The sequence below is a fragment of the Neophocaena asiaeorientalis genome, unplaced genomic scaffold (assembly GCF_003031525.2).
Source record: "Neophocaena asiaeorientalis asiaeorientalis breed wild unplaced genomic scaffold, Neophocaena_asiaeorientalis_V1.1 scaffold31, whole genome shotgun sequence".
Lineage (NCBI taxonomy): Eukaryota > Metazoa > Chordata > Mammalia > Artiodactyla > Phocoenidae > Neophocaena > Neophocaena asiaeorientalis.
In genome coordinates this window covers 2,125,725-2,269,903 of record NW_020175320.1, presented here as the reverse complement: position 1 = coordinate 2,269,903, position 144,179 = coordinate 2,125,725, and the positions used below count along the sequence as shown (strand labels likewise).

General features: G+C 40.3%; 3 protein-coding genes and 1 non-coding gene across 7 annotated transcripts in view; 1 reads left to right on the top strand and 3 right to left on the bottom strand.

Annotated features, from left to right (window-relative positions):
• Positions 1 to 15,737: 15,737 nt before the first annotated feature.
• On the bottom strand, positions 15,738 to 15,844 carry LOC112413581 (U6 spliceosomal RNA). The gene has a single exon (XR_003006001.1). It is a non-coding gene; the product is annotated as a U6 spliceosomal RNA (small nuclear RNA).
• Positions 15,845 to 26,633: 10,789 nt separating this feature from the next.
• Positions 26,634 to 90,513, top strand: MYPN (myopalladin). 2 transcript variants are annotated; one of them, XM_024765544.1, is made up of 19 exons: positions 26,634 to 27,541; positions 40,419 to 40,594; positions 43,766 to 43,817; positions 46,930 to 47,044; positions 48,173 to 48,244; positions 54,958 to 55,099; positions 56,874 to 56,897; positions 59,224 to 59,340; positions 59,830 to 60,202; positions 67,056 to 67,646; positions 68,095 to 68,233; positions 77,455 to 77,676; positions 78,903 to 79,052; positions 80,174 to 80,256; positions 81,445 to 81,571; positions 82,802 to 83,009; positions 84,585 to 84,750; positions 87,378 to 87,511; positions 90,344 to 90,513. In XM_024765544.1, exons 1-19 carry the CDS (start codon positions 26,640 to 26,642, stop codon positions 90,511 to 90,513), a joined length of 3,963 nt encoding a protein of 1,320 aa, XP_024621312.1. In that variant the 5' UTR covers positions 26,634 to 26,639. The 2 variants fall into 2 exon arrangements, with proteins under 2 accessions (XP_024621312.1, XP_024621313.1); XM_024765545.1 differs by lacking the exon at positions 26,634 to 27,541 and adding an exon at positions 35,848 to 35,867.
• Positions 90,514 to 103,709: 13,196 nt separating this feature from the next.
• Positions 103,710 to 104,168, bottom strand: ATOH7 (atonal bHLH transcription factor 7). Its single transcript, XM_024765485.1, has one exon. It carries the CDS (start codon positions 104,166 to 104,168, stop codon positions 103,710 to 103,712), a length of 459 nt encoding a protein of 152 aa, XP_024621253.1.
• Positions 104,169 to 128,515: 24,347 nt separating this feature from the next.
• PBLD (phenazine biosynthesis like protein domain containing) overlaps positions 128,516 to 144,179 on the bottom strand; it is a 35,166-nt gene continuing 19,502 nt past the window's right edge. For 2 of the 3 annotated variants that reach the window (XM_024765563.1, XM_024765562.1), the window contains exons 3-10: positions 139,130 to 139,229; positions 138,660 to 138,758; positions 136,768 to 136,877; positions 136,525 to 136,554; positions 133,779 to 133,867; positions 133,363 to 133,541; positions 130,747 to 130,809; positions 128,516 to 129,321 (exon numbers count right to left, since the gene is read on the bottom strand). In XM_024765563.1, the coding sequence (XP_024621331.1) occupies positions 129,209 to 129,321; positions 130,747 to 130,809; positions 133,363 to 133,541; positions 133,779 to 133,867; positions 136,525 to 136,554; positions 136,768 to 136,877; positions 138,660 to 138,758; positions 139,130 to 139,229 (783 nt within the window). In that variant the 3' untranslated portion in view covers positions 128,516 to 129,208. The remainder of the gene's footprint in view (positions 129,322 to 130,746; positions 130,810 to 133,362; positions 133,542 to 133,778; positions 133,868 to 136,524; positions 136,555 to 136,767; positions 136,878 to 138,659; positions 138,759 to 139,129; positions 139,230 to 144,179) is intronic. The other variant, XM_024765564.1, reaches the window with a different exon arrangement.

The following is a 144,179-nucleotide window of genomic DNA, read 5'->3' as shown; positions in this document are numbered from 1 at the left end:
CATAAAATGACAAACATGTTTGCCCAAGAAAAGTGCCATGCAGTTCAGCCTGCTGTTTTACTTTAAAAAAATAAAGAGAAGAAAAATTACTCTTTGTAAACATTGGGGTATTAAGAGGTGAACTGAACGGTCGTGTGCTGTTCACTTTCAACAAACAACAAACTTCATCTGTTCAATCTTTAAAAGGAAGCACTGCCCAGCAAGCTAACTTCCAAAGAGCAGCTTTCAAACTGCTCCCATTTGCAAGCACTGAGAGTGTCGACAATAAAACAGAAATCCTGTGGAATGGTGAATGTTAGAATTGTTTTACGTGTGGAAAACATTTTTTTAAAAAAGTACTACATCATCAGAGAATAAAATTGTACAGAGTCTATGGTAAGGGTGATATACCTTATCATCCTTCTAGTTACAATTAGAGGGACTGGATAAGATGGTTTCTTTTATTTAACAAAAAATTATTCTGGGGGTTCCCTGGTGGCGCAGCGGTTGAGAGTCCGCCTGCCGATGCAGGGGACACGGGTTCGTGCCCCGGTCCGGGAAGATCCCACATGCCGCGGAGCGGCTGGGCCCGTGAGCCATGGCCGCTGAGCCTGCGTGTCCAGAGCCTGTGCTCCGCAACGGGAGAGGCCACGGCAGTGAGAGGCCCGTGTACAGCAAAAAAAAAAAAAAAATTATTCTGTTTAAAATTAAATTTGTTTAGTATGGGAAATTCTCATTTAAAAATTAAAAGAGATTTTATTTTAAAACATTAGTTATTATTGTTAATAATTTAAACAATTCAGTAAAATATAAAGAAGAAAATATCAGAGACACCACCTCAGGAGATACATACTGGGAACATTTACTGAACATCATTCTGATGTTTTTTCATACTCCAAAGTATGTTGCACAGACACAGAAATCAGTATGTTTACTCAATGGATCTTGGAATTCTGTAACTATTTTTACTCAACAAGGTGCTAAGGACCTCTTTCCAAGTATTGGGGAGCTTAGTTATGTTTACGTAGAAGACATGCCCACACCATGAATTTACAGGGGCAATTATCCACACATATAAATAATGGATATGTTCAGTCTTATTCTGTTCAAGTAGAATAAAAATCTTTTTTTTCAGCATTATTGAGATATAATTGACATATAATATTGCGTAGGTTTAGGGTGTAAAATGTCATGATTTGATACACATATGTACTGTGAAATGAATACCACATACATTAATTAACATCGCCATCACCTCGAAAAATCTTAAGTTGAATGTGTCTTGTTATACTGGTAGTCATTATCTGTGCTTTGATTGCCTAGATTGGCTTCTCCAGGTTCTTCAACCCCTCTGGCTCCATAGAATAACAAAATGCTCGGGGGGACATGTAAAGGAGAGCCTTGAGATGCTGCTTAGCGTATCCATTTTGTCTACTGCCCTTGTATATTTATATCCTTTAAGTTAATAAGCAATTTATTTGATTATGCCTATAACATATATGAAGACATAATTTCCATTCATTATATAAAAACTAAGTCTCAGGAATTTGTAAGCCCTGCCTCTTTGAATCTCTATGTATACTGAAATATCTAATGAGCTCTCTGAGGACACAGGCTCTGCTTTATTAATTTTTTATTCCCACGTCTTAACAGAGAGCACAGAACACAGTGGAAGTTTGATAAATCTGTTATCGAGATTACATCAGTGAAATACACATGTGCTTTGCTCATCATTGTATCCCTGTGACCTAATATCTTATCCACAGTAGAAACCTAGTTTATTTGTTAGATAAACATAATATGGAAATCTGGCTACTGGGAAGTACAACTAAAATCTAATATAAAAAGTTTTCCTTAGTCCCTTGAATTCAGATATAAACTCAGATTAGAGTAAGCATAATTCTGGAAGATATTTTATTTATTACTAAGAAATAGCTCAGCTATACAGAGGTGGGGTTGGGGAAGAAAAGGGAGAGAAGTTGTAAACAAATGAGACTCATAGGAGAAAATAGCTCCTCTGAGGGGAGCCACATGCTGATACCCAAGGTGGCTGCATGAGGAAGCAGCCTAAAATTAGCAGGATGGGCAAGCCCAGGAAGGGAAAGCCACGGCAGATTTCCCTACACTCAGCAAGTGAGGGGAAGGGCCAGGAGCCCCCGTGGAACCCCCGTGGAGATCCACTGCAGTTTGTGCCAGGTAAGGCCCTTCCTCAGAACTCACCTTGGGAGGTAAAGCAAGCGATTTCTTAAGGGAATGTCCAGACAATGGAAAGATTTAATATTGCCTAGTAAAGAGGTGCCTCCAGGAATCCAATGATTAAGAGAGCAATAAAACTATTCTTGTATCCATCCTCACCCAAGGTATTCATCTGAACCACACCTTTTCACCTTGTTGAACTGTGGCTCTCTGGGGTGTGTAGGTGCTGTTTTTTTTTCAAGTGTTGGCGTAAAGGGAGGAGGCTGTCCTAGAAAATCTGTAAAACCATGTGGAAGAAGAATGAGGAAAGAGTACCTCCAAGTGATATTAAAAAAATGGATGAGATACTGCAGGTCCAAAAAGGAAAGATTAGAGATACCACAAATAGGACTAAGTGGGCAACACTGTGCTTTGTTCATGGGCAAAGTACAGAGTGGTTGAGCTGGTCAAAGACAGACAACAGAATCCTGGAGGAGGCCAGGATTTTCTGTGTTGTTGTTTCATAAAGAACTGGATCAGTGATTTACCTTAGGACGCACATGAGTTATTCCCAGTTGGCGTATTTATCTATCACTCACCATGGTTTCTATAAGTTCCTACCTTCTGTGCTGGAATTCATTTTTATATTACCTGTTTTTTTTTTAAGTTACTACTCATTAATGGTAAAACTCTCCCATTCTATTAAGAGGGTATCTCACAGGGTTGATCTGAAGGGACTGTGCAATTGGACGGCAGAACTTTAGAATTTTAAAAAAATTGAGATATAATTGTATTGAGATATAATTCACATACCATATTGAGATATAATTCACATTGAGATATTGAGATATAATTCACATACCATACAATTCACCTATTTAAAGTGTACAATACAGTGGTTTTTAGTATATCAACAGAGTTTTGCAACCATTGCCACAATCAACTGTAGAACATTTCCTCACCCTCCCCACAAAAACCTATACCCAAGAGCAGTGACTCCTCTTTTCTTCCCACATTCCCCTCACCCACAACCCTAGGCAACCACAAATTTACTATCTGTTTCTGTAGATTTGTCTATTCTGGACATTTCATATAAATGGAATCACACAATATGTGGTCTTTTGTGAGCTTTTGTGGGGGGTGGGAGGGATGCTTAGTGTGTAGCGAGACAGAAAAGAACCTCTTCCATTGGGAGTATTACTTTCACTTATTATTTACTAAAACCTTTGGACATGTACCATATTAGTTCTCTAATGATACCCTAAATCAGGGGTCCCCAACCACCGGGCCCGGGACAACTACCAGTCCTGTTAGGACCGGGGCCACACAGCAGGAGGTGAGGAGCAAGCAAGTGTGTGAAGCTTCACCTGTATTTACAGCCGCTCCCCATAGCTCGCATTACCGCCTGAGCTCCGGCTCCTAACAGCATTATGGTGAGTTGTATAACAATTGCATTATATCTTACAATGTAATAATAATAGAAATAAAGTGCATAATAAATGTAATGCACTTGAATCATCCCGAAACCATCGCCCTCTGCCCCAGTCCATGGAAAAATTGTCTTCCATGAAACTGATCCCTGGTGCCAAAAGGGTTAGGGACTGCTGCCCTAAATGAATGCACTTCATTGCATCAAGTCATATCCAAGATTATCATTAAATAAAATTCGTCATTATTGAAAAGCATTTAATCATATAATAAATGAAAGTAAGATGTAGTGTATCTAGAACAGTGCCTGGCATGTATTAGCTTCTTAGTAAGTAGCCATATTTTCCTCTACCCTACTCCCAGTGTTAAACATTTACTCATATTATAAAACATATAGAGCAGATTTGAAGAAAATCTTAACTTAGCAGAGTACTTTGAACATACTAGTGAATAAATACCTTTTAAAACAGGAAACGAAGATATAGTCATGGATGTGTGCATTTTACAGCTGTGATATTATTTCATAAAGGCTATGGAAAACAGTTTCATATGCTGGACTAGGAAGCACCAATTATAATTTCAAGTTTGAGCTGATATCAACTGCAATCTTAGATAACCGACTTACTTCCTCTGGTCCTCAGTTTATCTACAACTCCAAGCTAAGAAAGATAGGCTGGATCATAGCTAAAATGCCATCCACATCGTTCATATTGTGGAAGTATCTTATGGCAGTGTCTCCAAGACACACCTGCCATGTATTTATTTCATGCTAAAGGTCACACATTGAATTACAGGATTGCTTCTTAGGGAAGTCCAGTTGGTTGACTGTCGTAAGATCTTGCAGCTTTTAATCACCTTGATGAAATCACCAGGTTTCATTGTCTGGTCCTCAGCTATCCAAGATCAGAAACCTAATTTGTTTTTCAAAAACTCTTATAGCGATCCAGTCCTTTTGCAGAGTATTTACATTAATCAAACTCCCAAGAGAGTAATACAGCATCCACATTTCCAATTTGTTAATTTACAATGAGAAACATGGCTTGAGAGCAAACTAAGTGCCATATTCACCTACCAACTTATTATTTAAAAGAAGTCTAGGGACTTCCCTGGTGGCGCAGTGGCTAAGAATCCGCCTGCCAATGCAGGGGACACGGGTTCGAGCCCTGGTCCGGGAAGATCCCACATGCCGTGGAGCAACTAAACCCGTGCGCCACAACTACTGAGCCTGCGCTCTAGAGCCCATGAGCCACAACTACTGAGCCCGCGTGCCACAACTACTGAAGCCCACGCACCTAGAGCCCATGCTCCGCAACAAGAGAAGCCACCACAATGAGAAGCCCACGAACCGCAACGAAGACCCAATGCAGCCAAAAATAAATAAATTTATTTTAAAAACTAAAAATAAATAAGTCTATTTTAATAAAACACTTAATTGAGGGCTTCCCTGGTGGCACAGTGGTTGAGAGTCCGCCTGCCGATGCAGGGGACGCGGGTTCGTGCCCTGGTCCAGGAGGATCCCACATGCAGCGGAGCGGCTGGGCCCATGAGCCATGGCCACTGAGCCTGCACATCCGGAGCCTGTGATCCGCAACGGGAGAGGCCACAACAGTGAGAGGCCCGCGTACCGTACACACACACACACACACACACACACACACACAAACTCAATTGAAATCAGAATGCTGTTGTATGAGCATGGATTGGAGCAAGGTAAGTAATTGGTTATGGCATCTGGTAGTGTTGGTCTGGAGCTGCCAGCACACCACCATCAGGAGCAGATAGGCTCTCTTGGATGAACACTGCTGATTCTTTCTTCTTTGATTTCCCTTTCCTACTGGTAATTCCAATTATCTCTTCAGATGTAGATATAGATGTAGATATACACATATTTATATTTATATACAAACATATATTTGACAGATAGGTAGGTAGAGACCATCAGTTAGGCTACAGCCAAATTTTGCTTCTTTTTTCTACTGGTGTCCTTGAAGCTTTTTTGTTTTTTTTCTTTTTTTGCCTTGGGGGCAACTTTTACCGTCTTTTTTCTCTTTATAACTATAATACACCCTTATTAGAAGTTTTTTAAAAAGTACAGCTAAGAAAAAATATGAGAGAAAAATCTTCCATAGTTCCACTACATAGTTATAACCAGTTTAACATTTTGGAATATTGTACTCCAAAATTTTAAAAAATAAAACAGGGTCATATTATAAATACTGTTTTGAAGACTTTTTTTTAAATCTTATACAAGCTTTACTGCTCTTTAAAAATGAACAACTAAAGTTTAAAGAGGTATATACGAGCATAGGTTTCAAACTCTCAGAACCGAACTAATTCTTTCTCATTGAACTAATTTTTTTTAACTAGTTAAATTTTATTCTTTAATTAGAAACCCTGGGGAAAAGAAGTCACATCAGGACTTAAAGGCAAAGGCAGAGACCCAAAACCAGCTGGTTTTTCCTTATTAGCCTGGAGCAGAGTTTAAACCAGGCCAGACCCACTCCAGCTCTGGCCACAGCCTACTCTCTACATCCTGGTCCCAGGGGTTTGTTTGGTGGCAAACTGGCTTCACTTCATCCGAGGACCTAGCTTGAGTGAATTCATGGCTTCCTCAAGTGTGAGCATCCCTTGTTCCTGCCACTGGCAGTGCCATTCAGCCATGGACTTAGGAATTTGATCAAAAATACAAAAAAGCCCTTGGCATTCACACATTTAACATTTGGCATTTTTGTCTAAACAAGGAACTATCCTGAAAGGCCATGACACAATAATTTGTGATTTTGCTGAGGTATCACTTTGGACATGTACACCTGGACCTGGGGGTTCAGGGCTAGTCACTTACATGGTCCCTGAGCCTAAGCAACCATCAGTTCTCTAATTATGATCTCATACACATTTTATCTGAAAAATCAAATACAACAATGGTATAAGGGATCCACAAATGGCTTAGGGTACACCCTACTGTGAATGTCAAGGATTTATTTTATTCATATATTGTATAAAGAGTTTCAAAAGACTGAAGATGTTTTTTTTTTTTAAGTTGGCAAGCTTTTTTTGTATTATTTATTTATTTATTTATGGCTGCATTGGGTCTTTGTTGCTGTGCGCAGGCTTTCTCTAGTTGCGGTGAGCGGGGGCTACTCTTCATTGTGGTGCGAGGGCTTCTCATTGCGATGGCTTCTCTTGTTGTGGAGCACAGGCTCTAGGCACGCGGGCTTCAGCAGTTGTGGCTCGTGGGCTCTAGAGTGCAGGCTCAGTAGTTGTGGTGCAAGGGCTTAACTGCTCTGCGGCATGTGGGATCTTCCCGGACCAGGGCTCGAACCTGTGTCCCCTGCACTGGCAGGCAGATTCTTAACCACTGCGCTATAAGGGAAGCCCCTATCTATTTAATTATTTTTTATGTCAGCTTCCACATATGTAAAATGTGAGTATTAAAGCAGATCTACTGACAGGACTCTGATGAGAAATAGCTAATAAAAAACAATAAAACACTTTTCAAATGTAGTGTTAGTACAAAAGATCATTTAAATAATAGGATTTAAAACATCATTGCTCTTTGTATTTGACATCTACTCCACATCATCATCATTATCATTATCAGCATTTATTTAGTAGATCTAGATCTTCTTTATCTTATTCCATGTGGTGTTTATATACATTCAACATTAGTTCATTAGACAATTCAGGATCATGGGAATTCTAAGATATCCCTCACTTCCCTAGATTTCTCCTCTCTAAATCACTTAACCTTAACAATAGTTTTGTCAACCTAAAGTTTTATACCAATCTATGCTGACACCCTTTTCTAGATCAGATAAGAAATAAGATATTTACCAACACTCTCAATTATTATTTTCTTGTCATAAAGCACATACCACAGAGTGGATATACTGCTCTGATATTTGTCACCCCTCTACTTATTTGGCTAAAGTAGGCTTGTCTGATACTTGGGTTGTCAGATCAAATTATAATTTCAACCCTTTAGCTATGTTTAGCCCCTTGGCAGTGGCTGAGTTGAGAATTTAGAATTCAGAAGCAGATGGTTCAGGAGCACGGTAACTAGATATGAAGCAGTTTACCTCCATGTCATTGGTTTACAACTGAACTTGGTTGATCACTATCGGTGTCCTATACAAGATGTAAGTGATCTGATTTGAATCTCTGATGAACAGCACCCATGCTAAAAAAACTCATCACTCTTGCACTAATTGGCATTTTTGTTGTCAGTGTCAGGACAGAAGCCAAGGACTGAATCAGTCTGGAAACCTGAACTGTGGCTATGTCTGAGTCATCAGTCTAGATGGCCCATTCAGCCTCTGGCCTTTCCTTAGAGTTTACAGCTCAGCGCAAATGTGTATACTTCACTCCCTGTGACTTCACAAAGCCAGATTAAAAGATGTTTACTTAAAATATATCTTTCTATGATAAGAATGGTAATAATGATAGTTAACATTTACTGGCCACTTGCTAGGAGCCAGGTATTATTCTAAGAGTATTTACTTAATTCTCACAGCAATCCCATGAGTTAGGTACTAATATTTCTCCCATTTTTTAGAGCTGAGGAAACTAAAGCACAGAGAAATTAAATAACTTGCCTAAGCCTTCTCAGATAATAAGTGGTGGAGGTAGAATCTAACTCTAAATACAATTTCTCTCTGCCTAATTACAGCATTTATTTGACTTCTTTTAAATATCATACTGTACCACTGATATAAATTTTAAACATTCTATGTTCAAATCAAACAAGGCATATATCAATGTCTCAAGTTTAAAACTGCTCATCTTTCTGTACTAGTTATTATTTGTTTCTGAAAAGAGGTGATGGATCTTTCTTAAATTTGATTCACGTGCATCCTTATTCTGATTTTTTTTTTTAATATTTATTTGTTTGTCTGCATTGGGTCTTAGTTGCACCACGCGGGATCTTCGTTGCAGCAATGTGGGATCTAGTTCCCTCACCAGGGATCGAACCTGGGCCCCTTGCATTGGGAGCGTGGAGTCTTAGCCACTGGACCAAGGAAGTCCCTTATTCTGGTTTTAAGGTAGTTAAAGACGTAGATTTTTACAATGGCTTTTATGCTTACTTATTTTTTTTCATTGTTTGAGTTAAACACTACCTGAACTTGGAAACATCCTCTGACCTTAACATTTCTAAATTAATAGAGAAGAGAGAATTAAATCAAATAAAACCCTGCCTACCATGCCATCCCAATATAAACATAGTGAATGATCACCAAATAAGCAATCCAGCTGCCTCTTTTTGTTAACATAGTAATTGGATTTCTTCCACCTATTCTTCATACAAAATTAAAAAGCAGATAAGAATTTTTTTAAAAAAACTGAGTCTCTATTTTATGAGACTTCCCATAGTAGCTAGGAAGGAAGTTTTTAGTACATTGAGATAAATGACCTTTAAAATAAAGTTCATGAGCACTTAGATCATTTTAAAGAATAAAAGAAATTAATCTGGTTCTCACAGTTTTCTTAAGACTTAGAAAAATATTATTTGCTATAATTACCAGCTAGAAATAGAAAAATAGAAATAGAAAATAATTACTTTTTTATGTTTCTTTTAGTTGCCATCTCTACTCAGTTATTCAAAGCGTGTTCTAAGCCTCATTTAGCACATATTTATTGCTCCAGTTTTGCTAGTAGATAAACTTTGGGGTGTTCCCCTAAAAAAGCTCTTATTAAACTAAATTAATAATGTGAACTTGGCAATCTCGGTTTTACTGATTTACATTTGCATGGCCATTCTAGTGTTTAATTTTCCTATGTACAAAATAATCATAATAAAGACCAACTTCACGGACAGTGGTGTAGTTCTGTCATTGTTATTAGAACATAATAACAATACATGATTGTAAATAACTTCAAAAAGATGAAGTGCTAAGTAAATGTCTACTTAAAATATGATCTCTATACTTAATTTCACTATGTCTAGTAATTTGCAGATAGAGATGCACCAAGATAATTGTTTATTATTTATGGCTGCTTCAATTTCTTTTAAGTTATTTCTTTGACCAGTCAGAGATAGGAAATCATCCAGATTTCCAAGGACTTGGAAGGATTTTGGAAGAAATCACTAAGTCATCATAATCCTAATATCACTTGAGGTCTCCTTCTTGTAACTCTACATCTTCTGAGTTTTTTCAAAATTGATTCTCAAATGCATTGCTAACAAGGGTGTATTCCTCTGAAAGGAGATGTCATGTAGTAGAGAAGAACTTGGACTTTGGTGTCATATAGACTTGGGTGTGAATCAGAGCTCTGAGGGGGCCCTGTGGAAATTTTTTCTCTGATCTTCAGTTTCCTCCTCTATACAAAGAAGGATAATGATATAGAATACCTTGGATGATCTCAGGGTGTACCTCCTGAGACTTTTTCAGATCCCTGAATTTGCAAAACCCACAGTAGCATATAATTTTTTCAGTTTCATTCTCCATAAAATGGGGATAACAATTCACACTTCCTGGGTTGTTGTATTAAATTACGTTATGTATTAAATATGAACAATAAAGCTTGGTTGGTGTGGACACTAGACAGGGTCAGCTAGGATCACCAGAGAGCTGAGTAATTCATTCTAGCTTATCTGCATTTTAATAAGTCCAATTAGCAGTCAGCCACCAGTAGTTGAAATCTTGATCTAAATTAGAGAATATATGTGTGTTTTAAGTGTACTGTACTCTTTATTTCTGAGAAAACAGGCAACTCAGTCTGTGACTTGAACTGGAATCTCAAAAACCAGGGCATAAGAACAGACAGAACTGCCTCTCAGCTATGCGTAGTAGGGATTTTTGTTTGCTTGTTTGTTTGCGGTACACGGGCCTCTCACTCTTGTGGCCTCTCTCATTGCGGAGCACAGGCTCCGGACGCACAGGCTCAGCGGCCATGGCCCACAGGCCCAGCCGCTTTGCGGCATGTGGGATCCTCCCAGACAGGGGCATGAACCCGTGTTCCCTGCATCAGCTGGCGGACTCTCAACCACTGCGCCACCAGGGAAGGCCCGTAGTAGGGTTTTTAAGTCCAAAACTCAAGAGGAGCAGTCTATGGAAGGAAAAAAGAGTCTGATTCTAGGGCTTGGACAGAAAGTAAAGACCTGATGTAAAACAAAGGTTGTTCCAAGGTGGGCAGGAAAAATAGTGGTTAAGCCAGTTAAGGAAAATGCAAAAGTATGAAAGTGCCTCTTATGGGGCACCTACAGAAGAACTCTTGGGCAAGGTGGGTGCTGTAAACAGCCCCAATCATTTCCAAAAGCAAAAGTCCCCCATATCAATTATCTCAAGAATTGTGAGCATCCACTAAGCCAAAGCACATATATTGATAGTCATTGCTCAATGACTGGTGCACAAAGAACAACCAAACATTTTTAGCTCCTTTCCTCATTTGAATTGATTCTTAACAGTATTTCTGTGTTAAACTAACATCATAATTGTTAATGACAATTGAATCAGTTAATGTTGCTGAGAGTTTAGGTCATTTGATCTTTTCTGGCACACAATAAGCATTCATTAAATATTTGTTGAATTGTGTGAATAATTTAGGACAACTCAACAATTAATAGATTATTTTTATAGCATGCTACAAATATTTATTAAGTGACTAATTTGTGCCATGCCTTGAGATTAAAACTGTGTGGCCTATATACATTTTTTCATGGCTTCGGTTCTCAAGGAGTTGATCTAGTTAAATAGATAAAGCATTAATGCATAAATGAAAACTCAGTTTAATTCAGCAATATAAGAAATGTTATAACCATTAGTTGTTTAATTACATAATAATTGGAAGAAATAATGAACAAAGGCAGGAAGGAAAGATAAAGCAAGGAAATACTGGTGGAACTTTTTGGAGACAAGGATTTGTGTAGAAGAGTGGCAGATCAGACCAGAAAGGTTGTTTATGTTTTATAGGATCAGTATGATCACATTTCTGATTATACCAAGGCTTTTCTTATTCCTATTTGAAATCTGCACAATATTGTCAGGCCAGTGGGCTGTCTACAAACAGATTTATCCCCAGCTCAGTTTACACTGTGGTAAATTTTTGGTTTAAGTCCCCTGTGACATTGTAGATATTTGCTTATCCCTTTTATTGACATTATCACCCACATTTTTTTTTTTTTTTTTTGGCTGCGTCACGTGGCTTGTGGGATCTTAGTTCCCTGACCAGGGATTGAACCTGGGCCCCCGGCATTGAAAGCGTCCTAACCACTGGACCTCCAGGGAATTCCCTCACCCACATTTTTAATTAAAGCTTATTGTCTAGGTTATAAGATGAAAGGAGAGAATCTCTAATATATTAACAGGAGACTTCTTGGTTAGACTACGTTTTAACTAATCCATTCTCAGTTTGGAATGAAAAGCAGTTGGGTGATGAGGCAAAATAAAGAAGGTTTTCCAGGTCTTCCGTTAAAGTATGCTGACTTTGATAGGAAGTTTGCTAAAGCAAGAAACACCAAATGGGTAGATCCATATGCAAATAAAAATAAGAACTTGAATAGGGATATAAAATACAAATTCCTTTTGATAGATTTCAGGTAATAACTTCTCAGAAATGTGTATTAGCCCTTGCTATTTCAATCAACAAATTTTATTGAGTCTTCTTTCTGAAAACAGTCTAAGACTTAGTCTTATGTTATTTTTCTGTTCTCTTCTTGCTTCTGTTAAATAAACACTAAGTCCCTAAAATCAAAGTTAATAATTTTAATAATCCTTTGCCTACCGATACATATGAAAATAATGGCGAGTTTCCTTCTTTTGGGTGATTTTTGAACTAACCTGCATAATTACTTTTCATGAGAAGACAGTGGAGGGGGTGGGGCAATGAAAAGAGAATACATTTTAAACTAAGAGGCCTAGGTTTGAATTCCCCCAGCTGTGCAGCTCACTGGTTGGCTACCTTTGGAAAAGCTAAACTTCCTTAAGCCTTAGTTTCCTCCTTGTAACATGCAAATAGCAATACCTTTCAGGGTTGCTGTGAGTGTTGAATAAGAGGTAACTTAGGCTGCTCCTGTCTTAGAGTACACTTGGAAGAAATATTAATTCCCATTTCCTTTCCTTCACATCATTAGTGTTAGTGTGATTATTTGGGTCATGCATAAGAACACTGAACTTTATTTTCAGCTTTCTGAGATGTCCAAGCTGCCCAAAAATAGAATCTGAGTGGAATCACCCAGAGACTGGCACACTGGCATTTAAGATATTCAGTGATAGCATTATGAAGAGAGAATATTTCAAGTATTATTTTCCTACCCTTAACTTGCAAAAAATTTACTGACCCATGTTGATGTGCTGAGAAATAACACAAAGCATTGAAATTTACTTTCAAAAGAACAAAGGTCTTAAATTGTCTGAACAAAATGACTATCATAAATGGAACAAAAAAATAGGTCTGTTAAAGCATTCAGACTGCCTTCAATGCCCTATCTTTCAGCATTAATGCCTGATGTTTCAGTCCACATATCAATTCATGTTCTCAGCTAAAAATACTGCAGATACAATGTTTCTGAAAGCATTCGTTTTTTTCTTTCTATATTTTCTCTTTGCTTGTTTGTTTAGTCATACAAAAGAATTTCAGGGTTCCTTTCTGTCAGAAAAATTATAAACAAAATTCAACACAGTGTTTCCTTAAAGTACTTACTAAAAGAGACAGTAGGTTTTATGTTCATTTTTACCCTTAATTTTTTTTCAAATACTGCAGAAATGCAAACTTTTAAACATGTACAGTAGTTATGAGCACAGACTTAGAGTTAGCCTTAGGTTTAATCCTGGCCCAGTCACTCACCCATTGTGTTACCTTGGGTAAGTTTTTAACCTCTTTCTAAGCCTTAGATTCTTACCTGTAAAATGAGAATTCTAACAGTACCTACTTCATAGTTTGTTGAAGGAATACGTAAAATAAAGTACAATGTCCATGAAGAGCCTAACACAGTGCCTAGCATACAGCTAAAGAATGTTAACTTACTTCTACCGAGATAAGTTTATATGTGTGTTAATATAATCATTATATTAATGTGGTGAGCAGGAGGAATCAATTGTAGACCTCAGGATTACATGCCTGATACTAATTGTCTTGGATTTCTTCAGTTAATCATAGATGCTCTTCTAAAAAATAACTCTGGGAACAGATTTCCTTCTTATAAATAATACTTCCTAAAAAGTGTAAACTTTGGGGCTTCCCTGGTGGCGCAGTGTTTGAGAGTCCGCCTGCTGATGCAGGGGACGCGGGTTCGTGCCCCGGTCCGGGAAGATCCCACATGCCGCGAAGCGGCTGGGCCCGTGAGCCATGGCCACTGAGCCTGCGCGTCCGGAGCCTGCGCTCCACAACGGGCGAGGCCACAAGAGTGAGAGGCCCGCGTACCACAAAAAAAAAAAAAAAAAAGTGTAAACTTTGATATGTCCTCCATATCAAAAGCACAAGTAAAGGAAGCCTTACAGTGCTTTCATAGAAACCACATAGTAAAGCTTTAATCTACCCCAAAACTGGGGGTGCACACATTATTATAATAACTGATTATTTTCCCATATTTACTTTAATAAATGTATCAACCATACTCTCAGTTTTGTATCAGGTAAAGATGTTTACACGTGTCACATGCATCCTCCACATGGATATGTTGTGCATTCCTTATGTTTTATTCTTTAAAAGTTCATGTTTATTATCCTTTTCACCTCAACAAAGGAGAAATCAAGAAAGCCTGTTTCCTTAGTCATCTTAGTCATTATCCACCCACACCATCCATCCAGGTTAAGAACATCGCACAGATTGAGTTAGTAAAGTTGATCCGAAAGAGCAATCTGTTCTAAGTGACGGTCCCAGGATCTGCCACGGAACCCTGTAAATACCCTTCATTACTCTGGCAGGGCAGTATCACATTTCCTTCATGCTACTTTTGTGGCTGACACAGTTAGGCAGTGAGATTTGGGCTCTGGATGATCCTGGTTGATTGACACAGGAACGGTCCTTCTCCTGGGACAGGTAATCACAAATTTACTTTTCAGGATAATAAGTATTCTGTTTATAGTTTGTTTAGATGTTTTTAGTTTTTAAAACTAAATAGGTTTTGAACTTATAGCTTTTTAAGTTTTTTTAGTTTTAGTTTTAAGCAAGTGTTTTCAGTACCGTTGAGATGAAAAAGACATTTCTTAAGGATTTAATTGTAGTTCTCAATTACACTATATCATGGGGTTTGTTTAAGACCCTCTATAATCCACCATACATACATTGTTTTGGATGGTCAAGAACTTGCCTCTGCTGTGTTCTTCTCATTAGCAAAGGTTAGAAAATAATTGCTCACGGGCCTAGCCGCTCTGCGGCATGTGGGACCTTCCCGCACCAGGGCACGAACCCGTGTCCCCTGCATCGGCAGGCGGACTCTCAACTACTGCGCCACCAGGGAAGCCCACAAGTCTCTATTCTTTAAAAATAAGATATAGAGGATTGTTGTTTTTTCATCTGATACTTGAGGGGAATACCTCAATATAAATCTATAAACTTTAAGCAAAACTCATTGAAAATTTGGTATATGTCAGAAATTTCTTTTAAAGAATAAAAATCTAAAGCAATCTGGAAAAATAGCAAATACAAAAATTTTACATGAATCTACTAGCACAGAAATTCTCACATGCTTATCCTCCAAGTGAAGACTTCCTCTGTCATAGATCTTCCAGATTCCTTGGCATTCCTGTGGATCACCCCAATGTGAGTAAACTGTTTCTATAACTGAGTGACTAAATTAAGAAAACAGCTGAAGGCAAGCACAAGATCATGTTCAAACCACAATAAACACATGTGTTAGATGGGGCACTCAACTTTATGGGGAAGGCTTAAGACATGTAAACTTGTGTTTACTTGTCACTTATGAAATTTGTTTTTAACTATGTTGGATATATTTTTTAAGTTTTAAAAAGTATTCTTTGTACCAGTAAACTCTGGTAAAATCTAAGCTAGTAGGTTTGTGGTGTAATGTTTATACAATTACTAAGATGATATGTAGGGTAGGGGCTACATTACTTGGGAGCAGAAACCAATTTAAAAAAACTAGAATCTAGAATACAAGGTTGATATACTGTAAGCAAGGTATCCACAGTTGCTGAATATTATTTATTTAAAATATTTATATGCAACTATTTTTCAAAGAGCTCATTTTTTTTTTTTTTAATATGGAACGCTTCACGAATTTGCGTGTCATCCTTGCGCAGGGGCCATGCTAATCTTCTCTGTATCATTCCAATTTTAGTATATGTGCTGCCGAAGCGAGCACAAGCTCAAATTTTTTGTACACTATCTGTATTTGAAAATGTTACAGTAAAAATGAAAGAAAGATTACTGCTATTCAGAAATTCTTTGTCTCTTTATTCTGTAACTTTTTTTTTTTTGGCATTTTAAACCGATTTTAATTCTCCCTATTGATTCCTAATTTCACTGCCCAACCAACTCTAGTTTATCTTTCAGTATGGGTCTCCTTCCACCTCAGTGTTCTATACCTGGGTGAAAGGTAGGATACCAGGCTTATCATGGAACAGTTTGCAAGGAAGCAGAAATATGTTCACTTACAGTGTGTGTAGACATTTCCCTTTGGAAAATCATATTGTAGCACATCTTTGTGCTAAATGAAATGGAGGTTTTACTTTTTCCTGTCCCGACTCAAGACTTAGCAGCACTTATATTGATTATGCATCAAGATCTGAAAGGGATAGTGGGGGAAGATCCTCTCTTTAAATAAAAAGAAATCGTTGGAGCACCTACCTAAATCGAAAATGCAGAAACACAATTAAGTAGTCTTGAGGTTAATTTCAGCACAGGTAAGAGATCAAACAACCCTGTACACTGAAGATCTAGATTAATGCAGTAATGAAAATAATCTATCCATATAACTCAGTTATTCTTGTGCCCTCTTCCCACCTTAGTAACAGTGCTTTCAGTCTGGATTATTTTAAAGTTTTCCTCAATAGTCTTTTTCATTTTGCCTGTGTAAATTCAAAGTTCCTTAACAAAAGGTATAGTGAAGCTTCTGATTTGATCATAATAAACAAAGTTTATATCTATTCAATATACTATAGGGAGTCTCTAGGTGACTGAAAAAGGTAAAAAGATCTCTTAGTAAATGCCGTGAGGGCAGGAATTTTGGTATGTTTTGTGCACTGCTTTATACCCAATACCTGGTACATAGTAGGCATTAGATAAATATTTGTTGAATGAATGGGAAGAAATTCTACAAGTATTGTGTGATTTAATTAAGAAAGGTAGGTTTATGGGCTTCCCTGGTGGCGCAGTGGTTGAGAGTCCGCCTGCCAATGCAGCAGGCACCGGTTCGTGCCCTGGTCTGGGAGGATCCCACATGCCTCGGAGCGGCTGTGCCCGTGAGCCATGGTCACTGAGCCTGCGCGTCCGCAGCCTGTGCTCCGCAACGGGAGAGGCCACGACAGTGAGAGGCCCGCGTACCGCAAAAAAATAAAAATAAAAATAAGAAAGGTAGGTTTAAATCAATGTATTTCATGCTACCCAAATCTAAGAATGACCCTTAAAAGAAAGAAAAAAAAAACCAATGGCATTTATCTGAATTTTCAAAACCCAGGCTTCTACCAAGACTGAAATAATGGGGTTAACTTTTTTTTTCCAAATTCATATTCTGAAAATATATGAAATTAATATCAAAGAGCCTATACTTTGACAAAGTAGGTTTTTGAGCAGATGTTGGTTTGGCTAAGGATTCTTTTTTATTGTTTGGCAATGCTTGTGTAAAAGAAGAAATCTGGCATAGACTTTTTCAAAATAATATACCAAAAAAAGTTATTCCAGGTACTCATAAATGAATAGGAGTTATAATGTGTTACATTATATAGTAATTTTGACTTTTAAACAGTATCTGATTAGTTTTTTTTCTGAAAACGTTTGTTCAAACTAATTTGTTACTGGGTTTATTCTCGGACTGATGGCTTTTTCCTCTCCATTTTTCCTGTGATCTCTAGTTAACAACTTTTAATGTTAGTTATCTTCTCTGCTTTTTCTAAGCCTTTGGACAAACAGTTAAAAAAAAAAAAACCCTCAGCTTTAAAATGTTGGACCTCACTTTCATACTGGCTTTTCATAGCCAAATTTCCTAAAATGTATCAGTGATTAAATGAGAGTAAATTTCCCATGAATTAAAGTTAATTCTCTTACCTTCTGTGTAGTTCAGGGAACTCTACTCAGTGCTCTGTGGTGACCTAAATGGGAAGGAAATCCAAAAAAGAGGGGATATATGTATATGTATGGCTGATTCACTTTGCTGTACAGTAGAAACTAACATAGCATCATAAAGCAGCTATACTCCAATAAAATTAATTATTAAAAAAAATAAAGCTAATTCTCTTAAAAATTAAGAATTTTGATATATTTCAAAAAATAATGCCATTTTATTTGACAGATGGAATGTGTTATAACCAATTTAGTATTAATTCCAAACATAAATAAATAAACAACTTGGGCCTCTAGCTGTAAGTGAAATTCTATAGGTAGGAAAACTGACTGACCCCCACCTCCCATAGGTGCTGTCCTGCTGTGGAATCCCTTTGCTCAGTTTTCTCCTATCCAATCAGGTGGAATGTTTCACAGGCACATGGTTTATACAGCTCAAAATAACTTGGGACCTGTGAGCTGACAAATGCTCTGGCTCCGGTGGTGACAGGTTGTCCAGCTTCTAACAGCCATCTTCACTGAAACTAAGGTTAATTCCTCACTCTGTGGACGGCTACTCTCCATTTCCAAGGACGTGAAGAATTTTCTTTTTCTCCTGTGCTTTCATCTAAAAGTTCTCCTTGGATAATTATCGTCACCGTGGAGTGCTTGGTTTGGACATCCTCATCTGGGTCAACTAAAAAAAGAAAGGTAATATCCAGATTTAAGTTCTCAAGTATGTTTTGATAACAAGAAACTGACAATGGGAAAGGGATATTTCCAAGACCTAATTACTGTTGCTTAGAGCGAAACCGAGGATAACTTTCTAATTACGTAGGATGGGACACAAAATTATGTGAAAAATAAAGTTTTCTACGTGGTCAAATTTTGGAGGGGATTGATGAGACCCTCAGAGATCACAACCTACTCGGGTCCTAAAGGAAAATATCTTAACAGAGGAAGTCGTGACATGTGTATTATCATTGGCATTTTCCATACATTCATTTATTAAAATTACAGTGTTTGTATAGAGAATATGTGTGCAATGCCTATTTCCTTTTAAAAGGAAATCAAATCTAAAATAATATGACTCCATAGTTAAAGACTTTCATTTAACATTTTTTTTATCATGTAAAAGGATATGCTTGCTATATTTAGTGTTGGGAGATCTGCTCCCTGGATTAATGTACACAACAGCTGCAGAACGTCTTGCTCAAAGGACATTGCTCTTTCTTTCTCCTTTCTCTCCCCCTCTCTCTCTTTCTCTCCCTCTCTCCCTCCCTCCCTTCTCTCCCTCCCTCCCTCCCTCCCTTTTCAGCTGCATCAGAAAGACACTTGACAGTCAGTGGCAAGTGCTTGACTTGGTACATTGCACTACTAGCGGTAATTAGATGCACAACTTGAACTATATTTTAATAACCGTATAAACAAAGAAAAAGAAAACATGAGTTAATCTGTATTTCCATTCCCAAAAAGTGAACATTACAGTAAGGGTGCTAAGAAATTTTATTATCTTATCAACAGATTTTTTTACTCATACTTGTTAAAGATACTAGCATCGATCAGTTTGAAAGAAACAAAACAGCTAACCAGTTTCCTTTCTGAAAAAATTGTTATTCAACTACTTTCACATTGGTAATGATGAAATGAATTCTACAAGCTCTAAATTTAAAAATTGTTATAACTTTTTAGTCTCTCCTTAATAATAACTCTTAACTTCACATAAAATCCATATAATCCTTTTCTAGGAAATTAAGAATGTCTACACTTATAGCTATAATAAACATATTTTTAAACAAAAATTAAGATATGCTGTCTGATACACCATTTGACAATAATCAAAATATTTAAAATCAAGGCCATCCCATGAAATCTGAAATATATGCACACTGTACTTACTTTGTCGGGACACAAAATTATAAACATTAGAGAATCTTATAATAATGGAGTATGAAACAAACAGTTGGACATTATCCAAATTCTGGAGGTTTGTCTCTATTCCCACTTGTAGAATATGGCTAATGCTATTGGAACTCCTAACAACGTATTAAAGCACCAGTGTTCCATATGTGTACAATTTAGAATATAGACTCTACTACAGACTCTAATACATCTATTGTATAACAGAATATAGTTTCTAGCTTACAAAGGCACACATTCAATGGAATGGACTCAGAACCACAATTCATGGACACAAGAAATTCAATAAATTTTTATCCCAATAGGGTTTTGGAATTCATAGAGATGGTTTTTCAAACTTATTTTTGAAGAAACGGGACTACAGATAAATTAGGTTTCACTGTGAAAGGACTTTAATGAACTAATGTTAGTATATGAAAAGGTGACAGCTAAATTTTTTAGGTTAACTCCTGGATGCAATAGGAGTAATGAACTCAGCTCATTAACCTGAAAATAGAAGATGAATGAGACTGCTAACCCCAGAATAATTAGTCTCCTCATTGACATTGAGATTTGACAAAGGCATGGCTTGTAGCATGGTGTCATTGCCTATAAAAAGCCAAAAAAAATGAAAAGATTTTATCTCTTTTCCTCTCTTAAGAGATATAGAAGGATCAAACACCACAGAAATATTTTCTTAAATTTTTATGGTGCTTTACAGCTGATAAAGAGCTTTTAAAACTGCTAAGGCCTTGGGCTTTTGCTTAAAGGGAACAACCCGTGTACAGACAAAATGGTGTGTTGAGAAATTTAAGAACATGTTTTCAGCAGTTACATTTTTGGTGGGCACAAAAGTTGGTGCGACTATTTACCTGCAGTCACTGAAGAGTTCCTACAGCTCATGTATAACTAGAGTCACCTTGACAAGCTCTGTATAGACTGTGTGCTACATAGCCCTCCACCTGGAGTCACAATGCACCCCACGGTCTGAGAGAGGCCCAGCAGAGCCTTCACACCAAGGGCTGGAACTAGAACTAGATCTTGAGATCACAAGCCGAACTGGGGTACTTGCTCCTCTCCCCATCGAGCAAACGTGTCAATTAGGGAAGTTATCATTTTTCAAATCCTTAAACACCTAAAGAAAATGAACCCAAATATTAAGAGGCTGAAGAAGGATGAAAATGTTTACATTTTTTTTCTTATTTAAAATGAATCTTTGAGTTAATGGGGATTGACAAAGTTTTCTCATTTGGGACTTCGGTATAAGAGCTAAGTTCATCATGAATGGTGAATTGAGAGTGAAATAAAACCTCATTTTTGTGACTACCACCAAACCCTTTTTTTGATCCTAGATTCCTGAAGCCATCTTACTTGGCTTCATTACCTTTTTTAAGGGTCACAGAATTTACTTCTATACTATTTATTTGCTATATTTCAGATTAAATACTAACTTTGGGCTCTGGTTTTGGTATCTTTTACACTAGTGCTCCCCTACAGAAAAGGATTACCTTAAATTTGTATAGTGTTCTACATTTCTAAAGTTCCTTCACAAACAAACCCATGAAGTAAGCAGCGTAGTTCTGTTCCTCAGTTTAGAGGTGAGTTAATTAAAGATGTCTATCTTTTCCTATTCCAGCTCTCTAGCCAAATAACTATTAAATATTAGACTGTTTTTGTGTTCCCCTAGAAACCAGATTTGTTTTCTCATTTAATATCTAAGAATATTTCATAGCCAGAAAACTTCAGTATTCATGTTTTAATCCAAGTTACTTCATATTAGGTTTTGCCAATTCTCTGGTCAATGCCCCGATTTAAATGTTCATATTATAAGCAAAAGATGAGTTTATAACTCATGTTACTTCCAACAAGGTCTTCTCAGAACCTACAGAAGAATAGTGTTAACATGACTTGAGAAATATGCCCAAAGGTATCAGCATTAAGTTTTGTTTTTGTAAACGAGAGTCTTAACATTTTCAGCAAGTTCTTAGGTCAGATCCTCTTTTCAGCAAAATTCGTAGGGAAAAAATATAGATATTTGGCAAAAGAAAGTGAAGAACATTCAATAAGCATCCTATGTGGCTAAATTAGTTTACATGATCTACTAAAGTTGGTCTTGATGCCACATTAACTGCCTCATTTCAAATCCAAGACCATTTCATCAAAAGCACAATCTGTTTTCAATGGCATTTATTCATTCTTAGTTTGAAAGCAGTGTAATATCTGTTTCAATTTATAATAAACAGAAAGAAGGAAGCAACGTCCAATGTCACCTGAACACACCAGTTGAAATGTCTAAGAGAACTTTGACATTTGTCAAATGAAATGTTTAAGAGAACCCTTCCTAAAACTTGCTCCTGCCTCATCCCAGTAAATAATTCCACCACTCTCCTAGTTGCTTAGGCCATAAATACTGGAGTCACTCTTGACTCTGGTCTTTCTCTTGTACCCTACTTTCAATCCATCATTAAATCATCCTGGCTCTATTTTCAAAAGATATCTCAAATCTGACCATTTCTCACCATCTTCCTCTAATACTACTCATTGATTCAAACCAGCATCCTCTCTTGCATTCTTTGCATAGCAGGCACAACTGAACTTTCTCAAAACCATGTCATCTGCTTCAAAAAACTTTAAAATGGTTTCCCATTCACACATTTGGTAAAACTCAGAGTCTTTCCCATGGTCTGAAAGATCTTACATGCTCTAGCCTTCCACTCTTCTTTCTCACTCACCTCCTGGCCCACTGGGCTTGACTTGGACACACCAAACATTCACCTCCCTTGGCCTTGACACTTACTTCTTCCTCCCAGATGGTCACATGGCTAACTTCTCCACTGCATGAGAAGCTTTGCCTGACATTCCCAGCCAAAATGTCAGTAGCACACCTTCTCCTCTACCTCATCATTCTCCAGTCCCTTGCCCTACTTTATTTTTCTTCTTAACATTTATATCTTCCCTACTAGAATGTCAACTCCATGAGGGCAAGGACTTTGTCTGTTGTTCACTGATGAATCCTCAGGGCCTAGAAGGGTGCCTGGCACATAGTAAATGCTCAGTTAATATTTATTGGATGAATAAGTGAAAGCTGGATTATCCATAATAGCTCTTGGGTTTTTTAAAACTATAACTTTTATAACAGATAGTTTTAAAATTAATGCTTGAAAGAGAAAGTAATACATTTTCATATTTCCTATTTTAGGTAATATTTATCAGTTTAACAATTTACACACGCATTTCCACCTGAGAACCATCTGAGATGGAATTGTTATTATACCATTTGATAGGTGAGGATAATTGAGATTCAGATGCATTAAGTGACTTGCTCAAGATAGCAAAGTTATTTAGTGTTGGGGCTGGGATTCAAACCCAGGCTTTTTATGATAATCAGATGTTCTTTGATCCTTCTGGTATGAAAACAAAGCATAATTCCAGTTATTTTATCCACCATAAATAAATTTTTATTTGAAAGTCACTTTGAAGTTATTACTGCTTTTACCAGTTTATATTTTTTCTTTGTGTCTGTAAGGTTCCTTTGTAAGTATGATTTCTATTTATCTGTCTTACTTTAGCCTGAAACTTTAAAAGAAGATAAACAAGCATAGATTTAGTAGGAAATTCTAATGAACAAAAGAATTCAACAGATACTTTCTGACCACCTTCTGTGTGCTGTGTGTGTACAGAGATGAGGGTGTACAAAACAAAATGAGGTAGACAGAAAAGTAAATAGGCAAATATGCATCGTAATAAGTGCTGTGTTTGGGGGTTAGGACAGTGAATTTTGGCAGCATACTGGAGAGGTACCCAACCCAGAAAAAAGAAGAAATCCCAGGGCCAACTCTCAGCTAAGAACTGAAGATTGTATAGGACTTGGCCCACTAAGATAGTGAAAAGAGGTGGAGAAAGGGAGCAGCCAGAGCAAAGAGGATATGTACAAAGATCTGAAGGCAGCACAGTTTGTTCATGAGACTATGCATATTTCATAGAATACAGATACGCTGAATTAACTACAAATTCAAGTTCAGTTTCTCTTCAAAGTGTGTCCTTGGATCAAGTCACATCACTAGTTCTACTTCTACTTCTTATCATGGTATGTGGCCACAGTTGTTAAATAATAATAAATAATAGTAACTACCATATATTGAACATTTACTAGATGTCAAGCACATTAATCACCCTTCAACTTATGAAATGGCTACTGTTATTACCCCTGTTTTACAAACAAGCAGAGGCTTACAGAGGTTAAGTAACTTTCTCGAGTTTACAGCTAGGAACTGTCAGAACTAGGATTTGAACCAGATCCATCTAATTCCAAAGTGTTAGGTAACAACTGTTAAATTCAAACATTAAAGAAATCCTTAATTTTGAATGCTTGAAATTTTTGTTATAATAATTTCTCATGACTATAAGCATCAGAACAGGCACACATTTACACCTCAACTGGCTCCTTTTTTTTTTTTTGGCCGCACCGCAGGGCATGTGAGATCTTAATTCCCCAACCAAGGATCGAACGGTGCCCCCTGTAGTGGAAGCACAGAATCTTAACCACTAGACCGCCAGGGAAGTGACATTGGCTCCTTTTCTTTAAAAAACAACAACAAAGAAATAGTTGTAGAGAGAAGTGATTACTTATATGTGTATCTTCTTCTCCATTTTCACCATACATATAAACTTTTTGGAAGTTCTTCAATATTAACATCACCTTTACCCATGTACTGTTTGTTACTACCATCAGTTGAGTGCTCATTATACTGGCTGGCCCTGTTTTACGAGATTTGCAATCGTAATGTTATTAATCCTCACTCCCCAGGAAATAGACATTAGCCATGTTTTACAGACGAGGAATCCAAAGATCAAAGAAGTTAAGTAATTTTCTCAAAGTCACACAACTGCTAGGAGATGAAGCCAGAATTTGAAAACAGATTTATCTGATTCCAAAGCCAATGTTCACTCCATGTTGCCTCGAGATAAAAGCCATCTTAAAGAGCTAGAGACAAAGTTACATTAAAACACAATATACAGTGATGTCTAACTAACAGAGAGAAGACCATCCTGATTTATAAAGCACTGAATTTCCCCCCTCACATTTAAATATATACAGAAACTCAAACTTGGTTAATGGGATAGTTGATTTACAAATGGAAAGGATTTTCAATCAGTATATAAATTACATTTTCAAATAGCATTTTGTACCTTATTTCAATACCTTTAACTGTCCCTCTACAAAGTTAATGCACAAAGAGGCAAGTTTTCAGCTGGGATCTCAATTACATTTTCATATACTATTTTGTATATCATTCACTGTGCTTCAAAATTTTAAATAGCCATATAGTTCTATTTAATGAGCATATCATAATCTAACTAATTTCTTATTGGACATGGTTCCAATTTTTTAATATTATCATCCATACTATGATGAATATCTTTGTAGATAAATTTTTGCACCCTTCCAACCCCATTGCATTTTCAATTAATCTTTTTTTAAGGCACAATAAAGCTCACCCAAACAAGCGGCTCCAGTAGTGTTAATCTCAGGCTATGGAAGCATATGAAAAAACATTTTGCTGCAGGTGATCCTTTTAGCCATCTTTAATTGTCCTCTCAAGGTGACTGCCTACCTTGTCAGTTTAGAGGTTAGTTTTAGATAGCACTCTAAAAGTTTGAGAACTAGGGCAGTCCCTAGGAAGCCCTATTTGTAATATTTTGTGATATTACAAATATTTTTATTTATGATATGAGGCTATCATATAAAAGAAGAAAAATTAACTGAAATAAATTTTGTCATAGAATGTTCAAGCCAGAAAATATTTAGGAGATTACTTTCCTCTCCATCTTCCAAGCACAAGGCACACAGTAGCCAAGAATGGCAGATAGTCTTCATCTCCATTACCATCTCTGAGTGGCTGGTGGTGGCTGAGGGACTGGAGAGTTAAGTAAGTGAAGGTCAATGGGAAGAATACTGTAATCAGTTAGCTGCGTCTCTTAAGGAGGAGAGAGAGGAGTAACAGCCTATGGGTTACAAGCTTGCTATCCTTCTAGTAAATGTGTGAGTGAATAAATGGGTATAACATTAATAATATGAAAGTAGTTTGCATTACCAAAATTTCTAGTCCAAGGGACTTTGAACAAAAGTTATTGTACTATTTTTATAAGACTTTACGAATTATTTATTTTTGAATAGATATACCCATATAATTTATGTTAATATATAACTGATTAGAATATACTCATATAATTACAATTTAAAATTAAGAAAAGGGTATACAGTGAAAAGTGTCCTGTCTTTCACCCCACTTCCCTGTCTTCCATATCCCCTCTTCACCAATGTTAATTTAAGAGATTTTTTAAAAACCTACGCTCTAACTCACACCTTTGTAGAAATTAAAATAATTATACCTTATTTGAAAAAGCTAAATCATTATAGCTTTCAAGAGCACACTGAGCCTAAAAACAACACTGAATTTAAACAACTTGTCTCTAGTCATAAAATAAAAGCATTATTTATTTTCATGAGCTAGATCAAGTTTATATTTTCAATAACTAGATGAGATTATATTGTCAACATCTTTTAATTTCTGTTATTTTATTACATTCAGGGTAAGGGGGAGAGGATGGAGAGAAAACTCTCTGTGTATGAAAGCACTTTAAAACTAAAAACCCTTTAGAGATATTATCAAAATTATGTTTAGAAACTGTATTTAATATCTCTATAGTTATAGCATAGCTTTCAAAATTGAACTTGTATTTAAAGAATTTAATAAAGTGATAATCACCATGCTTTTATTTCCAATTTCAGGGAAACCTCTTTCAGTTGCTCTCCATTTTACAATATGAGAATAATAATCTTTAAGTCTTTAAAGTAAATTTTGTGAAAGTATCAAAACTAGGCAATTTTTATTTTCATATTTAAGTTCTTAAGCATCTATCATGCTGTAATAAACATAGACTTGTTATTCTGTAGAAATGATCCAAACTTTTTGTTATTATTGTTATTTTGTGACAGCATGCAAGACGACAGCCTAGAAGCTTCTACTTCCATATCTCAGCTTCTAAGAGAGAGCTATTTAGCTGAAACTAGACATCAGGGAAACAATGAGAGGAGTCGAGCAGAGCCTTCCTCCAACTCTTTCCATTTTGGCAGTCCTTCTGGAGCTGCTGAAGGTGGAGGAGGCCAAGATGACCTTCCAGATCTTTCAGCCTTTCTGAGCCAAGAAGAATTAGATGAAAGTGTCAATCTGGCAAGACTGGCAATCAATCACGACCCTTTGGAGAAAGCAGATGAAGCCCATGCTAGAAGATGTTTTTCTTCTGATCAGATGAAACACTCACCTAAATCAAGTTTGGACCCTAACTTCTGCCAGGATAACTCTCGAAGTCCTACCAACTCTAAAGAGAGCCTCCAGGAGGCAAAAAGGCCACAGTATAGTTCTGAAACCCAGTCCAAAAAAGTATTCTTAAATAAGGCTGCCGATTTCATTGAAGAGCTGTCATCCCTTTTCAAAGCCCATAGCTCCAAAAGGATTAGACCTCGTGCCTGCAAAAACCACAAGAATAAACTGGAATCTCAAAGCAAAGTTATGCAGGAAAACAGCTCCAGTTTCTCAGATCTATCAGAAGGAAGAGAAAGATCTTCTGTTCCCATCCCCATCCCTGCAGATACCAGGGATAATGAAGTGAACCATGCCCTTGAACAGCAGGAAGCCAAGAGGCGCGAAGCTGAGCAGGCTGCCAGTGAGGCAGATGGGGGAGACACCACCCCAGGGTCTTCTCCTTCGTCTTTGTACTATGAAGAACCTCTGGGGCAACCTCCCCGGTTCACTCAAAAGTTACGGAGCAGAGAAGTTCCAGAAGGAACCAGAGTACAGTTGGATTGCATAGTGGTAGGAATTCCACCACCTGAAGTAAGGTAAAAATGTCCCATTAGTAATGTTTGGTAATTACTTTCCATCTACTGTGATCCTCCTCATTTTATCTTTCACGTATGTGGTTTCAAAACTTATATACTCCCTTTGAGTCAGAGTTTAAAGCAACACTGTCTTAATAGAAGTGTAATATTAGACATACATTCAATTTACAATTTTCTAGTCATCACATTTTAAAAAAATAAAAAGAACTGGGTGAAATTAATTTTAAAAAATATATAATTTAACCAATATATTAAAAATATTACCATTTCAACATGTAATCAATATAAAAATTATTAGTAGGATATTTTACATTCCTTTTGTCACCGGGGCTTCAAAACTCAAGGTGAATTCTGCACTTAACAGCACATCTCAGTTTGGATGTTAAATTTTCCTAGGAAATACTTAATGTGCATTTAGATTTCAAAAAAATGTAGTTGAAAAAGTAGATTGTAAGACCCAAGTTGTTCCAAACATACTTAAAAATTCTGTAAGAACTGAATTGAGTATCGGCTTTGACATTTAAATTAATTAAAATTAAACACAATTAAAAATTCAGTTCCTCAGATGCACTGGCCACATTTCAAGTGCCCAATACCACATGTGGCTAATGAACATGCATTAGCACAGATCTACAGCCTGTAACTTAAAAAACAAAGTATTTATGACCTATACTCAATGAATACCTGTGGTATTTTTTCAATTAAAAAGAAAGCAAATAATAGAATAAAGTCTGATAGAATAAAGGAAGAATAAGGCTGTGACAAAGATCAATTTAAAGATTTATTTTACATGTATTGTATTTATTATATACGTTTTGATATCCACTTAATGAGCACTCTTCTCCCTAATGCCAAAGTCTTTCCCTAATATGACTGATGAGTAGAAGGGATATTCATCTTTTATGTGTCTACCATCAGCTTTTCTGGAAGTAAGTAAAGCTAAGCTTCAAGGCTCTTCATGTACACAGGCTACATCTAATTTTGTGTTCTAATTTTATTTTATTTTTTTAAGAGGTCTTTACACTTTTATGAGCTTCAGGCCCCACAAAATCTGGATCCAGTCTTAACCCCCAGGGTGACATTTGCTACCTCTTGTATTATAATGTAATAATATATGAATAATGTGCTGGAAATATATTACTTTTATAGAGAATTACTGGTATTTAGAGTCCTATAAGAGTTACTTTGCCTCCCTAACCACCTAATTACTACTAGAATACTATTTAACATTTATTCTAGTTATGTAAGCAGGGCCTCATCTTCTTTTTGCAAAATATTCATATTATAGGGTAATAATAGCACTAGTATTAATAATATCTTTAATTATGTATTCCTATTGATTAAAGGGATTTTAGTATAAAAACATATTCATATATTGAATTTTGCTTTTCAGAGTCAACATAAGGCAATATTAAATATTATTTCTACAGTGGCGTATACATTTTACTATTTAGTTACCCAACTGACCTCCTTGAGGGCAGGGGTTCCATTGTTTTATCTTTGGACCTTGAGCACCAAGCATGGCTTCTAGCCTATAGTAGTACTCTGTAATGACCTACATGGGAAAAGAATCTAAAAAAGAGTGGGTATATGTATATGTACAAGTGATTCACTTTGCTATACAGGAGAAACTAACACAACATTGTAAATCAACTATACGCCAATAAAAAAAATGACAACAAAAAGAAATCATCCTAATTTTTATAGGACAACAATAAGACTATCAGACTTCAGAGAAGGGCTGGAGGACTAGAAAGGTCAAAGAAGACTTCAGAGACATACGGGAATTTTAGTTGAACCTTGAAGAGTAAGAAGAAGTTAGGTAGAAATTTAACTCATTTATGCATTCAACAAATACCTACTGAGTTACTAAAGTGACTCATTGATGGTACAAAATAATTGGGAGCTATTGGAGGTCAGGGACCTTGTTTTGAAACCAAGTCTAAAACTCTTCTAAGAGGGCAGCTCACAGTCTAATAGAGGAATCAGACAGACATATAATCAAAACATTGCAATACTGTGTAATAAGGGTTGTAACAGAAGTATGTATAGGATGCAATGGCAGCTCAAAGGAAGATGTGATATTTTGCCTGAAGTGCAGGATGAAGGAAACATTAACGCTGGAGGTGCCACTTTAGTTGATAAAACTAAGGGTGGAAGAGGAAAGCAAGGGGAAAGGCCTAGAGACGAATGTTTCCAGGGAACTGCAAGTACTTGGCTATGTGACGAACATGGGATAACAGGTGAGGAAAGATGAGAGAAAAGACAGAAGAAGTAGGCAGAGGGACAGGTCCTTTTAGGCCAGGTCAACTCAACATGTTTACATAAGTACAGATGCTGGAATAGTAATAGTATCTTTAGATGACAGTGAGGAGACTGTACTAACTGGAAAACAGTGGAGCGAGATGATTTCGAAAAGCCTTGAAAGCAAAGTAGAATAGTTCAAAAGTGGTTTCAAAAGCAAGTGGAAAACAATTAAGGTTGTGTATAAGGATGTACTAAGATGAAAGGGCGAATTTAAGTAGAGTTAGTCTGGAAGAATGAGTTAGACCCCAAAAGAATGGACCCATGAGGCCACTTAGGAAGCTGTGAAGGGTATTCCAGGCATCAGATCCTCTGATCAGACCAGGGTAGGGGTAGTGCGAAAGCAGAGAAAAGACGTGAGAGAGCAATATTTAGAATAAAAGAAACCAAGCCAAACTTGGTGACCGACTAGATAGGAAGGATGAGTTTGAAGCTGGGTACCTGAGAGGACTCTGGGGTCACTGTCAAGGTCTGAGAAACTGGAGGTGGATGATTTGAGTCTGAGGAGATGGAGGGACCATATCCAGTAGACAGTCAAAATGCAGGATTGAAGGTCAAATGAGAGGGTAGTGGAACTGGAGACATTCCAAGGAATGCCCTGGACACTGGGAAATTTGGACACAGTATCTCTGGCATTACAAAGGGACTATAAATACAGGTAACACTTGGAACTAACTTCTAGCTGTGCTAGACTGGGCCAGGGTTTTCCAACCTTCTTTTGGCAGTAATTCCTCCTCCCGTTTTTCTCCCCACAGTAAATCTGTTACATGACCCCAATACGTAGTTCACACACACATGCACTTTTTTTCTTTTCTTTTTTTAAAAATTTTTATGGGAGTATAGTTGCTTTACAATACTGTGTTAGTTTCTGCTGTATAGCAACACACACACACACTTTTTAAAGATAAAATTAGTGCTTCTGGGATTGAAGAGAGTTGGGGTGGAGGGGGGAATGCAGTCCTACCTTTTTGCTCACCACTGAAATTCCTAAAGCATCTCCATAGAACCCAGACGCACAGATTTTGATTTGGAGAACGCCTTTAAAAATGCATTAAAATAATGAGACACTTTGGTTTGCCATAAAGGAAAACACAGTCAAAAAGAAAAGTATCCTTTTTGCTATTTTTGCAAGAAAATGTAATACATACACCTGGCAACTGAAGTCTAACCTTGTATGTGTGTGCCTCTTTGTGTTCTCAGTATTCTACCCATGTTTTTATAACCCTAGTTTAGCAAATTGAAGAATCCTTTTTGCCTATATTTGTTGATTTCCAAGTTGACTGGGAAGAAATTGTTTTGTTTTGTAAGGGTAGGATCCTATATCATTAAAGCTAGCTGTTTTGAAAGCTTGTTAATCTTGAACATGGCTTCATTGGAGGAGTTGAAATACATTCATGCGTTACCCACAGATGAAAGAGTCTGCAGGAATTCACAGCAAATGGCCATGATCCCTTTTTGTATCCCGACTCAAAATTCTTTTCCCAGGAATGTACAGCTGGGTCACACTAAGTATGTTTGCTTGTACATAACACTCTGAAGCAGCAAAAATTTACCTTTTATAGATGCTGATATCTGCTTTGGCTATTAAGTTTTTGCTATTGCTACTTCTGGACATTTGCCTGTAAGTGGCGTGCTGAGGGAATAAATTAGCTGTAAAGACAAAGGATGCTTGGGAATTCCCTGGCGGTCCAGTGGTTAGGACTCCACGTTTGCACTGTCAAGGGCACCCGCTAAGATCTCACAAGCCGTGTGGCATGACCAAAAAAAAAGACAAAGGATGTTTTAAATGATATAGGGAAATTTTAAAATATTATAAATAATTATATATGATACGTAATGTAAAATATTATGTAAACATTTTAAAACATTACCTTATTTAGGGGCATTTTCTTCTACCTTCTGGGAAAATCTATATACCTTCATTTACTCATTCATGCAACAAATATTAAGTGTTTATTATGTGCCATGTACTGTTCCAGGCAATAGGATTAAAGCAGCGAACAAGGAAAATTCCCTGCCTTCATGGATCTTAGAATCTAGAAAAGAACACAGACAAAAATTCCAGTGATTATGTAATTACAATTGTGATAAATGTTATAAAGGAGGGTGCATAAAGCAAAGGGACCAAACCTTGTGAATGGGTTGGGGAAGGTTTTCCTAAAAAGTGGTATTTAAGCTGAGACATAAAAGATGACTAGGAGTTAGGCCAGCAAAGCGGAATTTAGGGAAGAGTGTTGCAGGGTGAGGGAATAACAAATTTGAGGCAGTGAGACAATGGTTAACTTTAAGGAACTGAAGGAACTGATGTCACCAGAACATAAAGAGTGAGGAGGAAATGGTTTGGGATAAGTTCAGAGAGGGAGGACAGAGGCTGGATTTCAAGAGCCTCCCAGAACAAGCTACTCAAAGTGGGTCCCTGGACCAGCAGGTCAGCATCACCTGGAGCCTTGGTGGATATGCAAATTTGCAGGTTCTACCTTGGACCTACTGAATTAGGATCTCTAGAGCACAGGCCCAGACATCGGTGCTTTAACAAAGTGCCGTTTGTTTCTGTGCTGAGGACTTCTGCAATCTCTACAGAGACCTCATCGCCCCGGGGGGCTGGCCCCTTGCTCTGCTCCTTGACCTGAAGGTTGTAATCTCTACTTCATGTTCTAGCACCTGCTCCTCAGTTCCTACTCCAACAGTACACCCCTCACAGCCTCTTTCTGTTGGTGTCACTCACCCTAGCAGGTGGTTCTTTGAGGTAGATCTGTTTTGAGATAGAAAACCAAGCTAATGTCTGTGGTGTCCACTTGGCCCATGGGAAAACCCACATCTTTGCCCTCACAAACTTTGGAAATGTTGGCGGTTTCCAACGCAGCCCTCTCTTCTTGCTCTTCCCTCTTGGACAATGCTAAATATCCTTTCACCTTAAAAGTTTTTGAGGTGGGCTTCCCTGGTGGCACAGTGGTTGAGAGTCCGCCTGCCGATGCAGGGGACACGGGTTCGTGCCCCGGTCCGGGAAGATCCCACATGCCGCAGAGCGCCTGGGCCCGTGAGCCATGGCCGCTGAGCCTGCGCGTCCAGAGCCTGTGCTCCGCAACGGGAGAGGCCACAACAGTGAGAGGCCCGCGTACCGCAAAAAAAAAAAAAAAGTTTTTGAGGCAAGAGCTGGGTAAAGCCTCTGTACCATCACCAACTCGAGAGGCTACAAGTCAAGATCTCCAAGGGATTCTGTAGAAGTCCCTGTCACTTGCCTACTAACCTTCTCTATTCAATCTCTCAACCTCCTTATCTATACTCCCAAAGTGGAAAAGGATCACCAGACAGAATTTTCTGAATTGTTTTACAAGTGCATTTTGAACAGATACTGAAGAATATCTACAATATGGATATATTATAAGAATAATAGCACAGATACCTGTGTGCCCGCCTTACTATCATTTTTAAATCTACTGTCTTCCTGATCCTGTCCCTTCCTCCCTGCTCAGAGGTAACCACTAGCCCAAATCTTGTTTTCTCTTTAAATTTTTCTTAACAGTTTTTCTTCATAATTTTACAACATATCCTTATGTCCTTAAACAATATTGGTACAGAAGTATTTACAGGTGAAACGACACAAAGTCCTATATTTACATTAAAATAAGTCAAAGTGGGGAAAAGAGGAAGGTATAAAAGAAACACATCTGCCGTTTGTTGAAGCTCAGTGATGCGTGCGTGGGGGTTCATAATACAGCTTCTCTACTTTGTGTACATTTGTAAGTTTCCATAATAAAGAGTTAAAAAAATTTTTTTAAATTTTACTGTTGTAAAATGCTTATGTAAGTGGAATCATAATGCACGTATTCTTCTGCTACTTGCATTCTTTTCTCTAAAAAGTATACCCGTGATGCTGCGTGTAACTCTCATTCATTCACTTTCGTTGCTACATAGTATTTTACTGTAAGGTGAGAGAATTGTATCACTGATGTACATTTGGGTTGTTTTCAGTTATTTTCCTAATAGGAACAATGGTATTATAAATGTTCTAGCATAGTCTCCTGGTGCACGAGTATGTCTAGGCATGGAATTGCTGGCAGAGTATGTACAACTTCGACTTTATAATAACACCAGATTATTTTCCAAAGGAATTGTTTCAATTTACATTCCGACCAACATTACATAAGTGTTCTGGTTTTTCTACATTGTAATATGGATATTATCAGATGGTTTAATTTTTGCAAATCTGATAGGTATGAAGGCTTCTTGTGATTTTCATTTTCACAAATCTCAACTAATGAGGTTGAGATTTTTTTTAATATGTTTATTGATCATTTAGGGTTCATTTTCTATGAGGGGTCTGTTTACATCTTTCACTAGTTTTTCTATCAGTTTGTTCTTTTCTTATTGATTTGTAAGAATTTTAAAAATATGATTAGGAAACTAATCATTTGACATTGTGTGTTATGAAAATATTCTCTCCCCATTTGATCTTTCTTTATGGTATCTTTTGATAATTAGATATTTTTAACTTTAGTATCAAATTAACTGAAGTTTCCTTTATGGTTTTGGTTTTTATAGTTTGAGTCTAACGTACCAAGAATTTTCCACCTGGAAGAACTCAATAAATGTTAATAAAAGTTAAAGCATAGACATAACCATCCCACCTGTAACCCCACACTCCTATGAGTGAAATATAGCCATTGGACATGAAAAGTTAAGTTCGTTAACTCAGTAGTGGTCAAACAAGACATACAAAACATTGAATTGTGTTACGAAATCCAACATAACTTTGAGTCCTGTTAGAAAATGTCTACTATTAATATACTCCAGTTGCACTTTCTATATGAAGAGTCATTCTGATGCATGGAGAGAGCTGAAGATGTCAGTAAGTAAATAAACTACCTTTTGGCTATTTCAGGGCTTACATTCTTTACTTAAGAGATCAGGCATCTAGTCCCCAAGCCTTCTTGAAAAATGAAAATGAAACAGACTAGAGGCTCCAATAATCTTAATTTGAATTCATTCACTTAACATTCATATAACAAACATTTTTTGAAACGGCTATGTCATGCCATACGCTGTGCTAGGAACCAGATAAACAAGTGGTAAACCAAACAAAAATGATAATCTCTGCCCTGTGGTGTTTATTGTCCAGTAAGGGAGAGAGATCTTAAACAAATAAACCTATAAATAAACATATAATTATAAGTGATATGTAGGTTCTGTGAAGTAAACAAACAAGGTATTAAGAGAGGGAGTAGTAGGAGGTGGGACAGGGACATTGGAAAGGCTGGGTCAGGGTTAACCGAAGGCTCCCAGTAATCATTCTTTTAATGAGCATTATTACTGGTGAGCCACAATAACACATTCAAATAATGTTTAGGAGTTGTTAATGTGCTAAAACAATGAGTCATAATATTTAGCCACACCATATTTTAGACAAAATAGTAACCTAAGAGCAGAATGGTGCTATGTAGCTTAAAAGTCCAGTTAAATCTGGAAAATGTGTCTCTTCAGTGTCTTCATTCCCAGGCTTGGTAGCTAGCCAAATCAGCAGGTCTGGCAAGCTGTCCTTAGTGCATTAAAGATGGAGCCTCCTTTATCATTTGGACTTGTCCCATTTCCCCAGATCACTGACTCATTTCTGCTGAACCATGAATCATGTCTGGCATCCAGTGCCATTCTGTAAGTGTCATGGAGATCTGGAGTTCTAAAAACATGCATCCGGGCAGGGTACTTCTATGAAAGCATTCCCTAACGTGGATAGATGTCTGAGGAGAGCATGTTTCCTTCTTTCCCTCAAAAGTCTTCAGAGTAGCTGGGTAAATTTTAATTTCTTTTCAGAAGGCAGCCTGACTGGTGCCTTATTTCTCTGTGGGTCATGGTGTTAAAGTAAGAGTGACAGTGGTTACTAGCTGTCCTTTGGGGCTGGCTGAAGCCATCCTGGCCATCTGAGTAAGGACAAAAATGTTTCTGACAGAGAGTTTGGGCATTTGAATCACTCCACTTATCGCCTCCAGCTGTCCAATTGCTCAGAGATGTTTCTACTCTCATTTTGGTAAAGAAGAGAAATGTTATCCAAAGAAATGAGATAACCTTATAGTGTTTATATAAGGGAAGGTATTTGTTTGTTTTGAAATATTTATATTTGTCTTATCAAATTAATACAGGTACATTGCTTAACAAGTCAAATAATATTAAAAAACAGACCATTTTCAACTATTTTTGCAGTTTCCTATTTATTCACCTCTAGATTTCTAAATTATATGCCAGTGGTTCTCAAACTTTTTGTTCTTAGGACCCCTTTACAGTCTAAAAAATTATTGAGACGCAAAAGAGGTTCTGTCTATGTGAATTATATCTATAATTATCATATTAGAAATTAAAACTGAGGAACTTTTTAAATAGTTGCTTACTTATTTTAAAATAACAGTGATAAACATGCTCATACAAATAATTTTATGAAAAGTAACTGTATTTTCCCAAAAAAATATTTGAGTGAGAAGAGTGACATTGTTTCACGTTTTCTGCAAACCTCGTTAATGTCTGGCGTAATAGAAGACAGCTAGATTGTCCTATCTACTTCTGCACTTGGTTTGCTGCGATATGTTGTCTGGGTTGCAGTTAACTTTAAAAATCTGGCATTGTACAGATATGTAGCTGGAAGCAGGAGGAATACTTTAATAGCCCTTTCAGATAATGTGGCTATTCTGATTTGATACTACATGAAAATTCAACTGCAGTAGTTTCTTAAAGGTTAGTTGCAATGTGAAATCTGAAACCATACCAATGAACTTTTGTACCATGCTGTACTAAAACCCTCTGTCTGTCTTGAACTTTGAATGGATAACATCATGTATTGGTCATTTGGAAAATGAGTAATGTAGATCTTCCAAATGTTGACACATTTTATTATATAATATTTAGAAAATCATATATGTTAATATCATGGATTTCATTAAAAATCTCTTTAAGTATTAGGAAGCCCTAAACTCACTATGGGAGATACAAGTTTTCCAAAACTCTAATTTTTCCTTGAAAGCTCAAATTTTTTCATTGGCAACAAATGGGATCAGTTATTTTTACTCGAAACAACAGGCTTACTTCCTTCATTTTTGAGAAAACGTCTGCCAAATACCCAAATCTGAATAACCATAATTTGTCAGCTGTTCTTTCAAGTTAAGATACTGCCTCATGCATTAACTGCCTAGTTCAACTTAAAAAGCCACACAAGTGCTCTTCTGTATTCAGGAGAAATGCTTTATGCTACTTCCCATTTCGCCACCCAGAACGTTAAAAAGATGTGGACTTGAGGTTGAGATGCAATAAATGTAATGATTTTTACTGCTTCATTGAGGACATTTTTAAGTGAACCTGGCTTTTTTTTTTTTTTACCTGCAAGTGTGGTGGTGAAGAACCCAATGACCCCTACTCAGTTTTATGCTGCTGAAGCACCAGTAATTTTACGCACTGTGGCTTTTGCACCATCAGTGTAAATGTTAACACAGTGAAAGGCAAATACTATCTTAGTATTGTAGGAAAACAGTTTTGTCTTCAGAGAAAGTGAAAGCGAAGAGAGCCACTGTAATACGCTTATAAAGCACTACTGCTTGGTATGCTGATGCTATTTGCTCTTTACTTCCTGTTCCAGAAGATGGTGGTTTAGCACCCCTTCACTAAACCAGAACCTCCATTGTTCCTTCCTTCATTGCCTCAGTATAATCATAGCACACTCTTGTTTTAAAAAATTGAATGTTTAACTTCTTGTTACTATGAAAGTATTATTTTCTGCCAAGCCCAATAGGGAAAAATGACGGCTTCCTTGCTTGTATAACTTTTAATTTTCACCTGGAGTTGATGACTGTCTCGTTTTTTATATGCTTAGCTCTGTGGTCCTAAGACAATTCATCTCAGTTTTCCAATTTATTTGTAAAACATTTCCTAAATACTCTGTTCCACACAGTTAAGCCGCCAGGCCCATCTATTTTTTACCCTTCTTCCTCTTGCTCCAATATGGAGCAGCTACTCACACAGCCAACAACTCAGCCTTCAGCCTGGGGCATCTCCTAACTGCTCAGAAGAGAGGATGCAACCTGCTGGGGGAATCTAAATGTTCATTTTCTAAACCTGCAATCAGTGGCCCTATTTTAAGCTCTGTATCTCCCTCCTCCATTGTCAGTGCGTTTCCACACCCCCAAACTTGTATCTCTAAATCCTGAAACTTGCTGCACAAATTGCTTGCTTTCACTGACATCCCCAAGTAGGCACTTAGTTTTCAGATTTTTCAACTCTCCTCGCTTCTCATTCTGCTTTCCACCTTCCAAAAGTGTTTGAGGTCTCAGGTCTGCTGTTATCTCCCTTCCCATTCTTTTGGACCTTGTGCTTTTTATCCCTTTAAAAACCTCCTTTATTCTCATTTTAGGGTCATTTCCAGCAGAGAGTAAAGATAAACACATGTTTTTCTGGACATTCACTATTTGTATTTACAACTACCTTGCTCTGAGGGTTTGTTCATACAAGTTCCATGGGGTCCTGCTGAGATTCATGCTTTGGAAGATTTAGAAACCCATTTCAGCAGCTGCATGTACTGCTGCTGCCACAACAGATCAAACAATGGCAGAGAATTTGATGAAGCAAATAAAATACTTACGAAATATTAACTATCAATTCTTTCTATCATTTGGTCTTTCAACAAATCCAACACAATTTTTCTGCATACCTACTATGTGCCAGGATGCTGCTGTAAGTGTGGGATTATATTGGTAAGACTGACAAGGTCCTCTCGTGGAGTTTATAATACAGTAGGGGGAGCAAATAATAACAAAGTCAGCAAGCATATAAGATAATTTCAGACAATAATAAGTGCTATGAAGATAACACAAGAGGATAATGTGAGAGTGTCTGAGGATAAAGAAGCTACATTAGGAAGAGGTTCAGGGACGGCCTCTCTGAGGAGGTGACATTTGAACTGAGGCCTGACTGATGAGAAGGGCCTATTTTTATAAAGACTGGGGGACAAGGATTTCAGGAAGTACAAAAATCCTAACATGGAGAGTAGCTTAATGTGTTCACAGAATAGAAAGAAGATCAATGTGGGTGCAACACAGTAAAGGGAGAATGATGGGAGAAGGGATCCAGCAGTCAGAGCTGGGAGGCAGGTTTGAATGTTATCCCAAGTAGAGGTGATAATTGAAACTAAGGGATGAGGTAATGGCCAAAGGAGAAAGTGTACAGAAAACTGGACTAGGCAGTGTGGATGCTGCATGAGCTTGTAAGCCACCGTCCCTACCTTCAAGGAACTTACAATTTAGTGAAATTGGTGAGACAAGACAGATTCCCCAAATAGAGGATTATAAAAGACAGTATAAGGGAGATGGGCTCAGTGCTTTGCGATGACCTAGAGGGAGGGGATATGGGGACATGTGTATGCATATGGCTCATTCGCTTTGTTGTGCAACAGAAACTAACATGGTATTGTGAAGCAATTATACTCCAATAAAGGTCTATTTTATAAAAGACAGTATATAATCAAGCCTTGCATGACACAGTATAGTTTAAAAAGAAAAAGGTAAACAATCATTGAGAATTGATGGTAAAAGGTGCTTTGCATAGGAGGTGATGCCTGAGCCAAACTGATGGATGAGTTATATTTGCAGTAGCTGAAAGGTGAGGAAGAGAATCTCAGCTAGAGAGAAACACATGAGCAGAGGCTCGAATGTAGGGGTGAATATGACATACTTATGGAACAGCAGAGAAAAGCTTAACTCTTGGGAAGCCATCGAATAGGTGAGTTTTCTTAAATGTGCTTTAGAATCTTGCTTTGTAAATGGTGGGAGGGAGGGGTTCAAGCACTGAGTGGTTAGATCTCAAATTACAATAAAGATTAACGATTGCCACGACTCCTTAATTTTTGACATTGAATAAGGGTAACGTCTCCACCTAATTTCTTTTTAATATGATGTTGATTAATAATTATTACTTTAAAAATGAAAACAATTCTAAAAAGGGGTACACTGAGACACCTCACCCCATCTGTCTTCATCCATCTTGTTTCCCCTCACCCCAATAGGAAGCCACTTTGATTTTCATTCCATTCTTTCCAGTTTTCCTTATGCATATGCAAACAACATGACTATATCTTATTTCCTGCCCCCTGTTTTAGTTTCCTAGGGCTACTATAACAAAGTACCACAAACTTAATGGCTTACACAACAGAAATTTACTGTCTCACACTTCTGGAGGCTAGGAGTCCAGAATCAAAGTATCAGCAGGGCTGTGCTCCCTCTGAAACTCTGAGAAGACTCCTTCCTTGTCTTTTCTAGCTTCTGGTGGTGGCGTTCCTTGGCATTCATTGGCTTGTGGCTGCATCACTTCAATTTCTTCTTTCAGTTGTATCATTCTTAATAGGAGCCACTTGCTAATTTCCTGAAAAAAGTGTCACTGTGAATCCTGCCATTCCTTCTCATTGTTACAACCAAATTACATCATAATAATGGATTGTTTAATGTCTTGGCTCTAAGTTTGCCACAGTTTTCTTCTCAGGGAATATCTGGAGCCATTTATGTTATTAATTCTCACATTTCAGTCATGCCAATGTTCTTCCTTGCAGGTGGTACTGTGAAGGCAAGGAGCTTGAAAATTCCCCAGACGTTCACATCATCCAGGCAGGAAAACTGCACTCACTGACCATTGCTGAAGCCTTTGAAGAGGACACAGGACGCTATTCCTGCTTTGCTTCTAACATCTATGGGACAGATTCAACTTCTGCTGAGATTTACATAGAAGGTAAAGCAAAATACTCTTGGAGCATGGCACTTACTAGTAAGATATATAGCTATAATATATAAGTATTTATTGAGGGCCTGCTCTACCACACACTCTTCAGTGGGGATAACAGCAGTGAGCCAAACAGACAAAAATCCCTAGGTTCGTGGATAGATGGCATTTACATTGTAATAGGAGAGACAGAAAATAAATGAGATAAATAAAATATATAATATGTTAGGTACATGAAATGATTCTGATCATCAATTTCAATGTGTGTGTGTCTCATGGGGGAGGTGGTTCCCACACCAGCAACAAGCAATTCTTCATGGCATCAATTTGGTTTCCTACAGTTTAACTCAATTCTGACCCATCTACCTGGAGATGGTGTCAGATCCAACAAGTTAAGGGCTCAGTCCCACAAGACTGCTCACCCCCACCCCCTTCAGATGCCAATCCCACGCAGTAGGTGGACAGGTTACCCACAACTTCTGTCTGACTTGGCTACAAATTGGAGGTTCTCACAAACCCCTCTTCAGGTTCAATTAATTTGCTAGGTCGCTCACAGAACTCAGGGAAACAATTATTTTTACCGGTTTACTACAGGGTGTGATAAAGGATATAGATGAACAGCCAGATGAAGAGATACACAGGGCGAAGTGGGAGGGTCCTGAGCACAGGAGCTCTGTCCCCGTGGAGTTGGGGTGCGTCACCCTCCCAGTGTGCTTACGTTCACCAACCTAGAAGCTCTCCAAACCCCATACTATTAGAATTTTATGGAGGTGCCCTCACACAGGCATGATCAACTATTAACTCCATTTCCTGCCCTTCTACCCTCTCTGGAGTATGAGGTGTGGGGCTGAAAATTCCAAGCGTCAAAATTATGGCTTGGTTTTCAGGTGACCAGCCTGCACCCAGGAGCCATCCCGAGTCACCTCATTAGAAAAAAGGATGCTTCCAGTGCTCTCATCACTTAGGAATTTATTAGAGTTTTAGGAGCCCTGTGTCAGGGACCTGGTCAAAGACAAGTATTAGAACAAGAGGTGCTCCTAAGTGCTCATCACTTAGGGAATTATAAGGCTTTTAGAAGCTCTGTGCCGGGAACCAGGGGCAGAGACCAAAATATATGTTTTCTATTATCTTACAGCATATATGAGCATATGAAAGAAATAGAAAGCAAGGAAAAGGGATAGGAAGTACGTGTATGTATATATGCGGCGTGTGTGTTTGCATGCATGTGTGTGTGTGTGTGTGTGTGTGTACAGGCGGATGTACAAGACCTCACTCACCAGGTGACATATAAATGAAGACCTGAAGGAACTGAGGGACTGAGCCACAAAGATAGATATTCAAGGGAAAAACATTCTAGGCAGAGAAATCAGTAAGTGCAGTGGCCCAAAAGAGGGAGTGTGTCTGTCTTAGGGTACGGAGATGACCAGTTGAGGTCAGAAGTTCAAGATGGGGTGAAGGTGGGAGGAAGCAGGTGAGCAGATCATGTAGGTCCTCACGGGTCACTGCAAGGACCTGGCTTTTACTCTGAAGGAGATGGGAAGCTCTGGAGGATTCTAGTCAGAGATGTGACATGATCGGACTTAGTTTTTAACAGGGCCACTCTGGCTCCTGGTTGAAAATATACCAAAAGGAGCAGAAGCAGGGAGACCATTTGGGAGCCTTGGAAAGGCATTTATATCAGGACCAAAATTAGATGACTAATTTTAGGGAACAAATCAATTTATTTACCTTGTATATTGACCTCAGTTTTTGTCCCTATTTATCTCATCCTCTGAGTTTTTTCTGGGAGCCATTCTTTTTTTTTTTTTTTAATTTATTTTATTTATTTATTTATTTTTGGCTGAGTTAGGTTTTCGTTGCTGCGAGCGGGCTTTCTCTAGTTGCGGCGAGCGGGGGCTACTCTTCGTTGCGGTGCGCGGGCTTCTCATTGCGGTGGCTTCTCTTGTTGCGGAGCACGGGCTCTAGGCACACGGGCTTCAGTAGTTGTGGCATGTGGGCTCTAGAGCACAGGCTCAGTAGTTGCGGCGCACGGGCTTATTTGCTCTGCGGCACGTGGGATCATCCCAGACTAGGGCTCGAACCTGTGTCCCCTGCATCGGCAGGTGGATTCTTAACCACTGCACCACCAGAGAAGCCCTGGGAGCCATTCTTTAGTACTTTTATCATCTCTAATACCTTATGTATGCCTTGCTTTTAGCACTTAAATATTGTATTATTATGGTATAAAGGCAGGAACTGTCTCATTCTTCTTTATATCTCCAACACCTTATATAGTACCAAGTACATAGTGGTTATTTAATAAACTTTTATTGAATAGGTGAATGAATAATGATAATAACAATGAATAATATATGAATAGAAGTGTGTTACATGTTTTCATCCTCAAATATTTGGAGTACAATAAATACGTCCAGATTTAGCTGTGTGATATCTTCCTGGAATTCACTATCTTGAGAAGCAAAGCCAGGATCAAAGCTCTGCTAACAGTGCTGAGATTGGATTGCTGATTTTTAAAAATTTGTAGTAACAGAGCTTCAAACACCCCCACTCCCAAGATGAAATGTGACTTGTTAATATTAGGACTGGATGGAAGAGCATCCACCTACACCTACAACGTTTGGAATCTAATGTAATCCCTTCTTTTATTTAATCTATGTAGGCCAAGAGCAAGAGGATTTATGGACACCACAGAAGGTCTGCAAAGACTGCTCTGTTAGTCTAAAGGCATCAGCAGATGTTTTATATACAAGAACACGTGGAATTTGGGCCAGTTAATTTGAACTCTGTCACTAACTAGCCATGGGACCTGAGCAAGTACTTCAACTACTAAGGGTCTAGTTCCTCATCTATAAACTAGGTGTTAGTTTAGGGAATCACTGAGATTATTTCTAGGTCTAAAATTCTATAGGTCTTCAAATGCCTAGGAACCAGTTTAAGAAAAAAATTTTTAGGGGTCTTCCCTGATGGCACAGTGGTTAGGACTCTGCACTCCCAATGCAGGGGGCCTGGGTTCAATCCCTGGTCAGGGAACTAGATCCCACATTCATGCCGCAAGAGTTCACATGCCACAACTAAGGAGCCCACGAGCCACAACTAAAACCCAGCACAACCAAATAAAAAAATAAGTAAATACATTAAAAAAAATTTTTTTAATTACATGTCTTATTTTTATTTTTCCAGGGGTTTCTTCTTCTGACTCAGAAGGGGACCCTAACAAGGACGAAATGAATCGGTAATTCCAATTTTCTATCTTATTTAGCATCCTTGGGTCCTGAGAAAGCTGCTAATTGTTTAGTAGAACTTGAAGAGGGGGGCTCCAGGGTTTGACCTCAAAAAAAAATAAGATTGGGTAGATTTGGAGAAAATGCTATTACTTTTGCTTGTTGCTGCTTAAAATATTAATTTTAATATTCCCAATATTTTAAAAATGAAGTATCACGTATGAAATACCATCATACTTATATGTAAAAAGTAAAAAATAACTCAGTGGTTAAAAAAATTCATGTTTTCTAACTAAATAATAGTATTCAAAATAACACACAGTCTGGTGAACAAAAATTATATGTATGAGTGATCTGGGCAAGACACAGCCTTTTTGCTAAATGATTGTATTGGGTAGTGAACAAAGTTACATTACTTTCCACAACCATTGGCTAAGCACCTCCTCTACACCAAGAACTTCACTAGATGCACTGGGTACTAAGAAAAATCAGATGCTTCCTGCCTTCAAGAGGCTCACAGTCTAGGAGAGGGAAATATATGTATAGCAAATATAGCAAAAGATATATACCACACATATAGACAGTAAGAGTAATAAAGTGTAATAGACTATGATATAACCATGTGCAGGGTTTAAGGACTTGGCACAAAGGGCTCTTTATTGGTTGGGGAGGGAAAGAGAGACCAGGAAAGGCTTCACAGAGTTGGTGACCTTGAGCTGGGTCTTAAAAGAGCAGCAGGTGGACACCCCCGAACAAGGGAGGAAAGGGTATTTCGGGAAGAGGAGACTGTGGACAGAAGGCATGGGAACTAGAAACAGACACAACAGCCATCCCTTGAGGCTACCTGAAACATGGGCAATGTCTGGAAGACAGGTTAAGGAGTCGGTAACTGAATTTGCATATTCTTTCCTCTCCTACAGAAGGCAAGCTCTTAAGGGCAGAAATCATGACTTATTCTTCAAAATGTGGGGGGTATGCCTACTTTGGAATGATAATTTGCTTTTAGCTTTTGTGCACACATGAAAATTCATAACCAGAGTAAATGATTTCTCCCTTTAACTCTCTTCCTTATCATTCTCATGGCTTCAGTTCAGTTCCTTTTCTTTCCTGTCTCTTTATGCCAGTCCCCTCCTTATAGATACTCCAACCTTTTTCTCTTTTACAGTCTCCAAACTACATACAGCCAGTTCAAAGATAATTATGATCTTATCATTTTCCCGACTTAAAAAAATTATTACCTATGGGAAAATAAAAATCAAATGCAAAACAAACGACATTTTAAAAAATCTCAACGTGGGCATACAAAGCTTTATTCAATAGAGTATCAACCAGGCTTTCCTGCCCCTCCTCCCCTAATCCCCCACCTCAGGCTCTCTACATGGCTGCCATCTCACTCAAACAATGTGCGGTTCATTTTCACTCCTTCGTTCAAGCTGTTCACTTTGCTAGGAATGACATATCTTCTCTGCCTGGCAAACTCTTATTTATCCTTCAAAGCCCAGTCAAGTTCTATAATAAGCTCCTCTGCCATTGCACATACATCGCTCCTTCCTCAAGGCTCTCATAACATGGGTATGAATTAGAGCCTAATGGGTATGAATTTGATATACGAACTTAAATAAGCAAGAAATATCTCATTTGTTCATTTTCTTTAAATCTACTTGTAGTAGTTAGGATTTAGCTCCAGTTCTGTGTAATAGTGACCCCAAATAACAGTAACTTAAATAAGACAAATATTTTTCTCCTTTACATAAAAATATGAATTTGGCTGGTAAAACAGCTCCAAATTCCACTGGGTTCTGGTCTGCTTCCAGCTTTCTGCTTCACCTCATTCTAAGATGTGGCCTCATCTTCTTAGATTGAAAGGAATAAAGGACATACCCTACTCCCCTTTTAACATCTCTCTTAAATTACATATATCACTATCCTTCATATCCCATGACCAGAAAGTAGGCATGTGGCCACAGCTAGCTTCAATGAGGGTTGGGAAATGCAATCTTTATTTGGAGTAGCTATGTAAAGAAATCAGGGATTCTAACATTGTAGAAGAAGACGATAGATGCTTCAGGAACACTGATAGCCTCTACATCATCAAATGATTCTGCTTCTGAGATTCCATCCTACCTGGCTCCGGGAAAAAATTCAATCAGTCATTATTGGGTGTCCCTTTCCCCCTCCAAATTTGTGCAAAGATTCCTGGGATATAGCAGATACAGAGATGTAGATATACAGTTTGATATTAAACACTGCTCTAAGCATCTTACATGAATTACCTTATTTAACCCTCACAAAAACCCTATGAGGTAAGAATTATTATTTCCTCATTTTAGAGATGAGAAAGCTGAGGCAGAGAGAGGTAACACCTAGACAAAAGGAAAGCCCATCCTGTCATCGGTCATCTATCCCCACAGGTTATGGGTGAGAAGCCCATGTCCCAGATCTCAAGGTCCCTTCAAGTCTAGTGCTTTGTTTCTTCCTGATGTGTTTGGGTACTGATATCTTTAGCAAGATTGGGAGCCTTTAATTGAGGGATTGTCATCCCCTCTGGACTCAGGTTCTCCCTCTTGTTAGGTTCTCTGGCAAGATCCCTGGACCTCTCTCTTCCCCACAACAAAGCTGAAATAATCTACCCTCTGCAGCCTTCTCAAGAATACTTTCTGGCTCCCTTGCCCTTCAAACGATCTCTTTAATTTAATTTGTGTAAAACCTGAAGAGCTCATTGACTCAGGCTATTTCTGCTTTTTGCCATGCCAGAATCCCAGAAGCAAAGATTTACAAAGCCTGGCCTCCTACTTGAAATAGGAGGGGGAGGGAAAACACAGAGGGCAAAACCAAAACAGATCTCAAACAATTTTCTGCACATGCTCTGTCACAGCACTTGTCTTGAATCTCAGTGAGTTGAGAGTATGCTGGAGTCCCCAGCTCTGCCGACAGCAGCTAACTCAAGGACAGAACTGGTGTCTTATGATCTTTCTGTTTACACTGCCTAACAAAGGGTGTAGCAAAGCCCTCAGTAAATGTTTGTGTAATATTGTTGAACGAAGATTTCTGTAAGCATTTCTGAAAGGATTTTCACAACAATGATAGGTCTGTTTTATAATCTATATTTTAATCACTTCTCAGAATCCAGAAGCCAAGTGAGGTGTCATCCCCTCCCACTACTTCTGCAGCCATTCCTTCAGCAGTACCCCAAGCCCAGCCTGTGGTGGCCCAGCCCAGTGTGTCAACCATTCAGCAGGTACAAGGGTCTAAGTGAAACACAAGCGCCATGGATTGTGACAGGCAGGCACTGTGACCATGACCATCTTGTATGGCATGATCGTGCTCTCCTCTGTTGCAACTTCATAATGACCTTGGGCAACACACTTCTATAGTCTTGATAATCACTTTGTGCTTCTGATGTACGATATCAGTAGTTCCCCCGGCTTTGGGAACATATTCTCTAACTTCATAGGCAAAGTTCATAGCAAAAGAAACGCTACAAATTAGTCTCTGATATTCCAGCTTTATGAAGGGCATTGACTACATATACAATGAGCTGCCAGCTCTCACACTGGCCCAAGACACTCTGTATCATGAAACTCAGTTTCATGAGCTATTAAAAAAAAAAAAATTCTACTTTCTAAGATAGAGCAACCATGAAATTAATTTTTAGAAAACCTCAAAGTCTCTCATCCTTCAAGTTAACGATGATGATGATGATAAGAGTGATGCTTATTGTAAAAACATTTTTAAAATACAGAAAGTATATTAAGTAAAAACTTTAGTCAAGTTTCGACTCCTCTGTCCCCACTCTTCAGAGATACCTCCTGTTATTAATTTCTAGCAGATAGTTCCAGGCATTTTCTATGCATATCTATAAATGTATAGTATGCATATGCTTTAAAAATATGAAATCATACTAATAGAAACATACTTGTAATGTGTTATTGATATATTTAAATATAAATATTGATATAAAGATCTACAGCCTTTAAAAAAAATTTTAAAGTACTTATCTGACCCGTTTAGTAATGCAGAGGGGTCACATTTTAGTTCTAATTCAGTAGTTTTAAAACTGATCTGTGGAGCCTCAGGGGTCTATGGAACTCTTCAGGGGGTTAGGGTTCATTACAAAGCTCTATATGTGAGGGGGTGGGGATGGCCAGCACGTATTTACGGCCACCATGACCTAGAAAGAAATACAATCAGTTCAGCATGAAATTTCATGTCTGCAATTCATAGACTTAGAAAACGTCAGTCTTTGGTTTTAGATTAATTTCATACACCAAATTCTTTAGCTGCGTTATACCTATCTATCATCTGTCTACCTACCTATCTGATAATCCCAGTGACAGTGAATCTATTGTTGGTTCCCTTCTAACAGTGTCAGAGCCCTCCCAACTATCTGCAAGGATTGGATGGAAAACCTATCATTGCAGCTCCTGTGTTTACAAAGGTAATCAAACTATAACTTCTTTCTGTCATGGCTTTAAACACACCACAATACCCAAACAAAGTTGTAGGATTCAAAATTCACTGATTTTATCTCAGGATTTTGGTCTTTTATAAGTACAGGATAGGATTTGGGTTTTTGTGGTAGCTGTTACCATGTCGCTCCAAGTTGCGGATTTCTAATATTAGTTTGTATAATAAGGGAAAGGTCATCCCCACTCATCACATTGATCTCTATGGCCATCCTATTGCTTTTAAACACAGTAGCCACACCTAGGGGTCAGGTGATACACTTGTAGGCACTTACTATCCAAGGGTTTCTCTGGATGTCTTTGGTATTCAAGGAGATGGAGTTACGTGCTCTTAAGAAGCTTAATACAAAGCCTCACTCTAGAACAAAGAGCTTTCTTTTTCTAATCCATGGTATCAACTACTGTGGTGGCATCAAATTCTGAGTCTCATAATCTTTGTATTTAGAACTGGAAATTTTACTCAGGCACTTTCATTTACAAGTGAAAAAACCAAGGGAGGGCCAGGGAGATTAAACAATGTATCCAATGTCACAGAACTAGCAAGTGGCCGAATCAGGACTAGAAACAAGTTGTCCCAATTCTGTCTACTGTTCTTTCCCTTATATAACATAGACTTAGTTTATATGTTGCCCAGGACAATAAACTCAAAGGTGCAAAACTGAGTCATATTGGATTTGTTTTGGTATTATGAAAACCACATGGATGGAGTCTATGCCTGGATTTACAGTTTATTGTTTGTAATGAATACCAAACCTAAGCCCAAAGAAATTTTATCCACTCAGAAGTATGATTTAGAGGAATGGTTCTCAATCAGGGTTAATTTTGTCCCTCGAAGGACATTTGGCAATGTCTGGAGACATTTTTTTGATTTTCACAACAGGGGGCTGGCATCCAGAGATACTGTTAAACATCTTGTAATACACGGGATGACAGCCTCCTGCAACAAAGAATTATCCAGCCCAAACTGTCAATTAGTCCTGGGGCTGAGAAATCATGCTATAGAGCAAAGTGGAAAAAAAAAAAATGTCTTTTCCAATGAGTACTGATCCTAAAAGTATTGCTAAGTTCACAACTTCCACAGAAACATCCATTTTAGTGACGTTCCACCATATCAGCTCATCCAAGATGGTTTTCCAAAATCAAGCAGAGTCTAAGAGTGAGACATGTTTATCCATAACTGTATCAGGTTGGCAAACATTCTTATGTGAAACAAGATGCCTCTCAATTTTTCAGGTTTGTCTCTTGTAACCGCTTTCGGAATTTAAGTTTTGCTATTCTCAAAGACTTGAAGTAGGAAAGCAACATGTTGTGATTTGGTGAATACAAGACTTGGATGAAGAGTTATAAGTGGACCTGTGTGTGTGTGTGTGTGTGTGTGTGTGTGTGCGTGCGCGCGCGTGCACGCAGGGGTGTGTGCGCGCACGTGTGTGTAATGTAGCTAACAGAGCTACCCCTAAGTGTCTCCTAGTTCACTGCTAAGTCACCTAGCCTTAAAACAGAGCTTTAAATGCCGAGAAATCAGGACACTTTAATTTGTCGTGCCTATTTGTCACACCCTTTGTCAGGCAATGCTGATTCTTCAAAGGCAACTAAATCACAGAATAATTTATACCCAGTCCCAAACTGACATCTCCTCCACTCGTCTCCTCAACACCATCTGCCCAGCTAGACAGCAAAGAGGTGTCCTTATCTCCCTCCACACTTTCAAATATTTTTGGGTGCTCTGTCTTCCCTGCATCTACATCACCTGGTACATGCCTCTGGTACAACATTTAGCACAATAATAAAGATGTTTAGTTTTCTGTCTCTCCCAAGCGCCTTGAAGGCTATCTCTAATGTCTACATAGGAGTCCATAATGGTTATAATAGGTCCAAAGCCATTTTTATCATTCTGAAAAGCCTAATAGGACTTTAAAGCCTATTCTTTACATTTAATTTTCATGGACTGGTTGGCCTCAAGTTTAGCTGCTTTTGTGTGGTGACTGATTACCTCCCTCTAATTAGACGCTCTGATTTGCAGATACATATATGCCTTTGATAAATAAAAATGGGGAAGGTAATTAGTCATTAGTATATGTTGTTAATTAGATAAATCTGCAAAAACATTAGATCCATGGTGGGAAAACAGTCCCTACTACAGGGACTCAAACTCTGGTGAGGCTTTCTCAGCCCTCGGGAAGTGTGCTTTTGCCTCCATAAATGGGATCAGGGTTGTTCAGACGTAGGGCACTAGCATAGGCTGTGGCTCAGATTCCAGAGGGACTTATCAGCAATGCTGTGCTTGCATTAGTTTCCATGAGTGAGGGTAGGACTGAGGTCATCGTCACTGCCAGTGACATTAGAAAATTTCTGAGTCAGAGCCACTGATGGTGGTAATCACGTGGCACAGGCCCTGATAACTGATCACTGGCATATGTTTGTTCAGGTTATTCCTTGCTCTGTTTACTTCTTTAGGGACTTCTGGCATTCCAATCCCTATGACTCACTTTCTATACTGCCCAACAATTATTTCTCTGCCAATAATGGCAAGAAGCCATTCTTTTGAAAGCAACGATTAGAGAGCAGAGTTTTATTTAACTCCTTGTACCTCCTTTGGTGATAGGGAAGTACTGGTATTATATTCTCTTTAAAGAAGGTTAAAATGAAAATGAGGGTTGCCCAGCAAAACAGTGGTAGAGTTTGAAAGAAATCTGGGGTCCCATATGCTAATTCACTGCTCTACCTATAGAGGATACCTATATTTTAAAAATATTTTATGGAGATAGACTATCCTCCATCCTCTATACAGTGTCAAAAACTTTCACTCTGTTTATGGGGGGAAAACAGTGCTCACACTCCTTGAGTGTGAAGGGAGGTAGATGATCAAATTAGAATCTTACTCCTATCACTGTTCCCACTCCAACAGCAGCTGCTCTGGCAGGCTTTCAAGGCTGCAGCCCTGGCTCCAGCTGCTTCAGCAGTAATTTGAAGAGTGCAAGGGGGCAGGGGAAGTGAGAATTTGAGGAACGGCACTTCATTATATAATAGCTGAGGCAGGAAACCCTGAAATGGCAGGTACAGTGGTTGGCTCTAGATTCCTGAAGATTACATGGGCCCCCGTCCACAACCTGACAATTCCAGAGACTTCTCTGACTCAACTGTTGCACTGGGCACCTGTGACAATATAGGGGCAAAAAGGTCTTCAATCAAACGGTTCTTTATCAGTAAAAACTGCTGTGATCCAACTCCAGTCTAAAAGCACTATAACATTCACTTCCAGCATCTCCCAAGGTGCAAAAATAGCAACTGGATTTAAAAAAAGAATAAAGTGACAATATGAACCTTATAGCTGATATCTTTTAACCAATAAGGGAGATGCCTTTTCTCAAGGATGTCCCTGCGTTATACCTGTGGGTATAGGTCACATTTCAGCTCACATTTACAGCACCTGGCACAGAGCTTGGCACAAAGCGGGAACATAGTTATATTTATTCTGTGGTGAACTGCTTCCATTTCAGCTAAGAAGGAATTATTGCTTTTATCACTTTGTGGCTTCAGAGTGTTGTTAGGAGTAGAGAAAAAATCCAATGTCAAATGGCCGTGGAAGACATGCTTCTCAGGTCTCTGTGTTGTCAAGTCATCCTACAAAGAATGTCTTCCTGGATGGTCAGTATGGTGATGACACACAAGACAGATTTGCACTTTGGATACTGTTTACTGCAGGAGGTTGCAGACTTTTCATTATAGGGACTTCAGGTCAGATCCATAATTCCTAGTTAAGACTAACTTAATCTTTGCTAGTTGGGGAATGTTTCATGTCTTATTCGTCTTCAGTGAAGTCAAGATAAATATGATCAAGTCTTACACAATGTGCCGTTAGTAACAGCCTAAGACCTACTGCTGTGTTGAACACGGTCCCATCTAAACTATGTTCAAATGGTGTAACTGGTTTGGACCGGATGTGCAGCAATGTGAGCCGATTTCTTCTTATGAGACTTTTGTAGAAAAGCACAGTCTTCAGCAATAACAACTATCATTGTCCTTCAAATTATGACCTTCAACAACCTTTTCTAAGTGCCTTGTAAGATGACCCCTGGCAACTCCTTTACTGAGTATTGACGACGTGTCACACTGGAATGAGCTTCCATCTCATATCACAGTCCCTTAGCTGGCATATTCTAGAACTATAGTATCTCAGGTATCTGGCTAGATTCTCCAATAGAACACAGGTTTTGGCCTTCAATTTCAAGTGAATAATTACAACCAACTAATGTTGGTCTCAACTATAACATATTCTCTCAAGGAGGTCCTTTTGCAAGCAGGACCTTGGTGTAACCTCTGCAGATTGAGAATTGGTTCATATATCTGAACCTCAAGTCATGTCAGAATGTAGATTGACCTCATTCTCCTTACATCTATTATTTATTTATTTATTTATTTTTACGGTACTCGGGCCTCTCACTGTCGCGGCCTCTCCCGTTGCAGAGCACAGGCTCCTGACACACAGCCTCAGCGGCCATGGCTCAAGGGCCCAGCCGATCCACGGCATGTGGGATCTTCCCGGACCGGGGCACGAACCCGTGTCCCCTGCATCGGCGGGCGGACTCTCAACCACTGCGCCACCAGGGAAGCCCTACATCCATTTTTTAAATGTGCCATATTTTATTCATTCAATCCCTTCTGCCACCACCACTTTTTTTGCTTTGGTTTTCTTATTTGTTTGCCTCAAGAAGGAACGAAACTCCATTATGTATGAATCCCAGGGAGATGTCTGACTGTCATTAAAGTTTTCAGTGGGTCCCCAAAACTACCATCTTAGCACAGAATTTGCTCAGATGTCAGGGTGGAGGGCATATTCACCAGCTTGCCAGGAGCACCCAAGACTCATTGATGCTCCCTGCTTACTGAGAACATTCCATTCTTATCCCTAGAAGCTATTGTTTTGGGGTAGACAAGGAATAACCAGGTTTTTAATCAAATAGTTCCTTATTACTTCAGCAACCACTCTGTGAAAATCAGACTGAATTCCTTCAGCAAACAAATTTGGGAATGCAAAAAAAGAACAAAACACTAACTCCGAACTATAGCGCCCCCTGGCCGTCACAATATCAACTAACACATCCTTCTGAGGTAAAAGTCTCCTACTACAGCTAAAGCCATGTGGTTAAACCCACCCCAGTATTCCTAAAATAAACGCCATAAATATGATAGGTCTAAGCACAAAATATCATATATTGTTAAGAGCTATAAACAATCACAAGATATTTGTAAGAGTAAATGACAAAAGCAAAAAAACTACTGGCCTTCCCCTTCTCCAAAGCAAGAGCCAATATGTCCTAAATACAGACCCAAAATTGTAATAATGGGAAAGCCTTGCAGCATTTGTTGCTGATAGAGCTTGTAGAGAAAGTTAATCACAACCTTTCCATGTTTATCATCTTTAGGCCTATATTAAAAATAAAAATGTGCCCACATATATGCCAAAGGAGCATTTCATAATCAAATGAAGTACCAACTACACAAACGTATGTGTGACTTTAAGCTCACAAATCATGATGAGTGAAAGACAAGTTGTGAAAGGAAAATGTGAGTTCCATTCTCCCATAGCATCTATTATAGAATATACCGATATTTTACAATGGAAAGTGATTTTTGTGAACTTTTTTGGGGGGAAGCGTGAAAGAGCATTTAACAATGCCTTCACAAAACTCTGACATATTTTACCATGACCTAAGACTCCACATGTGACTATGATTTCATAGAGATTGTCACTGTTTACCTCCCTCAACAGACATCGAGGCTATCCTGTGAAGAACACATAAGGAAAAGAAAATAGCAAAACAAACATCAATTTCCAGGACTACAGAAAGTAGGCAAGGCAAAGCCAAGAAAATAGTCACTTACTTAGGCCACAGAGATAGTCCACCTTGTGGAACAGTCTTGTGTGGAAAAATATACATTACTCCCATACTGAATACACCTAGTAGATATTCACTGCAGATTTTTTAAATTGTTATTATTTCTGAAAAACAAACTCTACTTGGGCATTTTCTTAAAGGAAGCAGAATTACTTTACCAAATATTAGTATTTTTGCAAACCCTCAAAATATTTCACCTAGTATTCAATAAATTTTTCTGGCACTGCAACAGAGAGGAAAAGGAAGAAGCTATGCACTCAGATGATTCTGTCTTTAAAAACAGATTCAGGGACTTCCCTGGTGGCCCAGTGGTTGGGAATCCGCCTGCCAATGCAGGGGACACAGGTTCGAGCCCTGGTCCGGGAAGATCTCACATGCCGCGGAACAACTGGGCCCGTGCACCACAACTACTGAGCCCGTGCTCTGGAGCCCACAGGCCACAACTACTGAGCCCACATGCCACAACTACTGGAGCCCGTGCTCTGCAACAAGAGAAGTCACCGCAGTGAAAAGCCCGCGCACCGCAGTGAAGAATAGCCCCCGCTCACCACAACTAGAGAAAGCCTGTGCGCAGCAAGGAAGACCCAATGCAGCCAAAAATAAATAAATTAATTAATTTAAAAAAATAGATTCAATGTACATCCACAGAATTGAAGCTGCTGGAAATGTACAAGATATGGAGAAAATCAAAATATGGAGGCAATGGTATCTTTTTCAAAAATTCAGCACTGGGAGTAGATTCCAAAAATACATACTTTTTGGTTCTAACAATACTCTTCTCATTACAGATGTTACAAAATTTATCAGCCTCTGAGGGTCAGCTAGTTGTCTTTGAATGCAGAGTAAAAGGAGCTCCATCTCCTAAAGTTGAGTGGTATAGAGAAGGGACCTTGATAGAAGATTCTCCAGATTTTAGAATTTTACAGAAAAGTAAGTTGGTGCTTTAAAATTATTTTTCTGATAATTTTTATAGATTTATTGTATACATTTATTTTTATAACTTTTAACAACTAATTAAAATGTAATAAAAAGAATAAAATAAAAAACACTTATACTCCACCAAACTGAACCCTATTAATATTTTGGTATATATTCTCCAAAAATTTTTCCATGCATATATTTTCTTTAAATAAAAATAAATTTTTTTTGTAAATTGATTTTTTCACTCAACATTTCATGAACATCTTTCCATATTAATATAGCACTTTTTTACTTTTAAAAATAAGTTGATACAATCAATTTCATATTTACTTACTCCCGTATTGTTGAAAATGTAGACTGTCCACAAATTTTTACTATTAGAAACTATATTTCAAAGCTTGTTAACAGAGAAGATCTTTGTGAATATCTATGAATAAATCTGAGTACTAGAATTGCTACTGTAAATTCACCTTTTTTTAGGCTTTTAATATAAATCATCAAAATGCCATCCAAAAAGGTTGAACTAAATTTAGGATGATTATATAATTGATGATCTAACCTGGGACACCTTGGGGAGTAACAGAGGGTGCTAGTAATCATTACACAGAGATCCCAGGAATAAACCAGATCATCCCAGTTGAACTGGGACACATGCTGTTTCAATTACATTCTACTACAACCAGCAACATATGGGAACTTCTTTTGTCTTATGCCTTCACTATCAATGGGTATTAAAAATTTTTATATCTTCACTAATTTTATAGGTCCCAAATGGGAATACTTGTTTTAATCTGCTCTTCGCTAATGAGATGTGGAAAGGAACTTTTTTTTCCTATTTATTGGGTCTTTGAATTTACTTTAAAATTACCTATTATATCCTTTGTTCATTGTTTATTGAGGTTTTACTCTTTTTATTGTAAGAATTATTTATATATCCAAGTGGTTAATTCTTCTTTTCTTGTCATGCAGTGCTTTCACCTTGACCCATTTCAGTCGTAAAATATGTTGAAAATTATTTGCTTCTTGGTTAATTTGTTTCTGCCTATCACAAAATAGATATATGAAGCAAACTACTATCAGATTTAACAACAACGATATATTCTGAATAGCAGCAACAATGATATATTCTGAATACCATTTAAGCTGAGGCAAAAAACTCCACTAGTTCTATCAGTGTAGAAGAATGTAACTAAATTCAACAACTATTCCTTGAGTGCCTGCAATTCTATAAACCTTAGTTGAGCACCTGTTTTCAGTACCAAGCGGGCACCTTCAGGAATGCCAAAGAATTTTAAGACAAAGAACTGCTCCTGAGGAACCTGTCATCTATCCTGAGGCTCTTAATATTAGAAACCTTAGGGCAGGAGGTCTACGCTACATTATATCAGGATGTGAGAGCCCAAAGCCAAGAATGATCTCTCAGTCTTCACAAACTTTTTCAGGTCAGGCTGAATGGGTACAATAAAAGCAAGTCATCTTGAATCCCAACTAATTCAGTAACTTTTCCTCACCTAAGGTTTATGTGTCCCAAGTGGAACCCAAGTATGTCCCAAGATACAGCCACATCATTTAGTTAGCAGCTCTCTTGCTGCCCTTCTGTGATAATGATCCTATCCCTGTCAAGGTCATTGGTGCTTAGGTCATTTTACTTAAAATTCACAGATTAGTCTTGTCAAATTACTCATGAGTATGCAAAAGACACTTCTATAGGAAGCATCTGATAAAAATACCACCTCTCAGTAAAATAAATGCTCAGAATCTTTTAATTTTTTTTTTCTTTTAGAACCTCGATCCATGGCAGAGCCAGGTAAAGATCATTTTAACTTTAATTTCATTTGTATGTGATCCGTGACTTGAAATATATAATAAACATATTGAAATTACACTGTTGTCAAGAAAAAAAGTTTTACAAAGAAGATCGAAGCCAACTCTAGCTATGACTGTAGGAGACGGAAAGGCAAGCATGTTCAAGTTTGGAATATATATTCAAGAGCTAACGTGAATGTAGTTAGTTCTGCGTTGTTGAGGAATGTTTCTTAGGAATATTTTCCCTCTTTCATTGGCCCCTAGTCACGACCTCCTTAAACTGGGCAGAGCAATTTCCATGATGCTATCAATTCCAATTCCACAGCCTATGTATCTCAAAAGTTATGCATCAGATTTTGAAATTCACAGAATCAATAAAATGTTTGTGATGTTATTAGATTTGGTTGGGAGGATATTAAGATGACACATGGAAGCTCTTACCTCTAGAAAATACAAGTTGCTCACAAAACACAGCATAAACATCTGAATGTCCTCTCTATGATCACCCTGAAAAATAAGATTGCATTTATGCCCATGGGTAAGAGTGATGGTTTGGAATTTCATTATTATAATTCTTGCTTCTGAAAACTGAATGGAAAGGCATTCTCGATGTAGACATTGAATATCCATGTTGCATAACCCTACATTAGGCCCTTGGGGATACAGTAAAGACCAGAGTGCTCTGGCTCTAGCATTGCTTGTAGTGGAGAAGCATTTTTCCCTTTGAAATTATTTCAGGCTTTTGATACTTTCAACCAAAGCAAGCTTTTTCACTAGGCAGCCTCATACAGAAAATAGTTTCAGAGTCACCCAAAAGGGGTCCCTGCTCAAAACAAGTCCCAGCTCCATGATCTAAAATTTCATGTTCAGAGAGTTCTTCTTTCCACCTTGGATAAAGCAAATACCCTTTGGAGACAGAATACTATATCTTATCAGGCAGGTATAGTGTAGTATGAATGAATTTATCAGATCATTTTCCGAATGCAGGTTGCTGAAAGATGAGAGTGCAAATGTTTGGGAAGGGAACAGAGAGAAGGAAGCATAAGACTCAGAGAAAGGACATAGAGGTACCAAAACCAAACTCTGCCTCTCCATCATTTAGGATTCTTTGGGCAGCACGTAAACAAGACCTAACCAAAAATGGCTTAATCAACATGAAAAATGTATCTTGTTACATAGCATGATGCCCTAAGAAATGGTAGTCTTGAGATTGGTTAATTTAGCATCTCAGAGATCATCAGGGGCCAAGCTTTTTATTTTTTTTTTTCCCCATTCTGTCATCTTCAGAGTATCCTCTTAGACTGGTTCTACTCGTATACCCAAGACGGCTGCCACAGTTCTAGGTATTACATGCAGATGACAACATCCAAAAGCAAAAATAGGGAAAAATGCTCTCTTTTACCCCTTTTAAAAGGCAAGAAAAACTTACCCAGAAACTCCCCAGGAGATTTTCCCTAACATCTTATGGCCCAGAATTGTGTGTCACATGCTACCACCTTAGCAAGAATAGAGTGGTAGGGCTTCCCCGGTGGCGCAGTGTTTGAGAGTCCGCCTGCCGAGGCAGAGAACACGGGTTCGTGACCCTGTCCGGGAAGATCCCACATGCCGCGGAGCGGCTGGGCTCGTGAGCCATGGCCGCTGAGCCTGCGCGTCAGAAGCCTGTGCTCTGCCAACGAGAGAAGCCACACAGTGAGAGGCCCGCGTACCGCAAAAAAAAAGAATAGCGTGGTATTTCACACAGACCTATTTTTGCTGTAAATCCTAATTTGTTTTTGTGATTTTTAAGCTCATTGTTTCTTGGTCCTTTTTTTTTTGTTGTTGTTGTTGTTGCGGTACGCGGGTCTCTCACTGTTGTGGCCTCTCCCGTTGGCGGAGCACAGGCTCCGGACGCGCAGGCTCAGCGGCCATGGCTCACGGGCCCAGACGCTCCGCGGCATGTGGGATCTTCCCGGACCGGGACACGAACCCGTGTCACCTGCATCAGCAGGCGGACTCTCAACCACTGCGCCACCAGGGAAGCTCTCTTGGTCCTATTTTTGACATCTGGACTGATGACATAAAAACAGATAATCTGCAAATCCATAACATACATTATATTATCATTAAATCCTCTTGTTGATTGCATGGAGTTATTCATTTTACTTCCTTTGGCTCATTTACTCTGCTAATCAGTCAATTCAATCAAATAATTGGACTAAGTGTTTTCAAACAATTAATATAATCGGCTTCTTCTATTGACTTTTATAGAATCACCATCTAATATTAGAAAAGTCCATAATACCATTTCCATAAATAAGTCAGTAACCATTCTGCTTTATTGGCTTTAGAGGAGATCTGTACTTTGGTCATTGCTGAGGTATTTGCAGAAGACTCTGGGTGCTTCACCTGTACTGCAAGCAATAAATACGGCACAGTGTCAAGCATTGCACAGCTAGATGTAAGAGGTAAGGGCTCTTTCAATGCCAGAACAGTTTAGACTATGACTTTGATTATGAGTATGGACAATGTATATTACCCTCTCTTACTGCTTTTCATATGAAGCTAGCTTGGCTCTCCTAAAATTTTTTGAATTATTGAGGAAAGTGTCCTTGAACAGAATCCAGTTTTCAATTTCTCATTGCATTTATCACCACCACCCCAGTTATCATGCTGTTATTTATTATACTCCCAAAGAAAACATCTCCTTGATCTTACCTAAACTTCTAAAATTCTTTCCAAAATGGTACTTAGATTTTTTTAGGTTTTTTTTTTTTGTTTTTTTTTCCTGTATCCTTACCATTCTTTAATGTCCCAGATTGTGTTTTCTGTTTTTGACAAGCATTTCCATTAGCACATTCGCCTGGGTTGGATACATGCCCTGTCTCAGGGTTATAATCCTATCTCAGTCTTGTTGAGTAAGGCTAACATCTCAGGTCCTGTTATCATCCTTTCAGGAAATGAAGACCCCAGAAACAATGGGTCTCTTCACTCAGTCAACTCTACCACCAACCTGGCTGTTATTGAGCAACAGTCATCCCCACCCAACCCAGAGCCTCCTTCTGTGGAACAACTCCCTAAACCCAAACTGGAAGGCGTTCTGGTGAATCACAACGAGCCCCGGTCCAGCTCAAGGATCGGGCTCCGTGTCCACTTCAACCTGCCTGAAGATGACAAAGGAAGTGAAGCATCCTCTGAGGGTGGCATGGTGACCACCAACCAGACCAGGCCTGATTCCTTCCAGGAGAAATTCAATGGACAGTCAGCAAAAATCCCTGAGCCTTCCTCGCCCGTCAAAGAGCCCCCTCCAGTTCTGGCCAAACCCAAACTGTAAGTAAAAATTAGAATGGATAACCAAGAGTGCCTGTGACCTTCTCTGACTCTGCCCTTCTTAAAAATGATGCAGCTAAAAAGGGAAATTATGAAATGAGAAAACACACATTAAATGCTTTGTAAATCATAATCCTTACATCAGTGTAAGTGTACTATCACTTTCATCCTTACTATTCACATTCTACCTCCAAGAAATGTTACTCCTAAACTGGCTCAAAAAGATGTCTAACGTTAGAGGGCTCCAGGTGAAGCCCTTCTACACTCTTCTTATAAAGCCCTTTCTCATGTCTAATAATCTTTACAGTGTGAAATTTCATCTTTCTATTCCCCATTTCTGCTTTCACTTAAGTTTTTGTAGTCATTATAGAAAGGATACCTAGTATTTTTTAGTTAGTTCCTTGATATGGCTGGATATGCTGTAGTAACCACAGGCTTCATATAAATGTAATGGGTTGAAATTACAAAGGAAGCGAAGCATCCTCTAAGGGTGGCATGGTGACCACCAACCAGAGTCGCCTCAGGAGTCTGATGCAGTTGTCACCCAAACCCTCCAGAGAGCATTCATCAGAGTCATGTTGCAAAATTTAATGTGCATCCATAGGATACCACTATTATGTTCTGTCTGATCCACACATCAAAGTGATAAAAATTACATTTATAACTACAGAAACCTTTAAATATCAACAATAAAATCTACAGTAGTAGCACTCCCATCGTGTGTTTCTCAGTGCTGACATTCATTGGAAGCAGTTCATGTTGCTCAGTTTTATATTTTTCTCACTAACACACAAGGTGAAATTCTGGGCATAAAATTAAATGTTACAAAACATGCGGGTCACATCCAGAAATATCTCTGTCCCCTCAAAGTTCTGCCAGTTACAGGAAATAGGAATCTACTTAAAGTAAGAAGAAGGGAAGAGGTTATTGTAGGGATATAAGCAGCAACGGGCAACAAAACACAGCCAGGTCCTGCACAGAGAAGGAGAAGCAGGGAGTTAAGAGCTAGGATCACACACATGGTCAGTCCAGCCTCTGTCCCCTGCTCACACTCCGTCTTGAGCACCTCCTTGTGTCCTCTTTGCATATCCACTCTACTCTTCTCTCTTGGAAGACTCATCAATTCATATCTGGCCCATGATGGCATGTCTTGTCACGATTTGTGTCAAGTTCCACTGCTAACTAAATCGTGCTCAGCAGCTCAATTCCAAATACCAATCAGCCCAGCCTCGTCAGGTGCAGAGCACTTACATTTGGAGGGAAGAAGAGTCAAATGGATCAAATCAGAACTGTGTGTGAAGGCAGTTCGCAGAGAAGGGAGTCGTGAGAACAGGTAACCCCAAACAATCAATTGCCTCCTTTGCAGGGCCTCCTCTTACCCAGGGACTGTTTGGGGGCTATTAGGTATGTCAGTTAGGATTAGGTTTAGCTTCACGTTGCGGAAAGCCCAAACTAATGGTGAGTTAAACACATGACGGTTTAGTTTTCTCTCAAATAAAGGAATTAGATGGGCAGTCTCAGGCTGTTATGATGGCTCCATAGTCACTAAGAACCCAGTCTTCTGCTCTGCCATCTTTAGCACTGGCTTCTTCTCCAAGTGCCCTCCAAGATGGCTGATGGTGGTCTAGTCATCCTGTCTGTATTTCAAGCAGCAGAAAAGGCAAATTGGTAGAAGTCCAATTACTCTCCTTTAAAGGAGCCTTCTTAGGACTTACCCAAAATCGCCTGCTTATATCTCATTGGCCAGAACTTAGTCACATGGTATATTAAGTACAAAGGAAGCTGGGAAGTGTGGTCTTTAGTTGCACATGTTGCCTCCATGAGTAAAATCAAGTTCCTTTACAAAGGGGAGAATTAAGTAGTCAGCCAGCAGTATCTACCACATGAAACTTTCAATGAATATAAAAATTCTTTCTACTAAATTATGTAATGACACCCTCTAATAATCCAGTCCTCAGCAGTATATAATTCTTTAATATTTTTTGTCTTCCTTAAATTTTCACCTAATTGTGTGAATATAGGTTTGTATTAGTAGAGGTATGAATATGCGTGTGCATAATCACCCCTCTCTCTCTCACACACACACACACACACACACACACACACACACACACACACCCTTTGTGAATCCACATGCCTACAAAGTTTTCTTACTGGTTTTAAGCTTTTAGGTTTTATGTTAAAATACATTGACTCAATAATCTTGAGGATACAATTTTCTGCTTGTTCCTTCAATTTGCCATTCATACAAAAAATAGAATTCTTATAGATCTTAAAACTGCAACAGAGAGGGAAGCTGTCATTTTTCAACACTGTATCATCAAAGCCTAGATAATTCAGACTTTGACATTTTCAGCTTGAATATTAAGCTATTTAGAGAAGTGACTCTTCATCCTGGCCACACTCTAGAATGAAATGTGGAGCTTTTGAAAAATATTTATGCCTTCCATCCCAGTTGAATGAGAATCTCTCCACAGATTATTTTAATGTACAGCCAGGTTGGAAAGTACGGGTGTAAAGTTGGAGAACCTGAGTTACAACCCTTTATCACCCCACCCAGCCCCATACACATACCCCTCCACAGCCAGGAAAAAAATAGAAGAATTAACATTTAAAGTGAGTAAAATGTCAGACTAAAATCAGAATGTACTGGGTAAGCCTATGCTTTGGGGCAAGTGTTTCTTTAGAGCAGTGGTTCTCAGTCCTGGACGCAGACAAGAATCACCCAGAGCCTTGCTATTCAAAGCACTGGCATCACCTGGGAACTTGATAGAATCACAGATTCTCGTGCTCCACTCAAGACCTACTGAATCAGAAACTCTGGAGGTGCGGCCTGGAAATCTACGTTTTAACAAGCCCTCCAGAGGGTTCTGAGGTTCACTAAAGTTTAAGAACTGACCCACATTTAAAAAGATTATAATAACTATGCCTGGATCCTTTCCCAGGCCAACTGACTCTCTGGCCAGTGGTGCCTAAATCAGTAAGGTTTGTCTTTTGTGCTCTCTGGGTGATCTAATGCACAACCAGCATAGTTACCACTGCCAAAACCACAGCTAAAAGCTGACTGCAGAGACATATTTACCCAGACTTAGTTATCCTAATCAGCAGTGTGCTAGCAAATGTTTTAACTACCGGCAGAGGCAGGGAAGCCCTGATTTGTAGCATTTGCCAGTTTCCTCCCACCATGGCTGATTTCAAGCTACTAAAGAAAAGTCATTAAACTGGGAACTGGGATGAGGTGTATACAACCTGCCCTCCACAGCCATCGAGAGCTGGCTCCAGCACACACTGCCCCAAGTTGTTGTTGCCAAAATTGCTTTCAAAACTATTTGATACAGTAGCCCAAGTTGTTCTGTTGTGTTTGTCATTAAGCCTTGACATTTTATCTCAACCATTTAAAATCCCTAAGAAACGGACTTGAGGACACGGGGAGGGGGAAAGGTAAGCTGGGATGAAGTGAGAGAGTGGCATGGACATATATACGCTACCAAACATAAAATAGCTAGCTAGTGGGAAGCAGCCGCATAGCACAGGGATATCAGCTTGGTGCTTTGTGCCCACCTAGAGGGGTGGGATAGGGAGGGTGGGAGGGAGACGCAAGAGGGAAGAGATATGGGGACATATGTATATGTATAGCTGATTCACTTTGTTATAAAGCAGAAACTAACACACCATTGTAAAGCAATTATACTCCAATAAAGATGTTAATTAAAAAAAAATCCCTAAGAAATTCTTTTGTATTCCAGAAACCACATCAAGAAACATCCTTATAATTCTGAAACTCTAATTTTCTTACAAATCTTGAAACTGATATTTGTAGTTCAGAAACTGAAAAATATAATAGCCACCATTTATTGATCACTTATCTGATTTAGGTGATTTATCTATCAATTCTCACAACAACATGAAGAGATATTACTTACTCCTATCTTACTTATGAAGAAATCAGGGTCAGAAAAATCTAGAAACCTCCCCAAACCACACATATAATCAGTGGCAGAGCCACGATTAGGACCTAAATCTATCTGTCTGCAGAGGGCATATTCTTGAGCATCATGCTTGAGCTAAGTTGTGGCAAAAGAGAAGATATTTTCAGGGAACCCAGGAGAGTTGATAATCTACAGAAAGAAAACTGGGTACAAACCTGTTTCAGAAATCCTCATAGCAACAAGACATGAGCAGCTGAGCTTATAGCAATTTATGATAGGCTGTTATTTTGAATTAGAGAGGTTGCTCAGGGTTTTGTATGCTTTGTAATTAACCTTTCCTTCCTTTATTCTTTCATTGCACTTTGTACCTTCATTATTAAATAGTAAGTTCCATATGTTACCTGTAAATAACCACTGGGTATTTGTATTACATATATGTATAGTAAGATTTTTGAGCCCTGAATAGCTCATACTATCCCAGGCATATTTGTATCTCCTACAGTACCTAGCAAAGTAAACATACAGAAGATTCAATAAAAGTTTGTTGAATACTGGAATTGACACCTTGCCCTTATGTCATGAATAAGCAAATTGAAACAGCTGTTTTAAATCCCTTCTGAAACAAGACAGTTTAATAAAATTTGGGGAAAAAAACCCTGTCAAACAAAAGGAGACATTATTCTCAAATGAGTTCTTCCAGAATCTTAGATAATCAAAACTATTCGATGCTGTATCTCATATATCATTATGTTTAAAGTTTATGACCCTCTACGATCCAATATACTGCATTAAATGATAAGGGCTAACATGCTGTTTAAAGTCTTACTTAAAATTAAAAGCTGGTTTTTAGTTTTCATTCAATGGGAGCTAAAGGAAAATAAGAATCAATCAATACCAAACGACTTCCTGGCCCCTTTTTTTCATCCTTATCTTTCTAAGATTACTTAGTTTTCATATACTACTTTTTCTACTTCCATAACCACAATAAAACGTTTCTGCAATACCATCAAATTAAAAGTTACTCAGACTACAATACAAACATGTCCTAAAAACCACATGGCATTTTCTTTACGCTACAGTAATCACAGAATGGGACCTGCCAAATATGAGATCCATTAAAAATTTAAAGGTTTTTTATTTTCATGCCATTGGGAAAGTTAACACCAGCAGAAACAACGTTATTGTATATATTTTTCTAAGGATAATCTAACAAAGATATTTCTGCTTCTCTTGATTGCCGAATCTTTCATCTATGATGGAATGAAAAGATTTAATTAATTTTAATTATGTTACTCTATTCTCTCAGCTTAAATACTTACTTCTAAAAGGGAGGAAGAAAGTTACTGTGCCAAGTGGCTATACTTCTAAATTCTTAGTTTTCATAGTTGAAAAAAGAGTCGCAGAGTATGTAGCATTTGACAGCAGTCATGAAAGTGGAGATAGGTCTCTACTTTGTGAAGTTACTTTTCCGTATACTGTGTATCAGAAATGTTAATGAAGGCAAGAGAAAAGGTCTTAAACTCCAAGAAATTTTTTTAAAAATTATGACTATATTCAATATCCTGTGATAGACCATAATGGAAAAGAATATTTAAGAAAAAGAATGTCTCTGTGTATAACTGAGTCACTGCTGTACAGCAGAGCTGGCACAACACTGTAAACCAACTATACTTCAATTAAAAACAAAATTTTTTTTAAATCAAAATTTGGAGAACTTTCTGCCTCAACTTTATTGCTGCTGGTGTTGACTTTCCCGATGGTATGAAAACATAAAACCTTTCATTTTTAATAGATCTCATGTTCAGCAGATCACCTTCTATGTTCCAAAACATATTTTCAAAGAACATAAAACCACGGTGGGCTTGAAGCACTGTGGTCTCACTTGTGGCTGTTCCTATGGTTGTTTATTCAAGAATAGATTCTCCTAAACAGCAAAGTTTGACAGCCCTGACAACTTTATGCATATATGACTTTTGGACACTTTCGTTTTCCATTTTCTTATTTTAAAAAATTAATTAACTGTTTTGTTAAGAGGAAGTAAATAGACTGTGGGACTTAAGGCAACTCATATAATGCTTCTGTGAGTCAGGTTCCTATAAATGGAGAAAGCGCTTTTTTTTTTCATTAGGCACAAGAAAAGTCTAAGTAACGTTCATAACTACGGTGACCATATAATCCATCGTTCAAACCATGATATTTTTGAGAGTGAAAGAGCACTATTAATAATCATGCCAGGAAAACAGGCATAAAGCAGGACTGTCTAGAATGAATCGAGACATATGGTCACCTTCTCTATAAAGCTTTGTTGTCAGAAGAGGATGAGAAACACCAAGCCACATCCAGCTGCTTTGTTAAAGTTTGCTCTAAAATGAGGCAGAGTGAAGAATATAGCACATTCTCAGGGAACTGAGCCCCCTTTAGTAACTCACATCAGTATGTAGCTCAGTGCCTTCTGTCCTGAAACAGAGATACTATCTGCTCATCTCAGAACTTTGAGCACTTCCAACAAGAGGACCATTTTTCTATTTCTTCTTTCTAATTTATAACATTCTAAAATGGGGCTGCTGTGTTGCCCAACTCCAGGGTCACAACACAAAGAACACAATGTGAATGACGCCTCTTGGAGTTGTGCATCATGGTGGACTTTCCCTTCTTCCTGGCAATCAAACAGATTTAGAAAGAAGGAGAGACAGGGACTTCCTTGGCGGTCCAGTGGTTAAGACTCGCCCTTCCAATGCAGGGGGCACGGGTTTGATCCCTGGCCAGGGAAATAGATCCCACGTGCCCGAATCTGATCGGCTGGTTTCTGGCAACACTGGTTGTGTGTTCTTAATCGGCATCAAACAGTCAACAGCCTGTTTTTACAGACTGAGGCGATGGTGACGGATTTCTCTTCTCTCTCCCCACTCTTGTTTTGCGTGCAGAGATTCCAGCCAGCTACAACAGCTTCACAACCAAGTCTTGCTGGAACAACAGCAGTTGCAAAACCCATCTCCTTCATCTCCTAAGGAGTTTCCTTTCAACATGAGTGTTTCGACCTCCACTGCTGCCCCAGCGGTGACAATGTCCGGCAAGCAGGTGAAGGCCCCTTCATCACAGACATTCAGCTTGGCCCGGCCAAAGCCCTTCTTCCCCTCCACAAGCACGACCGCAGCCACCGTGTCCCCTTCCAGCTCTCCAGTGTTCACCCTGATCAGCACTCCTCAAGCCATGCAGAGGACAGTGAGCAAAGAAAGCCTCTTAGTTCTTCAGCCCTCGGCGCAAACCAAATCTCTGGGAGGGGTTTCGGTCCAAAATGAGCCACCTCCTCCAGGTCCGACAGAGCCAGCACAACTGCCACTCACATTTTCCATCGCCAGCGGAAACCAGTTTCAGCCCCACTGCGTGTCCCCAACTCCTGTCTCTCCCACCAGCCGGATTCAGAACCCAGTGGCTTTCCTCAGCTCCGTCCTGCCTTCTCTCCCTGCCATCCCACCCACCAATGCCATGGGGCTGCCTAGAAGCGCACCATCCGTGTAAGTGTCATTGAGGTTTCTTGATGTAAAAGATGTCATTTAAGAATGGACCCATATAAGGGCTTCCCTGGTGGCGCAGTTGAGGCCCGAGTACGCAAAAAAAAAAAAAAAAAAAAGAATGGACCCATATAAGAGTAGCTTGGTCTGGGACAGGACTTTCATTTAGTGAATTCCTACATAATCCGATCTCTTAGACACAAAATGGATATTGAACACCTTAGGACAAAAGGACATGATTACTTTAAATAATGTTTTTATAATTTAAATACTGAAAACACCTCGATACACAGATTTTCTGGTTAGTGCTCAAGGTTTGCTCGCAAGATGCACTCCGTAAGTGCCTGATGGCTCCTGGCTCTGGTTGCCATGCCAACCACTCTGGTTTCTAGGTCTCTCTACCCTGGCCAGTGCTTTTCATGAGTGATTTAGGTGTGAATTTATTTTACAGGCCATCCCAGGGACTAATGAAGAAACATATAAAGTCTTCCCAACCAGTGAATGATGATTACATTCGTGAAACTAAGAATGCAGTGATTCTAGACTTGGGGAAAAAAATGAATTTCAGTGATGTCAGATCAAACCAGCAGGTAAGATTGTTGGGTTCAGACGGTTTACTGGAATTTCTTTGTAAGGAATGTAAGTTTGCTTAATTCAGTCCTTGGATGCTCAGGTCACCTGACCTTGGTGAAGCTGACACTGCAGTTTTGGAAGGCAAAGCACAGACTGTCCATGGTTCACGTAGGAAACTCGTCCACATGGATCCACAGTTCTTGATTTAGCCCAGTAGTTAATTCAGTTTACTTGTCTACGTGCGTTTACCTAGAATAGTGTATGTTAAGGAGAGAGACTAGATAGTCTGTTTTCCATTCCAACAATCCTCAGCTCAGTATTGGCCAACACTGTCACATCTTTGAGACATTTCAATATCTGAGCCTTGAGATGACCTAGACTTTAAGGAACTCTGGGGTTCCAAGCCATCCTTGATCTGGCTGCTTCAATCTAATGTGCTTGGGGGTTTGCTCACCAGTTCCTCTCCATCTTTACATTAGGTTGAAGCACGTGAAATAGCCATTAGCCAATATCCTGTGTTTCAACCTGTACAACTCCCTGCTTTCTAGTAAGTGTTTACACGGAAGGAGAAAAAGGAAAGTCATCTGTAGGCATCACATAAAAGAAAGACTAAGTATTTTATTGGAGCCATTTATTTTTGCTTTTTGTAAGGTGGTTATTTTTTAAATGCAGATTTACATTTTAATAATCTAACTCTTGGTTTATTTCCCCAGGTGGGAACTGATAAAATCTATTTTAAGTATAACATAAAATTTCAGTGAAAACTATATACCAAATATTGTGGAATTTGTGACATAAGTGACCCCTGGAAACAAGGCTCCAGACTCCCCTGACCATATGCTGTTTTCCTTCATGTTTCTATCTCTTACTTCCAGTGGAGCCATTGATATACAGTATTTTACTATTGTGTTATATGTTGGACAATTTTTACTGAGTGGATTCTCTTGAAAGTAATGCTTAAAATGCTTAAAATAATAATGCTTAAAATGCTTTTTAAAATTGACTTTAAATTATTGACTTGAAGCAGGATATTTAAGCTTGCCATAATTGAGTACACTTTTCAGGTATTATCTCATGAAATTACATATATTTCTGGGAGGCAAACACCAACATAACTATTCTTCTCTTCCATCTTCTAGATAGGGAAACTGAAGCACAGTTGTCAAACTGTCAGTGGTAGAATGAGAACCAGAGCCCTGGTCTCCAGGACACTTTCACATTTTCCCTGAAACTCTGCAGCCTTTTTGCAGTTTTACAACAAATACCTCCAAGCCCCATAAACGTTGCTCTGTCTAGCACAATTTGTTTTCCTATAATACTGTCATCACAGTTGTGCTTGTTAATCCTTCTAAGTGTCATTGAAATCAGAGCTGTGTTCAGCCTATGTCTTTAACAACTCAGACGGAGCAATTAGAACCCTGTAAAAATGATACCAGGTCAGCACACAGGCTGTTTGGTTTTACTTTTATGGTTACTCTGTAGGTAGATCCATGTTAATCCATTGCCCCCACTCAGAGGAAAGTAGGGTTTTTCTCTTAATTACCTGAAACGTGAGTACATATAAACATGAACTTCCATGAGTGGAGTGCCATAAACCCAGCAGAAGTCTTTATTAAACCTCCGTCATGAATTATCTTCAGGGCTAACAGCAGGAACTTGGAGTCTCAAAAAGCATCTCAATCCTCTCCATATTTCAGTGAAAACTATATACCAAATATCTGTGACACATCCGTGTTCTTCTGACAGTTATTATTCTGAGTGTTATTATGGTATATTAATTACAGAATTGATCTTACACAGCATTCTAGGCCAGGGATCATGAAAGCCAAGCTGCATAAATGCAATTCAGGAAACTAAGAAGCTGTCTGAGACGGAATGCTTGCATTAGGTTGGTAGATGTTGATTCTGAGAACGTTTTGAGGAAAAAATGATGACCATATTATAATATTGCTTTGTCCATTGCTGCCTTGGGAAATGACAGTGAAAAAGTCATGAAGCACTGTCTAAATGAATTGTGGCCCATTGAGGAAGTTAAGAAGAAGAAAATTTGCTGAGAAAAAGTGGAGAACAATCATAAAGAAACGTGTATTGACAGCCACCTCCACCTGCATTTTGGGGACACAGGGGTCAAAGTGATCTGTTTTCTTACTCCCATATTAGCCTGCACATACGAGGGGGAAGCAAATGATTCCTTCTGAAGAGTATGCATTTGTTTTGTTTTATCTTGCTTTGACCACTTTTAGGTCCAGAAAGCTGGACTCTCTTGCCCTACGTTATTCCTAAGCAGATGAAGAAGAGTAAACGTTCTAAAGCATTTACATGTTATGTTGAGCATGAACGTAAACCAAAGGTCCTTGAACAATTAATATTATTGACTATAAAAAATGTCCTCCCCAGAACTCAAACTTCTAAATTAATGCTTTAGAAATAGGGTTTCTTTGATGTATCTGCCACCTTGTATTTCTCTGCTGTAATACTTCAGCATTTATCCTCAAACTCATTTTATATAACATTTTCAATTAGCAACTAGCATTTGCTGGTTGATTCTCAGGACTTTGTGTGATACAAAGGTGTCATCCTTTCAGATGCTCATATTTATTAAACTGTTTAGCTTTCTAAACCGATAAAGATTTATAGATTTTAGGCTGCATCATTTCTTATTTCGAAGGGTATCATTCACCACCAGTGGATCTTCACTGGACATCACTTGGTTTAGGTTAGCAAGGTGAGTCTGAGAGGGCAGAGGAACCCAGGATCACACAAAGTGTGATGGAACCTTCACAACCAACGATTTTAATGCATACATGACTTAGTATGACGTTCTGCTCCCAGTAAATAGTTGGTGACTGTTAATGTCTAAAGCACACACACACATATTTAATGTCTTATTTCAACTTTCCTCCTTGAACTCATTTCTCTGGAAACTTTCCCATCTCTTTATTCTGCTCCTCCCCCCCCCTCCATTTTTTAAATGAAGGCTTCATTAAAACTGCCTGTGGTTCCCAGATACTACCCTATATGACAGAGGGGGGAGAAAATAAGTACCTAATTCTAGCTCTGCCTTTTTTTCCTCTAATCTCCTTCTTCTCTAAACTGCTTAGTCATTTCTTCTATTTAAATCTTACCTCTTTCATCTCTGACCATGAATTCTTTATGAAAATTCTCTCTTGAGGGCAAACAGTCTTGCGATCTGTTCCTTTTCTAATGAGAATTCAACGTAGTCATTGGCCTTATGTCGCTCACCGTGGGCACTGTAGGACCCTGGGTGCTGGAATAGTGAAGTGTCCCCATGTCACCTGCTGTGGGCCCACCCAGGATGCACCAGTCACAAGCTCCCTGGGAGCGGGATTGGCAGGGGGTGGGACGGGGTCTTGTTCATTGCTGCACCCCTGCTGTATCTGGCCCAGAGTAGGTGCTCAGGGAATATCTGCTGAATTAACTCACAACTTTGGGATTTACATTAATTTCAGATAGGATAACCAAACTTTTGACCAAAGGGAAAGTTTTGGATTTGTTGCATCTGTATGGAAAATATCTCACTTAACTATAGAGATTCTGATTATACCTAATTATAGACACTATCTACTATGATAACAATCTATTTTAATCAACTGACTAAAAAGATGAAAGCCTTTTGAAAAAAACACACTGAAATTAAGCAAAACTCTGGTGTTAACTGAACATTTAAGTATAAAATAAATCTGTGAACCATTTAGTAATTATTTATTCTTAAAGACAAAATCTGGATTTAAAGTATTTTTTTGCAACCTCCTTGAAGGTAGAGTGTGTGTTTTATAGAATGCCGTGTCCCCAGTGCCTACTATAGTATTCTAAGAATTTGGCAGCAGGGACGGGGGTAAGCCATGAAGCCTGGTTATTTCTATTGAAGGAAGCATGTAGTATTGGATAAATCATAAAAGAAGACATCCTCTGTGTAGGTTAACCTCCAAGTTAGTCTAGGAATCTCTTACCTGCTGTCCATACTGTGGCTCACCCAGGAACAAAAGGAGAATACTTTCTCTAACACATAAAACTTCTTTTAGTGAACACTGTACCCAGAGTTGGTTGGGAACCCTTTGGGCAGGCTCTTCCAGCTGGTTTGATCCTATCTGATTATTTGCCCCTGAAGCCCAGACTCAGACCTAGAGTAGAGGAAGCCCGCAGCACGCTCAGGGCAGTGAGTGCCAGATCATGGCCCACGTTTTGGAAATTTGGAACCTTGGCAATGCCGTATCTGATTGGGTTGTGTCATTACACTGTGGTTCTTAGCAGGAGGAAGGCACTCTCCACCACTCTGACAATCTGAAGAAAACTTCTGCAGATGTGTCCCAGAAACCAAATGCCTCAAGTTGTCAAACTATCAGCCTTAAGAGGATTATCTTTAGAGAAAAAAAAAAAAATTATATTTTCAAGTGGCATACTCTTCTGATGTAATTTTTTTAGCTTTTCATTTTCTTTCGTAGAGCAACTGAAATTCTATGCAATTCATTTTCACTGAAGGTCTTTAACATAAGCCTGGAAAGGATGGGCCATATGTCTTTGACTTGCTTGCCATACAGACCAGATTTACACAGAAAAATATTCTCTCCTTTGAGCACAGACATCACCTACAAGCAGCTGACGCAGAAACTCCAACTTTTACTCACAAAGGGGACAAGGCAAGGGAAAATGGAGAACACAGCCCAAATCCAGTTCTGGAAACTCAAAGTGCACAGCCGCTGACAGTGGATCAGTAGTACAACCTTTGTGCAGAACAGTGCAGAAAGCACATTCAAATTTAACTTAAACACACTGCTTGTTTGCAAATGTCCTTACAAAATCTGAATCCCATCAGTCACAACTTGGCATGACAACCTTGATTTATGTATAAGAGGATTAGTTATCCTTGGAATAACCAACTCTTAGTTGCAAAGCACTACAAAAAAAAAAAAAAAAAAGAATTCCTGCTCTGGGGATGGTGTGCATCTTTGTAAACATCTCAGTTGTAAAGATTCACTGCTTTAGAAACAGGTCACATACCCCTTGCCACACAGTTACATGGGTTTCCTTGTTCCTGAGGTTCAACTTCCCAAATATTTTATGAAATCTTTCATGGAAGCTCCTTGACCTACAGTACTCTTATTTTGTTGTGCATCTGTAACTTATACATTATACCATATAACTGGTACCTTCAACAACTGTATCTTAAAAGCAATTTTATTTTTTTCTCCCTTTATCCCTTTAAATTTATCTAGTGGGGCTAATCCTTCCCCTGGCAATCTCAAATGTGAGGTAATCTCAAAACCATTTTGACCGATTTTAGTTCATATAAGGTTCTACATTTACTTTGTTGCAAAATACAACCTTGATCGAGTAATACAAAATGACCAGTCCTTGTGGTAACAAACACCCCAATCTTTATTCAAAAATAAGATCCCACACACAAACGCCCCCATTCACACCTCACACCGCACACCCCAGGGATCTCTACAAATGGGAAATCTAAAGCCAGGAAGGAAGTATGGCCAGCTTCTCTCTTTTTCACTCCCTCCTCCCCTGCTTCACTAACTGCTGTTCCCAACTCCTTCCTTTCCCAGCCACAGAGGGACAAAAGCTGACTCCACACTGGCTCTGTCTCATATGTGGCCCATATGTGTATGACAGGAACCATCACAAGTCCTCTGACCTGACACAGTGCAGGAGTGTGGGCCACTGAAAGCAACCTTCAGCTTGCTCACCAACAAAAACCCTCCTTGCTCCTCACTCTACATTTCTTAGGCAGGAGTCAGATACCAATCCACTGGAGGAACACAATAAACACTACAAATGGGTCTATTTAATCTCTCTCAACAAACTGGAGGTGAAAGGCAGGTACTCTGGGGGTAGAGGTGGAGGTGGAGGTGGGACACTCACAGACATTAATAGCTCTTTCCAAAGTCTTCTCACTGGATTTTCTCCCTCCTGACTCTTTCGTATCTCTGATGAAGATGACGAATATCAATCATCTAACCTGTCCTTAAGCACCTGCTTTGAAATTTCTGGAGGATACTTTGTCTCCCAACTCACTTCTTTTTTGATATCTAACTCATCTTGGTGCCTCAGTAGAATACAACTGTATCCTCAGTACATAGTTACAAATGGTGTCTTTTAGATAACTCATTGAGTGTTCTGTTTTCATCACCTCCCAACCTGTAGTACTGGTAGAATAGTAAATATGTAACCAATATGTGTAGATTTATAGAAAAACAAAACCTGCATATTTTCATCATATTGCTTCCATAGTTCCTTTGGTTAAATCAATTCAAACATTTATAATTTCCATAAAATCAGGTCCCAACTTGGTAAAATCAAGTTCCTAAAAATAGCTGTTTGGAATACATGGAGACAATGTGGTATTTGTATTCTCAGGCAAGTGCTCAAAAGCCTTAGGTATCACCCATTTGTTCCTCAAGTATAGATATAATCATAACTTACCACAATGTACAGTAATACTTGTTTGGAAAAATTAGATCATACTTTCAATATAGAATTTCAGGAATTCATTTCTCCCCACCCCCTCATAATAACTCTGACAATGTAATTAGCCAGGAACTTACCAGCCCTCCTCCATCATGCAGTAGGAGAAGTTGCAGAGAAGGTTCTTTAGCTTGGAGCAAGGACTCCACTAAAATAGTGGCTAGAGGCAGTATGGAATGGATTGGGAATTTGGGGACTTAAATGAAACAAGATGAGAAGCCATAAGAAGCTAAGACCCCTTGCCACCCTCACAAAAAGCCTGGGTTATCCTGAACTCCAGGATCTGTGTATGAGGTTTGCAAACTATATGAATTATGCTTTTGACTATTATTTTTAAAATAATAAAGCTATTTAGCACCTACCTCACATAGTAAGAGAATAAAATGACTCATTGGTTTTACTCCTAAGCATCCAAAAAATAAACAAATTTATTAAAAGGAAAAATAATACCCATTTAGGAGCATGAATGCAATTCAACAAGGAAGAAAAATATATTCCTTATAGGATTTTAAATTGTCAAGACTAGGAAACATTTCAAATTTGTGGGATTAGTTAATGTATTTATGGAAAATATACTTGCTGTATAGTATTAGGTTGAATAACTTGAAATTGCTGATATTTTTACCTCTTTTAACCCTCAGAAATGGCAATTTCATATAGTTCAAACTAATAGGTAGACAGATGGAAGCTTTAAGTATTAACTTTAAAAAAAAACAACAACCCAAAATGTAGAAAATAGTTTTAATACTTTTAAACTAAATTGGGTTTCCAATTAGAAGTGAACAATCTTTTACTTTAATTAGTTTGTTTAACTGATTAAAAATTAATACGCTTCACTGGAGATTAATCATTTTTCTACCCTGAAAGAGCTGTAGATGTATTTTGTTTACCCAGTCTGAGATGAGGCTGAGAGGGAAGATTTAAAATTGGTTCTAAGAAATTAAAACCAAGAAACATTTGGTGTCTGTGTTTCCTAAGTTCCAATTCTGCACAAATTCAGGCGATGATATGTATAAGACAATAGCTAGAGGACACGAATGATGTGATTTAATAGCTTGAGAACATATCTCATGAGTCCTGAACTCAATTACTCTGCCTATGACTAGGGGGCAGATCAGCCATGTGCTCCCAAATTCCACTTCAGGGGCATCCTAGAACCATCTCCATGGGGCCTACCTAAATCATAAAATTATGGTTAACTAGAGTCACAAGTTTAACCAAAGGGCTCACCCTCACCCCAAGCACATGGCTCCAGATTCCTCAAAGATACAGTAGTGTTGGAACAAGTGATGGCTCCCATGTCATTCATGTATTCTTTCATTCTTCAGATACTCATGGAGCACCTGCCATGTAGCAGGCACTCACTATTCCATATATGGTTGATATAGTGGGATGCAAGACAGACAAGAGCTCTGTTTTTCTGATGCTAACATTCTAAGGCTTAGATATATACAATCATTCAATCAATATAAAAACAAGAAAAACACTAGATAGCAGTCCATGCTCTGTAGAGAATTAGAATTGGGAGTTACTTTAGATGAAGTGGCCTGGGAAAGTTGCTTTAGGGAGGTGACATTTAAGCTTGATAGAATAGGGCAGGATAGGGAATCAGAGGAATCCAGGATAAGTCCTAGATTTAGGTTAACTTGGTGCACTCAAAGTGTGGTCTTAGACCTGTGCCAGTCTGCAAGCTGTCATCTCTCCACCTTGAGATAAGTATGGAAATTGAAGGTAACCATTAAGAAGTTTCTAGAGCATTTGACAGAGAAATTTTATGTCTACTGAATATAATAATTCTGCATGCTTTTTCTGTTTTATTTTTCTAGTAATTCATTTTTATCTTATTTTTCTAGTAATTCATTTTTATTTTATTTTACAAGAGTACAGGTTGAAAAAATCTATTTTTAAAATCTGGTTTTCACCATAGGTAATGTGAGAAACACCAGCTTAACCACTTAACCAAATGGATGAAGAGTGGTGCCAGTTCCAAAGATGGGGAAGAGCAGGGTAGGAGTATCTTCCCTGGGGGACAGAAATCAAGTGCATGTTGTTTGGACCATGCTAAGCTGGTCCATGGGTGCACCCATGAGGCACCCAAGCCATGACAGAGAGTATACTGGTGGGTATATGACTCTCATGATGTAGAGTAGATCATTGGGTATATGAGTTCTGGGGAGAGACCAGGCTGAGACACATGGATTTGGAGTCATCAGCATACAGAAGGTATCTGAAGCTGTGAGACTGGATGAGATAACCTAGAGCAGAGGAGGAAGAGCTAGGGGTCAAGGGAGATTTATTCAAGACGAGTTTTCCTCAAGTATCCAAATAGAAATATCTAGTAGAGACAGGAAGCTGGTGATGCAGGCATGTATCAGAATGCAGTTCAGAATAATTTTGCCAAAATACCACAAAGGCAGCTCTACATATTGAAATGGACACTATTAGTAGCTACAAAAATTATATTCCATCTTCATTCCATTCCCTACAATATTCTACCGGGGCTCCATGCTGAAGGTGAGGAATCAGGGTTCACTAGAACAGTTTGGGATTGTAGTAGAAACACAAATCTCCTTCAGTGCTCCATGATGAGGAACTGGAAATGGAACATGCCTGGTTTACTGAGGTTCCACAATGTAAATCTAACATTCGAATCTTAAAAAGTTTCATCCTCACATTATATTGATGAACACATTCTTCCTCACCCACAGAAATTGAAATTAAAACATGTTTGCCATTTTGACAGGAGTACAAAATTTCAAGCTTTGAGCAGAGGCTGATGAATGAAATAGAGTTTCGCTTGGAACGCACCCCTGTTGATGAATCAGATGATGAAATCCAACATGATGAGATCCCCACGGGCAAGTGTATCGCTCCCATCTTTGACAAAAGACTCAAGCACTTCCGGGTCACCGAAGGCTCTCCAGTGACATTCACCTGCAAAATTGTTGGGATACCTGTCCCAAAGGTAGGGGAAGATGACCAGCCAGTTGGCCAACCAACAGTGCAAAACTATAGACAATGCCTTCAAGAAAGTCTTACCAGACTCTAGTGCAGTATCTACAGAGGAAATGAAAATCAATACCAGAAAATTAACAAAGCCCAGGTAATCTGACTAAAAAGATACAATCAGGAATAGAATCATTAAATAGCCTGGCAAAAAGAAAATCAGATAACTTATGGGTAAGTTAAAATTTTTATAAAAGTTGAAAATAAATTTTTTAGTCATGATCCTCTATTTTGGGCTATTGATTCTCTCAACCATCAAACTCACCAAACGGATACTTTTCTTTCTATTTAACATCTGCTGAATATCTACAGCCTGCCTGTTGTACAAAGTGAGGTATATTTGTATTATTACTGTTAGGTTGGTAAATGCCAAAAATGTCACATCGTTATCACTGGCTGCTGAAAAATCTTATGAGTCACCAGACTTTCTGGCAGTCAGCTGAGAGAAGGATTTACACCCAGTATGTCTACAGCAGGGAATCTATCCACTCTACTTTCACAAACATTAACATGGCATTAGTATGTAAGATTAGGTAACCAGGAAATGTAGAGAAGGGCAGCTGCAACCAGTACTTTAACTCCCCTATCTTTGAAAGATCTCCTTGATACATGCAGAACTTAACTTGAAAACTATGTATACTTAAATTTTAGTCAGAGGAGAAATTTAACAATTTAGCAATTGAATCCTGGCCTCATTCCATTTGGTACAATAAACCATACTATCCTTTCAAGTAAGGTCAGCTATTCTAGGCCCTGAGATCTCGAACTTCGGGAGACTTGAGTTTGTAAAAGGATAATAGGAAAAGTTCCAGGCTCCCAGTTTTAATTATTTTGCCTCTGAAGACATGTCTGGTCCTTAGGGTGGCTTTTTAAGCAATTATAAATATAATAAAAATAATCAAAAGCTTTTTCTCAATCCTAAATTATACATAATTTCTTACTTAAATATTGTATATGTACAAGTGGAGGAGCATATTATACTGTCATTTGTAAAATGTTTAAAAATTGTTTTCTAAGTGTTGTATAAGGGATGGGTTACTAGTTGTAGAGATGGCAATCGATCCTTGCCTTATCCTACTCCTTGTACCATTATCCTCTAAAGATGTACAGAACAGGGACTCCTCAAAAAAAAAAAAAAAGATGTACAGAACAGTGTATATTCTCCTTGATTATTTTTCATTTCAGGTTTACTGGTTCAAAGATGGGAAGCAGATTTCAAAAAGAAATGAGCACTTCAAAATGAGGCGAGAAGGAGACGGGACATGTTCTCTGTACATTGACTCCACCACCGGCGATGACGACGGCAACTACACCATCATGGCGGCCAACCCCCAGGTAGAGACGCAGGGTACCACGCTGTACTGCACTCTGAGGAAGGAGCGGTTCATGTCATTGTGAATAAACCTTGAGAAGTGCAAGTTACTAAGGAGTTCTGAGGAAAATGAATAAGGAGCATAGAGACTGTGTAACTAGAGCACAGTATCACAACAACTTACAAGACCACTTAGCCACTGATGGGTCACGCCACCCTTCAGCCTTTGTCAAAGGACAGTAGTATCTATTCACTAAGTATATGCCCCAGACCTATTGGAGTAAATCTTGTTTTGATCAACTCATTGACTCTTGAAGAGTCAACAAATTATTCTATCAAAGAATGATTTGCGAGCTTCCCTGGTGGCGCAGTGGTTGAGGGTCCGCCTGCCGATGGCAGGGGATGCGGGTTTGTGCCCCGGTCCGGGAGGATCCCACATGCCGCGGAGCGGCTGGGCCCGTGAGCCATGGCCGCTGAGCCTGCGCATCTGGAGCCTGTGCTCTGCAACGGGAGAGGCCACAACAGTGAGAGGCCCGCATACCGGAAAAAAAAAAAAAAAAAGATTTGCCATTTTTTGTTCTTTAGAGAATAAGCAAATTACTTGTGAATATCCCTCACTCATAAAAAAAATTTTTTTTGGTAAAAGTTGGAAAGCCATAATCTTTCACTTTCCTTTTTTGAAGAGACCAAGACTTAAAATTCCCCTTAAAGATATGGCAGAATAAATATCTTCAACTACTATTAGAATAGGAGGTACAGAACTATAATTTCCACTCACCCACTCCTCCTATTAAAATGTTAGTTTTGAAGATAACTTCTATTGAGGAGAGTATAAAAATACTTGACCATGATCTCTGCATGTGCCTACAAACAATGCTAAGTGCACAAGAATTCAAGTTTGTTTACATTTATGTCTGTTCATTTCTCAGCTTAAAAATGAAAGTCACAATATTCTTAAAAATCGTTTCCCCTGGAATATTAACAGGGATTTAAGGAGTTATATTGTTTTCATCCCCCCTCCAAAAAAAACTCAAATAGTTAGCCAAAAAGTTCATAATGTTCTGGTCCATAAGAATGTATATGTACTGAAAAAATGTAAAATTGTTTTTATTTATTTTAATCTCCTTCATTTTCTGTTTCTCAGGGGAGAATCAGCTGCTCTGGCCACTTGATGGTACAAGGTTTGCCCATTCGAAGTCGACTAACAGCTGCTGGTCAGCCTCACAGGTAAAGACAGTAAGAATCTCCCTTCTCTAGCCCCTCCCAAGCAGCCACCCACCACAATGATCACTCAAGTATCTGGTCTACAAATTGTCAACTCAAGTGTAGTCCTCCACCTGCAGCACCAGCATCACTTGGGAGCTTGTTGCAAATGGAGAATCCCAAGCCCCACCCAGACATACTGATCAGAATCTACATTTTAATAAGATCCCCAGGTAATTCATAAGTGCATTAAATTTGAGAAGCATTGGTCCACGGCACACTTTTAATGGTTCAAAAATTGCAACCATGAGTAGCACCTGTGCACATAATATATAAATCAGACTCTCTGAATTAAATTACCTTGTCTTTAAAAAACAGAAACCGTTAATGAGTATATGTATACTGATAAAAGATTTCTGTTGTTGTTATTGTCTCCAATATAACAGTTGTCTCCAACACAGCAACTGACTTTCCTCCTCTCCAATTTTACTAATCACTGAGAAGAAAGAGCCTGGCTTTCTCTAGAGTCTTACGGTGCCACAAAGTCTTAGCAAAGCATTTCATAGTTGCTGACGTGGATGAATTACATTAGACTTACCAAAGGGACAAAAATAGTGACCCACGTTTCAGATACAGTATTTTACCACTGTTGCAACTCTACCTTCTTGTTCAGTTTTTTTTTTTTTCCTTCTTCAAGAACAGCTGTTACTGTGGTCAGTCTTAACCAGTTTAAGTTCATGATCCTCTTTAATGGTCTGACATAATTTATTAGCCAGGTTAAATTTTATTACTCAGAGACACAGGGATTGCAGCTGCCTTGTTCTGGGTGATAAACAGGACTTCTCTTTTGGCTCTTATTTGAGGTTCAGATTGAATACTGATTTCTTTATTCTGAAACTTCTGAACAACTGGTCAAACCCAAGGCAAGGGGAGCTGAGTCACTGAACCCAGAATGACTTCAGAGAAAAAGAAGCTAAAGCCTGTTTATTTAATTACAGATCTTACAAGATAACCCTACAGTGGGTGAGATAGCTAGTACTTTGCTTTTTACATCAGCTCCACACTATTATTTATTATCCCTTCATGGTCCAGCCACCCCCACCCCCCAAAAAAATCTTTCTCCAGGCCCGAGAGCCATGCCTAAATGTCTATACTGTCATAAGTTTTGAAGTGGTTTCTATGCGTAATGCCTGAACATGCTTGCTGTTTTAGAGTAAGGTCCCGAGCGCAAGAAAGAGACAAAGAGCCCCTACAGGAACGATTTTTCCGACCACATTTCCTGCAGGCTCCTGGGGATATGGTAGCTCACGAGGGGCGCCTCTGTCGCCTGGACTGTAAGGTAGACTCTAGTACACCATTCTTGGTTCCAAATCTGTTCATATTTTGTATTTGTTTATTTGTATGCACCTATTTTTGTTTGTATTTGTTTTATGGTTGTTGTTTTTTCGGGGAAAGGGGACTGAGGAACAGAGAGAGAGAGAGAGAGAAAGAGAGAGAGAGAGAGCGCACTTTTTCCCCCACAAGGTTCTTTTGGAGCATTTAATACCAGACAAAAGTATTTCATAAAATCTTCAAGTGTTTATATCTTAATAAAAGTTACACTGATACTGTACCAAGTTAACTCTATGCTTGTAAAGACAACCAAAGAGGTGATGTAATTCAGACATTTTCCATATGGTACCTGGAAAGTCTTTATTACTATAAAGGCATAAGGATGATTTCTGCAACCTTGAAGTGAACTGCTGTGAGGTACAGCCTTTGAAAAAACTAGTCATGAAAAGATGGCTCCAAGGCAGTTTATGAAAACAGAAGCTGGTTTCTCATACTACTCAACGTCCATCGCCTTTAGCTAGTCTACCTTCTAACTCTTCCACCAGAGACTAGGTTCAGTTGAACAGTATGAATATTTCTCAGTATGAACAGTAACTTAAGTCACCCCTTCTGTCCGAACGACGTAGAATGCTATGGAGATTTGGACATGAATGAGTAAAGGCTTAAGGTTACGCGTTTATAGAATCCACATCTCTAGGTGGTTCTTGCTCTCTCATTAGTTACCTAAATAATATTTGGGATTAACTTCTTCCACCCTAAAGCCTAAAAGAAACCCATGACTGGGTCCCACCCCCAAAGGTTCTGATTTAATATAGTAAGTGGGCACCAGGATTGTCAAATACTCCTCATGTGATTATGACACACAGTCAGCTTTGAGAACACTGGTTTAATGTCTGTGCCTTTCTTGGCTACCTGTTGCTTATTAGGTGTGTAAGTAATATCTCTGAAACTGATCCCACAGGCTTATTTCATCTATCTATTTAGCTTTTTAATTCTTACTCATTCTAATCTAGAATATAATCATGACCCGAATTGGGGTCCAAATACTATACGGCTTAAATGCATGAGGCCACCCATCTAGACCCCTCTTGTCCCTATGCTCCTGAGGAGAGGTTTCTCAGCACTGACGCTCCGTTGCTTTCGATGTGGTGCCAGACAAGGATGAAGAATTCAGCCACCAAATAAATCTGTCTGTCATCGATCTGTCATTTGCCTCGTCTGTCCTGTTGCTTATTAGGTGAGTGGCTTGCCGCCTCCGGAGCTGACGTGGCTGCTCAACGGCCAGCCTGTGCTCCCTGACACCTCCCACAAGATGCTGGTCAGGGAGACTGGAGTCCACTCTTTGCTCATTGACCCGCTCACTCAACGTGACGCAGGGACCTACACCTGTGTTGCTACCAACAAAACCGGGCAGAATTCCTTTAGTCTGGACCTCACTGTAGTAGGTAAGGTTTGCTGCTGGGACCCCTAAACGTAACTCCGTCCAAGGTGATTACGGTAACATGCAGAGCCTCTGATGTAATCCCTTAGTCCTTTGTCCCATGGAGTCTCATCTTAGTTTCTCCTTCACTGTAATAAGGGCCATGTTTCCTACGTTGCTTTCGAAAACATATCAGTAAGCTAAACACATAATCTGGTACTTTGTGTATATCATGCTTGCAATAAATGGTAGTCATTGTAATTACTAATTGACTATCACTAAATTCAGGTCACTTGCCCTATAGCCCATGGCTCCTGGAACACTCCAGGGTCTCCCCCCACCCCAAGCTTCCATGCCTTGGCATCCGTGGTCCCTCTACGTGGAATGCCCTTCTTTGCCTAGCAACCTCCTACTCATTCTCTAAGACTTAATTCAAATGTCACCACAAAGGCACAGTGGATCCACCAGGTTACATCCTCCTCTGTTTCCATAGCACTTAGTAAAGGAGAGACTCTTACAGCACTCATGGCTTCGGTGTAACTATTTCCCCTTTTGCCTCCCTGAAGACACCATGAGCCTCTGAGGTCAGAGATTCTGACGTTCTTCTGTGTATCTCTGACGTCTGACTCAGTGCCTGGAATGTGGAAGGCACTTGAATCTGTAACTACACAACCAAACCCTTACCTTATAAGATGATGTGAACAAAACACTGTCATGTCCACAGATAAGGACAACAAGTCACTGTCACCTGGGAGGTGTCAGCCCCTCGGGGCAGTAGCCCAGCCAGAATTAGATTTCAGAATGTATGAAATCTTGTGCTGGGCTTTCTCCCGCTGTCTCCCTCGTATGGCCCCTGAAGGAAATCAGGGTAGCTTCAGAATGCTAATCCTCTCTCTAAGCTAGTAGCTGTCTCCTCAGTATATTTTTTTCTTTTTCTCATCGTTAATTCCATCTCACCAACAGAGTAGGAAAAGCTCATTCTGCGAGGATACGGTGATTGAGGCTTTTACTCTTTTCCCACTATTTTGCTATTGACTAGGGAACCCTGAGATATGAGGTAGCTTTGCCTTAATTGGTTCTGTGGGGGGAAAAAAAGCCTCCTTAGGAAGCATAATTTGTGTGTGTGATTTTTTTTAAATAGTATACTTCTTTCAACTTTTCTGTAGCTATAAAATTTTTCAAGATAAAAAGTTGAGGGAAAATTAATATATCTTCTACAAAATAAACTCCTCTAAAAAAGAAAAAAGAGATCTATTTAGTACATATCATATACTGTTTCTCAAAATTTACTGCTGAGCAATAAAAGAAACTCCCTCAATTCCACACCTACCATATGCATCCCATGTGTGTGACCCAAATCCTTAAGTGTAGTCCCTCATAAGATAGGCAGAGACAGTTTCCTCATTTCTTTTTTATCAAGCTTCACTTCTGGAGCTTTGATCAAGGCCGTGATCTTCACTAAGAGGCTTGAGACGTGTTCTAAAGAAGAGGCAAAGGTGGGTGGGTGCTCACTCTGCTAGATTCCAGAACTGTAATTTGTTTGAGGCATGGACCCCAAGGCACTTACTCTTCAAACTAGCACTGCCCTTCTCTCATTCAGCCAAAGAAGTGAAGAAAGCACCTGTAATCCTGGAGAAACTGCAGAACAGCGGTGTTCCCGAAGGCCACCCAGTGAGACTGGAGTGCCGGGTGATAGGCATGCCTCCACCTGTGTTCTACTGGAAGAAAGACAATGAGACCATCCCTTTCACCAGAGAGAGGATCAGGTACAGGCTCCACCCTCGGTCAAGTTCAGAGGCTTGTCAGGCCGCCCAAATAAGTCTGTAGCCTTTTGAATCTGGTTTCTTTCACTTAGCATAATGTATTTGTTTCACACGTTACTGTGCTTATCAAGAATTTATTCCTTTCTGTTGCTGAGGGGTAGCGCATTGTACAGATGTCCCACAGTTTTAAAACCTTAATTTTTTAAGCTTAAAAAGGTATGAGGAATTTATAAAGATTGTGCCTATTTTTTGTCATGTGTCTTCAGTCATATTAGCACACAGAAAACCTTTTGACAGTAAAAAGCTAAAATAAAATAAAGCAAAATAAAATATTAAAGTAATACTCCTTCTCCATCCATCACTACATGGCTGTTTTTTAAGTAACTTTAAGGATCCAGTTTCTGAAAGTGGGTGCTTTCCTTAATTTCCCCTAACCATCCTTCATTCTTTGCCATTTTGGTTTTATGCTACAAAGGCAGCTTATGTACAGAAATTTCTACTGAGAATTATTTCTTCACAGTAAACTGAATTTGTCCTAGAAAATATTGGGTTTTACAGAATCTGGGCATCTAAAAAAGTCTATGTACATATAGGTCAGGGTTTTTCTCTGGTAAAATATAAGCAAGAACAGAGAATATTCTTGAGTTAACACTTAAGTGTAAATTAATGAAACGTGTCAAACACAGCCTGAAATTCTGATGTAATTATCTAGGATTGCAATATGCAGTCAAGGTTAGTTAAGAACTACTGACATAGAGAAAACAGAAGGAAAGAACATGCTGATTTGCTCCTGAACTGTATTAAGCTAAATGCTGCACATGCCCAGTTGGATATATTAAGAAATACCCCCTCCACCCTAAAGACTGCATACAAAAACTATTAGAACTGATAAACAAATTCAGCAAGGTAGCAGGATACAAGATTAACATACAGAAATCTGTTGCATTTCTTTACACTAACAATGAAATATCAGAAAGAGAAAGTAAAGAAAAACTTTACTTTAAAAGTAAAGAAAAAGAAAGTAAAAAAAAATCCATTTTAAAATTGTATCAAAAAACATAAAGTACTTAGGAATAAACCTGACCAAGGAAGTGAAAGACTTGTACGCTGAGAACTATAAACATGGATAAAGGAAACTGAAGATGCTACAAAGAAACGGAAAGATGTCCCATGCTCTTGGATATCCCAGCGTGGTATTGGCACAAAAACAGCCATATGGATCAATGGAACAGAATACAGAGCCCATAAATAAACCTACACACCTAGAGCCAATTAATCTTCGACAAAGGAGGCAAGAATATACAATGGAGAAAAGACAGTCTCTTTAGCAAGTGGTGTTGGGAAAGCTGGACAGCCGCATGTAAATCAATGAAGTTAGAACACTCGCTCACACCATACACAAAAATAAACTCAAAATGGATTAAAGACTTAAATATAAGACATGACACCATAAAATTCCTAGAAGAGAACATAGGCAAAACATTCACTGATATAAATCATACCAATGTTTTCTTAGGTCAGTCTCCCAAGGCAACACTGTAGAAATAAAAGCAAAAATAAACAAATGGGACCTAATGAAACTTATAAGCTTTTGCAGAGCACAGGAAACCATAAACAAAATGAAATGAAAACATACAGAATGAGAGTAGATATTTGCAAACAATGTGACCAACAAGGGCTTAATTTCCAAAATATACAAACAGCTCATACAGCTCAATGTCAAAAAACAAACAACCCAATCAAAAACTGGGCAGAAGACCTAAATAAACATTTCTCCAAAGAACACAGCCAGATGCCAACAGGCGCATGAAAAGATGCTCAACACTGCTAATTATTAAAGAAATTCAAATCAAAACTATAATGAGGTATCACCTCACACCAGTCAGAATGGCCATCATCAAAAAGTCTAAAAATAATAAATGATGGAGAGGGTGTGGAGAAAAGGGAACCCTCCTACACTGTTGGTGAGAATATAAATTGGTGCAGCCACTATGTAGAACAGTATGGAGGTTCCTTTAAAAACTAAAAATAGAGTTACCATATGATCCAGCAATCCCACTCCTGGGCATATATCCAGAAAAGACAAAAACTCTAATTCAAAAAGATACATGCACCCCAATGTCCACAGCGGCACTATTTACAATAGCCAAAACATGGAAGCAATTTGAGTGTCTAGGAAGGAAGGAAGGAAGGAAGGAAGGAAGGAAGGAAGGAAGGAAGGAAGAAGGAAAAGAAAAGACCCCACCCACGCTAACAGTCCATCCATCCCTGGACTCTCGTTTTGGTCTACTTTCCCGTAGCTTTTTAACAAAGTTCTTATTGCAATGTCCAGCCTGGTTCGGAAAAGAGATTTTCTCTGTACTTTGGTTGTGACAAGTGGGAGTCCTCCTGGGAGGAGAGTGGAGAGGGCAAGAACAGGTCTCAGCCATGGCTACTGACCCTCTTCTTTCCACCTTCAAGTTTGCCCCTGATGCTTGCTTCCAGCTGAATCCCCTTCCCTCCTGCTAGGGTCAGGGAGGCGAGGAGAAGCACTGCACTGCCTGACTTGCCCGAGTTTCCCGGAGCCCTAAACTCGACAAGGCCGCTTCTGCCCCCAGATACAATACGGATACATTCTTTCTTTTCTCCAGCATGCACCAGGACACAACTGGGTATGTCTGCCTCCTCATTCAGCCAGCCAAGAAATCAGACGCTGGATGGTACACATTGTCAGCCAAGAATGAAGCCGGCATCGTGTCATGCACTGCCAGGTTGGATATATATGGTAAGTATAATGGCATCGGTTGATCTGTGTGGACAGGCAGCTTAAAAATCTTTTTGGGGGGAATTCTCTGGTTGTCCAGTGGTTAGAACTCGGCGCTTTCACTGACTAGGCCCCGGTTCAGTCCCTGGTCAGGGAACTGAGATGCCGCAAGCTGCACGGCGTGGCCAAAAACATCTTTTTTCTTTTAGGATAGGTGTAGTATGTTTTCATAAATGAATTGGTTAGATCATATTTTAGTGCTTAAGAAATGGATTTTTTAAGTCATTTTATCCTGGTCACCTCAGGCTTCTGCACACTCTTTCATTTCACTAGAAGGTTAATCTTCTTCCAAAAGAGGTTAATTTTTCTGTACTTCTAATACTAGGAATTACAACTACTTCAGAGTGTACCTGTGCTTGTACTTCTAATCACCCAGCATCTTCATGCCATCTCCTTGCTGCCATGGGTCACCCACTGGAACTCCCTCCCCACTGCCTGTTATTCCCCAGTCACACCACCACCCAGCAGAATTTTCCAGACCCTATTCATTTGTTAATTAATTCCACAAATATTTATTACTCCAATCTCACAATCAGACTAATAACAGAGAGCTGTCCTAATGATACTGATATCAGATGACTTTTGTACAGTGACTTGTAATTTATGAAATGGCACCCTAAGATCCTCCTAAACCCATGAGATTATAATAATTGTTGTTACCCTCATTTAAATGCAGAAGAAATGCAGAGACTCAAAGAGATTAAGTGACTACAGCTGGAATGCAAATCCAGGTTTTATATCATTCCTTTGAGCCATGTTTCTAATTTTCAAAAACATTTAACAAATTAATCTTTATTAATGTATTTGTGTACTCTACTCCTCTCCTCTATAATTTTGACATTAACTGGTATTTTTGAAGACATATTCCTTAACCCAAGAGTAAACCTTTTTTTCCCCCCTCTTTTAAAAGAACTAATTTGTTGGCTTAATAAGTTTCTTATTCACTACTGGTTTAACATGATTAATCAGAATAACAAATAAGAAACAGTAACTCTGCCTAGAACCTGAGGTCCCTGCTATTTATAGGTGCACCCGCCTCCCCCCCTTTTTCATTTTTTTGGCCGTGCCGCGCGCCATGCAGGATCTTAATTCCCCCACCAGGGATCGAACCCGTGCCCCCCTGCAGTGGAAGCGCGGGGTCTTAACCGCTGGACCGCCAGGTACCTCCTTTCTTTGGTACCATACAGGAGGGGTCTTGGCCTGCCATTTTCCCTAAGTCTAATACTTAGAGAAAATACATAGCTTTCTGGTTATCTTCCTTAATTCGTGGACTTGAAAAGAAATTCAGCCGTGAGGGACGCTGGCTCGAATGTACTTTCCCCTGGGAGGATCCGAGGAGAGACACGCCAGTGATATGTTTCTTAATCCAGGCTAATGCCTTACCATTTCACCCACTTCATCATGTCAGAAGGAAACAGGTCTCCAACTAAGAAACTCATACCAATAAGCCCTGAAACTGATGACTCTTGTCGCAGTCCTGCTCATCCGCGGCGGAGTCCCCAGTTCAGTTAGTCCTGGCTCACCTCTCCCTGGCTCCCGTCCTGATTCCACAGCACTAACAACGCGAAGCGCTGAATCCCCAGCTGGGACCGGGGAGTGGGGCAAAGCATGGAGGATTGGGGGTAAAATCAATCCCGTACGGCCCCCCGCAATCACTTCCTACCTGTCCGAGGAACGGGGACAGTACGCATCCGTCTCTCTTCGAAAAGAGGGATTCTAATAGTACCTGCTATCAGGTTAAGGTGTCCGAGAGAGCCAGGAAAGGCTAAGGGGCGGAGGGCGGCGGGGAGGGACTTAAACCAGTTCATGGCTGCCTTACTGAGTGCCTGCTCTCTCGTGGAATCGCTGTAAGTTTTGTCCTGTTTTGTAGCTTTCAAATTTTGATTTTATCAATTCACTCAGAGGCATTTAGATCCCGAAAAACTTATTCAAAAGAATGAAATCAACAAAGGACCCGTTTATAAGTGGGAATGCTACAAGGGTCCATAGCTTCGTAGGACCCAGAGCGTCCATGTTTCCCACCTGGTGCTTCCCCTTCTCCACAGCAAGGTTCTTGGAAACCTCATGAGAAGACTGCTTGGTAATTTCTGAATCAGTGACAGCACACAGGACTGAGCAGCTTGGATGGATATTTCATTCAGGCCATGTTCAAGCCTAAGGATCCTGGCTGCTAAAACCAGTGTCCCCTTTGGACAGTGCTTGGTGAACGTGGAAATTCTAATATTCCCTTTTGTCCCTGAACCATGGTTGATTGCACATAAGTTACTTTTCAGTCTTCTTGCTGTAGCTCATTAGAACCTGATTAGGGCGGTAGGTAGGTGATCGCTGATTAGTATGATCAGGTGTGCGGTCAGAGGTCTGGACTCATCTTTTGGCTTCCATTTCCATAGATTTCTCATCTCCACCTTCTGAGGTGCCCTGCCTTGAGAGCCTACCGCCCTCTCTACACCGCCCTCCACCCAGCAGACTCCATGCTAGGTCAGGAGAAAATTTTGAGAAATCACCCTAGTCACCCACTGTTCCTTCTTACAGTCCCAGATTTTACTGGATTAGAATCATAGGGTTTGGAATTAGGGGATTAAAAAATCACCAGCCCAATTTCCCTCTTCCCAACAGGGAAGGAGAGATTTTATTTCTCTCTTTTACAAATGAGGCATTTCAGACCCAGATATATTTCAATGCTTTACTAAGATTCCACAGAAAGTGTTGGCATGAGCACAGAATGCACCCCTGACGTGTACCTGCTAGACTGTATTCCTTTGATTGTAACACATTATTTGGTCCATTTTCCAGCTCAGTGGCACCACCAGATCCCACCACCCATGTCTGTCCGGCCCAGTGGCAGTCGCTACGGATCTCTCACCAGTAAAGGACTTGACATTTTCTCTGCTTTCTCCTCCATGGAAAGCACAATGGTGTATTCATGCTCTTCTCGGAGTGTAGTGGAGAGTGATGAACTTTAAGAATGTCTGGGTGCCTGCTGTGTAAGGGGGTGGACTGTGGAGGGGGAAGGAAGACCAGCCAGATAAGATGGTTTCCAAGCAACTGGATTTGAGTAAGTTCCCACACTGCCCGACCTGTGGCAAGGAGAGCTTTGAGTAAGTCAGCTGGGGACTCGTGCATTCTCAGCTCAGGGAGAGATGGAGGGCTGTGCCTTTTAAGATTCCAACAAAATGAGAAGACAATACCGCTGAACCAAAGATGTCATGCAGCTGCCATCCACTGCTTTGGGAAAAAGCTAGCATGCTTCCCTGCCCCCTGCTGCGTTGGGGTATTCAGGCCCTCCTAGGAGCAATTAGGGGTCAGATGCTTGGGCTGAGAGGAGTCGGACAGTAGTGACCTTAGGAATCACTAACTCACTAAACAATGCAAAGGAAAAAGTCAGGGGGCTCTCCACCACCTTTCACTGATTGCATCCATAGCAGTAGTTTTGGTGGATTGATTAAATCAGCTTCTACTTAGCACTAGGAGTCTGTGCCATACAACTCACATACGTGGAGAAGCACTTTTGATTTGCTTACCCTGGGTGTACTGAGCCACATAATAAAGTGCCAAAATGTGATTGAGATACAAAAAAAAAAAAAAAAATCACTGGAACACTAAATATTGCACAGTGCACTTATTCTATAGCCAAAACAGGGACCCACCACCCTGCCTGTACCATTTTCTTTTGGATACAATGGTAAGTGGTTTTTTTTCTGACTATATATATATATATATATCCCTAGGCTCTAGAACTAAAGGGTTGTTAATAAACCAACCAGAAGGAAATCTTCTGCGGGGTCTTCTGCGGGGTCACTTTTAAAACTACAAGCTTCAGTTGCCACTTGCAAAAATATTCAGGCATCATCATCATCTGCCCAGAGAATATTGGCTCTCCCGCTTCTCCCCTTGCCCCCAAAGTCTGCAAGTATATGAAGCAGTGAGAAAGGAAGAAATGCAAACTAGAAGAGGAAGTGATGGGAGAGTGGTTTTTGTTTTTTCATTTGCCCGAGCAAAGCAGTGGCTGTAGAGGGAGAGGTCTTTAATAGTTGTGAACTGCTCTGAGATCATTAGTCAAATTGCATTTTCTGTACAGAAAATATTATGCTAACTGAGAAAGTGGGAGGGACAGGGAATGTGCATCTTTATTCTAACCCACTAATTCAAAACCTGCCTCTCCACTTAAGGAATTTTTAGACTTAAGTTCACTGTGATATCCCAGTGCCTAGAAGAGTGCTTAGCACAAAGTAGACATTCAATAACTATTTGTTGGATGAATGAATCTTATATTAGAGAAATCTACAATGTATGCACCAGTCAAAAAATTGCCCTAGGGATGGTCATCACGGCACGGTTTGCTCCAGATTCACCAGGGAAATGAATTGGAGTCTCTGTTACCAACTCCTTGTGCCCAAGTCCTTGGTGTTCTCTGAGCCAGACATCCTCAGCTGGCATCTTACTCAAGTGAACAAATAGTAATTGCTTAGAAAGGCTTGAAATTTTCTTCACTTCAAGGCAAGGATTTCCAGTATAAAAATAAATTCATTCACTCAAAAAATCATTTGTGTGTCCACTCTGTATAAGACGCTATGCTAGAGACTATGGGCCATGCACAAATATGATAAGACACAGTCCCTGCCTGCAGAAAGCTTACAATCTAGTGGGGGAGGTAAGAAAAAAGGCATGTCAAGTGCTGCTTCTTTGGCCAAAAGTCTATTTTTTATTAAAGGGAAGTTTCTAGTACTCTTCATCCTGTATTTTTCCTGACTCTAAAATCATCTTAATTATTTTCAATCTTTATTTCTTAATTAAATAAAAAACCATAAGTTACATCCTTAAGAAATAAAGATTTCAGCCAATTATTTAGCAGAATTATTAGACTTTTTCCTTTCTTATGTATGCAGGAACAATAGTAAAAGTATAGGCAACTGTAATGAAATTGAATGCATTCCATACAGAATGCACCCTGTAAAATATTCTGTTTCTATATTGGCTTCTATTATCAAATCTCTTTATGACCAAAGAGCATTTTCTAACTCCAGGACTGCTTCTCCACAGCTGGACACCCAACCTCCTCATCACATCTATTAATGTAAACTCTAGACAGTCTCCTATGAGAGGATATTCTTCATCTCTCTATGTATTCGCTTTCTGAATATTTTTTTTTCTGAATCTTTTTTATCTGTTGTTTTAGTGTTCAACAGTGAACTATGATAAATATTACATTTGGCCACTAGATGGCACTGTCGAACCTAAAATATAACAAGCTTTAAAATTCCTCGAATTTGAACTTCCGGATTATGTTACAGGAAAGTTTCTCAACCTCAGCACTCTTGACATTTGGGGCTGGATAATTCGTTGTTGTGAGGGACTATCCTGCACGCTGGAGGATGTTTAGCAGCATCCTTGGCTTCTACTCACTGGATGCCAATAGCAGAGCAACCCCTCCCCAAGTTGTGGCCACCCGAAATGTCCCCAGACATTGCCATATATTCCCCGGGAGGCAGGATCCTCTTTGTTGAGAACTACTGTGTTGAACAAATCCAAATTCTATTGGAATTCAATTACAACGAGGAATACTTATATAAGAAATTTTAGTTCTGCTGGATATGTGTGGACTCAACATATCCAAAATCAGATTCATCATCTTCCCTTTCATAAACCATTCATCATCCTAGTTTAATGATTTCTATTAATGGCACCATCACAGTCCTAGTAATCCAAATAAAGAGTATCCAAATCATTTTTTGCTTCCTCTAATCAATTGACAAATCATGTTAATTCTAACTCGATTATTTCTTTTATATTCAGGCCTTCTTTCTGTCCCCCTGTGGTTCCCCAGTTCAGACTTTCATTACTCTCTTAATTTCCCTCAATTCTTCTGACTTCAACCATAATAAGAGACTTCTAATTGGTCTTCCTGCCTCTAGTCCTGCTTTTTCTCCCACTCAAATCTAGCTGAGATCTCAGCATCAGATCATTCTTCCTGAAGTACTGCTCCAATCATATCATTCCCCAATTTTCGAACCCCCAGTGGCTCCTTGGAGCCAACCCAGGCCAGCTGTTCTGTCCTGTGCTACTCAAGCCTTGCTTCAATATGATCCCAAAGCTTTTTATCCATTACTCAGAAAACACACCCAGTGCACCAGCAAAGTTAACACAGGCCTCAGCTTTCCAGCCACATGGCTCTTTTTTGCCTCCAGCTGGAAGGCTTTCTCCCCAATCCCCACCTACAGAAACCTTACCTGTTCCTTAAACATCTCAAATGCTACTTTACTGCCTCTATGAAATATTTTCTGACCCCCCCAGACCCCAATAAAATATAATTCTACTTTTTTTGAAATCTTATAGCAAATTTCTTGAGTCTGGAAAAAGAGAAGATGAATTTGTATAGTATTTTATATAAAACACAGCCTCTATATACCTGCCTGACTCTCCCCTTGCACTAGCCCAGTCTTGCCTGCACTAGATTTTAGCTATTTGTTAGTAAGGACTGTGTCAAAAGTTTGCCTTATACAGAGTAGGCACTCAATAAACATTTATTGACCTAAATTGGACTTTAAAATTCTATGTAAGTCAGTATGTTTCCATATAAAATGAATTGAGTCCAGAGCAGTGGTTTTTAACCTTGGCACACTAGAATCTCCTGGGGAACTTTAAAAAATCCCAATAGCCATGCCACAACCCCAAATCACTGTCATAAGTTCTGGGGTTCTGGCATAGGCATCAGTATTTTTAAAGCTTCCCAGGTGATTCCAACGAGCAAGTGAGATTGAGAAGAATCATTTTATTACCATGATTTGATCACAGAACTTACCCTAAAAGGTCCGAAGGGCTGCAGATAGCATAGGCTGTAGCGTTGGCGTCAGTGAAGAATGTACTTCCTCCTTGTTGCACGTGCAGTGCATGTCTGGAAAGTAGAAATAAACATGCACTTTGGCCTTATTAGATCCTACTATTTTGCACTACACTTGTTGGACATGCAGCATTCATGAAGCCCTCGGAGAAATCTCCAAAACTGCAAAAATGGCCCGGGGAAAGAGGGAAAGTTGGTACAATCCTTCTGGCCCTTTTTTCAAAAAGCTATGCAGATCTCATAAGCACCCTTCTTTCCAAACAAGTGAAGGGCTTTTCATAATTTGGTTAGTCATGGAAATGGGGATCAGAGGGAAAATGGAGAAAGAAAATGCAGCATTAAAACCAAACCGCCGGACTTCCCTGGTGGCACAGTACTTAAGAATATGCCTGCCAATGCAGGGACACGGGTTTGAGCCCTGGTCCAGGAAGATCCCACATGCCATGGAGCGACTAAGCCCGTGTGCCACAACTACTGAAGCTGGCGTGCCTAGAGCCCATGCTCCGCCACAAGAGAAGCCACCGCAATGAGAAGCCTGCACACCAAAACGAAGACCCAATGCAGCCAAAGATAAATAAATTAATTAATTAAAAAAAAAAAAACCAAACCGCCAAGCAGCTAATAGAAGAAAGACTACTTCCTCCTTTTTTGTGTCTACATGTCCAAGCTACAGTGTCTGAGCTCCTTTCTGCTTCTATCCCCATTCCGTGTTTTTCTCTGAGATGCCCTGTGCCCCATGTTCTGTAACCCCCCATGCTGTAACCCATCCCCTCACCGCTTCCCCACAACCTGCCAACATGCCTCATGCTCCAAAATGACCTAACTCCTGTTCCATGCATCTTGGCTTAGGGATCAGAAGAAAGCAGTCCAATTGAACAAATCCTGAATGCCTGAGAGTCTAACTTCACAGAGGAGCTGAGCTTTTAAAAGCAGTTGCTTCTTACTTCCATAAACTTCTAATAGATGGAACTGCTGGCAAAAGGAAAAAAAAAAAAAAAAATCAGGCCGGGAGGGGAGGTCTAGAAAACTGAGTCAGACATCCAAGTTATTCTGGTTGATCACAGCCTCCTCCTGTCCTCTTCCTCCCTACACACTCCCAAAGAACCTTCCAAGCTGAGATCCTGGCCTGAGTCTGTTTGTATATGGGCTATTTATAAGTTGGTTGTAAACTCAAAGGCAAATTTATTCATAATGACCTTTATTCAAGGTCCCTTCAGGGGTAACCTGGACTCAAAGTATTTCCACTTATGGTCGAGCTGAAAATCACTGGGCCTCACCAGGAAGATGAACAGATACTTAGATTGCAATAGAGCTTGTTGAAGTCCTTTTCACCACTGATTGCCTTTTCTTGTTTTAAGTGGATCAATATTTCAGAAAGTTAATTACTGAAGCATTGCTTGAAGAATCCCAAGCATCTTCTAAACTTTGACAATGCAGTGGTCATCAGTATGCTTAAAAAAAGTTGCTACTACCATGTTTTTTAAAAAATCTGTGCGATGCAAAAAAAAAATGCATATTTGTTAAAAATATGTTTGCCTCCTTTTTCTGCCTAATTATATTAGTTAGCATACTTGGTCTTATAGAACCATAAACAGGCTGTTTTTTGTTCATATGTAAGTAATGGCCACTTCAAACTCCGAAGAGCAATAGCCTTGAAATTGCAAGAAATAGAGAAAGAACACACTTTTCAATCCTCTGAGAATTGGGCCATAAATGCTGAGTATAAGCAATAAAGAAAATTGCTGTACTGTAGAGGCATACATACTAATTTGCTAAAAGATTTAACATACAAGTGAGTAGAAAATGTTTCCCTAATAGTAAAAACTAAAATATTTCAACATTATTTGACAATAAATATTTGACAGTTGACATAAATGGGCATTTTTCTTTAAAATGCAGAAAACAGTGCTAGTTTCCAGGTATAAAGATTGCTTTTTGATGATGATTGAACTGATTTTTTAATGTACAAATACATATATTCGATACTTAAAAGAGATTTTTTTAATTATTCAAATTGTAAAAATTACCACATACGTTATAACCTGGTCAGTTATCTCTAGAGGAACAGAAAGATAACTGGGTTTTAGTCTTCCTAAAATATCCAGCAAGTCCAGTAAACTTCTCATAGAATGTTTTTTACTTTCTAAGATAAAAATTCGTTCTACCTCCTAACTGAAGACAGGGACACATTAAAATGAAACTTAAAAATGGGAAAGATGGGGGTGGCAGGGTGGGGGATGCTTGACCAGTTTCGATTGGAAATGAATGGAGTTACAAGTATAGTTTTCTTACAATAAGAAGTACTTTAATACACACTAAGAAACATGAATGATTTTCATATAATGTGGTAAGAATGAATTGCTCAATGTTCCAAAATTCCAAAGAACCTGATGTTTCTACACATATTCAGTGAGTTATCTGCAAACTGGAGACAGATTCCTATAACTTCCCCACAATTAGTGGGGCAAGAATCCAGTGAACTAACTACATTCTAGTATTGACCATAGCAGTCATTACCAAAAGATTACTAAATGTATATGCACACAGTATAAACAGTTTTACCGTTTTGGGGTTTTTTTTTTGGCTGCGTTGGGTCTTCGTTGCTGCGCGTGGGCTTTCTCTAGTTGTGGTGAGCGGGGGCTACTCTTCATTGTGGTGCGCGGGCTTCTCATTGTGGTTGCAGAGCACAGGCTCTAGTAGCACAGGCTTCGGTAGTTACAGCATGCAGGCTCAGTACTTGTGGCTCGCGGGCTCTAGAGCGCAAGCTCAGTAGTTGTGGCGCACGGGCTTAGTTGCTCTGCAGCATGTGGGATCTTCCCAGACCAGGGCTTGAACCCGTGTCCCCTGAATTGTCAGGCGGATTCTTAACCACTGCGCCACCAGGGAAGTCCCATTTTACTGTGTATTTTAAGGAGAGGTAAAACCCTGAAATAATTCAAATGAGATAATTTGAGTGCAACTGTATTTTTTAATGCACACTGGTTAATTAACTTTTACTTTCTCAGTATTTTGATTTCAGAGATACCATATCCTCTTTTCTGATTAAATTTCACTTATTTTTTCCAAGCTTTAGCATTAAGTTTCATGACCTACTCTTCTCTCTCATTATCTTCCTGTCAAGATAAAAATCTATAAAACATTTAATAGCATTCGGAGAGCTCCTTATGTCTAGGAATTCTCAGGTGAATTCCAATAGGGATTTTAATCATTCAGATGAATTTCAGATACGTTCTCTAATTTTGTATAACTCTGGAGTCTCTGTTTCTTTATCTGTGAAATAAACAAAATATCTGAGACTTTCCCAGGATGGAGGGTAGGATAAATAAATACTTATGAAGTTTACTGTAGAGACCCTTTAAAAAAGTGATAGCAGGGTTTTTTTCAATCCAAAGAAAATGGTAAAAATATTTTTCTCCAAAGTAAGTAGTTAATTTGTTTAACAAGTTCACATTTCTTCCCGGTCCCACTACTTTGTATTTCCTGAGAAGGGTAGTACACAGTGGGGGAATTTCTTCTTCCAAGATGCTATGTGTGAAGAACCTAGGGGTAAGACGGGAATAAAGACACAGACCTACTAGAGAATGGACTTGAGGATAGGGGGAGGGGGAGGGGGAGGGGTGAGGGGGTGAGAGAGTGGCATAGACATATATACACTACCAAACGTAAAATAGATAGCTAGTGGGAAGCAGCCGCATAGCACAGGGAGATCAGCTCGGTGCTTTGTGACCACCTAGAGGAGTGGGATGGGGAGGGTGGGAGGGAGGGAGACGCAAGAGGGAAGAGATATGGGAACATATGTATACGTATAACTGATTCACTTTGTTATAAAGCAGAAAATAACACACCATTGTAAAGCAATTATACTCCAATAAAGATGTAAAAAAAAAAAAGATGCTATGTGGTTGAAAAAAATCTGGAGAAAAATTAAATAAATTCAAGAAATATCCTATCTGCTTTCTACAGGCAGATTCCAGGGAAATTTATTTCAACATAGGCAGAATAGCCTAAGGGAACTCAGAGTCCTGCGTCTATGATCGAAGCTAGTGGAAATAATGACTCCGCAGTGCACAGAGAAATAGCAAGAGAGTCCCTGTATTCCTTTCTGGATTACGCAGTTCAGGACAACTCCACTGTACTTCTCTAGGCTCTAATGAAGAAATATTCCATACTAGCATGTCATCAGCCTTATGTTGAAATGAATCAACCTTAGGATAACAGATGGATATGGACCCTCAAAAATGAACATATCCTTTGGTCTCTGTTTTCAAATTCTTAACTACATCAAGTCTGAATTTAAACTCCATGATTCATTTCAGCCATGAGAACTGACAAAGTTCTTGTGTCCGAAGGCATGTGCACACACACACCAACACACACACACACACACACACCCATAGCTAACAGTTCAATCATGGTCAAGGGACACATCTTATGCTTTTCCTTTCTCTTCCTGCATGAGTTCTTTCCACCTGAAAACACACCAGGCCCCAGAAGGCTTACAAACATGATATGCTTCCATCTCAGGAAGCTAGAGTCAACTTATTTTCTAAAGTACCTTTTTGGTTATTGAAATCCTAATGGAAAAACTATTTTAGTAACCATTTTGAAATGTGTGAACTATATAAACTGTATATTTCGTCTCTATTACTAGAAAGCAATGAATGGATCTTGGCTTTTATTCCTTTCCTCTGCATTGTGCATGTTAGATATTCTTTGGAAATGAAAACCAATGATCGCTTAAGCCAAAATGTTTGTGAGCATTTACTGTGTCTTTCTCCAGGAAGTATGTGGCATTGTATTCCAGTAGCCCACATCATCTCCATGACACCCGTTGCTGTTTCCTAGTTGTGTTTTCTTAAAGATTTATTGGAGGTTGTGTTTTGTTTGGAAACTTTGCAATTAGAAAAAGAAAAATTAAGAACCAGTATTTAATTCAACCTGGATGTTTTAAAAAGCAGTTTAGAGGATGTGATGGACTGTTTCTTTATTCATTAAATAAAATTTTATGTATTCTCAGTTAGTTATTGGGTTTGTTTTGTGTTTTGGTCCCAGACTTTGTTATGTGAGATGGGTAAGTTCTTGCTCTCAGTAGTTTTTTTTCGGCTTGGGTATTTTGGGGATACACTACCAGTTTGAAACAGCCATTCAAAAGTCCTGTGTTAATTCAATAAAACACTCGTTAAAGCTTGCACCCTCTAGTATATTCATGATCAGAGCAAGGAATGGGTATACATGTGAAAAGGTTGGTCATATATTTATGGTCTTATATGTGCTTTGAAATCTCTTTCACCCACAGGTAGCAAAAAGAGATATCTTTAGTGAAACCTAAGCAGAGAGCAGAGCAAAATTCAGTCCAAAATAACACTTTGCTTTTACTCTAAGATGGCAAAATTTAAGTAGTGAACTGAGCCTTAATTGTTGAATCCTGTAGCGCTGTTACCCACAACCCAAATACATTCCATCTGGCTCATATCCAGCAGAAATGTTAGATCTTCATTAATATAATGGTCACCTCATTAACTAAGAAATTGGGTGTAACTGGATGTTAAGAAAGATAGCCTAATCCTTCTTAAGATCTGCAAATACAAAGACTGTGACAACAATATAACCAGTTTTTGGTAATGAGGTTAATGGTGTCATAGTATTGTTTAATTAAGCAGTTCTCAACCCCATCAGCCAGTTAGCATCACCCAGAGAGTCCTGAAAAAATATCTATGCCCAGGCCTCACCTCAGAGCAGTTAAATCAATTCTTGAACGGGGGGCTCCAGATTTGGTATGTTTTTCAAGACTCCCTACCTGAGATTCTAATGAGCAGTCTGGGTTGAGAACCACTAGCTTAGATGGCCTTTCCCATCTTGATAGCCCCATTCACTTATATAGGGTTCTTCAAGACTTCTGACCCTGGGGTTTGGCCTCAGCCTACAGCTGGCACCTAGGGAGAGCCCACATATAATAACTAATGGGACTCAAACCCTGCCTGGGAGTGGGTCTTCTTTTGTTACTTAATATCTCTCTTAGGAGCTCTTATGGCACATATTCCCGATACTCTACAGTGGAAGCATTCAGCTGCACACTGTTCAGGGCGGCTTACTGATTAGTACATGTGTATTCTTGGCTGCCTACACAAGGACAAGGATGATGTTGAAGAAGGCAGGGTATGGGTAGATGCTTGATAACATTTGTTGATTTCTTAAGAAAAGGAAGCCCGAATAAAAGAATATTTTTGAATTTCAATGTGTTCTGTTATCAAACTAGAAAGAACAGATTTTCAAAGGTGAGACAATATAGGATATTGTAGCAACTTTTAGGTTGCTTGGTAATCTAAACTCTATTATGTATAGTAATAAATGAACCTTAACTCCACAAATATTTTACATTTGTTTTATCCAAGCTCCTAATCCATAAACCATGATGGATTCCCCAACATACAGTTTGAGGAGTTTTATCATAGATTGGATTTGATCACTGAGACCCATTTACTTTTCCCTCAAATATCTTTCAGGAAAAAAGTAGTACATCAAGTGGGGTGGAAAGCTTAGGAATTTGCTAAGAGTTAAGTTGCTTCCAGAGATTTCCAAACCATGGAAATGGGCAACTAAAAGCATGACAGTTAACAGATTCCCACTCTTTGGGGGGAATGGGGATGGGGGAGAAGAGGCATAGGATTAGAATAGCATCATTTTAATTAAATTGTTTGATTTCATTAAGAAATAGACACAGATGTAGAGAACAAATGTATGGATACCAAGGGGGAAAGGGGGCGGTGGGAGGAATTAGGAGATTGGGATTGACACATATATACTATTGATACTAGGTATAAAATAGATAACCAATGAGGACATTCTGTATAGCATGTTCTCTACTTAATGTTCCCTCTTAGTTCCCTCTACTTACAGGGAACTCTACTTAATGCACTGTGGTGACCTAAATGGGAAGGAAATCCAAAAAAAGAGGGGGTATATGTATATGTATAGCTGATTCGTTTTGCTGTACAGTAAAAACTAACACAACATTGTAAAGTAACAATACCCCAATAAAGATTAACTTAAAAAAAAGAAACTGCTGTTAAGGTGATAAGCAAATATATATATTGCATGTTTATCCCTGTATGGTTCTCTTTTGCAGGGTATTTACAGTCCAGAGAGAGGAATGTGCACCCTACCTAAAAAAAGGACTAACCATCTGAATACATCTGTGAGATCCTCTCTGATTAACACATTCTATTTTTTGTTTGTTTGTTTGTTTGTTTTTGTTTGTTTGTTTTGCAGTACGCAGGCCTCTCACTGTTGTGGCCTCTCCCATTGCGGAGCACAGGCTCCGGACGCGCAGGCTCAGTGGCCATGGCTCACGGGAGCAGCCGCTCCGCGGCATGTGGGATCCTCCCGGACCGGGGCACAAACCCGCGTCCCCAGCATCGGTAGGTGGACTCTCAACCACTGCGCCACCAGGGAAGCCCCAACACATTCTATTTTAACACTGATTTTATTTCATTCTACAAACTCCAGAAACTTACTGGGGCTACTAATGAAGCATTTTAAGTATAAATAAGTAGAGTATTGTGCCCAAATAGCGAGGAAGGCAGGTGCCCTTAGGGTTGCCATAGCCCCAGTACCCACTGCAGAGTGGAGTAGGACCAGAAAATGGTCGGGGCATCATCACTTCTAGAGCCGTGTTGTCTGCTGGAACTATAATGTCTTCTAAGAGCTGCTGAAGTCAAGAGGTTAAACATTTTATTTTCTAATTTGCACCGAGGAAGGAAAGTCCTGAGGACACCTCAGTTTCTTATTAACAGATATCAGAAGGAAAGGGAAATTCATCAATAGTCAGTCTCTCAATGGATTTCTAGTGATACACTTGTGATTTTGTAAGTTTTAGTTTATGGGGAAGATACTTCTGCTCATTACAAACCAAAAGGATTTTGATAATCAGGGATAATTAAGAAAGTAAAAATTTTGATGAAGACTTTGTAGATAAACTGCAAATAGGTGGCTGTGCCTTGATGTTAGGTGTTGGGACACATAATAAAAGGGTTTGGGAAATGCTGTTTTTGTTGACTTGTGACAAGTTCCAAATGCATAGAGCCTTGCTTTTTCCAATTATTAGCAAGACATTCTCCCAAAAGCGTGCAGTGCTGTTGACCAAGTCGTTCTTTACATTAAGGACTTGGTTTATTCATCCAATGGTTAAGCAAATTTATAAAAGTAATTCAAACCAATACCACGTGTATTATATTGCTCCTTTTTTGATTAGCCTTGATGGTAGTGAAGCCCTTATTGCTCAACTGGTACTGATTAAAAGAAAATCACTTCCAAAAGCCATATATATATACACACACAAATGTATATATGCAAATATATTTGGGTACTTGTAAGGAATTAGTAGTTAGTAATTGGTTTAATAAGGAAAATAAAATATTAAGGAACTGTAAATCTAGTTTCTTAAAAGCTAAACATTGTTTCAATTAATTTAATCTTTTTAAAAACCATGAAAAATATATCTATACTTCCAAGTTGATAGAGAAAGCTTTCAAATTAATTACTTGTACTCTCATCAGCTTGTCTTTTTTTGATGAAGTATTACAAAACAGCACTTTGCCAATTGGTGGGATTAGATTTAAACACTCCACATCTTTACTCAGATAAGCACTCAATATCATCACCCCCCCCAAACAAACAGGCCTTTAGTGCCATCAAGAAACTAGCAGGGCACTTGGCATGAAAAACAAACCCACGTTTTAAATTATATTTTACAAAATCTATATTTTAATAATGTATACACAGTTTTTAAAAATACAGAGCACTCACGCCCATGTACTCTACCAAAAAAAAGAAGAAAACTTTCTACTACTTCATGCATGCACACACAATGCACTAAGCATAACTGCATTTACAAGACAGGAAGGCAGCTCTCTATTAAGTATACACAAGTAATAGATACTGTAACTTCACCCTAACAGGACAAACTTACAAAGTTTAAGAAAGTAAGGGCTAAACCTGCAGTGTAACCTAATCCTATTTTTCTTAAGATTGTTTTCTCTCAAGGTAGTCCAGAAAAGGGGGAGGGGGCACTACTTTCAGCAATCAAAACCATTCCAAGATCCATTAATGAAATCTACAACATACTAAGGAGAAATAAAAGAAAAGCAATAAAGTCATTGCGTCCCTAGGACTGGGGATGCGAATAAAAGTAACCTGGAAATTTGCTAATTTTATTCTAAGAATGCATCCTACGCCACCGATAACCCGACCAGCTACTTGGGGGAAGGTTACGGCTCCAGAGCGCGGATCACTGGGCGTCTCATTCCGGCAGGGTCGCGCGTCCTAACTGGCCATCTGGAAGGGCTCAGGCTGGAAGCCGAAGAGCCTTTGGCCGTAGGGCTCGCTCTCGACCGGCAGCTTCGCGCCCGCGAACGGAAGGTAGTGGTCTCGGCCGAAGTGCTCACAGTGGAGATTGACCCAGTCCCGCTCGGAGCCGAATCGCTCTGCCTCGGCCAGGATGCGGGTCAGAGCCATGATGTAGCTCAGCGCCATCTGCAGGGTCTCGTACTTGGACAGTTTTTTATCCTGGCCCCATTGGGGTACCACCCTGCGCAGACGGTCGAAAGCCGTGTTGAGCCCCTGCATACGACGGCGCTCGCGCGCGTTGGCCGCTAGGCGCCTGCGCGCCGCGCTCTCCAGCCGCCCCTCCCCGGCGCACGTGCCCGCGCACTCGGCGCCGCCCGCGCACGGGGGCGCGGCACGCGCTCCCGCCGCCGGGTTGCTGGGCTTGCAGGACTTCATCCCCCGCTGGACAGAGGGAGGCGCCGAGCTCTCTGGTCTGCTCAGGACCTGTGCGTGGGCTGGTGTATGGAGCCGCTCTGCAACTTGGCTCTTCGTAGCAAATAAGTCATGCACAAAGCAACCGTGTGGAATCGAAGTTTGTAGTGGGAGTGCGGGGGCCCGCCCTCTGTCCTATTGGATAGCCAGATTGATGTCTCTTCACTTGCCAAAGTTTAGGGGAAATTGAGATGTGGAAGAGAAAGTCATTTTCCCAACGTGAAGTTGAAAAGGAGAAGGGAACTTTCCTGCAGCAGAATTGGTGTCGCTGGTTCGGGAAATGTCTTTCAAGTCCTCTGGGAAAGCCCAAGACTTCTTTTCTGGAAGACAAAATCTATCCCCAAGCTCAGAGAGGAAAGGAGCGCTCCTTCCGCAGTAGCTGTCGGAGAGTGCTGGACGAATCTTTGAAGGAGGAGAATTTATAGCAGAGGGCTGAAGGAGGCAAACAGGTGGTGGCAGGTGGGCGGGCGTCCCTCGGCTTCCATCTCAGCACCTTCCTACCCTGGGAACTGCAGGGGGGAAGGGGGACGACGCACGGCAAAATCCTGACATTACAGCCTTCGTCTGTTGGAAGTTTCTCCAAAGCTATGTCCAACACTAACACACCATCTGGAGTGGCCGGGCTGTCCCCAAAAGAATAACAAGGTGGGGGTGGGCGGATGGCTTGGTTCATCCTTTCCCATATCAGCGAGCAGCTTACATTACCAAAAACTGAACCAAGGTTTTTAAATTATTAGAAATCACTTGTGTGAATATGTTGGTCTTGAAAATTTAAGATATTTAGACGTTTAGTGTCAGAAAATTTCGCTTTGTCAAGATGTGTGGCAATTTTGCACAATGCTGATTGAATGTATTCAGTTGAGTATATTCATTTTATTTTAGCTATTAAGCAAGTTGGGACAAACTAGCAGGTCCTAATATTATTTCAGACCTGAAATTTTACTGTGCAAATAATTTGGCTGTTTTCTGCAGAATAATTTATTACAGCATATTAAAAGATATTGATATGCTCACAGACATAGAAAACAAACTTATGGTTACCAAAGGGGATCGGTTGGGGGATAAATTAGGAGTTTGGGATTAACATATACACACTCCTGTAATATAAAATAGATAAACAAGGACCTACTGTATAGTACAGGGAACTATATTCCATATTTTGTAGTAACCTATAATGGAAAAAAATCTGAAAAAGAATATATATATAAACTGAATCACTTTGCTGTACACCTGAAACTAACACAACATTGTAAATTAACTATAGTTCAATTTTAAAAATGGCTTGAAAAAGATTAATGTGGATGTAAAAGATGTATATTATCCTACTATATAATTGGATTGCGTGAGCTTGGATACTCAGGCAAATTCAGAATTTATACTAAATTCCCCCTGACACTGGTTTATAAATGTTTTCGGGACATATATTGAGATGATAATCACTTAATTATTTAATTTGACTTTTAAATCTAATAAAACTAATCATAATGTGCACACATGTGCAAAATGGAAATATCTAAGTGATTTGTGAGGTTTTAAAAAATAATTCCTAATGGAAGACTTTTTCCCCCACCTCATAAAGCTATAAATATGTCATACTACTTGGATGTTTCAGTTGTGTCAGCTGTCCTCAGGAACAATAATGAAGCATGATTTCCACTATTGATAGTGATGTGCTGATTTATAGAGAAACCATTAACTTGATTCTCTTATCTCAGCTTCTTTCTAGCTCTTAAGGAAGAGTAAGGTGGCAAAGAAACCAGTTCCAAATAGATTCAAGCCAGAATCATTTCTGGATTCTTTACTAAGACCAAGTTTGTTCTTTCTCCTTTTGAAATATGGATTATGTAGGCATTATTCTCAGATATTTTTGTTTAATTAAATTATCAACAAGCTCCCACAAATCAGGAGTCTTTTAACTGTGTCTTACTTCCCTTACCATTGCTTGAGACTAAAACCCCATTGTGACTGCCCTGACTCCAAGTCCTGTCTTCCCATAAATAGTTGATTAATCCCCAGCTGAAGCAATGACAATGAAATGAAGTTGAGTAACATGAAGACAATAGAATGCAATTGGACATTAATGATCTCCAGCATGACAGATGTTGAACACAGACTTTTGCATGGAGACACTCAGCTCTATTACTCTGATTCTTAACAGTCTTGGTCAGGAACAGCAGTCCTATGACAGGAGAGACTATGTTTAGTCATCAAAATGTCAAATACATTTTTGTGAGTTTTCATGGAAATCAGCCCTACCAATGCTATTATTTCTCATGTTCATTTATCTCATCTGTTTCCCCCAAGGAGCCTCCTCTGTGCTACCCTTTGGAATGTTTCCCTAAAAAACATACTGTTCTGGACACTATTGACCAAAGTGCTAATGACATGCATGATTTTGCAGGCCATGTATTCAGGGTTGGTGAGATTATAGCCTGTGCACCAAGAGGACTGTAAACACAACTTGAAGAGAAAAAGGAAGCCCAGCAGTGTGCACACCACACAGCTATATTAGAACAAACTAGCAGATATCTGTGACATGAAATCGATCCAAGGACAGACAGTATTGCTGCAATAAAGGGCCTTAGAAGGTATATAGTAATTCATTGCCCAAATGTATTCTGAAGGACAATTTATTAGTACTACAAAGATGCTTCTGGGGGAAAAGGATTCCACTGTCAAGTAAATTTGGGAAACACATCTGCTGTCTCCTGCTTAGAGTCATGAAGCAAAATTGGTATAGTAAAGTTTCTGAGAAGTCCTGGAGTAAAGAAACCTTCTGACTCCAGAGTTTCCTAGACCTTCTCGAACACAGAACCCTTTCTTCCGAGAAAGGTCTTTTAACAAGGTTCCTTGGAATACACGTTTCCAAACCTGCTCTAATACCTTCCATTTATTTTATAGAGGAGGAGACTGAGATCCAGAGACTAAACATTAGATTTAAAGGCACTGAGCAACTTAGTGACTGAATTAAGAAGTCAAATCTCCTGTAGCCTCTAATTTTAGAAGTTTTAAAATTGAGATCACTTAATACAAGCCCCTCAGTTAATACTGGGGCAGCTGAGATCCACTAATGACTTCCCAAAGTCAGCAGAATCACTAGTAGAAGTTTCAGGAATAGAATCAGAAATTTTGTGCTTAAAGGACAGTGTCATTTATTTCATAACCCTAGTGTCTAGCACAGTGCATAGAAAATAACAAGTAACAAACAACCCAGCCTGAATGGCTGAAAAAAATGTTACGTAAATGATAGATAAATGCCAATCAGAATGCGTGTATTGCCAGTGAATAACCTTTACAAATAATTTACATTCCCTCACTTTGTAAAGAACACACATTAGATCCACATTTTGAATGCAAAATTGATCCTTTCTTATCAAGAAACACATCTATAGCCATTTGAGCCATAAGAATTTGCATGTCAGACTAATTTCTACCATGTTTCTATACTGAGGGCATGATCCTACCAGGTGAATTGGCAGTTACTACATGTCTAGGGTTGGCCAGAAATCAAAACTGGCAGATGAGATGGGAGAGAGTGGAAGATAGAAAGAGCTTACACCTGTAGGAGCAGAAAAGTAGGAGAAACATTATTTTAGCGGTAAAAGATCAATGGCTGGAAATTACTACATTAAGTGGATAGACTAGGTTAAAGGGTAAACATCTTAATTATCCAAAACTATAATTTTCTAAATAAAAACTCTCCAAAGAAACACACAATTAAGAGAGGAGAACACTTGTTCACTCTGAGTTTGCAAAAAAAAAAAAATGGAATATGAGGAATGGGGTTTGCTTCTGGAGAGCATGGCAACTGGGGGACTCTGAGTACCTGAAAGACATCAGAGGTGAGCCAGCAAAAGACAAAGGAACAATGAAGCTGAGTTCCACTTATATTTCGTTAAAGACCAGAAGTGCAAGGTCTTAAACATTCTTGTGATTTTATAACGTGCTACGTAGTTACCAAGTGGGGAAAAAACTGCAAAAGGATTTAAGTGTTTAGAGAAAGGAAGGGAGAGGCAAAGTCTGGCATCTCTGTTGCCTGCCCCTCAATGATCCAGGGAAGAGAAAACCCAGTGGAGGGAAGAAACTAAGAAGCGACAGAGACTAACAATGGGGCCAAGAGAGAGATGAAAAAGATGGGAGGCCCTGTCCTAGGCCCCAGAAATGATCTTTCACCTCCAGAAAATACGGGCTCACTAAAGGGCCCCAGCTGATTCTCCAACCCCCAGCACATGCTGCTTGAGAATTCCAGCTTGGGAGTCTGATTTAGCTTCTAGTGCCAAGAGCCAGAATGACTTGTAGGGTTTGGACTCTGGGTGGTAGATCTTAGCCTCCTCTTAGTGTCTGGGCTGAGCAGCATCTTTGAAGTCAGTTTTGAATCCTGGATCTCCTTTCAACTAGCTGTGTACTCTTGCACAAGTCACTTCTCTGATTTCTCCATCTGCAAAGTGGAATCATAATACATACCTCACAGGGCAGTAGTGAGCATTAAATGAGGTTTTATTAAATAAAGACCTCTGCCAGGTCCCTAAGAAAGTCACTCTTTAAATGACATCTAATACTTTACAAGTGATAATGAAAATGATATTTCATCATCAGTTTCTGCAGCTTTTGACTTTAATGAATAATTTTTGAACCTTTTACACATAAAGCTACAGTTAAGGGGGAAGGGATAAACTGGGAGATTAGGACTGACATATACACACTACTATATATAAAATAGATAACTGATAAGGACCTACTGTATAGCACAGGGAACTCGACTCAATACTCTGTAATGGCCTATATGGGAAAAGAGTCTAAAAAAGAGTAGATATATGTACATGTATAATTGATTCACTTTGCTGTACACCTGAAACTAACAACATTGTAATCAACGATATCCCAATTAAAAAACAAAAAAAAGCTACAGTTAAGCATGATGTGAATTCCAGTTGTGTGACCTTGAGCAATTAACCTAACCTCTCTAAGCCTCTTACCTTATCTGTAAGGAGGGTTAATAATAGATCTTATAGAACTGATATGAGGATTGAGTTAGTTACTCTTTGTAAAGCACTTAGACCTATGCCTGGCATACATTTAAATGTAATACAGGTGCTTGTTTAGATAAACAAAATGACCTGTTGCAATTATCCAGATCATTTTTATTTCCTTTCTCTTCAGTGCTTGACCCACAGAGTGAATAGGGACAGCAAGATGAGGTTAAATTCAAAGGAGTTCCTTCTGCCTTTGATACTGGAGCAATCTAAGTTTGAAATATCAGAGGCTAAAAAAACGCAGCTCAGGGCCTTACTGGGTAGCAGATTCGGTGTTTTCATTGTAGTTAAAGGTTCAATCTCACAATGACAGACACATATTTTAAAGCATTAATTTTCAGGAGATGCTCCACTTTCCCAGTGACTGAAATGTTTGCACTCACCATCCAGGGCCCTTCCCTTCCTAGAACTGAGGTAGGTATCTGAGAAGATGAATCAATAATCATGACGTTTCTCAGACGTCCCTGGCGGTACAGGGTGGGTAAGACTCTGCACTCCCAATGCAGGGGGCCTGGGTTTGATCCCTGCATGGGTAACTAGATCCCGCATGCATGCTGCAACTAAGAAGTCCGTGCTGCAACTAAGGCCCGGTACAGCCTAAATAAATACATTTTTTTAAAAAAAAGTAATAATCATGACGTCTCTTTTCATGAACGTAGATAGATGCATAACAAAGGGGATCAGTCTCAGGGGTGTGCTGGACTGTTCTATGGTAAATTTGGGCTGGGAGCTATGTTTTTTAGAATGCCCTTCCCTGTGTGCTTCTGGGTTTGAGTTAGGCAAAAGTGAAGCTGCATGAGCTTGGGAGGCAGAAGTGAAGCCACCATGGTCTGAAGATCAGTGTAGATTAGAGGCCGTGAGAGATAGATGCAGAGGTGCTGGTAGATCCCAGTTTGTTCTTGCTCCTCCCCATGCTGCATCCAGTGCTCCCTCCCAACCGCCAGCCCTGCTGACCAACAGCGGCCCCAGGCCCACCATCCGATGCTTCACGTGAACTCACAGAGGTGGTGGCCTCAAAGAAGCGGACTTCTGCACCAGTGCCCCCACCCAGTCTTACTCCTGCAGCTGGACATGCTTGGCTTCCAGACTCCCCTGCAAGCTCTGACTCGTTCAGCCCAGTCAGGGCTGCTTAGCGACTGTTCTCTCATCCTTCAACAACCCTTTTTGGAACTTTATGTTCCTAGCTCCTTCCCCAATTGTGTAAGGACTCATCCTTATAATCAATTCCTTCTTCTATAAGACTCACAGTGGCTCTGCTTCCCTGGTTGAACCCTGACTGATACAAGGAATCTTTCACCTGGCCACAGAAAGGCCACAGAACCTATCCCTGCACAGAGACCCTCTACACTGGTGTCCCATGGTCTGTGTGCCCGCCAGAATTAGAGCCTTTGTCTCTTGGACAGTAATTACTATTTCCATCTGTTCAGCCCTGTGCCAGGCAACAGCAGGGACAAGACAGCATTTAGCCTAATGGAATCACCATCTAGTTGTGGAGATAAGATCCAAGACACATCAAAAAAGTTGCCTGAGGGAAATTCCTGGCGGCTCCGGATCCAGCAAGCCTTTCTGCAAAAAAAAAAAAAAAAAAAATAATAATAATAATAATAAAGAGAAGCTTTAAAAAAAGAAAAGAAAAAAAAAAAGACTAGCCTGAGTAGTAAACCAGGGTCATGGCCCCCAAGAGGTGCACTAGATAGTCCATTAGAGTATGGGAAATGATTAGAAATTTTGCTGATTTATTTTATCTCATTCTTTTCATTTCTGTCTCAGGGTATGTTTTATAGTGTACAAAATATAAATACATATATTTATATGTGAGTATTTACCAATGCTTTTTGTTTTTTTTAACTGATAGGAGCACGTGAGCAGAAAAGTTGGGACCACTGTCCTAGGCGTGAGGCAGTGCGTGGTTAGTTACAGTTAGGAGCTCAGAGCAAGGAGATTTCACTGTGCTCTGGAGGAAGAAGGATTTCGGCTACCTCTCTTACTGCTGCTCGCTCAAAAGGCTACTCCTCCCCCACTGCCCACACTCACCCACGCCATTGGGCTTCTTCACTGGTTGCTCCCCCAGCCTCAAATGCCATTTCCCCAGATCTTCCCTGGCTGGCTCCATTGTATCATTCAGCTCCTGCTCTATCCGATGCTGTATGTCCTTAGCTGTTTGTTTAGAAACTCCAGGAAGTCAGGGGCTTCCTCTGTACTGTTCCTAGCTATATCTCCAGTATCTAGAATTGTGTCTAGTACATAATAGATGCTCAAGAAATACTGGTTGAAGGAACGAAGGAAAAGAAGGGAGGAGGAAAAGGGAGATGAAGGGACCCCACACACAAAGGGAGAGTAGAAACTGTCCCCCTTAGCAACACAGCTCTTTTTCCTCCTGCTAATAGGATTCTTTGGGGGGAAACTGCGCCCTCCAAAGGCAGGGACCACAGGCCTGCTGCTTTTGTTTCTGCTCTGAAATTGTGATATCTGCTGCTTCACAGTGAGCAGGTGGCTTACTCCCCCAAAGGGTGGCTCTCATTACAATCCAGGTTTCAGGCAGTACCTGAGTCAGCGCAGAGTAAAAGCCCAGAGGCCTCGTCGGCCCAGGCCAGTCGCTGATGCCAGCTCCCTGCCCCAAGGGGAAGCGGTTTTCTGTTGATTTGAGCTGGTGTTGCTTTTTTGCTTCCTTGTGCAGTTTCAGCAGCTTGGCTGCACAAGTTATTCTAAATGTCCAAACACCCAGGTCTTTTAATTCTGAGGTTGTGTCCCTGTCCCTCCTCACCATCGTGTTTGAGTCTTACTTTCCTGCCTCCTACTGACTTCCCCTGAGTGGGGAGCAAAAAGAAATCATGCCTAGCTGACCAGATATCTGTACCTATCAGATTCCTAGGCTCTGTCTAAGTGGAGTCCGACATTGGTAGTCATAGGAGTATATAATCTTTTCTATTCATTTGGCAACCATATACCAATTTGTTTCATTGTTTCAAACTAATTTTCATTTGTTTATTCAACAAATATGTATTGCACATACTATGTGCTGGGTACTGTTGTAAGCCCTAGAAATAGTGTTGACTACACTGCAAAAATCTCCACCCTCCTGGATATTTAAAACTTGGTATTGTTGCTATATTCTGATGAATTTATTTTCTGTTTCTCCAGATAGGTTGTAAGTTTTTTTGAGGGAAGGGGCACATTTTAGATATCTGGGTCTAGAGTGTTCAGTGAATACATATTTGCTGTTGTTGTTGACTGAAGGTCTTACTCAGGCTGATCTTAAGCAAAGGAAACCAATATCATCACCATAAATAAATTAACACCTACGGGAAACACCAAACTTACCAGGTCTTAGCTCCTAGCCTCACCATATCTTTTGAGTAGGGACTGTTACAATCTTCATTTTGTGGCCAAGAAAACTGAGGGCTCTGGTTAAACTAAGCTACACAGCCAGCGACTAGATGTGAAACCCAGTTCTCTTTCTTCCTAGAGTCCATGCGCCATGCTGCACTGAGTCTTGTCTAGAAGAGCTCTGATGTCAGAGAAAGAGACTTATTCATCACTGGGCCCCCAGTGCCTAGAATGATGCCTGGCATATAGTAGATCCTCATTAAAGTGCTGTGACATGTTCACAGCACTGTGTCAGTCCCAGCAAGTCTCAGCCCTGCTAAACAGTAGGCAGTGGGGTGGGTAATTGGCAGGCACGATTAGACAATTTCTGCGAACTAAGTCTGAGGTTTCCTTGGAGCACCATCTCCCACTACTGGTATAGAATTAGTACCTAGTGCTGAGCTTGGAGTCTGATGTGCCTGGGGGTGGATCAGAAGTTTCTAAGGACTCATTGACCTCAGCCTTCCTCTTTGGACCCTTCTGCAACACCCTCACCTTCCACTTCCCATCTCCCACTGTGTCACTGTATGCCCTCCTCCTTAGGTTCCTGGAGCCTGTATGACCCTCAGTCTGGTTACTGGGGTCCCTCATTTACCATGAGCTCTCTTCTCCCAAGAACTGGTCACTTGCTCTTCTCTCAGAAGAGGACAAGGGGCCTGCTTCATCCTACACATTCTTCTGGAGCCCCAGGACCCACCAGTTGATCATTTCCACATTTCGCCAAACATAAAGCCTCCTGCTTCTGCATCTCTTCACACAGTCTCAGATCCTCAGAAGTCAGTTCCAAAGGAGAGGGGGCCTAAGTTTGCAATACCGCTCTGACACTGGGCTCCTGACCATCCTCCTCCTAGGCCAGTTTCACCACTGAGTCGGCTCTTCCAACTCCAGCCTTCCACTGCTTGCATGTTCACCTCCCCGCCACGGCCTGCTCTTGAGGCTTCAGTGGACCAGACAACTGAGCACCTGACGCTTTGCCAGTCATAAAACCACTGCTGACTGCAGTGCTCAGAATACAAGTAATGCCCACAACCCCTTCCTTTCCGCTCACTTGTCCTGTTCCCCAGTGGCTAACGCCTGGTTGCCATATAATCTGTCACTCTAGGTCACCTAGGTAACTTGATTCACCCTAGCAAGTTTGCTTTGCTACTAACTGATGAATAGGGAATTGGGACCCAGGTTACACTGGTTCAGGCCTCCATGCTCCCCGGTGTCATGCAGGATGCAGGTAAGTCATCTCGGATGGAAGCCAAAAGTTTACTTGATGACTTTAGGCCAAGAAACACCCTGGAGCACAAGTTTTCTGCAGAAGCCCACTATAAGAACCTTTTACCAATTCGATCTCCCAAGTGCCTCCATACTCCAATAGGTCAGAGAACTTCCAGAGTGCTGTTTCCAACCTTCAGTGCCCCCTTTCTCCCATGCATCACTTCACCCAGAAGATCAGCTTTATTTGTTCCCCCAAAGTATGTTTCCCAAAGTGTGCTCTGAAACTCTTACCCTTCAATAAAGAAAAGGAAATTCTGGCTTAAACAAAGGTGTACAGGCTTTACTATGATCATGGTCCTTCTCAGAATGGGAAATGCAGAGTTTCCTAAATTATGTGGCCATGGAAACTCTTCATCTCAGAGGATATCCAGAGAGCAGTACCCACAGAAACATTTTTGGAAAATGCAACCTGAGTCCACACTCCTACATTAAGGAAAGGCCATCTTAAAAATATCTGTTTTTTTTTTTAATCTGTATATCTTTACACTCAAAAGTTTAACTTGCTATTTTGAAATGAAGGAACCAACCTCTTCTCTTTGACATTCTTGTCATTCTTTTGAGTCCTGAAGATTTCTCTTATAAAGTGACTTGGGAGCATGCAAACGCTCCAGGTAGTGCTGAGGGTGAGGTGGCTGTGCTGGGAGAAGACTGTTGGAGCTGAGAAAACTTTCAGGGCAAAAAACTGGCTGGTGAACAGGATGGTCAGAGATCACTGCTCAGCTGGCAGCCAGCCCAGAATGTGACTGTACATAAAGGGACCCAGGAAAGGAAGTGCCAACAGAGAGAAGGGCATTGGTGGCAGGGTAAGATTCAAACTCCAGCCTAACCCACAGTTTATTGCCCAAGGCCTGGTGGTAACACATGCCTGTGAATAACCTACCACTGTTATTTGAATGTTTCTAACTATTGTCCAGTTAATCAACTAAAAAGAGATAGAAACAGACAGAATCAGACATCGTATGCCTCCTGATGGAAAAACACAGCACCTGGTGTATCAACTAAAAAGTTGAACCTGAATCTTATTAGGCCTCCCTCAAACAAGCAATTTGCATGACCTCGAGGGGACAGAGAAACATGTTAAGAGATACCACGTGGAGGGGGGTGGGGCGGGCACAAGCAAAATCAAGAACTGAGAATCTCAGTAGGACTACTGACACATTGATAACAAGTATCCTGCATGAAGAAAGTGAAGAGGGAACCTAGGAAATTAGAACAAGAGGCTAGAACCATATCAACCAAGTACAATGTGTGGATCTTGTTTGAATCCTGACTCAAACCAGCTCTAAAAATATTTATGAGACAATGAGGGAAATTTGGACACTGATTGCACATTTGATAAGGAATTATTGTTAATTATTTTCAGTGTAATAAAAATATCATGGTTACGTTAAGTTCTTATATATTTTTTTTTCTTTAATATTTATTTATTTGGCTGCGCTGGGTCTTAGCTGTCACATGCAGGATCTTAGTTCCCTGACCAGGGATGGAACCTGGGCCCCCTGCATTGGGAGCATGGAGTCTTAACTGCTGGACCACCAGGGAAGATGCAAGTCCTTATATTTTAGAGATACATACTGAAATAATCACAAATGAAATTATATAATGTGTGGGATTTGCTTCAAAATAATCTAGGGCAAAGGGAAATGGGTGGACGTATAGGTAAAACAAAATTGCCTATGAGTTAATAGTTGTTGAAGCTGAGTGATGGAGATATTACGGTTCATTATAACTGGCCTGGAAACGGGGACATGATTCAGGAATACCCTGGAGGTCCAGTGGTTAGGACTCAGAGCTTCCACTGCATGGGGCACAGGTTCGATACCTGGTCTGGGAACTAAAATCCCGCATGCCACCCTGGGGGCCAAAAAAAAAAAAAAAAAGAAATGGGGACATAACTCATAACAGTAGCAGTGTGTGTCTTCACGTTTCAGGTGCTGGTGGACAGCATCAGCGCCTTGGGGTCAAGGAGGTGACCCAGTTCAATCAAACCACCAAGTCTGCTTCTGAAGCTGATCCAACTCTTTTCTGGTTTTATCCAAGACCTGCCTGGAGATACACCTACTGCTTCCCCCTGATCTGATCCCAGTCCGTTTACCATGTGGGGAGGAGAGGAAGAGTGGGAGACTTAGAGAGACAAATGGAAGGCACTAGAGTCCTCAAGCAGGAAGCTCCATAAGAGAAGGCTCTAACTGCTAACTTATGATGTGGAAACATGAAAATTCCGGGAAGCTGGCAGAAGTTTCGGTGAAGTCTAATAAGCTAAAGCAAGACCACTGATGCTCCAAGTGGCTCCTGCAGAAGTGAGGATGGGCTGTGCCGAGGGCAGCTATCTGGGTGGAGGCTGGTCATGTCCGTAGGGGGAGGATGCACTCCATGGCCAGAAAAGAGCAGGAATTGAACTGGCCCTAACAGGGATTCGTGTCTTTAGCTGTTACAAAGTTACCCACCGCTTGGTGACATCGTATGAAAATTTCCCTATTTGAGGGAGCTAGGAGGGAGACTTTGTTCTCTTCTTCAGGGATTTTGCCCAGCTTCAAAGATGTCACTGATAAATGGACCCAACCTCACATTTGGATCCTCAGAGGAAGCCCTTTGCAGAAGATGAGGCCAGAGCCTTCCTAGTCTGAATCAGTGCCTGCATGTGGATGAGAAGCATGGATCCTATGGAAGAAGCCATTTCCAGTAATAACTGTAAGAAACCCATGGCTTGCTTCACTGGATGATTGGGACAGCCGAGGCTGTTTCAATTAATCACTGAAGGTAATGTTATAATTCATTTTTTTAAAATGTACTTAGCTGTACAAGTTTGTGCAGCTTAGATGAGCCCGGGGCCTTTTTTTTCACAGATTTTAGCACTTGCAAAATTAACGCTACAGTGTCACCTATATACTTGAGGAAGTGCACTTGGTTATTTTGTGTAGGCACAAATTTAAATCCCAGGTTACCAGACATAGATGTAAATCGCTTAGCCAAAGAACAGATCCAGCTGGCTAACCATCTGGCACATGCATCTCCATGCAGCCTTATAGCTCTTGTGGCTGAAGATGCCTTTTGTGGGGGAAATTTTATGTTATGATGATATTCTCAAGGTTGGAGAACCCAAAGATTTGGGATTAAACCACTTGAAAACATCACAAACTTACTGTACAAAACTTATCCCTCCCTGCTTTTTTTTTTTTTAAGTTTTCAGTAGGTAACATCACTTAAGGTTCTTGCAGAAGAAAAAAAGAAAATGGAACCAGTCTTTAAGCAAAAAGGAGATATGGAACGATATGAGGAGTAGCTCACTAAATCAAAGGAAACAAACAACCCATTCTCTGGCAGGACGTGAATGAAGGTGACCTGGGACCTTAACAGCCATTGCTCTTGGCCCTGGAGCATTATCATGAGATGACTCTGCTCCAACTTGCTTGTCTATTCCAGTCAAGTTTTCAAATACTGGGGAGAGAGAAATGGACTAGCCAGCTTGTCAGGCATCTCTAGCTATGGCTAGGAAACAGTAACATGGTCACTGGGGGCTGGTTGTGAGCTAGAAGCCACTGCAGTTTGTGTCTGTTAGAGAAAGGGGGACCCTTTCATCCTGCCCCAATGATGGGGATCCAGCAGAAACTGTAGATAAAGAAAAAAAGTAATCAGGCATCTCATGGAAACTGAGATTCTGGCTATAACACAGTTCTCAGCCAACCACTGCTGTCTCTTCATCTGGGAGAAACGGCCCTTCCTCTCCTCTGTTCTCCTCATCCAGCTCCACTCAAAAGCAGGGCTCCTCACCCCTGTTCCTTTGTTGTCTATTGCAATAAAATTGCCTCTGACGGAGGAGAGGAGAGCTTGGAGTACATGTGGCCAGGCAGGCCCATGCACCGTCAGAGTGTCTGGCCCTGAAGAATGCAACCCCATCCTCAGCTACACAAAAGTTTTTCTCCCATGTGAGGAAGCACTTGATCTTGATCTCTCCACATCTCTCCTGGGAATCTTATCTAACTGTTTCCTGGGAATGATCCACCTGAGAAACACAACAGAAGTCCTTGCCATGGCTGTTGCTGGGTTCCCTGGAGTTCTGGTTCTAACAGGACTGGGGACTGGCATGAAGCGCTTCTAAAGCAACAACCCATTCATCGCAGGGTGAATCAAAATACGGTGTTATGCCTGGATCTTTATCTCTTTGTTGAAAAATAAGAAAGACTCATGAATGAGAACAAGGGAGAAATGAGCAAGTTAAAGAATTCACATACAACTTTAAGACTGTGGAGTTTGACGGTAAAATGTTAAAATTTAAGATTTTAAAACCAGCACTGCTCACTCAAGTCTTCTGTTCCTGCCTATTTTAACATGCCTATCTTGTTCATATTTGGCCGGGATTATCATTATCCTTATTGTCATTTTTAATACCCAAGATGTATTAAAAGTACATCCATGTACCAGACACTATACTAAACACTTTCACCATATTATCTTATTCCATCCTCTCAGCAGCCCAGTGAGGTGGGTACAATTATTATCCCCATTTTACAGATGAGGAATGTGAGGCCCAGAGAGGTTAAGAAACTTGCCCCAAGGTCCTTCTGCTGGTGCGTGGTGGAAACTGGATTTGTCTGACTGCAGAACATGACCTCTTAACCACCATAAAATCGGAGTTGGAACATTGGTAATGATTCAATATTGTCACAGGCAGAGGAACCCACATGTCTCCCTCCGGCTGTGCTAAAGCTTTGGGGGCTTACATGTACTGCATTTGTGGTCAGACCTTTAGGGAACTGTTGACCGAAACCACCGGCCTTGGCCAGGCCCACTTGCCTGAGTTGTCTCACATCAGGAGGTCCTGATAAGGAACATGGTTCTGCCTCGAAAGCTAACCGGGAGAATTCAGGAGGAGCCAAAAGAGGGAGGAGACGACCAACCTCCCAGAGTCCTTTGCTCTGGAGCCCATCTTGGCTGAGAGATGCTCGTGCCACCAGGAAGGACCCTGAGTCAAGACTATGGGCCAAGCAAGATGATTGGCCAGAGACAACCCGGAAACTAACCCCATTACCATAAACCCTGAGACTGTGAGCCATGTGGCAGAGCAGTTCTCCTGGGTTCCCTTACCCTGCTGCTCTCTGCCCAGGCGCCCCTTCCCAATAAAGTCTCCCGTTGTCAGCACACGTGTCTCCTTGGACAATTCATTTTGGAGTGTTAGACAGCAGCCCACTCTCGGGCCCTGGAAGGGTTCCCCCTTCCTGTCACGAGACCTCCAGGTCTTGGATAAATAGTGGCCTGACAGCCAGGCTCCAACACTAGCCTCTAGTAAACAGACTCTTTAATTTAGCTTATCGATGGGCAATGAAGACATCAGACTCCATTGGAGCAATCCTGGGAGGATGCTCTGAGCTCTGCCCTGCCCATTAGGAGCTGTAAGTTTGTGCAAACAACCAGAAAATTAAACCCACCCAGGGAGGGGACATTGATTTCCAATTGGCATAGTTCAGCAGATGCTGTTTGGTCTAAGAATTGCTTGACCTCTACTATTGACGCCACCTGCCCTTGGCTTTGGAGGGAGTGTTCCCAGCAGGGAAGGCCACTGCACTCCTGCTTGCTGCTGGAACTTGGGCTGTAGGCGTGGCGGGCTCCCCATATGTTGCAGGGGAGAGGCCAGCCACGCCCCGGGATGGATTCACCCTCTTAACCAACTCTGGGGCTAAAGCTACCCCCAAGAGATTACAGGCACTCCCACCCCCAACTAATTAAATAGGTGGCCTCCTGATGCTAAAAGGGAATGAGGGCGGAAAAACAGCCAGACCCAGAAACCACCGATGCGTGCCTAAACAGTCTCTAATGGGTCAGGGTGGTTCTATGCCTGAGACCTGGCGTTCCGTATAGTTTCTAGTTTTCAAATCTTATAGTTCAAAACGTGTGTCATAGAGGCTTTACACATTATTTAAAATAATATTACCTATTAATGAGTGTATCTTACAATTATTATTATTACACACCAATCCTTGTGTTAAAACATTAGAATAAAAGTAACTATTCAAAGACAGTATTTTTTCTCATGGGACAACCTGCAGATGATTCTAATACTTTTACAACACACACACACACACACAAACACGTAAAGCAGAGGCTTCTGGATTCAAAGCTAAGTGTCTGCCTAAATTACCTAAATCTAAATGTTCATGCAATGATAAGTTTAGATGAAAACTAAAATCATGGTTTGGATTAAGGAAAGAAACCTTTAGAGTTTTTCAGGAGTTCAGCCCTCAAGTGAGTTATTATTAGTTGTTCTGCCTTCCATTCTGTTTTTGCTACAAATGGTTTAGAAGAGGATCTGAGACGCAAAGAGGAAGACAGTTGCAATAGGAAATTGGACTAAATTAAAATGATACTAAGTCACAGCACAACTTGGCCTCTTTGCCACCAACTTTTGACATTCTAATTAGGGTAAATGGTTATGTAAATCTAGTCAGTCACTCATTTCTCCCCCAGCCAGAGCGCGTGTGATTGTTTAAGTAAGGCTGTTGATGGCATAATTAAATCTCTCCTAAAAATTAACTGGGAATTGGAGGACAGCCTCCAAAGATGCCCTAATTTGTGGGCAGCCCAGCACAGCTGTCCTTTTGTCCAGCCTGCCACCAGGACTCCTTGAGTTTCCCCATCAATATAATAGAATGTGACACACGAGGTGTTCTCAAGCCTCAGTCCACAGGATGGAGTGGAAGACACAGACCGGCAGGAGTCTGCTGTACCCAGGGTTGCCTCCTGGGTATGTTCAGCTGAGAAAATGCGGTTTCAGGTGACCCCAAACATGGAGCACAGAACACCTGGGTTTGGGGGTCAACTATGAAACAGAATTAATTGGTTATGAGTTGATAAACGTTGAAGCTGCATGATGGGTGCAAGGGGTGGGGAGCCAGGAGTAGTAACTATAGTATCAATATTTGCTTTGTTTTTGTGCATGCTTGAAATTGTCCACAATAAAAACAATTTTTTTAATGTGTACAATACTGTTAATTAAACAAGGAGGCCTTTCAAAATAAACAAGGAGGTCATTAGACTCAGGTGGTTCTCATAGTTAGCTACATAAGCAAACCAAAACCTAAGCGCATAAATGCCTCAAGGATAAAAAGTCAAAACCTAAGGACAATCAATCACAGACAGCCAACTAGGCTTTCCCAAACGATGTTTGAGCTTAGCCAATCAAATAATTTCCTTGCTCTGCTTCAAAGTCTTCTCGATAATAAAGTCTTGTCCCAGGCCCCGTCAGTGAAGTGCTCCTAACCACTTCTGGTTTGGCACTGCCTGATTGGAATAGATGTTTGCTCAAATAAACTCTTACATTTTTAAAATATGCCCCAGTTTATCTTTTTTTTTTAATAAATTTATATATTTATTTTTGGCTGCATTGGGTCTTCGTTTCTGAACGTGGGCTTTCTCTAGTTGTGGCGAGTGGGGGCTACTCTTCGTTGCAGTGCGCGGGCTCCTCATTGCCGTGGCTTCTCTTGTTGCGGAGCACGGGCTCTAGGCGCACAGGCTTCAGTAGTTGTGGCACACGGGCTCAGTAGTTGTGGCTCCCGGGCTCTAGAGCACAAGCTTAGTAGTTGTGGTGCACGGGCTTAGTTGCTCCGTGGCATGTGGGATCTTCCCGGACCAGGGCTCGAATCCATGTCCCCTGCATTGGCAGGTGGATTCTTAACCACTGCGCCACCAGGGGAGCCCCCAGTTTATCTTTTAACACTACCAAGAAATAACATTGACCATGAGGAGGAAGTTCTTAGTAGCAAAAGTCAACTTATGGTTATCCTCTTAAAGGAGGAGAGTCATAGAGCATCTACTGGTTAACATATGAGTATGCTGTTCTATTACTTCTTATCACATTAACAACACACCTCCACATCCCACCCTGACTCTTCCCAGTAAGGCCCCAGCTTGGAATGAAGAGCAAAGACTGAGGAGAGACCAGGAGAGAAATGGGTCCAGGTAAGAGACAGAAGAGGGGAAACCAGCTGAGAGGGTGAGAAGAGTGAGATCCCCAGGTATCCGTCCAGAGAATAACTGAGAGTTGATTATGAATTAATTCTATGTCATTGTTGGGCTGCACCCTGCAGGCTTGCAAGCCCTGTACTTGCCCAGCTTCAAGAAAGCCTGGAGTCAGCAGCAGAGACATCTATGGGTTGATGGATGGCGAAGCTTACATGTCTGGAGCAAGACCGCACAGTGTGCGGTGCCTGGCGGGCAAAATGGCAGCAGTCTTGGCTCCTGGGGGGCGGGGCGGGGGGAGGGTAGGAAGAGAGATCAGGTTGGCTCATTGGTTACCGGGGAAACTAGCAGAAGGGCACGCCCCTCACCGCCCTTTTGAGAAGCTATCAGGTAAAGATGTTCAGATCTAAAGACTAGAACAATTACTAGCTGGGGTCTGGGGCAAGTACATACATAGGAAGGTCAGTCATGGGAGTAGGTATAGATGAAGCAGGCACTGGTCGAGGGGATGAACAGAGAGCAAGAGAACAGACACCTTGAGTGGCCTGCGTGGCCTAAGCATACAGTCATAAAAAACCAGTACAATCCCATTTGACTTAAAAATAACTTAAGTAGGGCTTTCCTGGTGGCGCAGTGGTTGAGAGTCCGCCTGCCGATGCAGGGGACACGGGTTCGCGCCCCGGTCCGGGAGGATCCCACATGTCGCGGAGCGCCTGGGTCCGTGAGCCATGGCCGCTGAGTCTGCGCGTCCAGAGCCTGGGCTCCGCAACGGGAGACGCCACGACAGTGAGAGGCCCGCGTACCGCAAAAAAATAAAAAATAACTTAAGTAAACACTGCTAAATTTAAAAACTAAAAAGTACCTGATAGTCAAGGGGCAGATTCTCTCATGTTTGACAAGCTCCCCTGGCAGCCATGAGTTAAGATGCAATGGGAAAAGAAGTTGGTAGTTTCAGTCCTATGGGTGGAGGTTTAAAGACTGGAGCCCCTTGGCTACAGGAATCACAATGCAAGATAGCTGCAGGCCTTGGAAATCACCTATCTTCCCCAGTGCAGAATGATGTTTTTTCTTTCTTTTAGAATTATCCATGTCTAGGGTGACAGTAATTAATGAGCTAGTAAAAAGCCTCCCCAGTCAGGCTGTGCCCAGGATTTCCTAGCTTTGTTAGGAAAACTTGAGAGAACCAGTGTGGACTAATTAATTGGTCTTCAGGTAGTAACTAAATCAAAGGTGTCTTGGGTACCCTGGGAAACCAGAATCTCCTCTTTCTTGAGAATCAATCAGCTTAAGATTGATGAAGGGCTGCTAAGGTCAGGCTTAGAAACACAAAACCATCTGCCAATTCTCTAGGGCTGGTACCTGCAGTAGAGCAATTTTAGAAGAACAGGTGTTCACTTTTAACTTACCTCTTCTTTTCTTTTTTGCTGAAATCATGACTTTAGCTACGAAGAGCCTCCAGTTGGTTGATGAAATTCACAAACGGTCTATTGTAACTTAAAATAACCTGGCCCAAAGGTATTGTGATAACCTCAACCGTTCTTGCACAAAGTCACAAACCACTCATCCCGGGACTTCCCTTGTGGTCCAGTGGTTAAGACTCCGGGCTCCCAATGCAGGGGGCCTGGGCTTGATCCCTGGTCAGGGAACTAGATCCCACATGCCGCAACTAAGAGCCTGCATACCGCACGCCAAAACGAAGATCCCGCGTGTGGCCACTAAGACCCGGTGCAGCCACATATATAAATATTAAAAAAGAACCAAAACACTCATCCCCGACAATGGCCACTCTGGACTCTCTGGAAGAATTTGGCAGCATCAGAAAACAGTAACTACAAGGCATTGCCCCAGAACGGCCGGCATTGCCCCAGAATGGCTGCCATAGACTGAAAGTTTGTGTGTCCCCAAAATTCATGTGTTGAAACTGAATCCCCAGTGTGATGGTACGTGGAGGTGGGGCCTTTGGAAAGTGCTTAGGTCACGAGGGTGGAGCCCTCATGAATCAGATTAGTGCCCTTATAAAAAAAAGACACAACAAGAAGATTGCCATCTATGAACCAGGAAGCAGGCTCTCACCAGACATCAAATCTGCCACTGCCTTGATCTTGGACTGCTACCTTCCAGAACCATGAGAAATAAATGTTTATTGTTTATAAGCCACCTAGTCTATGGTATTTTTGTTATAGCAGCCCAAACAGATGAAGGTATAGACTAAGCCAAGGAACACTGTTTCACTCTGAGTGTGGAAAAGATCCAGTCTGGTCCATCTCCTTTGCAGAGTAGGCTTGAGAGCCCACAAAGTCCATAAAACCTGACACTTAAATGTTTCTGGTTCCTTTAAAGTATTTAAAGTATTGAAAGTATCTCCAGTAGGCTAAGAACATTTTCATAAGTTTTTGATGATGATCTATAAACACATCCATATGTTTGTTGATGATGGCTCAATGACTATAGTTGTTGTTCCTCTATTAAAAAAAAAAAGATTCAGGGTTAACACCAAGTTTTCTTCTTTTAAGTGGAGGTATTTCTTGTCCTTGCTAACCATTTATGTCTCCAATTTCCTGAGAATATGGGAAATTCCCCAAAACACTCTTGTGGTAGATCGTATTTTTCCAAAGATTGCTGCAGTCAAATATACCCCATCTCATATGCTCTTATTACAATGTGACATTAACAATCCTCCATTAAGAGGTGGGATTTGCGTCCCTGCCCCATGAGCCTGGACAGACCTTCATAAATGCCTCAACCAATAGAATGTGGCAGAAGTAAAATCATGTGACTCCCTGGTATAGTCATAAAAGGTGAGACAGCTTCCACTTGGTTTTTTTGGGGCCTTGGGAGCCAAGCCTACATGGAGGAAGTCCAGCTCTCCTAAACCTGCCATGCTTGAAACATCACGTGGAGAGATTATGTAGAGATAAAGGTGTTCAAGGAGGCCCAACTGGGGACTTCCCTGGTGGCGCAGTGGTTAAGATTCCGCACTCCAGGCTTCCCTGGTGGTGCAGTGGTTGAGGGTCCGCCTGCTGATGCAGGGGACGCGGGTTCATGCCCTGGTCCGGGAGGATCCCACGTGCCGCGGAGCGGCTGGGCCCGTGAGCCATGGCCGCTGAGCCTGCGCGTCCGGAGCCTGTGCTCCGCAATGGGAGAGGCCACAGCAATGAGAGGCCAGCGTACCGAAAAAAAAAAAAAAAAAGATTCCGCACTCCCCATGAAGGGGGCCTGATCAAGGAACTAGATCCCACATGCCTGCTGCAACTAAGAGTTTGCATGCCACAACTAAGGAGCATATGTGCCACAGCTAAGGAGCCAGTGAGCCACAACTAAGGAGCCTGCCAGCCACAACTAAGACCCGGCACAACCAAATAAATAAATTAAATTAAATTAAAAAAAAAAAAAGGAGGCCTTCCTGTTCCAGCTCTCAGCTGTTCCAACTCTCAGCTGTTTCAGTGTCCCCCACTCAGGCTCCAAACGTGTGTAAACAAGCCTTTGATGTTCCCAGCCCTGCCTTTGAACCACCCTGGCTGACACCAGGTGGAGTAGAAACAAGCTTCCCAATATGTCCCGTGCAAATTCCTGGGGACCCACAGAATCTCCAAGCATACCTGTAAATTTGGGGGTAACATTATACAGGAGAGTAACCAAAGCAACCCTCTAGGGATATTCCTTGAAGTATAGCAAGGGCAGTAGATTTGTAATCACATAGCCTGGTTTTGAATCCAGATCTAATCATCTCACTAGCAGAGTAAACTTAAGCAAGTCAATTTCCTTTCTGAGCATTACTTTCCTCATCTATAAAACAAGGATAATAATGACTGCCTTAATATACATCAAAACATTGGGGAGAATATTTCCACACCTATGACAGATAAAAGTTCATAATAAAGAAACTGGTAACAAAATGCAATTGAAAATAAGCAAAATACACGAATAGAGAGTTCAGAGAAGATAAAATATAAGTAGCAAGTTACTGTAACAAAAGATGTTTAACTTTCCTAATCAGGTAAACGCAAAGTAAGTAATACTAAGCTATCACTTATCAGATTAGCAAAATTCTGCTTGTGAGTTGTGGTGAAAAGGATACAGTGCTCTGGCAACATGAACAGCTACAGTCTCTTTTGGAAGGGTATCTGACAATAGCTACTAAAATGAAAAACACACACATTCCTCTTTTTTTTGGCATGTGAGATCTTATTTCCCCCACTAGGGATCGAACCCATGCCGCCTGCATTGGAAGCGTGGAGTCTTAACCACTGGACTACCAGGGAAGTCTCCCAAAATACACACATTATTCAAACCAGAAATCTCTCTCTCTCTCAAGTCTATCCTAAAGAAATAAAAGTACCAGGACATAGAAAATAAAATAAAGTTTCTCTCTGCAGTACAGCTTCTAATGGTAAAGCATCAGGAAATAAAATCAAAAGTCTTCAATAGGAGACTGAGGGGGGAATTCCCTGGCGGTCCAGTGGTTAAGACTCCGTGATTCCACTGCAGGCGGCACGGGTTTGATCCCTGGTCGGGGAAATAAGATATTGCATGCCGCGAGGCATAGCCAAAAATAAAAATAAAAAAAATAGGAGACTGAGGGGATTGATTAAATGGTGGAACAGCTAATAATGTTAGAACAAGCTAGAATGAGCTATAGTATGGATCTCTATAGTATAGGTCTCTAGCCACCTCTACAGTACTGCTTCCCTTGTTCAGGATCCACATTCCCAGGAGATGGTTTCTGATTTGGCGGAGCCCGAGTAGCATGCCTGCCCCCTGAAGTGCAGAGAGAGGTAGCACCTGGCCACCTTGGCTTCCTTGGAGGAAGCTGGCCAGTACCTCCTTGACTATTCACAATGATGCTGCATAACTCCAAACAAATAATCATAACAACAAAAAGTCAGGAAACGGCTTTAATCTATCTTGAGCTAAAAATTGAAAACAATTTTCCCATTCTTTAGCTATCCTTGAGTTTACCTGATGCCCCTTCAGCTGGACAGTCTCATTTCTTTCTCTGCTCCAATAGTAGAAGGCTGTGACTCCTCTTATTGTGATTCAATACACAGGGTGTTCATGGTCTCCAAGAGTTCAGTCTCGCACTCACCTGATGCTCTCTGACACGAAGGACCGGTTTGTGGTTTTGACTGTCTCTGCTGTAAGTCCCATCCCATCAATCAATGGTCTCTGTTCAGCAAAAGCCATTTTGCATGTGTATAAAAGAGAAAATAGGCTTGAATGATCTTCCCCTTTACTAGAACCTCACTAGAGTGCTATACACTTTTTGATATAGGGATCAATCCCTGCTGGGAAAGATTACAATATTAACTTGCAGTGAATGATTAACATTGCCAAGCCAACTCCCTAATATTGCATAAAATAAAATGTTTTGGTTCCCCTAAAACTCAGGGTTTCTTATTCTTGCAGGTCTCAGCAGCCCAACTTGTTTTGCATATGGTTGCATGTTTAATTAGTGATCCTTCTGTAAGTGTCTGCAATTAGCACCATGATGATTAATAAAATAACTCCTTTAAAGCTCCATTTAGCTAGCAGAACTGCACAATCAGGTGTAATTAATTCATCATTAATAAATCATGGCTGATTAATCTGTATATTACCAACATTTTACTGAACAGCTCCCACCTGAGCACAGCTAGTTTTTCTATGCTGAACTGGAAACTAAGAGGAAAAAAAAAAAAAAAACCCAGCTCCTCCAAAACTGCACGAAGCAGCAAGTATATTGGTATGGTCAAGATTTTGAGATAATGCACATTTAAAGTTATTGAGCTACATAGGCAATTGTCACTTGGGAGGGAAGAAAACAGTGGCTGAATACTAGAGGTTCTCAAACCTAAGTGTACACAAGGATCACCTGGAGGGCTTGTTAAAAACCAGATTTCTGTTTCTATCTCCACAGCTTCTGATTCAGTGGGTCTGGGATGGGGCCTGAGAATTTGCTTTTCTAACAAGCTCCCAGGTGGTACAGATGCTGCTTGTCTAGGGACCACACCTGGAGAACCATAGTTCTCCCTTTCTCGTACCCTGGGGATGACTCACAATCGCCATGATTCCTATGTCCTTTCTACAGGTTTTAATAGTTTAAAAAACAACAATAAAAATAGCTTACAGTATTATTTATCTATCCTTGTGTTTACATGCTATCTCTTCAACTAGATTGTAAGTTTAATAATTACTTTCTTTTATTTCTCTCAGCCCCCATAGAACCTAACTACTTTCAAGATGTAGAAACTCTAGACAAAACCCAGACATGCCATGTGCATTCATCTCTGAAGCCTTGCTCATGCCCCAGTCTTTCGAAGCCCTGTCCTTCAACACTCCCCAGACTACGCCATAGCATTCAGTGTCTGCCATATGTAGACCCTAATCACAGACCAGTGCAAGTGCTCATTATCTTTTCATGAAAGGATGAGCCTGGTTTTCCCAGTTAGAGTCCCTTGAGAGCTCTATAAGCTTCCCCCCTAATCTCCTTTGCAGCCTGGCCCCCAGCTCTCCACCCTACCAGCTTCTAGCCCAGTGTCTTATACACAGGAGACAGCAAATTGCTTTTTACCAACCACGTCAGATTGCTGAGCAGTAGATCTGACACATGGGCTGGGAATTCAGATCCCAGCTGGGCACCTAACTTGCAGAATACATGGGAACCACAGCAAGGGGAATTCCCACCCCAAAAAGAACTTGGAAAGAGGCAAGATATTACTTTTCATGTTTAATTTTACTACCACTCTATCACACATACATTTTTTTAAAATTCTGGGCTTTTTAGTTACATGTCCTGATTTTTAGTTATTAAACATGAGGGTGTTCCAATGAAGAAAATAACTTTTTAGGTACATTAAAATTACTCCAATCTTACCCTCCACACGTGAACTCTTTTCACTTTTCTATCTTCATGATCCATCTCTGTCCATATAAATTCGTATTCTCCACAGACACAGCATAACGTCGCTAACAGTTTATACTCTACTGTGATTTTCTTTCTTGGTATTGTATCATGAAATTTTAAAAAATATTTCCTCATAGTTATTGGGTCTTTTCAATGGCTACAAAATAGTCTATCTGGTACTCACACCTAAGTTTAAATGGTTTGATCTTACTCCTCATAAATTTGTTCCTCATTTTGTGATTGGTGCTCATAATCAAAGGTGACACCATTATTCTTCGTTATTAGTTACTTACATTTCAAATATACTCACAGGTAGAGCCAACACTCCATTAGCTAATTAGTCAGGAACTATTATTAAATTTCCATTAATATGTCTTTGTTGTTCTATGTCTAAGGTGAGGATTAAGTAGACTACTATGCAAACTTTATTCAAAGCAGCCCCTTACATTTCTTTCTACGTGGAAAATAGTAAGTCAAGATTGCAGCATCGCGCACAAGCGCGTCTAGGCCGTCAGCGTGCCCTCTAAAACAAGAGCAGCACGTCCCTTGATGTCAACTCGTCCATCAGGACGCAGGGAAATCTTCAATTCTCCTCCCCGGCTGGAACACTGAAAGGCTAAAGAAAACATAAAACGAGTCACAAATTAAGATCATTTTCACCCTTTTTAATTAACATGACATAGTGAGAGACCACGTATTACAAGCTCTAGAATCCTCCCAGGTCAGTTTAAAGAACACATTCCTTCAAACAAACAAAAACAAAATAAATGAACAAACCAAACACAAATACATAGACACAGAGAACAGAGGGTGGTTGCCAGAGGCGAAGGGTCAGGGAGGGGCGGGGAGATCAAAATGGGTAAAGGGGATCAACTGTACGGTGAAAGATGGAAAATAAATTTTTGGTGGTAAGCACGTTGTAGGGTATATAGAAGCAGGAATACAATGTACATGTGAAAATTATATAATGTTATAAATCAATGTTACCTTAATAAAAATCAATTAATCTTAAAAATTTTTTTAAATACAATGCATTCCTTCATCTGTGCATGGTATTGCCCAGCCCACCCCATTCTCCTGAGGACTGAGACCACAGACGCAATTTGATCCACAAAATACACAGCTCTACAGCTTCGCTTCCTGAGCCACTTCCTCTATTACTTCCTGTAATGCCCCAGACATACCCCGCCCATATAGCATCCTCCCTGGCTCTATCTAGAAGGCAAGCACATGTGAAAAGACAGAGGCTAGGACTAAAAGTCTAAGAAGATAAAGAGGGGTGCTCTTGGCCCTTCTGAAAAGGCCCCACCTTCCGAGGTCTGAATAGGATAAAGGGAGTTCTTTACTCATTGTGGTTAGCAAGCAACCACACTTGTCAGGCAACCAGGAGGCACAGCCTCAGGCTTCCTAAGGTCAGAGGAGTAATTAGGCTCACCAAAGAAAGAGAACAGTCACCGTGCTATTCCCAAATCAGCGTCACAGAGGCTTAACCATCCCACTAAGTAAGAACCTCCATCCTTTAAATTCAAACTCCTACTCTGATTGTGTAGCCTGTACCACATACAGACTACTAGCTACTTAGTACTAGCTGTGTAAATTCCACTGGCTGCCATTTATTTTCTCTGCCTCAGGCAATATGTAAATCACTAGGAGACTTGGTTCCAAAGCAGTTTGTTTGATTTAATCTCATAACTAGCAATGGCAGTAAGGAACCTTGGTAATCATCCAGTCTCAACTTGTCACATTATAAATAACCTTTCTGGGTCAAAGTTATACAGCTAGTTAACTTTATTCAACAAACATTTACTGTACTTACTGTATTAGAAGTGTGTCCTTGTGTTGGGAGAGACAGAGGTGGAAGATGTTTGGGGTGGAGGATGTTTTGAGTAGAAGGTTCAGGGGGAAGGAATTTGAAACCTCTCATTTTCACATGGGTGATAGTTAACATTTTATTACATCTTCAAGTGGATAGTACATATGAGAAGAAATACTAGCTTCAAGTTAAGCAAATTTTTCAAAATTTGAAAACAAGCTGTCCTACCGTGCATGGTTTTCTTCCCCAGTTGCTGGGACCAGTAGCTGCTGAGAACAGTATGTGCAGACCCTTAAAAGAAGTGAAAAGTCATGGTACAATCCCAAAGAAAACAGGGGCAACTCTTTACTAAGTTCATAAACAATCAACTATCCAGTTTGACTAAACCTTAGATGACGTAGTCATTATGTTGGCCGTGGCCACAGCCAAGTGTGGAATTAAGGATGGAAATAGAAAGGAAGACATAGAATTTACGGATAACTCCTCTAAACGATGTATCTGCTGTGTCTTATACTTTCTGAAGGCTGAATTAAACTGTAGGTTTTAATTCTTGTCTTGTCTACCAGTTCATTGTCAGCCCATGGTAGAATCAAGGTCTTCACATAAATCTGTCTACATCTTTCAAGGGAAAAATATCTCCTTCTTCTTAGGACACACAGGAAAGAAAAGGTGGGAACTCCAACAAAAGGCTGTATTTCCCACCAACTCAGCATTCACAGGTTTTCGGTGCCAGAAGAACTTTCTTTTAGTGAGGTATTTTTTCAAATGATTGTGCCCTAGGTTTAGATCAGAGAATAAATATTAAAATGAAGAAACAGGGCTTCCCTGGTGGCACAGTGGTTGAGAGTCTGCCTGCCAATGCAGGGGACACGGGTTCGTGCCCCGGTCCAGGAAGATCCCACATGCCGCGGAGCGGCTGGGCCCGTGAGCCATGGCCGTTGAGCCTGCGCGTCCACAGTCTGTGCTCCGCAACGGGAGAGGCCACAACAGTGAGAGGCCCGTGTACCGCAAAAAAATAAAAAAATAAATAAAATAAAATAAAATGAAGAAACAAAATGTAAAGTAATAACTGACAGAAAAGTCTTTGGGAGAAAAAAGGATGGTTTGGAAAAGGTCTCTCCTTCAGGAAAACTTACTGATGTTATGGGAGGTCCACATAGGGTGCCCAAGCATCCCAGTATGCCTGAGACTGTCGTGGTTTTAGAACTGAAGATCCTGTATGCTGAGAAGTCCCTCAGTCTCAAGCAAACTGAAATGGTTGGTCATCGCTGCCCTTCCCACTCTAGAAAAGCATTATTACAGAGGGAAAAACTTGCCCTCTGTGGTAATTAAAATCTTTGGGAAGCAGCTGTGCAACAGTAAGTCCACTCAGAACTTCTTTTCTATTGGGGAGGGTTGAGTTGGACCAACAGTCGCTGGGCATTTTCCTGAGTCTTTAAAAGTGCTTGCTTGCTGAGCTTTGAATTTCACATGTTTTGTTCCTCAGAGTAACTAAGTCAAGGCCCTGAAACCATCCCAGCCCCCTGCCATCTGACCAGAACAGGAGGCTCACCGTCTCTGCTCAGCCTCCTTTTACCCTGGCCACTATCCCATCCACTAGCCTCCTCCATCCAGCATCCCCCGTTTTGTGGCTCAGCCCATTCTTCTCAAGAAGGATGAAAGTACGAGGCTTCACATTTTTGCCCATCTTTGATTTCATCCCTCTGCTTCTGTCTGGTAGAAGATCCTGAATACCCACGTTCCTGAACCCATCCCACCCACTTTGTGGGCAGGTCAGGGAAATGAGGAAGGGAGGAAAAAACAAAACCACTATGCCTGTCCCAATTTCCCACCAGCAGTCCAGGGCTTGATCCTTCAAAAACCAAATCTTATCTAGATCAATGATCGTGCAGGCTGGTCACTGAAAAGGAAAAAAGGCTTTGGGAATGTAGTGGACATTGGCCACTAGATTTTGCAAATGGCAGCTCTAGAAGTGTTGGCTCAGGGAGCCAGTTTTTTTTTTTTTTTTTTTTTTTTGGGTTTGCGGGCCTCTCCCCTTTGTGGTCTCTCCCGTTGCGGAGCACAGGCTCCGGACACGCAGGCTCAGCGGCCATGGCTCATGGGCCCAGCCGCTCCGCGGCATGTGGAATCTTCCCGCACCGGGGCACGAACCCGTGACCCCTGCATCGGCAGGCGGACTCTCAACCACTGCGCCACCAGGGAAGCCCTGTTGTTATTATTAAAATACCTAATAGCTATTGGGCACTTACCATGTGCCAGGCACTGTGTTGAGCACTTAACATGCATTATGTTTACGTAACCTAGGAGGTATTATCCATATTTTATAGCCAGGGAACAAAAGCTTTAAAAAGTTAAGTCAGGAACTTCCCTGCTGGTCCAGTGGTTCAGACTTTGCCTTCCAGTGCAGGAGGTGTGGGTTCAATCCCTGGTCGAGGAGCTAAGATCCCACAGGCCTCACCGCCAAAAAAAAAAAACAAACTCCGAAACATAAAAATCGAAGCAATATTGTAACAAATTCAATAAAGGCTTTTTAAAGAATGGTCCACATCAAAAAAAAAATCTAAAAAAAAATGTTAAGTCATTTGCCCAAGGTCAACGGCTAGGAAGCTAGGATGCAAACCCAGGCTGTCTGACCCTAGTTTAACCCTGCTATACTGCCTCCTTAACTCTGTGTTTTTCACATGAGACTTCAGTGAAGGGGTGGGGGAGGGGGAGGTAGGGAAACAAAGGCAGCTCAAAAACCAAACAACCTGAAAGGTCACAGGGAGGGCACAGCAACAGCTACTTGTTATCCTCCTCCCTCTCCACTGTTTAGCCCTCTTCAGGACGCAAGTCAAAAAGTACCTGTTACGGGGTCTTCGGCCACACCAAACCATGGAGTGAAATATCTGGAGTAAAAGTCAAACGCTTGAGTCTGCCCATCAGGCTCTCCCTTGATGGTGAGAATGAGTCCTTTCACCTTCCCCGTGTTTTCCACTTGCGGCAGATTCTGTGTGTTCACTTTCAGGCTCTCCAGAAATGACCTTGTTCAGAAACGGGGTGGATCAGGACAAAGCCATTCAATAGACTACCCACTACCCACACTCTGTAAAGCAGGCCAGGATGCAGCTTGCCAAATGGCTCACCAGGAGGGGAACAAAACTTTCTGGCTGTGTAAATCATGGTTTGACAGAACATGGCACAGCCAGACCAAGCCAGAGCCATAAATCTGGGTGCTCGGCCATCCCCAGGGTGCTGACGAAGCCAAAAATCTTGTTTACCTGTTGTAAGTATCACTGAGCCGGACCAGGAGCTTTCGGGTATCTGGGGAATAGCGGATGTCCTGAACCAGTGTGTCACCTATGGCAGTCTATGGAGACAGACCAAAACCTCCTCAGGAATTTATGAATTTGACCCGTGTTTGGAGAGCAACCTCTCACGAGCGTCTGCTCTGTGCCAGGCACACCCAACATCTCCAATCCCAGGAGTTTCAGGTCAGTTTCGGGACTCAAGGTACTGCTCAAGAAGGCCAGTTTCCTGGCAGCCAGAGACCTTGATGAGGGTTGAGTTTACCCTCTGAGTTTAGCCAGAGATAGGCATTGTTCACACATGTTACTACGTGCCTCAACACACAACTCCTTCAGGTGGGTATTTTCCCCACAGATAAGAAGATTCAGAGAGGCCCAAGGTCTCACACACACACACACACACACACACACACACACACACACACACACACACACCTTGACCCAGGTCTGAGGGGCCCTAGAGTCAAAGCTCTGAATTACTAATGTCTACTATCTGTAGAGGTGCGGGCTTCATGCCTGCCTCTTGGAGTTGTTGTGAGGATTAAGTGAAATAATATGTGGAGTTCCTGCAGCAGTAACTAGAAGCTTCCACATGGGAAGGACTCGGGGCCAGCAGTCTGATTGGAAGTGGGACTAGGGCACTTGTCTCAAGGCTGCTCTGCTTGGCAAGCTCGCTGTTCTCACGTAGACTGTATGCTACAGATCAAGAACGTAGCAACATTTTCAACATTTTCTAGAGATACCCTGATTCACCCTCTACTGGGCTGCACACAGCCTCGCTCATATCCAAGACACTGTATGTGTCTTGTGCCCCTCCGAGTCATCCTGTGGCACCACCACCAGCTGCCTTCAGAACAGACAAGAGTTACACAGTAGTTGTCTGGTTGTCACTAGGTGGCTTCAGGTTCTCTAATCTTCTTTAGGGACTGAGGTGTTCTAGGTCCTATCGCCAAGACTCCCTCTGCCATGGGTGATGCCTGGAATGTCTGCCTCTGTGACCACTGCTGACCAACGTTCCCGACCCCCCCCAGAAATGGGAACGCCTACAGCCCGATCCCATCTGCTCTCCGGGGCCTCTCAGTCTCTCTGAAGGGTCATTCTCTGCATGGATTCTTATGTCAATTTGAAAGTTTAATTCTCAGCTGAGAATCTTATTGCCAGTTTCTAGGAACACAAAATGACAGTACTCACAATAAATAACCCTTCATCATACTCATTTTACAAATGCCGACCCTGAGGCTTAGAGAGATCAGGTTAAGCTCCTTCTACCATGAACAAGGTCTAGCACTGTGAATATTTTCCATTTTCTTGCCAATATGTTTAAAGTAGTTCATTTATGAATTCGGCTTGTCTCCCAAAACTCAAGCCATAGGTAGAGCTGAGTGTAAAATCAGAATCCATGATACTTGCTTATACTCTGAAAACTTAAAGCAAAACACAAAAGAGATTATAAATCCTGAGTTGAAAATTCACTGAGAAATACTATAATACGCCATTTTACAGAATCATTTTTTCTCATGGCTGCCCTTGGCCTGGTCCTGACCTGGGCCCTTCCTGCTCTACAAACTAAGCACCTGGCCATCCAGGGCTGCTCTGGCCTTCTGGAATCTCTGGGAGACAACTGTAGTGCCTGCTGCACTGGGTGGCAATGAGAATTAAATGAGATAATACATTAAAAACACTTAGGGCTTCCCTGGTGGTGCAGTGGTTGAGAGTCCGCCTGCCGATGCAGGGGACGCGGGTTCGTGCCCCGGTCCGGGAAGATCCCACATGCCGCGGAACGGCTGGGCCCGTGAGCCATGGCCGCTGAGCCTGTGCGTCCGGAGCCTGTGCTCCGCAATGGGAGAGGCCACGGCAGTGAGAGGCCCGCGTACCACACACACACACACAAAAAAAAAAAACACTTAGCGCGTGGCACTGCACAGGGGAGACTTTCAAAAATATTCATTGTCATCATCGTCATCATCATCAAGCCCCATTCCCACACAGACCCCTTGAGGAGGCGAGTCTATGGATCTTGTCTTCTCTATCAAGGTTCCCATGCTTTCCTGCTCTCTTCCATCAAAGCACAGCCCTGTCATCTCAGGCGTATTCTCCACTAAAGACATCAGGACACCGACAGCTGCCAGGCAGTTTCCACTCTTTCCTTTCACTCTCAGCCTGCCACACGACAGTCTCCCCTCCCCCACCGTTCCATGGAGGCTAATCAGATAATGAAGAGTCAGGGAAAACTGGTCAACCTTCTCACTAAATAGATTCAATATCATTTTTCTTTTTTTTTTTCTGGCTGTGTCGGGTCTTTGTTGCAGCGCAAGGGCTTCTCTCTAGTTGTGGCACACGAGCTTCTCTCTAGTTGTGGCGTGTGGGTTTTCTCTCTCTAGTGGCTCTCGGGGTCTGTAGTTTGCGCACCACGGCTCTATCGTTGAGGCGCACGGGCTTAGTTGCCCCGAGGCATGTGGGGTCTTTGTTTCCTAACCAGGGATCAAACACCCATCCCCTGCAATGTAAGGTGGATTCTTTACCATTGGACCACCAGGGAAGTCCCTAGATTCAATATTAAAATTCAAATCTCAAATGCACAGTGCAGTATTCAACCAAGCTAGAATGGAACACTTGTACTGGTAGAAGGCCTATCTGTTGAGATCAAACAGTACCGAATCTTTGTTCAAATGATAACATGATCATATCACACAGCTCAGGTTTGATTCTTTTCACCAACCTTTATCAATTCCTCCACTTCATGGAAGTCCTAGATTGGGAAAAAAGACAAAACTACTGTAAAACAGGAAAGATGTCAGTTTATGGCAATAATTAAAAAGAGCTGGGAATTCCCTGGCGGTCCAGTGGTTAGGACTCCATGCTCTCACTGCTGAGGGCCTGGTTCAATCCCTGGTCAGGGACCTAAGATCCCATAAGCCGTGCAGGGCAGCCAAAAGAAAAAAAAAAATTAAAGAGAGCTGACCTGGGGATGGACTGGATAAAGAGGCAGGTCCAGGACGATACCATCTTCTTCTCTTCTGGCCTTTAGTTCCCCACTCAGAGTGACAAAGGTTAGGGTGCTATTCATGTTTTCTGGCCAAAAAAAGAATTCTATTTTGTCAACTAGAAAACTTTTTGAAAGGAATCAAGAAATAGGAAAATAAACATTGTTATATAGTTGCATGTCTGTTTTGATCACTGTTATGTAGTCTTAGATTCTCTGGCAGTGTTGTTCTTTCCAGTAAAGGGGTCCCAGGTTTGGGTTACTTGGGTCCTACGTGGAGAAAACTCACTGGATTCTAACTTGAGAACCAAGAACATAACTGATTGGACTTGACATCATGCTGTGCCCTTGAAAAAATTATTTAATCTCCTTAAATCTCAATTTCCTCATTAATAAAATGGGGTAATAATTAAAACTATACTAATTTCATTTTACCAATAAATTGGGGGTAATAATTAAACATAGCTCATAGGGATGCTATAATGTTTTCTAATGCAGATTTTTAACTATCCCCCTATAATACTATAGAGTTATAAACTCTACTAGTTTAAGATAAGCCAAAGGGATGACAAATAGAACATACAGGTCATGTACAACAGTCTGAGATGAACAAATCAAGCTTACCATAAACAAACCAAACTATGCATAAAACCTTGATTTAAAGATTAGATCACCAAACCTGATATAATATCCCTTCATGTTACTGATACAACTTGGGCCACTTATCTCAGTGTGGGTAACATTTTTAGTGAAAACAAAGATTTGTGACTTAATTCTTTTCTCTTCCCTAATATTTCTGTAATACTTAACCATATCTCAAAGGTGAGAAAATTCAGCACCGCTGATTAACTTTCACAGAATAAAATTTACATTCTGAAACCCAAAGTTTAATTCTTCTCATTATAATTGGTGTAAGACATCATTATTTACCAAGCATTTTCTCATGGAAGCTTAGGCCCACCCTGTGGAGGACTAACAGGCCTTTCTTTGGTGCTACCACTTTGCAGTTCAACTTCTCCCTGTGTTCAATTCTGCTTTCTTTACTCCCTTAACAATACTGATCTCAAGAACACTGCCCCCAATTCTTCTGGCATGCCAGTGTGTCTCAGAGTCTGCTTTCTGGGCAAACCTGACCTATTAACACCTTCCCTTATCATCCCCACCTAAGTTGCTCCCCCAGGGAACTTCTTTTTCCAACACCCTCCTCCCCACAGTTACCCCTCTGTCGTATCATCCTGTTTATTTCCTTGCTTAACTTTCTGTTTGTGGTCTACACTTATTCATAGCTGCTTCCATCTCCACTTTTAGGACATTTCCAGGCATCTCTCTGCCCCATTCCCACAAAGCCCTGATCTTTATCTATTACACTAAGTGTAGCTGAGATGGAAACAGGTAGGATTAAGGTGCTGCATCCTCTCTTCACAGGATAAATATATACAGCTGGGGCTCATTAATATTTAAAATTCAGAGTAAATAAGTTCTTATTGTGAAATGAATTTCAATGTGGGTGGGGACATATTCGGGGCAAAGTTATGTCTTTTGGTTCCCCAGTATCATATCATGTTAGACAACTATTCTGCATTCAAGCTCTGCTCCTGTGTTTGTCACAGAGACCAGAGAGCTCCTATTTAGAAGAAAATGGCATTCCAGGAAACAATGACCATGGCTTTCCAACATGCATAGTACATACTCTGAAAGATCAAAGTGTTATAGAAGCTTGCTGTTTTTGTTTCTGCATAATAAATCGCATGAAATAAACTTTGCAGTGTCTTTATACCAGTCACTTTGGTTCACAGGAAAGAATGTGTGAGAGTTTTAAAAAATATTTGCTATTTGCTAAATGGTAAGTTCATAAAAGAAAATCACGTTACTTATTTTGTGAAACAGCACAGCTGCAGAAGCCAGGGTAGCGTGGCCACAGAGAGGAACCTCACTCACTGGTGTAAACCACCTTAATCCAAAGCAGGAACCTTCAGAGGAGAAAAAACCAAAGAGAGATGAGATCATTCCCATACAAGGGGGTCATAAACTTTTCATTTTCTTATTATTCTCTAAATATTTCATTAGCATGATTCATCATTGAAACATGTTGTGAAAGGAGGAGCAAAGTCTAGGCAAGCCTCCTAGGGCCCCCCAGTGCTAGATCTGGAGCTGAAACACTCAAATTCACCAATACCTGCTCCCCCAGATGAAATGAAAACCAGATTAGGAGCTCCCCCTCTCCCTCCTATCTGCATGCAAATAGTAAATGGACATTTCCCTTAACTATCGTTCCCCCACTGGAAAAGCAGCTTCTTGTGCCATTCAGGAATGGTTAAAAAAAAAAAAAAAGCGTATTTACTTTGTGTAAAGTTGTCAGTTGGGTGTAGTTTTTGGATAAAAGCAGTTTCAGAGAGATTCATTTCCTTTGCAATTTTTTGATGCATGTCTTCATCCAATTTCTAAATTAGAAACAAAAGGTTATTGAGACTCCAGAAACAAAAATCTGACTTCCTTGGACAACAACTGCCACTAGTAAATAACAGTTTATTAATAGTAAAAGTTATATGCCTAAAAGGAAATAATCGCCAAGGAATTCAAGGCACTTTTATAAAGATGGTTTTTCAGAAATCCATGCATGCAACCATGTGAAGAGCTGTGGAGGTTAAAAGCTAGAACAGATTCTGAAAACCTACCAGCCTGGGTTATCCTTTGTCAGATTATTATCTAGTCTATCTGAGAGCATGTGTTCTCTTCTAAAAATAATTTCTGCAAATGGAAACTCCACAATCTCTCTTTCCTGTTGGATGAAGAGATGTCAGATGCCCACTCTGAGCAGGCTGGACCACTCTGCCCCCATTTATGCACAGTTCACTCCCTTTCATGAGTCAGGCCTCAGGCCAGAGGTCACCTCTTCCAGAAAGCCTTCCAGACTGCTCTGTCTCTTCCCCAGTGCATAGACCACCTGAGATTACTTGCTATGTCCTTTTAATGTCTGTTCCCCCCACCTCTGACTCTGGCTCTATGAGAGCACCAACTGTGCTACTTTGCTTTGTCCTGATTTAGAACAATGCTTTTATTCATCCTGGGATGGAAGGAGGTCAATAAATATTTGCTAAGAGAATAATTATCCAGTTAACCTTCATTTTAAAAACCCTCAGTATAGATATTTTTATCCACTTACAGATAAACAAATTAAACACAGAAAGTTTGTGTAATATCCTAAAAACACAATACGTCTAATAAATGGTAGAGTGATTAAGAATGTGGGCTTTGCAAATGGTAAGAACCAGTGAATCTAGAGGAAAAGTATGTAGATGTTCATTCTTAAAATTTTTCTTAAGTTTTTTAATTTTTCAAAATAAAACAATTTTTTTAAAGTAGGCTTTGGAAACAGACATAATTGGATTGTATCCTGGGTCAGCTCCTAGAAACAGTGCAAGAGTGGGCAAGTCACTTCACCTCCTGGAGCCTCAGCTTCTATGCCTTTAAAGTGGGAATAATAGTACTTAGGTCGAAGGGTTAGTGTGAAGACACATACATACATATACATGCATACACACACATACACACATTCCTCTTAACTCAAGGGAAAAAATGGGCTGAAGCATGAATTTTCTCTTTGAGAATGAAAAGCAATTTTTTAATCAACAAAATGATCACTGCTTAGATTTTGAATTCTAAAGAAATCTCAAGACATTAACTATACTCCAATAAAAATTTATTTAAAAAAAAAGAAATCTCAAGACAAATGTATTTTTGCTTTGGCAAAACTTACTATTCTTGAGCTCCTGAAACCCAGAAATAAGAATTATACTTTATTCTAATAAATTCATAATTCACTTATCTGAGTTATGCAAGTTAAATACCCTTGTCTTTTAGTTGATTCAAATTCTTTTGAAACACTTTCCGTATACTCATATAACATTACAGATATGTTTACCTATTAAAGTTTCTGTATTGGAAAAAAAGGCATAAAACAGCAGTTGTGAAAAATCAGTCATGATTTTTAAAATATCAGCTGGTGTAAAAATCCTAACAGGGGACTTACTAAGCTTTTCTTAAAGGAGCTCTGTATTAAAAAGCTGTAGAGGCTCTGTAGTCCTACAGAAAGAGAAATCACTTAAGAAATAGATACTTATTTTCTGAAAAAAAATAACACAATGGGTTTTTCTGTTTGTTTTTTACTTAATGTTTTTCTTTCAAAAGATTTAATCCAATAATGCATATAAAGTGCTCATCACAGTGCCTGATGCATAGTAAGTACTTGATAAACGTTACCATTTTGAGTGGTTCAAAGCCAGTGCTTTAACCTGCCACGCCGCACTGCCTCCCCATAACAAGGAAATTATTATTATCCCTTTAACAGGCTGCAGGCAAGAAAACCAATGTCTATCAGATAAAATGGACTCCTGCAAGCAGAATCAATCACTGAGTGCCACGCTAGGCCACCAGCATCAGCACCATTCCCAAGGGAATGTGTTAGAAATGGAGAGTCTCAGGCCCTGCCCCAGACCTTCTGGATCAGAATCTCCATCTTAACCAGAAACCAGGTGATCTGTGAGCACATTAAAGTCTGAGGAGCCCTGGTGTGTAAGGTATGGTCCTCTGGTCAAGGGCCTGAGCCTCTCAGTTGAGGAGTCAAGATAGATACAGAAATCAGCAATGGATTTTGACATTAAGTACTCTAGGACTTTAAATGTGAGGACTTGATGTGGACCTAGAAAAAGGGAAGATTTTGTTGAGTAGAACAGGAAAATGTGGGCAAAAAGCTTTGTATTGGGGATGCTTCTTGGGCAAATCACTTGACCTCACTTCTTTCTCCTTCTGTTAAATCTTTGACACTCTAGGATTCTGTAAGCTAAGGTAAGGAGAATTAGGATGGTAGGAATGAAGTGGAATGAGCACATGTCACACCTCTGGGCACCTGTGGGCCTGGGGAGTGAGAAGTCCCACCTGAGTAGAGGAGGGGGTTGGGTGCCGCTGAGGCCAACAAGGCAACAATGTTCAGAAGTGAACTCAAGCGCTTCGCGGTGGCCTGTTGAATGTTCTCCATGGAAACTGGCCCACCTGCCCGTGCATGTAACACCTGAGAGAAACTCAGAGCCATTTAATTCCCCAGTGCTGAGTCTGCAGTCAGAGGCCTCAAAGGTGATTGAAGGGTTGATGAAGAAAAGCCTGGATTTGCCTCCTTGACTAAAGGAACCTGCAGTGCCTGCCAGTCCCTCCTGTATCTGATCTGGCCAAACTCCCTATCCTTGTCCTTCCTTTCTTTGCCTATTGCTTCCCGTGATCTTTAGGACCAGAGCCTCTAAAAGTATTAAAGCATTTCACATTGTAGCCAAGCTCACCATCTATTGGTAATAGATTCCTTTGCAAATGGGCTTTTTTGCACATCAGCTAAAACACACACTTCACAGACCATCAACTCTTTAATCTTCTCTGCTTTGGTATATTTCACCAATTACAATTTGAATTTCTATAAGTGCAATTTCTGCCCCAGAACACTGAAAATGCACCTGCTATTTGCCTGAGGGGCCAGAGACAATGTAGAAAGTATGATAGTAGCAGCCCTCAATGTGCACCACATGTGGCTGAATTTCTACACTGGAACCAAAGATCAAAATAATGGTGGATCATGAGAAGATTAATATTGCTTCAACTTGGAGAGCTTCAGGAAAAAAAGAATGAGACTACATTCTTTCAAAATACTGAATTTTGGTTCCAGTAATGTTTCCATTTTACACTACAAGCTTATTTTTAAATGTAACATAATAGTTTCAAACCAAACCGATAACTGTTAGTTCTCTTGCTTTAATATCCATTTCCTTTTGCCAATTTCCCATGAGTCAAGCTTCCAGCAGCAAAATTAGAGCCATGTTTGTTTTTCTGCCTTCCAATGTACTGCGTTGGGACACTGAGGTTCCATCACTATATGGCCCACAAAAGATTAATGATCAGAAAATTAGAGTAAAGTTTTAAAATACTCCCACCTTGTGGCAGTTTAGAAATATGACAGCCTAAACAGGACAGTCCTGCTCTCTTCCTTTGTCCCTCTGCTTTCCTTCCAGCAATGGAAAAGCACTTGGATGTAGAAAGTTCTAAATCAACTAGGAATGGGAGATTCCTTTCGAGGCACTTGGATTTCCGATTGTAAAGTTATGTCCATACAATGCAGCACTCAAACTTCAGGCCATCTTCAGTTGCTTCTAATGGATCTTATGGATGCTTAGTCTCTCAAGCTCCATCACAGAACCCAAAGAACATACTCACTTTGCATACCCTGCCCACCCCACCCTACCAATGAGAACAAAAGATGAATAACTGTTGGCTAACTAGAACTCTTAGAAGGAGATTTTGCCATAATATCACTGATTATAATATTTTCACTTTCACTCAACAGGTATCTATTTAGTGCCTCCCATGTGCTAGGCCTTGTGTGTTGGAACAAGTCAGAATAGATTAAGATCTCATGGATGTACAGTAGTGAGAGAGACAGGCATTGAATGAATTACAACAAGAGTGATGCATGTTATCAACTGGGAAACGGTGCCGTGGGAGCACATAAAAGAGGAAGATACCTAGTCTAGTATTGAGTACAGTGGGTTAAAAGCATGGGTCCTGCAGTCAGGCAGACCTGGGGTGGGATTCTGAAGTCAACCATTTAACCTTCTTCTGCCTCCATTTTCTCATCTGTAAAATGGGGATAATAATAATAAGACCTACTCATAGAGTGGTTGTGAGGGTGAAATGAAATAATATATGAAAAGAAATTAGCACAGTATGTATCTGGCTGAACTTGCCTGAAGTCACTGCCCTCAAAGCTGAGAGTTATGTTCTAGAAGCCAGTGAGGATACTTGGGAAGCAGCAATTCCCACATTAACATTTCCTCTTCCTTTGCGTTGCTCTCTTCCCTCAAATACTCGGCAAAGGAAAACACTTCAATGTCCTAGAAGAATCTTCTCTGCACTTTGCATCATTTTTCTGGGCATAAAAGTGAGATATGAGGTTGTGACCCTCTAGAAACCCCAGGAGCCTCTGACCCAGTGTGGTCACACTGAGCCAGTGATCCTCTCTCTAAGGAAGGGCAGCAAGTTTGGAAATGGCCACTGCACATGAGTTAAAGCATGGATTGAACACAGCATTGCCACACACCTGTTTTTCTTTAAATATATAACCCACCAAGCTGTAAAAGGGGCTTTTGGTCATCCCTAAATTTAACCAGAAAAACCAGAACAGCAAGTACTTTAGGAACTAAAACTAAGCATTCCTTTTTAAAAGTGTGAAGCTAGGGACTTCCCTGGCGGTCCAGTGGTTAAGAGGTCACCTTCCAAAGCAGGGCGTGCGGGTTCGACCCCTGGTTGGGGAGCTAAGATTCCCACATGCCTCAGGGCCCGAAAACCAAAACAAA

Coding starts and splice junctions, on each gene's coding strand:
- MYPN (XM_024765544.1), top strand. CDS start 26,640: ATGCAAGACGACAGCCTAGAAGCTTCTACTTCCATATCTCAGCTTCTA. Junction 56,898..59,223: donor TCGATCCATGGCAGAGCCAG/GTAAAGATCATT, acceptor TATTGGCTTTAG/AGGAGATCTGTACTTTGGTC. Junction 81,572..82,801: donor TCTGTCGCCTGGACTGTAAG/GTAGACTCTAGT, acceptor GTTGCTTATTAG/GTGAGTGGCTTGCCGCCTCC.
- ATOH7 (XM_024765485.1), bottom strand. CDS start 104,168: ATGAAGTCCTGCAAGCCCAGCAACCCGGCGGCGGGAGCGCGTGCCGCG.